The following is a 117745-nucleotide window of genomic DNA, read 5'->3' as shown; positions in this document are numbered from 1 at the left end:
GGAGCGGTGGAGGACTCAAACACAAATGCCTCCACGCCCAATCGAGCAGCATGGCTAGCCATCACATGTGCTACACTATTACATGATCTAGGGGACCAAACAAATGAAACATCAGATAGTGATATGTTGATGGAGTATTTAGTTTTCTGCACTAAAGCGCCATAATCAGCTAGATCAAATTCTTCTCCATTTATGGCCTTCACCAGGTTCACCGAGTCAGATTCGAAGACAACACGGTCGTAACCCATGATTGTCGCTACGTTGATCACCTCCAAAAGCGCCAAGCATTTAGCATGAAGAGCATTCATTGACTTTCGCAAAACACCCATACTTCCCTGAATCATGCCTCCTTTTTCGTCATGAATAATACATCCTTATGATCATGCGCCTGTTGTCGCTAAGAATGATGCATTTCACATAGCTTCTTATCCGTCAAAGGTTAGGAGAGGCCAAATGAAAGACTGTAACATGTGGAGGCATAGACAGTGCCAGACCTGTCAGAGAAAAAGACATGTGCATACGTTACATATGCACATTTATCAGTATCAGATCGATGCATCTACGTAGGGAATACAAGTTACAACAATTATATTACTGTGATGGCTGGGAAACCATATGAGACTAGGATTTCGAGCCGTGTGAGATGTACCTCTGCAATGTAGCGGATTTTCAATTCTGACATCCCCTCATATATATATAACAGGCATATGAGGCTCGCCCTTTAGAAACAAAATCTGTCATCTGAGCATTGAAGCACCACCACTGCATAAGGTACATATCGATACACTACGACTTAAATTGTGTTGGAATTTACAGGGTTTTTCCTTTTAAATTCAAGTTTGAATGGAGTCAAATTTGAATTTATGAAGAAATTTCAATAGAAAAGAAAAGGAAGAAAAGAAGTGGGCAAGCCACTTGGTACCGGGACGCTTCAAGGTCCTTTGGACCGAGCAGCCTAGTACCGGGCGCCCTTATCTGCATGCAAGAGGAGGAGCTTAGGGAGGCAGCGGTGCCACCAGGGGTTGCCTCCCCCTAGCCAGGCACGTCCACACAGGAATTCGGTCACCCAGTCGTTGGGCGATGTGGCTTATCCTCTCTCGGTTGGTGGGATAAAGGGGGTGTGACTTTTTCCTTCTTTTTGCATTTGTACGAGCCCCCCCTCTTCCTCACCGAGCTCTACCTAATTCTTCATATGATTGATCCGAATCACTCAAAGCTTCCCATTATCTCATATGGTCCATTGGCGCAAAGCCTTCACTCGCTCTTCACCACCGCCTTAGTCCTTCAGCGCCAAGCCATTTGCTTGCCCTTCACCACGGATGGTCCATCGCAGTCGTGTCTTGCTTGCCCTTCACCGTTTTACCATAGAAAACCACTTTGTATTCAACATCGTCAAGGAATTAACTTTATCAAATATGGAGTCCATTCTTGTTCTTTACTTTTGGCATATATGATTTCGATTCAACGTATGCCTTCATATGGATCCTAACCCCAACTCACTCTTAAGCACAAAACACATGGGTTAGTCCATAAAACCTAATTGATAACTTTTGTACCTTAAGTTACTTGATCTCCACACGTAACTTATTAGCCTTCATGCATATTGTCAATCTTCATATAGAACCTAACCCCACTCATTCTTAAGCACATAGCACACGGGTTAGTCCACAAAATTATATTGATAATATCATACCTTTAGTTACTTGATCTCCACAAAGAACTTAGTCTTCAAGTTTATTACCAATCTTTTTGAGCTTTTCTTTCTCCTTATGAGAATCACTAAGAGCTCATTCATCTTGATGCATTTTCAATCTCCCCATACACCTAGAGCTCATGCATATCTCTCAATGCATTACCTATGGAACAACCTACTAACAAACTCACTACCATTGTTAGTCCATAGGTATTGTTATTAATTACCAAAACCACACATAAGGGCTAGATGCACTTTCAATCTCCCCCATTTTATTAATTGATGAAAATCTCACTAGATGATTATATTTGAAAATTTTAAAGTTCTAAGTATACATATAATCAGAAGATGAATGTATACAAAGAACTTTGGAAATATCAAACATTACAAAGATATTTGAGATTACCAAAACTAGTTTTACTAGCATCAAACACCACAAAGGTTTTGATGTTAGTAGAACTAAACATGTATAAAGCAAACTCCCCCACAATCTATGCTTGTGTGAATGAATCTTGAATATCATTGCATATATTGTTTATCTCAAATTTTGGACGGAGTTTCCTTTATACATAAGAAGTAAGCATGACAAAGTATATATCAAGATGAAAAATGAATATGCTGATGCAAAGCAAAACTTTTTCAACAATGAGGTTTCATGGTTTTGCTTTTGAAACTCCCGCAATTGACATCCACATTACAAACATAAGGGATTACAAATTCTCCCCTATGAGCAAATAATTCTCCCCCATAAGTAAAGCCCTCTTACAAAATATAACATTTAGTACAAATTCACCCCTAATTAACATCAATGACAAAATAGAATCATCAAAATGAATTCTTCCCCAATTAACATCAAATTGGTAAGAACTATGGAGGACTTGCTAAAAGAAAAATTTTCTCCAAAGCACGCTAGCTCTATCCCACAAAAGGAATTATCGAAAGCTAGTGCAAGATCATGTATAGTATAAACTCCTCATGACATGTGTATTTCTCATAATTTAAGTTAAACCAAATACACTTATCCAATTATGAACTATGTGAGGAGAGTAAAATATATAATAGATCAGAGGGGTTCAAAGAGATACCAAAATAGATTTCAAAAAGAATACCAATTGAAAATACAAAGCATTCTATGTAGAAGAGATACGAATTCCAATTGAAATAGATATCAATTGAAACAAATTCAATTGAAGGCAAAACAAGCATGAGTCCAAAAATAAGTATCCAAAGCACAAATGCAATGGATTAGGCTCAAAGATGAACATAGCAAAATAGTTGACATTATAACGAATTTCACGTTTATCACAAAGTGTCAATATCTCATAAGCATACATGTTCAATAAGACCAAACAAACCAGACTTAGAACCTTAAGCAAAAGATTTTGCAATTTTCATCAATATTGCATATAGGAGTAACTCAAGCATTTGATATGAAATCTTTTGTATATTTAGGATTGGATGAATCATAAACATGATTATAGAGTTCCCACAAAAAAATGCTACTTCAAATTGCTCATATTTGCAATAAAGAGATTTTAAGCACTTGCAAGAAAAACACATTTTTGCAAGTCATTTTCATGATATGATGCAATCTACACAAGATTGAATCTTTGAAATTAAATGCATGAATCAAGAACAAATTACTTGGAATGACATTGAATTACTCACTTTGATATGGTCCTTCTTTTGATTCCAATTGAAATTGGAGGAGATGTCTTCGTTGTAGATACCAATTGAAAGGAAAAGATCATCTTCATGAATTTCAATTGAAATGATCTTCTACATGAAAGGACCTTCATTATGATTAATCCAAGCATCCAATGCATCTTCATTGTACCTAAACTCATTCAAGTACAATTTGATCCCCAAACTCATTAGGTCCGAAGAGGTTAGTGAACTCATCACATAGAGCACGCTCTCTCATAGATATGTGCATATTTGTATGGAAATGATAACAATTCAAGTTCATACCAACAGATAGATACTAATTGAAAATATATACTGAATGAAGATATATACCAATTGAAATCAAATGAAGGCTCTATGCACCTTTTAGACAATAAAAACACTTGGGAGAGTCTTACTCTAAATGTAGGATCAAAGAAAGCAAACATGCTATAGATTTTAACATCTAAGTCAAATAAGCATGCTCGTCACTTTCAAGATCCAAAGAAGATATAATTTGGACAAAAATCGTATATAAGACTTAAAGGTACCAAATGAAAGACAAAATATCAGTAATGATGTCCAAATTACATCTAATACCAAAATATCAATAAATGATTATTCACAAAGTTCAACAAATGAACTAAGTGAAGATTGAGCAAATAGAGACATGAAGAAGTTCCAAACATGCTCAAAAACTTATCTCAAGAAATTATATTGAACAAGATACAAGTATTGAGATAGCAAGCTTCCCTTCAAGTGGCAAGATGGATTTAACCACATCTATACTCAAAGCATTAAATAAAACATTAGTGGCTTGAGCATTGAGATGTATACATTTCTCTTCCTCTTCACATGATAAGAGGTTATCATTAGGAGGAGAAATGCTCACATCTACAACTCGCTCTATATAAGGACCTATTGCCCTAAAGATATTAAGCATGCGAGTACTCCACTCAAAGTAATTTGAACCATCTAATAGGAGTGGCTCTATGTGCACTAATCCACTAGTCGACATCTTTACTCTCTAGGCGATAAAGCCCGAAAAGAGAGACTTGGCTCTGATACCAATTGAAAGGACAAAGATATCGCCTAGAGGGGGGTGAATAGGCATTTTTACAAAAATTCGTCCCCTTTTACTGTTGGCCTAAACTTGCAGCGGAATATAAATTAACGGATTTTTCACAAGTGAAAAAAAACCTAAATATGCTAGGCTCAACTAGTGCACAATCACCTTAAATAAGTGTAGAAGTTACAATCATAAGATGACAAAAATTATTCAATTCTAGCAAAAGATATGCAAGAAAACATTAATTGAAAAAAAAACCTGAAAACACTATTCACCAGATACTCCGGGTTGTACAGTTCTGGAATCTCCGGATAAATCCAGAATCTCCGGGTTCTGTATAGAACTGAGCTCGAAACTGAATTTAAAGTACGCCTAAAGAGTTCTAGCTCAAACCCAGATGTTGTGTGTTCCAAGTGATGATTTCGAGTAGATCTACGGAGAACCTACAATCAAATACACACGAACAAGTAGATCGAGCAAAATGCACAAATATTAAGCAAGAACTCAAATGAAAGGGAATAAGAGAGGAGACACAAGATTTGTTTTTCGAAGTTCGGATTCACCACCGTGAATCCTACATCTCTGTTGAGGAAGCTCCAATGAGCCGGGTCTCTTTCAACCACTTTCCTCTCCAAACTCGGTCACACTTGAGCTTGGCTTCCACTCTTGATTTCTTCCCTTGCGGAGGCAAAATCGAACTCTTCATAAACTTTTCTGCGACTCACCACAAGCACGGGAGCTCGCTAGGCAACACCTAGTCGGCTAGGAGGCTTCACCTCCAAGAGTAACAAATGCTTCACGAACTTCTTGCCGATGAACTCGAGTGCTCAAGAATGGATTTTAGCTTACTTACACTCAATCTTCCAATCTCTCAACCCAACTCACTTTTCTTCTCAAATCACACACTAGATTGGAGTCGGAGGGAGTTCTTTTGGCTCTAGACGATGTTTGTTTCGTGCCCTTGCAGCCGCCCCAAAGTATGGGGGAGAGGGCTTTTTATAGCTTTCCTTCAAAAACTAGCCGTTACTGTTCTGGTTGACTTAACCTGGAGTATCCGGTATACACCAGAGACTCCAGGTGGCACTTCAAAACCGAGCCCAGAACAGTGTCAGAACTAGCCATTACAGTTCTGTTGAACTGACCCGGAGTATCCAGTGTACACCGGAGACTCTGGGTGGCACTTAAATGCCACAAAGAAAACAGTCCCGGAGACTTGCCAGATTCTCCAGTCTCTCCAGATACCGGAGTATCCGGGGACTTTAAAAATAAATCGAAACCAAGACTCTCTGACGGAGTCTCACTCGGAGACTCCAGCCAAAAACACCAGGTACTGGAGTATTCGGTGTATACCGGAGACTCCAGACTCAGAACAACTTAGCCTATTTTCCGATGTCCGTGGGTGAATATGTCTCTCAACTTTTGGTTCTAAGAGGTCACTTTGAGCACTGAGACACGACAATTAGCTCTACATTGCATCCCTCTTAATAATGAGGCATACCTATACTTAAATTCAAAGATAAAACTTATTTGAACTACTTGAGCATTTGAATAATTTTCAAGTGCTGCTTCTTTCATTCAAACCTTGAGGGTTGCTAACTTTCGTATAATCTTCACTCCATCTCTTCTTAATTCTTCATATGATTGATCCGAATCACTCATAGCTTCCCATGACCTCACACAGTCCATTGGTGCAAAGCCTTCACTCGCTCTTCACCACCGCCTTGGTCCTTCTGCGCCAAGACATTTGCTTGCCCTTCACCACGGATGGTCCATCGCAGTCGTGTCTTGCTTGCCCTTTACCGTTTTGCCATAGAAAACCACTTTGTATTCAACATCTTCAAGGAATTAACTTTATCAAATATGGAGTCTATTCTTGTTCTTTACTCTTGGCATATATGATTTCAATTCAACGTATGCCTTCATATGGATCCTAACCCCAACTCACTCTTAAGCACAAAACATGTGGGTTAGTCCATAAAACCTAATTGACAACTTTTGTACCTTAAGTTACTTGATCTTCACACGTAACCCCACTCATTCTTAAGCACGTAGCACACGGGTTAGTCTATAAAACTCTATTGATAATATCATACCTTTAGTTACTTGATCTCCACAAGTAACTTAGTCTTCAAGTTTATTGCCAATCTTTTTGAGCTTTTCTTTCTCCTTATGAGAATCACTAAGAGCTCATTCATCTTGATGCATTTTCAATCTCCCCATACACCTAGAGCTCATGCATATCTCTCAATGCATTACCTATGGAACAACCTAGTAACAAACTCACCACCATTGTTAGTCCATAGGTATTGTCATTAATTACCAAAACCACACATAAAGGCTAGATGCGCTTTTAATGATCCACCATGGAGGCTGAACTAGTAGCTCCAGATTTAGCAAATGTGGAGGCAGAGTGGTTAAGAGACCCTCTGCCAGACCTCCCTATGTTGGAAAAACTAATTCTAGCTGTCCTAGTATACTATGATTATCAAATTTCATAGTAGAAAGGACAACTTGAAAATCATCTGACATATTTGAAGACGCTTAAAGTCATGTCGACACTCTAGAGGGACTGGTGTAATTGTAGTAGAATACATCAAGTCTGAAAAGGAATCTGGCTCATACTTTCACCAAGGGTTTGGCAAGGAGGCCAATACAGGCAGCGTCCGAGAGAATGGGGCTCATACCCTGTTAGAGGTTTGAACAGTGGACATCTATCCTAGCTGATGAGATATCTGGTGATTCAGGTATTGGAAATGAAGCTGTGTGATACCAGAAGCACATACACTTGGGTCCCATTAGCTATAGTGCTTCATCTATATGGTAGGTTGAGCGTAAACTCTTAATGGAGTTCATTGCCAATTGGTAGGAAATCATTCTATAGGATTTCCTGAAGATCTCACCTATGTAAACTGATCATGTGGTCATAATCCGGGAGAGGATAGGGATACTCTCTAGTGAGTTCATGAAAACATACAATGGTGTGATCGTAAAGCCTTGCCCCGATAGAGGAGCAATTCAACTGCCTAGTACTATATGCCTTTGAATTGAAAGCCCCCACACCAAGGCACTTGATTAAGGCGTATGTTCTTTAGATAGGCAAGGTTCAAGCTTAACCAAACCTTGGCTAAAAATAGTATATTAAATATGTTAAGGGTTTCCTTAAGTTGTTGTCGAATCTGAAAATGGGGTGGGTATTGTTGGAATTTACGGGTGTTTTCCCTTTTAAATTCGAATTTGAATTATGAAGAAATTCTAAAAGAAAATAAAAGGAAAAAAGAAGTGGCGCAAGCCACTTGGTACTAGGCCGCTTCAAGGTCCTTTGGACCGAGCAGCCCAGCACTAGGGCACCCTTATCTGCATGTGAGAGGTGGAGCATGGGGAAGGTGGTAGCGCTGCCAGGGGCTACCTCCACCCTAGCCAGGCATGTTTGCCCAGGGATTCAATCACCTGGCCATTGGGCGATGTGGCTTATCCTCTCTCTCTCTCTCTCTCTCTCTCTCTCTCTCTCTCTCTGTGTGTGTGTGTGTGTGTGTGTGTGTGTGTGTGTGTGTGTGTGTGTGTGTGTGTTGGTGGGTTAAAGGGGGTGTGATTTTTCCTTCTTTTTGCATCTGTACGAGCCCTCCCTCTTCCTTACCGAGTTCCACCTGGTCTCTGTCGATCTCCTCCACCTCTCCCTCTTGCGTGCTGAGTCGGTTCTAGCTCATCGGTGTGGCAGTGCTCGTTATGTTGCCTGCTCACCTCCCTCGATGGTGGGCCCCGTTATGCTACACGGCACCTGCCTTGTCGGTGTACGACGGCTTATGAGCGGGGTTCCTCGGCCTTGCCAGTGTGTGTTCTATGGTCATCGTGCTCTCACCAGTGTTGTGGTGGTTGTTATGTTTTGTTCGTGCCCTTGCCGGCTTCGTGCCTGTAGCAAAAATAGCACTATTAGGCTATGATTGTGATTTTAGCGATTAATGATAATATAGTCAATGGGACTAACATGATTGTCAAGAATATATGTTAGTAGGTCTCATGGATAAAATACATGAAGAAGCCACTGCAGCCGAGACAAAGTTAGACTGAATTAGAGAAGTCTCAGGAACATTTGCCTCACCGGATGGTCCGGTGCTCTGGGTGTTGAACTCACCGGAGCATATTTGACAAAGGGGAGAGATGCCTGAAGACCTCACTAGAAGGTCCAATGATCAGAGAGGATACACACTGGAGCATTTTGTCCAGAGAAGGTTGCAACCATTGAAGTTGAAGATCAAAACACCGGATGGTCCGGTGATCAATGTGTTGCACACACTAGATAATGAACAGTACAAAGAGGCAGAATGAAGTTCAACGCATCGGATGGTCCGGTGATCAAGGATGTGCACACCGGAGCATTATTTCTAGAGAGGGTTGCATTGGCTCGGTTGGCTAAAGTCAACTCACCGGATAGTCCGGTGATGAAGTGATGTGCACCGGATGCTTACACCAGAGCAATTTATACAGAGAGGATGTTAGATGCTAACTATATACTCACCGGATAGTCTGGTGATGGAGATGAAGTATACATCAGTGTGTCCAGTATTCACAGAGGCTTGAGTGGGGTTCCAACGGCTAGTTTGTGAGAGTGTACTCACCAGATGATCTGGTGTTAACAACTTTTCTGAGCCATTGGGTTAACGGCTAGTGCGTGGGTTTAAGGCTATAAATACCCTTTCACTCAGTCATTTAAAAGTGTGGTGTGCTGCTGGAGTCCAGAGAAGTTCATATACACCTGAGAAGACATCCAGGCCACCAAAGTACTTAAAGTGAGTATCCAAGACGATTAAGTACAAAATTAGAGAGTGTTTAGTGCTTATAGACCTAGAGAGAGTGTTCCTAGAGAGTGGATCAAGGAGTGATCCAACCTTGTACCGAGAGGTACACTGGCACCTTATAGTCTTGGTGACTCACCGATAAGCTTGTTGACCCTCCGACTTGGTGTGGAGCGGCGGCAAGGCGATTGTGCGGGGACGTGGAGACTCTTGCCTTGGTGGCTCAAGCTCCGAAGTAATCACGATAGTAAGGAACCGGAAGAGAGGCTAGTGGTGAGACCTTTCCTTGTGGGTCATCCGGGTAAAGGCCTTGTCTTTGTGACTTGGTGGCTCAATAGCTATGACCGGGTACCGACCGGGAGCATATCCTTTGTGGAGCTCCAACGTAGACTAGGGAAGGGCAAAGGACATATCCAACCTGCTCAAGATAACCGTACTTTCATGGTGAAGAAGCTTGAGAAGGGTCAACCGTTACATGCTTTAAATGCCATCAAGAAGGTCACAAGTCCTTCCAATGCAAGCAAGCTTTAAATGGAAAAGAAGAAAATAACAAACCTCTCCAACAAGACCTCTAACCTGTACACCAAACCTAACTACAAGAACAACATAGAGAGCAACCATCGCAAGCTCAAGAAGAAGTAAAATGGCAAGTTGGTTGCACACATGATTAGGAATGAGGATCGGAGGTAGAACCAACCCATTTGGGTGCCCAAGGAAGTCATTATCAATATGAAGAGGCTCCAATCGGTTTGAATTCTAAAGAAGACTTGAAGACCCGAAGCGGCTATAGAGATTTGTAGACTTGGCTTACAAAATGAAGTTAAGATTTAAGCAAAGAAAGCCAAGTATACAAGATTGGCGTATTAATGAAGTTCATAATCATCATATACCCAAATCCCCATTCAAAGGTAAAAGAGGTAATGAAGCTAGATGCAAAATCCGTTCATTTGTCGTAGCTCTTTTTACCTCAACTAGGATTGCATGTGCTCATTTCAATTTATTGCAATGCCTAGTGTAAATCTCATATGGTAGGTTGCTTGTATTTCTCTCTTATCCATGAGTAACCTATATGGTTTATTAGTGATAGGTTTCTTTTATGGCAATAGTTTTACAATTGATATCTTTGATGTGTCATGATCCAATGTATAGGATAAATTCCCATTATTATCAATAATAAATGCATATATCTCACAAGTATTCAACACTTGTATGCACACATTTAGGGGGAGTTTATCTTATAGGTTATGATTTTGAGACTAACATGTGTTTCAAATTGCATCTTTTGTAGTCTCATTGAGCAATCAACATGTCCCCGGAGGTATATAATGCTCAAACGCTTCAATTGGTATCATTGTCAAATCTTTATTCATTTAAGCTACCTCTATGCATAATATAGCTTAAACTTCCTATCTTGACATATTGTCTAGTTGTGCATATACATCTTTCTTATCATATGTATGCACACATATAGAGGGAGTTTAAACTATATTGTGTGAGTTTCATGAATTATGATCCATGTACTTTTATAGCTTTCAATTGGTATCATTCTTTTGTAGTGTGATTCCTACAATTGGTATCATTCTTTTGTGAAGCTCTCTCCCATGTGCTCTAATATTTTTTTCCCTTTAAGTTCAACATGTGCATATAGTCCTTTTTAGGAGATTATTAACAAAGGGGGAGAAGTTTGATGACCAAAGCAAGGAATGCAAGATGAACAATATGGGGAGATTGTAACAAGTGCAAGATACATGAAGGTTAAAAAAAGGGGAGAAGCTCTTGCTTAGATCAAATCAAGGGGGATAATGGCAATAGAGAAAGGGGGAGCCACAACAAAAGTGAACTAAGTGGTAAGAACATGTATCCAAGAAATGTGGTAAGACTTTGTGCTCATTTATGATCTTACATTTGGAATCATTTGTTATTTACCACTTGCTTTGGTTATGTTGTCATCAATCAAAAAGGGGAAGGGGGAGATTGTAGCGAAAAAGGTCCTATTAGGCCATGATTGTGATTTTAGTCATTAATGACAATATAGTCATTGGAACTAACATGTTTGTCAAGAATATATGTTAGTATGTCTTATGGATGCAATACATGAAGAAGCCACCGAAGCCGGGACAAAGTTTGGTTGAATTGGAAAAAGTCTTAGGAGAAATGACTACACCGGATGGTCCGGTGCTTAGGGTATTTGCACTCACCAGAGCATCTCTGTCAAAGGGGGACAGAGGCATGAAAGCCTCACTTGATAGTCCGGTGATGAAGCAAGGCTACACCGGATGGTTCGGTGCTCAGGGTATTTGTATTCACCGGAGCATCTTTGTCAAAGGGGGATAGTGGTATGAAAGCCTCACCGGATAGTCCGGTGATGAAGTAAGGCAACACCGGACAATGAACAGTGCAAAGATAAAAAAAAAGCAGAAGACCCCACCGGGTAGTCCGGTGATTGATTTGAACACACTGGAGGAATGCACCGGAGTATTGTTGACAAAGGGGAGAATGCAGTGACCTCACCGGAAGGTCCTATTCTCTGAAGATTTGTACACCAGAGCATATTTTTCAGAGAGGGTTGCATTAGCTCGGCTGGCTAAGGATAACGCACCGAATAGTCCAATGATGAAGTGATATGCACCGGAGAATACACCGAAGCAACTTACACAGAGAAGATGTTGGCTCGGATGGCCAAGGTATACTCACCAAAAAATCTGGTGATGAAGGTGGAGTATACACCAGAGTATTCGGTGTTTACAGAGGCTTGAGTGGGGTTCCAACGGCTAGTTTGTGAGAGTGTACTCACCGGATGATCCGGTGTTAGTACTACTGTTCTCACCGGATCATCTAGTGTTAACAGCTTTTTAGAGTCATTGGGTTGACGGCTAGTGCGCAAGTTTGAGGCTATAAATACCCCTCCACTCAGTTATTTGAGTGTGCTGGAGTCCAAAGAAGTTTATATACACCTAAGAAGATATCCAAGCCACCAAAGTGCTTAAAGTGATCATCTAAGGTGATTAAGCATAAGATTAGTGAGTGATTAGTGCTTATAGACCTAGAGAGTGAGTTGCTAGATGATTGTTGCCTAAAGAGTGGATCAAGGAGTGATCCAACAATGTACCTCTTGATATGCAGACACCTTGGAGTCTTGGTGACTCGCTGGCAAGCTTGTTGACTCTCCGGCTTGCTGTGGAGCGGCGGCAAAGCGATTGTGCGGGGACGCGGAGACCCTGGTCTTTGTGGCTCAATCTCTGAAGCGATCACAGCAGCGAGGAACCGGAATAGAGGCTAGTAGTGAGACCTTGCCTTGGTGGCTTATACGGGTGAAGGCCTTGTTTTTTGGACTCGGTGGCTCAAAGGCAGTGACCGGTGCCAATAGGGAGTATATCCTTTGTGGAGCTCCAACGTGGACTAGGGTTGGCATTCATGCCATCGATACCACGGAAAAAAATCCTTATGCCGAGTTTGCTCTCTTTACCTTATTTACGTTTCTGAATTTACTTACTTGCAATTTATTTTCTTAGATAAGTTGCAAGCATTTTGATCGGTAGAGTAGATGCATTAAACTTAGAGTATATTTAGATAGAAATTGATATAGGTTTATCTTGTGTTGTTTTTTAAACTGAAATAGTTTGAAGTGTCCTAATTCACCCTCCTACTCTTAGGACGTCGCCGATCCCTCACAAACAGGAATATGTATTTCTCTAGAAAAATTGATTGAAAGGCAAGTGATGTGGATTAGTTAGTAGCTCACCTTTCCTTCTCAAACTTAGTCTTCGTGTCCTGTACCATAGTCTGAATCTCTGTTGCCACACTGAAAGTTAAGAAAAACTGTTAGCAATTTACTCCGGATAGCTCTCTAGCAATGGGTACAACTTTGGACATCGAAAACAACAATAACATTCCCCTAAAAAAACAACAATAGAACAAAAAGGACTGAGTATATCCAGACATTGATCATGCAGATAGAAAATATATGATTCTGAAAAGCCATTGTTCCTGATCTCTAGCCTCAACTCCTATGCCAGTCACCATAGGTGGATTTAGTTCAGTCAGTGATGCTTCCTTCAGTATAAGTGAAAATGGATTCTCTAATCATCAACTACAACTACAATAACTAATTCACTAAAGCACCCAGGCATTCACAAAAAACTTGACACCCATGATATGCACCCCACTAATATGCAGTTTCAAGCACAGCCATTTGAACTCCAAAAAACAGACACAGTGAATAACACTAACATATTCCTTCCATGACATTGGTACATCAGATGACAATCAGTCATTTTGTGCAAAATTTGCAGATCTCAAGAAGATGTGCCGCTTGACATGCACCAAAACACACCAAATCTCCCTCGATTTGAACTAACAGAACAGTTGCACACATACATTACACTGACAGAATAAGGCACACATACATTCGACAGAACCAAAATGTTGGATGGAAGCGTGGAATCAGGAAATCGTAATCATCTGGAGATGGCCTGCTCGGTTTTCTTCTGGCCGTCCTTGTGGGCCTTGACCTTGATGTGCCGCAGCAGCGTAACGATCTCCTTCATGTCACTGCATCCACCAATCACATGTAAGCACGTCCTGGATCATGAACGCATGAAATCCCCCCCCCCCCCCCCCCGAAAAAGCAGAGAGAAAAATCAACAGAAGCGCAAATACAAAACCCTAGCTTCGTCACGTCGATTTGAACGATATCGCATTTGGACCGCGCCAAATCGAAAACAGTGATGCCAAATGGCGAACGCGAAAAGCATGGAGAGGGGAAAAGGGCGAGGGGAGAGCAGGCAACGTACCTATCGAAATCGTGGTCGGAGTCATCCATGCCGCGCTCACACCGCCTCTTGTCGGAGAGTAGCACCTCGGCGGAGTCCTTCACCACCGCGCCCCGCTTGCCGCCGCTCACCTTCGCCTTCCCCGTCGCTGAAATCGCTGGTGCTCGAGACCACCGCTTCGCTCGTGTGAGTGTGTGGGTGCGTGTGGGGCTTCACCGCCTTTGGGGTGGTGCAGTCGTGACGCCGTGGGGGGTTTCCCGGGTTTTGAAATGGATGCGCTCCGACCTCCCATGTCGTCCTTCATGCGAGAGGTGCCCTCCGAGCCGCAGCCCTCCTCATCGAGGAGCGCCGCTACGTCGTTGAGAGAACTCATATCCAGTGTGGGCGCCCGGGATGGAGAGCGTTACGTGCTGCCGCCACTGCCTCCGCATCAATCTGCTGCCGCATTGGCAACCCCCGCACGCGCTCGCATGGGCTTCTGTTCACTACAGATCCTGGAGGACTGAGGGGATCCAAGTTGGGACGTCGGAGCGGTGGTCGCAAACTAGGGGGTGGTATGGCATGGGCGACAGCGATGGGTGATTTTGGGGGCTTGGGCATCCGATTTGGGAGGCGCATCATCACGAAGAAGGAAAAGGGAGCAGGTGCCACCGGAAATTGCAGGGTTAACGTGCGTTCGGATGGGGGAGTGGAACAAGCGACGGGAGCGAAGACGGGCGGGGACACGGCAGACAGTGAGCTCGAGGTAGGCGACGGCAGGGCTGGGGTTGGTCGAAAGCGTGATGGAGGCAAGGAGGATCTTGTGGAGGATGATGTCCTCCACCTCGTTGGGAATGCGCTGCGGCCACGCCAGCGGCGAGGATGCTGCTGCTGCTGCTTCTACTTCTACTTCCACCTTGGGCTTGGGGAATCGTGTGTCGCGGTGGGTCAAGAGAAGGGCTACGTCGACGGATTGGGGTGGGCGCGTGGGGCAGTGCGTCCATGTGTGCGAGCAAGGTCGATGGCAGATCGACGCATCTACGAGTTGGAGCGATGGGACGATGCTGGGCCCACATGTTGGCGCTCGGTGGTACGAGGGAGGCAGAACGCGTGCAGATGACACACGACGAAAGGAAAATAACAAATGTTTGACGTAGTGGAGATAACCTCAAATTAACAATTATGTTTTTTTGTTTTTGTGGGCTTTATTTTTTTTATTTGGCCCAATTGAAAGGTTAGTTTCCTTTTGCATTAGCGGGTTTGTGTTGCGGAGGAGAGAAGACAAACATGTACCAAAGGACGACCGTTATGGGAGACCATTTCACGAGAGCCCCTTTTATTGAATTTGATTGGAGGAATATCTTTGAATAGGATATAATCATCTAGTTTTGAAAGTGTTTGATTTAAGAACATATATAGATAGAGTGGTCACCTTCCAGTAATATTTTTCTGGATGTTAGATGAGTCTATCTATGAAAAAATGCTAGAGGGAGCTATCAATATTTTGAATGCGTTTTTATCTCTACTGATATAGTATATTCTGATTGACCAGAATAAATATACTTTTTTATATTACGTTTTAAATGATATTATCTCATACACTGTTTATCTGATTTATGATCCAATTATACCATTATATTTATTGCAATAAATCAACAAAACAAAAGGTAGTATAATTATTTTAATAAAAAACTAAATATATAATAAACAAGTCCTATAAAATTTTAACTACCCATTCAAGTTCGATCCATCCAACCATATAAAATATAAATAACCCTATCATACTATAAAAAATAAATAGCGATATTCCATCCGACTATGTCCTCGAACCAAAAGAACCTAACTGACCACGGTCACTTGAGCTCAACCGCTGTCCAGCCTCTTCTGTCCCTACACCGAGTCCACCGCTCGCCCCGTGCACCCGTCTCCTTCCCCTTCGCACTCCCCGAACCCCAGATCCCACTGCTCCCCAGATGCGAGCCCTAACCCTAGCTCTCATTCCATGGCGTGCCTCGCGATCTCCCTACAGCCGGTGAACGGCCCCGACATCCTCCTCCAGACGCGCTCTTGGTTCCCCGTCTCCCGCGCCCTCGCCGCCGTCTCCGCCTTCCGCGTCGCGCGCCTCCACCTCGCGCGCGGGAAGCAGACTCCTCAGTCCCCCGCCGCCTTGCTCGACGCCATCGGCGACGACCCCCTCGCCTCCGCGTCCGGGCAGCTCGTCGTCGGCGTCGAGTCGCAGTACCGCGTCGTGTACCGCCTCGTCAACTCCATCTACGTGCTCGGCGTCACCACCGCCTCCGACCATGCCTCCCCCGCCGTCCACGCCTTCGCCGTCGCCGACGCCGTCGGCCAAGCCGTCTCCGTCGTCGTCGCCGCCTGTCGCGGGGTCGACGTCACGCCCGAGAAGGTGCATCGCAAGTACCCTGAGGTCTACCTCGCCCTCGATCTCGTCCTCCACGGCGTCGGATCCGTCCGCCTCTCCCAGATCCTCGCCACCATCCATGGCGATAACCTCGCGCGCATGGTCAACTCCTCCCCCGACGCCGAGGCCCGAGCCCGTGGCGCAGATCCCTGGCCCGCCGTCGAGCACCTCGCGCACGACCGCCACGCCGCGAGGGAGGGCTTCTCCGGCGCCTCGTTCGAGCTCCCCCAGGAGACCCTCGCTGCTGGTGACGAGTTCTCGTCTAACATTGCCCCCGCGACCACCGTCGCCACTGGGGATGAGGCTCCACCTGAGGAGGCGCCGCCTGTGGAGAAGGACCCCTTTGCAGCCAGCGACCTGATTGTTAACAAGCCGGAGGAGGCATTGGTGGGTGCGTTCAAGAAGAACAACGAAACTGCCCTTGTGGTTGCTGATCCTGCAGCTGCACTTGCTGGATTGGAGGTAACGACTTTGCCACCAGCTGAGGCGACTAAGCCGACATTTATCGGTGTTGAAGGGTTTGAGGGTGACTATGGTGGAATTGAGTTTGGCAACGAGGAAGCTTCACTTGCTGAGGCATTTGAAGGGATCAATGCACCCTTTGGGGGTGGGCTGGATGCTTCTGAGTTTGTTACCACAACAAAGAAGAATCATAAGGACAGGACCATCACTGGTCTTGAGCTGCTAGCAACAAGTGGGCAGCCACCAAATGCAGCTGTTGGTACTCCGCTGGAGAATTTATTGGTGACCAAGAGAACGGAGATGACTGCCCCTGAGTTGTACATTGCGGAGGAGATCAATGCAGTATTCAAGGAGTCCATTCTATCACGGGTTGGTTTGAAGGGTACAATCTTCCTCCGAACCTTGCCACTGAACAAGGCAGCGGGGAAAGAGACAGAGTTCTCGTTCCGGCTTGAGGGTACATCTGGAATGAAGAGGGCTGCTTTGCAGAGTAATGTGTTAAGTAACCTGCAGAACGGGCTGTTCCATGTCAGGACAACCTCGAAGGAGGAGCCCATTCCCATTATGAAGTACAGCTTCCTGCCCAAGCACTCACCTCTTCCTTTGAGGATGCGCCTTGTGAAGCGCCATATTGGGACATTGCTCTCAGTGATGATACAGTACGCGTCGAATCCAATGTTGCCACAGCCATTGAGCAATGTGATGTTCACTGTTAAGCTTCCTGTGGATCCGACTCTGCTCAATGTTTCACCCAAGGCTGTGCTTAACCGGGCAGAGAGGGAGCTTAGATGGCACATTCCAGACATTCCCCTGAAAGGTCCAGCTGGAAGGCTCAGGGCACGGATGCCTGTTGACCAGGACTCCAAGGATGGTGAGCTAGAGGTTGTTGGGATGGTGAAATTTGCTTACCAAGGGCCATTCACATTGTCTGGCATCAAACTATGCCCAGCCACTGATGGCATTGCCCAGTTTAATGAGGTCGGCCATACCTTCTCATGTGGGAGTTACCTGTGCATCTGATTGGTACCTTCTTTGTACTTTAGGTGCTACTTGCCATTTTTTTTGTCTGTTTACTTATACAGCTGGATGTGAACTTCCCATTGTATGTAAGGATGTGCATGTGTTTTTGTGAGGCTGAATTCTATCATGTTTTTTAGGTGTCTATTATTATCTTGATATGGTACCTGCCATTTACTCGTCATAGCTACTCATCCTTTTACACATTTTTAATCTGTACAAAGAAACAATGTACTTTGTGAGGCTGAAATCTATCCTTATTTTTGAGTTGTCTACCATTATCTTGATATGGTACCTGTCATTTACTCATCATTGCTACTCATCCTTCCACACATTAAAAGAAACAATGTACTTTGCTGTTCTCTTGAACCATTATACTACTGCTTCTCTCGTTCAGTCATGCACTGTTGGAAGATACCACTGCTTCTGATTAAAGAGCATGCCATTGGATTGAGTTCCTATAGAAGACATCCAGTCATTTGCGCAAATTATTGATTTACAAAAATGTTGCAGTGATCGATTTCCTCTGCTTTTATTGCGTGTTGTTCCTTGCTAAATCTGTGGGCGTTAAGTTAAAATTAGCCTCATAGCGCTATATGGATACCTGTTTAGCTAGTTACACTCAAGTTTTAACTTTAGTTGCGTTTGTGTATAACATTCACTGTGGATTGTTCTCTAGAAAAGGAAGAATTCACTGGTGCTTCTAGTTAGCAAGCTGCGCATTAGCTATATAATTGATCTCCTAACAAATACTTTGTTTGTATGTAACTTATGTACATGATAACATCAATATCGAGTTATTCATATCTGCTAGATGATCACAGCTATCTGCTGCATTACTATTGGTTCTCTGTCTAATCGCTAGTGAATGACAAGTTAGTATTTAGATTATTTTACCATTCTTCAGTCCTATATTGGTAATGACAATTATAAATCTTAATTTCACCTATACTAATGCTCTTATACCTTATGATTGATTAGTATGCAAAACTTAAGTGGCATCTAATGCTAATAGTTGTTATCATGGTGTCAATGTTGCTTGTATCAATAGTGATTAATTTAAAAATGATGTGTGTCTGTAGATGCCATGGCTTTGACTAGTTACGTGTTGTTGGACAATATTTCTATTGGCACAATAGATGAATATTAGTTCCATGAACGGATCTTACGGCTAAATCTGCATTGCAGCAAAAGGAACTACCTCAAGCTTGTCGTGGACAATTAAAGTTCAGTTAGTCTCCCTCTGGTAAAAAAATAAGTGATGTCAACGATGTGTGGTATCTGTAAAATGGCATATGAAAATGGCAAGAGTATGGTATCTGTGTTTAAAAATACTTTCATATCATTATAATTTATTAGGTTTTACAGCTATAATGCAATATAAATCAGTGGTCTACTTTTTCTATTGATACTGTTGATATTCAAAACATTATTTTTTTCTTCACTGGAGGTTGTTGTTGTTAGTTGTTTGTTCCCTTTGTTAAAGTAGCTCAACCTATTGCATCTTTCCATTCAACTTGTATGAATGTAATGGCTACTTAGTGCAGTTAATGGGTCTTGGGAAAACTGTAACTTTCATATGATTCTGAAGGTCTTGTTTTCAATTTTCAATTGACCAGAAAATAAACTTGATCTGTAACCAAAAAATATCTCCCCCTTCGTTTTGAACCACTGATTTTACAAATCCTTGCATAGATTTTTATTGGCCTATTGGCTATTGCATATTAGAATGTAGACTATCTGTGATATCCTGAAATATGGTCTTATTCACAGTACTTGACTATCATATTTCTCTTCATGTCAATACTGTTTTCCGATTCTCACAGCCAATAGAAGCATGGTTTTATGTTTGAAAGGATTTTCACCCCCTTTTGCACACATGCTGCTTGTTTTGGCTCCTCAGACCAAATTTGTAATACATGGAAATTGGTATTCACAACTACTTACACCTTTTTTGTTGGAATATATAGTATAAGTGTATTGGAATGCCAATACACTGCTGTCATCTTCTGCAGAATTTCTCTTTTCTTTTTTCAGTGCTCCCTAAAGAGTGTTGCTTTTGTTTTCTTTACAACCTTGTCTGTAACTGTAACAACCTTTCCTCATCGCCAATAATATGCATCCTCATCATGCAGATTTTACCTCCTTCCCTGTCATCTTCTGCAGAATCTCTCTGCTCTTTTTTTTTTCAGTCTCTGAATTGCTTTTGTATGGACCTTAACTCAGATGCCCAAGACCTTAATGTCAATTGTTTCTGAGGTTTGTATTATAAATATTATTTGATTTCGCTATATGTTATCTCTTAGTTTTTAGCATTTTTTGTTGCTTTTTACCTTGCTGATTCTCTGATTTGGTTATTAGATTTGGAAAACAACTTGAGTAAAAGCAAGGAGACAAACAATTGTGCCTTTTGATTCAAGATATTTTTATCTCTCAATGACCCCTTTTACCCCTTTCTTTTGAACAAATAGGTAGCAAGTTTTTTTGTTTGGTTCTCGTTGTTCAACTCAGAGTTATTTATTTTTTAACATTTAAAGAAAATTATGGTCTAATATTTTCTTTGAAGACTGTTTACTATTTTATTATGTAATATTGGTTTAGCATAGTACAATATTGTTCATTAATGCAATGGCATTGATGATTGTTGTAGCTGACGACTTTCATATAAATAGAATATGCACATATCATCATAGCAGATTGTGTAAGAGTATTATCTATTAGCTCAAGAAGGTTTTTGAATTTCCACTCACTGATTTAAAAGTTTTGATTGTACTATCTTTTGAATGGCAGTCATCGGCTTTCAAAAGTTCATTTGCTGAATGTATTTTCACTATTAAAAGTAGAAGAATTGGGAAAAAAAGAGAGTAGAAGTTAGCCATGAAGTAGAATTCGCCTTTTAGCAAAAGGATTCTAGTTCATCTCATTCTGTTCACTTTTAGTTTTAGGCAAATCAGTGACTAAATCAGGATTTCGGTTCACCTTTTGTTTAAGCCAATCAGTGATTCAATCAGGAATTTAGGATAGAAAATTAGATACCGGATGACCTAGAAGGCTTTTTGATGTATCTTGATTGGATTAACTTGTTGGTATCATCTTCATGGTTTTTCTTGTGGGAATTGGATTATTTTCTATCTATCCATGTTACTGTTAGTGTATTTCGCAGGACCCTGCTGGCTGCCGAATGATATTTTCATGTTTTTCTTTACTTGAAATGATAGTTCAGTTATATCTATGGGAACTTCTTAATTTTCTGAATCTTTGAATCTGTAGTTAGTTGTGAATCACGAGGTTCATGCTTATGTATTAGATTGTTGTCTATTAAGAAACCAAAGTTTCTGAAAGATGATAGGAATTTGAAGCTTGTAAATAATGCATTCTATTGCAGTAGGAGCGTGTCACCTGGTTTAAAAGCATTTTTGTACCTGTTTCAGCTCGTTTGGTGGTTCAATGTTGAAATATGTGTGGTACAGTCATTAACTTGTCATGCAGGTCTTGCTCTTTTTCTTACAGTGAATGATGAAGTGTAAAAGCATTCTTTTTTTCCAGAATATTATCATGCTTATGTTTAAAGCTGTATCCGCTCTAAATGAAATCAGATTCGTTCAATTGTTTAGGAACTGTGAGTAATGATTTATGTTTTCAAAACACATAAGAAAAGGAGGTGATGATGTAGTATCATTGTCCTTGCTGTCCATTCTCTGGTAAGTGCTTATTGGATATAGTTTTTGGCACAAGATGATCCACTGGCATTACGCTTCTGACATTCATGTTTGGGCTTACCTACTAGTGCTCCATGTACAGCTTGAAATACATTTGTTTTATTGTCAGCTCTTTCCTGCTCTGATAGCCGCCTCTTTTATTTCTATCAATTGTTGTAATAATCGTCTTTACTGCGCATGCCATTTTTAATCAGTAACTTCACTCGTATCACAGTGGCCATCATGATTTCCCTTTTTTGTTTTCAGTTTTACCTTTGTTCTACCAAAGAAATATTCATCTTTACATCAAAGAGACGAAGCTAAGACTGATTCTTTTGCTGATCATAACAGTATGTGGATACTTTCCCATCTCCGCTTTACATTTGCGCAACTCTGAATAGATGGAGCATTGAAGCACATTCCTTTCCGGATTGTGAGCCTTGTGTTGTTGGAGAGCTTGGTAGCAGATTCGCGAGCAGGTGAGCCTGACCGTGCAGTTACAAAAACTCACCTATTTGGTGAGGACGACTTCACCGGCCTATGGTTCAAGCTTTTTGTGCAATGATGAAAGGAAAGAAAGGTGAGCATCTGGCTGTTTTGTTCTCTTCCTGTTGATCTGTCGTGCAAGCACTCGATTTGATTAAGTAAAATTTGAACTCTCGGACTCTGGGTCGCACCAAATTTTTAGATGTAAAAATGCCAACGTTCTGCTCTTAAAATTATTATTTTTATTTATTTGAACCATTTTCTTTATAATATTTTGAGAAGTCTTAGAAAGATATTTTCAAAATCGAACCTTTTGGCCACACCAAGGCCGATGGTGTAACAACCAGACGTGCCGGGGAAAAAAAACCTTGTCACGACAGCACGTTGCATTGCACAGTAGCAATTAGTTGTAGCAGCAACATTCATGAACCGTTATTCAAGGCTCAATATATTTTTAAATGCTTTTAGCAAAAGGTTCACAGTCAAAATAAAACAAAAATTCGATTAGGCCATATGAAAAAAGAACAACTGCTTTTTTATTCACAGGAGGACTGCACTGATGCTTTTGCCCATTTATATCTGCGCTGTGGGACCTATTTGTATTTTCATATATTGTCACTGTGGCACATAGGCACATAATCTGCTATAGTAAATATGCAATTTTGTCGCCAGAAATGGTCCAAAATTGTTGACTACTTAGTTCTGAAGCTAGCTCGCAGTGGCCGCTGTACGACATCATTTTGTCGTATATTTGCATCGGTGTTACATATACATGAAAAAGAAAGAAAGAAAGAAAGAAAGTAAAAAAAGCTAGACGAGCCTATTTCTTTTAGGCCAGTCTGGGCTCTCTCCTCCCCCTTCACTTCTGCCGGTTCGAGTCGGCCCAGCCCCCTTTCCCTTCTCTTCTCGCTGGCACGTGGCCCAGCCCAGCAGGACGACCTCCTTCTCCTGCACTGAACCGGTCCGGCCCGGTCGCCCCCTCTCCTCCTTATCCCATCCCCTGAGCTGCCATGGGGGGGGGGGGCTCCTACTTCTCTTCCTTCTCACACGTGTTGCCTCCTGCACCACCTTGCCCATGGCCCGTGCCGGGTCACATCGCCCCTTCCTGGGCCCAAGCCGTCTAGCCGTGTGCGCTCCTCTCCCCCTCTCCTCTAGCTGGAAGACCGCCACCGTCACATCCTTTCCTCAACTAATTCGTCCCCGTGCTTATCTCTTCCCCAAAACTCGAGCGCCTTTAATCTGATTCCTCTGCAACGGAAGACCCCTAGCCACCGCTATAAGAGGCCGGGAGTGGGGTGCCCACGGAGGAGGAGGAGGCAACACAGAGAGGGGGGCTAGATCCGAGGGAATAGAGATAAAGAGAGAGAGAGCCACCGCTGCTACAATCCATCACATTGCTGTCGTTGTTCTTGCTCGCCGGAGCGCCATGGCCACCATCTCTCTCGCCGATGGATCTCCATAGTAGCCGCCCCCTTCCCCTCCTTCTTTCTGCTACAAGAGCGTCGACCGGCCTTTGTGCCGTGGCCATGAGCAAGCAGGTGTCTACGCAGGCCGGCCTTGCGCTGCGCCGTGCAAGCAGGGATTTACACCTGCCGGCCTTGCGCCGCGCCGTGCGAGCAGGTGTTTACGCTAGCCAACCTTACGCAGCGCCGTGCAAGTAGGTGGCGTTGGCCGGCCTTGCACCGCGCCCTGCGAGCAGGTTGTTCTTTTGTCCGTGATGGTGTCCGGCCGGCTCTTGTTGCCGCGCCCATAGAAGAGGTTTTGTGTGTTGGCTAGCTATTCTTTTGCTTGGTGATGGAGTCTAGCCAGCCCTCGTGTCGCGTCCGTGGAGGTTATGATGTGTGCTTTGGCCGGCCGGCCTTGCGCCGCGTCGTGCGAGCAGGTGTTTACGTCGGCCGGCCTTGCGCCACGCCATGCGAGCAGGTGGCACCCGTCGACCTTGCGCCGTGCCGTGCGAGCAGGTGGTTCTTTTGTCTATGACAGTGATTCGGCCGGCCTTGCGCTATGTCGTGCGAGTAGGTGTTTACGCCAGTCGGCCTTGCGCCACGCGATGCGAGCAAGTGCCGCTGGTTGGCCTTGCGCCGCGCCGTGCGAGCAGGTGGTTCTTTTGTCTGTGATTGTGTTCGGCCGGCCCTCGTGCCGCATCCGTGGAGATTATGCTGCGTGCTTTGGCCTGTGGTTCTTTGTTCTGTGGTTTTGATCTGGCCGACCTTTGTCACCACAACCGTGTGATACAGGTGTGTTCCGGTTGGTCTTCATGCCGTGGTCATCGAGTTGGAGTCTGCCCGGCCCTCATGCCACGTTCGTGGAGGTTATGCTGCGTGCTTTGGCCGGTGGTTCTTTCCTCTGTGGTGGCAATCCGACCGGCCTTCATCGCCGTGACCACGTGACGGCCTTCATCGTCGTGACCACGTGATACAGGTGTGTTCTGGCCGGTCTTCGTGTTGTGGCCATCGAGTTGGGTTCCAGCTAGTGCTCGCGCCGTGGCCATGGAGCATGAGCTGCTGCTGTGCGAGCCGTTGTTGGGTCCTTTCTGATTCGTGTGGGTCTCTGGCCGTGTATGCCCCGTGCTGCACGAGTGCGTTGAGTTTTGCTTTGGCCTGGCTGGCTTCATGCTGTGACTGTTGAATTTAGTTTTGTTTCCGGCAGTGCGTGCCTCTGTGACGTGCGACGCGCCGAGTTTGATTTTACTCTGGCTGGAATGTATGTGTGCCTCGCTGTTGGGATGATCTGTATGGCCTTTGTCGTGTGTACGTGCTGCCGGCAGGGTGGGTTGTGCCTCTAGCGGCTTGCCGCTGGTTGGGTGGGCTGTGTCGCCGCGTGTGTGTGCCTCACGAGTTTTGGCTGTGCCGTTGAGTTGGCCTCCATGCGTATGCTCTGGCCGACCTAGTGAAGATGTATTCCGCCGTGTCAAGATGCTTTGGCCAGGTCTGTGGTTGCTACCACCAGGATACTTGCGGGCATGTGTTTGTGCTGGTGTTCTGATGATCTTTGTGGAACTTTGGTTAGTGTATGCTGGCCACGCTGTTGAGATGTCCATGCTAGGCATTAACGCATTAGCGTGTTTGGGACATCAAGCCAGTGCTTTGGCATTTCCTTCTTTGTCAATGGATTCTAGGCACTATTGTTGTATCTGGTTGCCTATTCTCAGGTGGCTAATGGTGTTAACCCTTTATTGTCCAGTTATTAATCATATGTTACTATCTTAAAGGAAATTGTTGTCTGTTACCTGTGGCTATCCCATTATGATAGCTCGGTTTAGTTGGCTATTCCTTTAGTAATGAAGGGGTTTGAACTATGGTTGCTGGCGGTTTGATGAGGGACTTGGTGGTTGTGGGTTTGGCCTCCTGCTATCGTCAGTCTTGTTGAGCTGTTACTAGTAATACTCATTCCTCTGATGATTGATGGCAATAAAGTTGAGGCTGTAGCTCTTGATTTCTCTGAGGGATTGATGGTTATAGCACTGATAATCTTCTTTCTGTGAAGCTGGTTATAGCCTTGTTGGTTTGACTTGCGGTTGCCTGTTGCCTTTGAGTTAACCAATGATGATAGTGAGGCCAAAGGGAGAATGTTGCCTATGTTGCCGAAACCTATGATGTTAGGACTGAGGTATCGAGTCACTGTTCGCATCCCCACACAGTCAACGCCCTACTCCCTTGTCTTCGGCACAGAAGCTGTGTTACCCCTTGAGCTAGATTGTCGTGCACAATGAGATCATGCAGGACGAGTGGGTTCGCCTTCGGCTCCAGGAATTGGATGCACTTGATGAAGAGTGCCTCAACACCCTTCAAAATCTTCAGTTTTTCATGATACTTGGCAGCTATTTTATTCCTTTAAGTTTATGAGCACCAAGTCGAGCCTTTGCTCCTTTTCCTCGCGCAGGCTTTACTTGATGGGGGGCATTTGTATGACGTCATTTTGTCCTATATTTGCACCGGTGTCTATACATATATATGAAAAAGAAAGAAAGGAAAAGGAAAAGGAAAAAAGCTAGGCGGGCCCATTTCTTTTAGACCAGCCCGGGCTCTCTCCTCCCCTTCTCTTCTATCGACTCGAGCCGGCCCAGCCCCCTTTCCCTTCTCTTCTCCCTGCTGCGTGGCCCAGCCTAGCTAGTCGACCTCCTTCTCCCGCACTGAACCAGCCCGGCCCGGTCGCCCCCTCTCCTCCTTATCCTGTCACCCGAGCTGCCCTAGGAGGTGGCCAGCTCCTGTTTCTCTTCCCTCTCCCACGCACCGCCTCCTGCGCCGCCTTGCCCATGGCCCATGCCAGGTCACACCGCCCCTTCCTGGGCCCAAGCTGCCTGGCCGTGCGCGCTCCTCTCCCCCTCTCCTCTGGCTGGTGGACCGCCGCCGCCGCTGCATCCCTTCCTCAACTAATTCATCCCTGTGCTTATCTCTTCCCATCCCTATTTCTTCCCCAAAACCCAAGTGCCTTTGATCTGATTCCTCCGCGAGGGAAGACCCCTAGCCGCCACTATAAGAGGTCGGGAGGGGGGGTGCCCGTGGAGGAGGAGGAGGCAACATAGAGAGTGTCGGCCGGCCTTTGTGTCATGGCTGTGCGCAAGCAGGTGTCTATGCTGGCCGGCCTTGTGCCACACCGTGTGAGCAGGTGGCACCGACCGGTCTTGCACCGCACCATGCGAGCAGGTGGTTCTTTTGTCTGTGATGGTGTCCAGCCGACTCTTGTTGCCACGCCTGTAGAAGAGGTGATGTGTGTTGGCCAGCTGTTCTTTTGCTTGGAGATGGAGTCTGACCAGCCCTCATGCCGCGTCCATGGAGGTTATGCTTCGTGATTTGGCCAGTGCTTTGGCCGGTCGGCCTTGCGCCGCTTTGTGCAAGCAGGCGTTTACGCCAACCGGCCTTGCGCCGCCCCGTGCAAGCATGTGGCGCTAGCCGGCCTTGCACCACACTGTGCGAGCAAGTGGTTCTTTTGTCTTTGATGGTGATGCGACCGGCCTTGCACCGCGCCGTGCGAGCAGGTGTTTACACCGGCCGGCCTTGTGGGGGAACTGTCCAAATAGTATTCTAGTTAATCACCAGGAGGATCATTATTTACAATCACAACCTCGATGATTAACCAGAATGTCATTCCGGTAGTCCCGGCACGTGTTTACTTCTAGGATCGGAACACATGCCTTTATAACATATAACATCACAACACAGCTTAAGAAAAAGCAAGTAATTAAAATTACATTACAAATTCTTAAGGATTTACCAAGTTATTACAATGTACAGCAAAAGAGAGCTAAGAGGAGACTAAAACATGCTTAACTCCTAATCTGCAAAAGAAACTACGCAAAGGAAGACTAAAACTATACAATAAAAGCAGGATGGAGCCATATGCCCTTAGGCTCCATCACAAAAGCACGTCAACAGAGTAGGATGCACTACTCATGCCAGCAACTACCCTCGGTAGGCGTGAAGTAGCCAAAGACTAACTCCTCCTCACCTGTAAAACTTATAGAGCAGCTGAGTACGAAGGTACTCGCAAGACTTAATCCATAATGAAAAACTTATAATTAGCCCGACTCCAAGAATCATGCATTTGGATGTTAGCAAGAAAACGATCACATGGTTAAGTAAAATTTACATGCAAAAGCAATTTGACACATACATGTGTGAGCACGTAAACTTAACTAACAACAAAACCACTATATACTCTACAAAGACCAACTGTACATAAATGTAACTGGAACCATAACGAACATATATGTAACACGAACCATCTCCACCATAACCAACCACAATCTACAACGGAACTCTACGATGGTGCGCATGGACAGAAGGCATGCTCATGACCGAGAGCGCGACATTTTGAAATATGTTTACACCATGTAGGGGGATATTCCTTTACCCACACGACATGAGGACCATTCGTCTTGTGCCACCTGCTAAAGTGCACATAAAGGGATACTTATGACAACCTTTCCCAATAAGCCTCAACCATTTGATACATGCATCGCTCGGTGTGGAGGTATTTAGAACTATTCCTGGAGCAAACTAGATACCTCTTCTGAGCCCGCCCGCTCACACCGTCGATGTTCAGGCCCAAATTATCACAGCTAACAAAAGGTATTTGGCTCGCCTTACCATTAGATCGACATGTGATGAGTACGGTAAGTGCTTAAGTCAATGGCGGCCAACGATCGGTGCTTAACCGATGCAAAGTGGTCTATGGTATTCGGGCTCCTTCCCCAAAGTACCCTGAGAACCTCCTCCAGGGCAGATGATACCCCTAACACCGCTCACATCTCGTCTCATGCTCACCACTCATCAACTCATCATCAATATCATTGTGTAAGTAATTATTAAGTCTATGCTCGCGAACGATGAAACATTTCACCGCTCGACTTCTATCATAAACCTATGCAATACTAAGCAACTCATATCACATTTTAAGTTAGACATTAACATGATTATGCCCGGGCTACAAGGATATGGATCAACAACAATTGAAGAAAAAGATCATGCATCTACATAGGTTCTACCCACCATATTCCAACATTGACTCAAACTCCTGCATACATACATAAGACATATTTATCAATTTATACCATATGAGATCCAAAGTATTGGGATAAGTATGCTTAGATGATTGCCTTGTTGCTCTAGAGTTTGCCTTATGCTACCCGTGCAACACTCGCAAAATTCGGGGAGATGGACGTCGTCTTCGATCACCACCAGGTCATGCGCCGGTTCTCCACTCACTAAAGAAGAATGATGCAATAATGAGTATGATTGAAGTGCAACAATGCATGCCACAATATACATAAAAACATGTTAGATGTGCAAGACACACGAATTAATGTTACACTAAGCGATCTAAACGAAATAGGAAAAAAATCATGAGACCGAAGTATCCAGGTTGACTTGGAGTATTCGGGTTCCGGAGCCTCCAGGCCAACTTCCGGAGAGGGTTCTCTGTTAGCCATTTTCGATTTAACCCGGAACCTCCGGGTTGGTCTGGACTATCCGAGTTGTGTCGGACACTCCGGGTGAGGCTCCGGGTGAGGGTGCTCACTTAAATCTGTCGGTTTAACCCGGACCCTTCGGGCTTACCCGGATTATCCGGGTGGGGCAAACTTAGACATTCTCAAAAATCTTCCCTTAGGCGATTCAACTCATATGGCAGATCTATGATACAAAAATATGTATATGCTCTATCCAAAGGATTCTAGACCCAACTTGCACCCTAAACCCTAACGATTTGTGAATACAATTCAATGGGCTTTTTCCTGTTGAACCCAGAGTATCCGGGCTGTCCAGAACAACTGTTTTTGAGGGGATTTTGGGGTCGGTTTGATTTGCAAGCCACACCAAATCTAAGGGGAATATGCTAGGGATAGTTCAAGGAGTTTGGAACTCACTTATCAACCTAGCTACATGACTTCATAGCTCAAATTCGCTCAAAACTACATTTTGCTCCAAAAACTCAAGAACATCTAAAGAACTCAAGAACAACTTGATTCCTCCATGAAAATTAAAACGAATTGGACAGATGAGTAGCTCGTGAGCTTGTGATCGTGTGGATACCACATGCATACCTCAAATCCTTCTCTTGAGGTCGGATTTTGGGGAGAGGGAGAGAATGCTTGAGAGAGAGAGTGAGAGGGGGAGCTCCTCCCTTGCTTTGGCTAGCTGGAGAGGGAGAGGGAGACATGGGGGAGTGAGGGAGGGAGAGAGAGAGGGAGAAGGTGGCTACTGCCCCTCTAGGTGGTTAGGATGGTGGTCCCATATGTGGGGCCCACATGTTAAGGAAAAGGTCCGTTTTAACTGCGAATTTTATTATTTTCTCTCCCAAATTTATTTATCTCATCCAATTGACTTTAGACTAATTGCATTAGCATTCCAAAATAAAATTACACAAAATTAAATATAATGCTTAAAAAGCGTGATTGTGCTTAATTGTGTAATTAAGAATTTGGGACGTGACAAGCCTTGCGCCGCATCGTGCGAGCAGGTGGCGCCGGTTGGCCTTGCGCCGCGCCATGCGTGCAGGTGGTTCTTTTGTCTGTGATGGTGTCCGACCAGCCCTCGTGCCGTGTCCATGGAGGTTATGCTGTGTGCTTTGGCCGGTGGTTCTTTGCTCTGTGGTGGTGACCCGGCAAGCCTTCGTCGCCGCGACCGTGTGATAGAGGTGTGTTCTGGCTGGTCTTTGTGCCGTGGCCGTCGAGTTGGAGTCCGGCCAGCCCTTGTGCCGTGTCTGTGGAGGTTATGTTGCGTGCTTTGACCGGTGCTTCTTTGCTCTGTGGTGGTGATCCGGCCGGCCTTCATCACCACGACCGTGTGATACAGGTGTGTTCTGGCCGGTCTTCGTGACGTGGCCATCGAGTTGGGTTCCGGCCACCACTCGCGTTGTTGGGTCCTTTCTGATTCGTGTGGGTCTCTGGTCATGTGTGCCCCGTGCTGCACGAGCGCGTTGAGTTTTGCTTTGGCCCGGTTGGCTTCATGCTATGACTGTTGAATTTTGTTTTGTCTCCGGCCGTGCGTGCCTCCGTGTCGTGCGAGCGCATCGAGTTTGATTTTACTCCGGCTGGAATGCATGTGTGCCTCACCGTTGGGATGATCGGTATGGCCTTTATCGTGTGTACATGCTACCGGCAAGGTGGGCATGCCGCTAGTGGCTTGCCGCTGGTTGGGTGGGCCATACCACCGCGCGTGTATTCCCCGCGAGTTTTCGGCTATGCCGTTGAGTTGGCCTCCATGTGTGTGCTCTGGCCAACCTAGTGAAGATGTATTCCGCCGTGTTGAGATGCTTTGGCCAAGTCTATGGTTGCTACCATCAAGATACTTGCGAGTGTGTGTTTGTGCTAGTGTTATGATGATCTTTGCTGCACTCTGGTTAGTGTATGCTGGCCACACTGTTGAGATGTCCATGTAGGCATTAAAGCGTTGGCGTGTTTGGGACATCAGGCCAATGCTTTGGCATTTCCTTCTTCGTCAACAGATTCTGGGCACTATTGTTGTATCTGGTTGCCTATTCTCAGGTGGCTGATGGTGTTAACCCTTTGTTGTCCAGTTATTAACCATTTGTTACTGCCTTAAAGGAAATTGTTGTCTGTTACCTATGGCTGTCCCGTTATGATAGCTTGGTTTAGTTGGCTATTCCTTTAGCAATGAAGGGATTTGAACTATGGTTGCTGGAGGTTTGATGAGGGACTTGGTGGCTATGGGTTTGGCCTCCTGCTATCACCAGTCTTGTTGAGCTGTTATTAGTAATGCTCATTTCTCTGATGATTGATGGCAATAAAGTTGAGGTTGTGGCTCTTGCTTTCTTTGAGGGATTGATGGTTATAGCATTGATAAGCTTTTTTCTGTGAAGTTGGTTATAGCCTTGTTGGTTTGACTTGCGGTTGCCTGTTGCCTTTGAGTTAACCGATAATGATAGTGAGGCCAAAGGGGGAATATTGCCTATGTTGCCGAGACCTATGATGCTAGGGTTGAGGTCAAGGGAGGGTTTGTATGGCTAAGCCGAGCGCTGGGCTCCTGGGTAATGCCGTTTGTAGCTATATGAGACGCCATGCCCCTAACCTTTCTCTCACGTCTTATATATGTCACCTGAGGCCGAGGTCGATGATGAGGGACTGTACAGATTCTGAGGCTATTCAGTCGATAATGGCCCGAGATATATAAACAGTACATAAAGCTCACGTTAGACTGTTTGTCCCGCCTTTTTCTTTATTTATAGTTTAACGCTCACTCTGCTTTATCTTTCATGCGTGTGTCTACAGCCTAGCAGACTCGGAGATGACCTGATGACGATCAACAGTAGCTTAATAGGAGGTTGTTCGAGAAGCCAGACATAATTAATCAAAGATCTTGCGAGACCACGGGAACCAGAATCAGCAATCGCCAGAAGAAAAATAGTCGGTAGCGTGTGTATGTGTGAGACATTATATCAATAAAACTGTACTTTATTAATTCAATAATGAATAAATAAAATTACATATTTCAATTACATTTTATCTCCTATTCTTTCGTATATGTTGGTATAACAACACACCATAATACATATATATATAGTTATATATATATAAAAAATGACATGTTTCGAACGAGCGAAACAGTCGCCATCTGATAACGCAAGCAGTGTGCAGTGCAGTGCGGTTCGGCAAGGATCTCGGCAGATTTGTCATTCGCTCGGCAGATTCTGTATTCTGTCGAAAACGACCCGATGAGTCGCCACGACCTCTGATGGTCACTTGCCATCACGGAAGAAACGCCGTCGCTCACGTCCTGCTCGGTGACCCGTGGCCACGGGGAAACAGACGTGCCATGAGTCGCCACTCGAGCGCGAGCTTGGCCGCTTGCTGGTGTTTTGGTTCAGCACGGGGGTGGACGTGTCAGCAGCACTGGCCTATGCGTGATGTCAGAACGAAACTAGAAATGTGTAGCAACGTGATCGATGATGCCAGAAGAGAGTGTGTGCGAGTATGGCTAAGATTTAATTCCTCGCTATTTTCAATCTCCGTGTTAACTGAGATGGGAGCATTAAACTTAATATTATGGATCTGTTTGGCACAGCTCCAGATTCGAGGTCTACGTTAAATCTACAATTTATATAATAAAATAAAATAATTTAAATATTTATTTTTTTAATTTCTTAACCAAATAATTTAACCAAAATACTCTCAATCCATCCCCAGTTTCAAATACTGAATTTTTTAAAACTAAATATGACCGGCTCCAAAATAAATACAAGATCTAGATCCCTATCAAATACCGTGAACAAGTGTCGTTGTTTATTGCTTGACGAGGCAATTTAGAGAAGCGTCGTCGTCGAACGAGCACATCTTGCCTCAGCAATTTAGGCTTTCGAGGGAATCGATTAACGCGGAAAACTAATAATCTTTCCACTCAAGTTTGTGTCGGGATCGACTGCTTTGAGCTGTCACTTGGCCGTGCAGCCGCGTCTTGTCACACCGGCCCAACAAAGCAGCACCGCAGCAGTGTCGCCGTCCCAAACATGCGGTTAACAGCATGGGACAACTCCGGTGACACTCGCCATCGATCCAATATCGCCGGTGACGAGACTCATCGGAGCCTCTGTCGAGACACAGGGAAAAATATCAGGAAGAGCGAATGCAGAGACCGTGCAAAGATATTTTTTGCTGCTTCGTTTAAACTGGCCTAAGGTCATTTTCTGGCTGTGGTACTTCAGTACGCTGCACCGTGAAATCCAGATTGTTGGTAAATCTTTACTAATTTCAGTGATATTTTGCTGTTATATACGATCGTGTAAAGATAGCTCTAACTGACTGCAACTCCAAAATATATATATATATATATATAAAGAGCTTTTTAAAAGTCACTGTAATGCCAAACGGCACTTCAATGAGCTAGTATTTAAGATTTTGACGCTGAGCTAGAGAACTCTGTGAGTGCTGGCTGCCATGCTACCATTTGTATATATTGACTGAATTCTCGTGTTTTGTACGAGGAAAAAAGGAAAAGAGAAAGGGGCGCCTCCTTTGCTTGCGAGGGAGGACAGAATCGAGTAGTGAGCTACACTGTTCCTTTCTTTCCTTTCATCCATTCACCTTCACCTTTTCTCTTTTTCTTACCACCTTCCCCTTTTTTCTGTTATTTTTACAAAATAGCCAGTGCCTGAAGATGATCGATAAAAATCATCGGTTCAAATTATTGATCTGGATGCAATGCACCGGTCCGTTTGTTCAATTAGTCCCACATTAGTTAAAGAAGGGCGGCGGTACCAAATGACATGCTACTCCTATCTTTTAGGAGCAGAGGAGAGACCAAACACTACTGGTATTGAAGCAGTCATATGGATCAACGGCAGCAGAGCTGCTCTCTTGCGTCGAATTTTTATATATTTTAAATCAAAAAGTTACAAATATATGTTTATTTTGAAATATTGTAAATCTAGATTCCTGTTGTTAGTTGGAAGAGTGACAGGAATGGACAGTTGATGGGGCCTGTCAGTATGGAGGACATGCAGTGTCTACATCGACATGTCGCCTATTGGAAGAACATAAGAGTTCAGTTTTGCAACATTTTGAAACGGACACATGTATTTATAATTTTTAATTTAAAAAATATAAACAAAAAATCTCCTCTGCCCAAGGCCCATATATGGCCCTTTCGAATGAAGCTTGCGCGCAAAAGTTACCGTGGTAGCTAGAGGTTCGGGGTCACTCTAATTAAACTAGGTTTATTTCCCAGCTTAATTAGCTAGGCTCTGCTCTGTCTTTTCCTCGAGACGCACGCACGCGGCACGCCTTCATCATCAAAAGCCCTTATTTTTTTATTAAGAAGGCATTCGCAATTCTCCTACATCAGCAATACTTATATCCATAAGATGATTATATATCCCCTTCAGACGGAGAACAATAATTGCTACAGCATTATTACAGAGAGCCGTTTCTAAAACAATATTACACTTTAATCACAGAAAAATAGAATATATTTTCCAGGTATTCCTTTAGAAAATTATGGTCACTTCCTAGCTTGATGCACATAAAAGATGCTACTCCTTAGAAATATCTTGACTCGACAATGGTTTCATATCAGTATATAAAATAGTATTATTCATAATATATCTTGATGTCATGCATCTTGACCATGATTTCCACGACCCTACTTATCCAGACTAGTACTCCTGATACATAAACAAGTAATCCAACAGCTATATATACTATACTTAGCCAACTAATCCTAACATTAAACCCCAAACAGAAAGAAGAAAAGATTTATTAAAAGAAGAAGAAGAGAAAATTGGAACTGAACATTAATATGCACCGCTTCGCTCTCGTGCCTTTCAACTGCCAACAACAACCTTGGCGCCACTCCCGTGACGCCACCATGCACTCACCGGCCGGCGCCGCCCTTTGGGCCTTCACGTACGGTCTACACCAGCCTAGCTCGATCACCAACGCCGGACACCCTACGTACTTACACCAGCCTCACCGGTGCCGCGGCGGCGGCAACAGCCTCGACGCCCTTGCAGCTCAGCGACCTTATCAGCCTCCACGGCGCCCACCCCGCGCCGGAGGGCTCGTTCCCGGCGCCGGCCGCCAGCGCCTGCCGCGCCTTCAGACGCCTCCTGATCTCGCCCATGTCCATGGCCGCCGGCACGCGCACGGTCCCGAACGCCATGTCGTGCCACCGCACCTTCCTTGCTGGCGCCGGCGCCGCCGCAGCAACGCCGCTGCTTGGCGATCCATGGCGCGCGCGCTGGGGCGGCAGTTGGGTGACCGTTGCCGTGGCGACCAGGACAGTGCCACGGCACGCGGTTCTTAGACACTCGGTGCGCGCGCCTCGCCGGCGCCGGGGCTTGGGGAGAAGGGGCGTGAACTCGAAGTCGTCATCCTCGTAGTAGTCGTCGTCCTCGGGGGAGCGCGGGTAGTGGTGCTCGTAGGCGGCGGTGGAGAGAACGGCGACGGTCGACGGGGAGAGGGTGGGGCCCATTTCCCTCTCTAGAAAGAGAGAGAGAGGGTGAGGGAGAGATGGGGAGTGTACGTGTTTGCTTGAGGTGTGTAGGATTGTATGCCGTTTTGCGTCGTGTGAAGGGTGTTTTATGGTGGCGAACAAGAGCGAGAGGGAGAGAGAAAGCTTTAGAGAGAAAGATGTCGTGATGTGTGTGTGTGAGAGAGAAAACTTTAGAGAGAGAGAGAGCTTTGGAGAGAGAGAGAAAGCTTTAGAGAAAGAGAGATGCCGTGGTGGTTGTTGGTCGATCTGAGCTTGTCGTTGAATAAAATCATGGAATTCATTATTGCTCTCGTTGCAGGTAAGGCACCCCGGTGATCGGTCTTGGTGACGTTGATATGGAAGCATCGGAAGGGTGCATAGTTTGACCATGCAGCCAAGGCACATATATATACATGGAGACTTGACTTCAGCCATGCAATATATTTAACATTTTAACCATTAAACATAAGTTACATATATAGATTTGTACACACAGTGACAGAATAGACGTTGGCCTACTATCCACGTGTAGCGGGATATGAAGGTGACATTTTTATAGAACATTACTCCATATAGTCGCAATTTCTAGAAAATACGTATTAAGCGCATTAAGTATATATTAATCTGGATTATCAGGTCAGGAAAGTAGGACAAGCTGTTCCAGAAGGCAGCTATTCCTACTTGGTCCAAAAGGCGTAGTCATATGACTCATCGCATGGCGAAGCTATATGTAGTTTAGATGATGAACTGGAACTAGGGTGAATAAATTTTTTACTAATAATCTACTCATATTGATTATATAAATTATGTATATTGTTAGATATAGAGTGAAGTGACATCAGAGTCATTTCAGCTCAAGCTTCACCCCTAGTTCACCGTAAGCAGAGATTGTTGTACCGGGTCAAGGACCAGAAGAGGGTACCTCATAAGTTTACTCATCAAGCTACACAACTAGTGTATATTTTTTATATTTTATATTTTTAATTAATATTTTAATGATAAATCCTTGTCACTAAAATTTTCAAATCTGAACCATTTAGGCATTCCACGGCCCGTAGCGTGGACAAAAGGTCCATTTAAGAAAATAGTATCAAGAGTTTATTTTAAAATATACTAATAGAAGGTTTAAAAATAAAAATCCCAGCGCATACCGCTATGTGGATTATTGGCTAATACCCTGGAATTAATTATAACACAGCTACTCTAGTACACCAATCCCTATTCTGAGTAATGAGTCCCTTGGTTCTCTCGCAAGAAAATAATTCATGCGTTCTAAAATATAAGACACAGTATGGCTGGGTAAGATCTCCGAAACTAAACTTCGACAATTAATTTCTCTTATTAGTATTACATTGTCTATAGCACCCAAATCATAGTCATTAGAAAAATACTTATTTATGTATATAAAGTCCGAATCTTGAAATGCATGTGTGTCTGATAAAAAGAAACAGTGAGTGGGCCGGGGGAGGGGGACATATCTGGTTATATTGCCCCAAATTTTATTCGATTTCCTGAATATCTTGACTAATACACTTAGTTGAGCTTATTATTTGATTAGACCAATAACTTTCATTTAACAATCGGAGAACAAGATTAATTATGAACCCATTTTTTAAGAAAAAGAATATTATCTGTCCGTACAGAAATGAAAATGGTGATTAGTGACGTGCACAAACTTGGTAGTAAAGTTTTACTCCCACCATGAGTTACTTTCGATGTCAATTTCTTGATCAATAGTTATATATCAAGGGATTACTGGGCTTAATAAACACACGTGTGCACTAAACAAGCCATTGTTTTAGTTCAACTATTTCTAGATGCTTTGACAAGTCGTGAGAGTGACCATGGTGGAAAAAGGTGCAAGCCAAGGGGACAGAAATGGCAGATAGAAGACATAACAGTTGTGTCAATTTTCTGTCATGACGGCTTTTGAAAGTCCTCTCCCAACTTTCATCTATACGTCCAATCATTTCAAATTTTCAAAGAATATATATATATATATATGCAGACTCGATCGAGAAAGATCTAGCAAGGAGCTAGGAGAGTGTATCTTCACTTCAATGAAGCATGTCAGATGAGTTTCTAGAAAATCAACAGTCAAAGACACATATTGCTTTGAATAGATAGCGACAATAATATGAATTTACAGCAGGAAAGGGATTGGATATATCAGCTAGACTAACGTCCTATTATACAGTGAAAGTAAATTACAGAAAGCAAAAGCAGAAAACAGAAGTGTTGAGTGGAGTATGCAACTCTTTCGTCAGTTTCTAGAAGTGGTTGGCATATAGGACCTCGAGCCACAGGTCAGTGAGACGCCGGATATATATATATATACGATTGGTGTAGGATAGGTTGCGACATTGCCACATATTTTTCTCAAATTTCAAACAGTTGAAATGAGTAGCAATCAAGGAAGCAAAATAGCTTTTTAGTGGCATTTAATTTTAAAGATCCGACATCTTTGAATAATGACAAATAAGAAAAATTCTCCATATTAAAACTTTCCAGCGATCACCTTTCAGTCTCTCTTTTGTTTCTCAACTTTTGCATGCATGCATGCATGCGTGAGAACTGTCATGAGTGGCGATTAGAATAATAACAACGTGAACGTTAGTCAAATCCATAATCCACTTCCGTACATTTTTTAGAAAATGGAAATCATTCTGGCTTTTTCATCTGGGATGCATACAGCCTATATCATTATTACCAAGTTTTGGCTAGTAGCCCGCAACAAATCGAAAGCAAAGCATGGTAAATTACGTCATGCATGTATTCTATAGCTACAACGTCACCCATGCTTTGCAAAGATATCCATTGTCACCACCTCCAGAGTGTGGCACACCTTCAAAACATCTTCCCTTTGATCCTCCTTTTGTAGTAATCTTCAGAACCTTAGTCAGTAGATTCCCCCTGAATATAGCTTGCATGAATGACATATTTGTTTTTTTATTAAACACAATATCATTGCAACAAAACCAAATAGCTAAAAAATAGTGGCAACCCCGACCAAAATTCTTTTCTTTATCTTTGATCCCAACTCCTATAGCCAATTGCCCACAATATGAGATATGTTCCTTGGTCTTTTTATTCTCAAGGCTATTGTGACAATGTGCCAAATGGTATTAGCTATGGAACATTCCAAAAAGAGGTGTTGTATACTTTCATTGTGATTACAGAAGCAGCACTTTAGACTACCCTCCTACTTTCTTTTTGCCAAATTATCTTTGGTCAAAATAACCCCGCGGCCTATATACCATAGAAAAATCTTTATTTTTAAAGGGAGTTTCAGCTGCCATAACCACTTGTGGGAGTTCGTAATGGGTTGATGCATCATTTTCTTATATATGGATTGGACTGTATATAATCCACTTCCATTAAGAACCCACCTGAAGGTATCTTTCTCATTAGAGAGGTTTATGTGGACTAATTGTAAGGTTAACATTTGCCATTCAATTAGTTTATCACCCACAATTGGTCGCCAGAAAGATAAGTTAAGCGGTATGCTTCGCATTACTTCCGCGACTGTGGCCTCCTTATGCTGCACAACCTTATAAAGAGTTGGGAATTGCGTGCTTAATGGACTATTGCCCAGCCAGATATCATTCCAGAATCGAGTCTGGCATCCATCCTGTACCTGAAAAGAACCCCATTTTAGGAATTCTTTTTTAATCTTCATAAGGCCAGACCAAAAATGAGAATCATCTGGTTTGCCTTGTGCTTGTGTGAGTGCCTTGGAACCAAGATACTTGTTTCTGAGCAGTTTTTGCCAAACCCCGTACTCATTAAGGAGCTTGAACAGCCATTTGCTGAGAAGACAAATATTGTTGACCGAGAGATTAGTAATTCCCAAACCACCCAGGTCCTTTTGTTGGTAAAGTATATCCTAACGAGTTAATCGATATTTCTTTTAATTTGTGATTATCCCCTTGCCAAAAGAATCTAGATCGTAAATAATCCAGTCTCTTTAGGACACCATAAGGGATCTCGAAGAAGGACATCATAAACACTGGAAGGCTGCTCAAAACTGAATTAAGGAGGACTAATCTTTCCCCAGCTAACATCATCTTCCCTTTCCAACTGCTCAATTTATGCTCAAATCTTTCCTCCACCCCCTTCCAGTCGCTATTTCGAAGCTTTCTATGATGCATTGGAATGCCAAGATATTTAAATGGATGTGTACCAATATCACACCCAAATAACTGTGCATATTGTTCTTCACATTCCTTTACTTCTCCATAACAAAACAACTCACTTTTATGGAAGTTTATTTTTAACCCCGAAAGTTGTTCGAAAACACATAGAAGTAGTTTCATGTTCTTTGCCCGTTCCATATTATGGTCCATAAAAATGATAGTGTCATCTGCATATTGCAAAATTGATAGCCCATCATCTACCAAATGTGGAACCACACCTGTTATTTGGCCATCACTTTTGGCTCTTGATATTAATAATGTAAGCATATCTGCTACAATATTAAATAGGATAGGGGAAAGGGGATCTCCTTGTCTAAGTCTTTTATTTGTTTGGAAACAGGGGCCAATGTCATCATTTATCTTGATTCCAACATGACCCCTTGAAACAAAATCCTGGATCCATCCGCACCATTGTGTCGAGAAACCCTTCATTCGAAGAGATTGTTGTAAGAAGGACCATTTAATTTTATCATAGGCTTTTCAAAATTAATCTTCAAAATTATACCGTTTTGCTTCTTCCTGTGCAATTCATGGATTGTTTCATGTAAAATTATTACTCCCTCCATTATGTTGCGACCCGGCATAAAAGCGGTCTGTGTAGGCCTTATAATTTTCTCCGCAACAGTACTTATTCTGTTAGTGCTAACTTTGGTGAATATCTTAAAGCTAATATTTAACAGACAAATAGGGCGGTACTCTTGAATTTTCAGCGCTTCCTTTTTTTCAGGATAAGCGTGATAACGCCGAAATTAAGGCTGTATATAGCCAGTCGCCCTTGATGGAAATCAGTGAACAGATTCAGGAGTTCACCCTTGATCACCTCCCAGAGTACTTGATAAAATTCAGTCGGGAAGTCATCTGGGACAGGAGCTTTATTATGCTCCATCTGGAAGATTGCTTGTCGCACCTCGTCTTCAGCGAAGGGTGCAGTGACTATTGCATTTTCTTGTTCACTCACTTGGGGTATGTCATTTGTAATTGATTCATCCAAAGCAAAAGTATTAAACTCTGTCTTGCTGAATAAACCCTTGTAGTATTTGGTGATATGCTTTTGAGTTCAAGCTCCCTGATATGGGAGCCATTCTCATCCTCTAATTTGTATATCCGTTGTTTCTGGTGTTTACCACTAGCTACCAATTGGAAATATTTGGTATTATTGTCACCCTCAAGTAGCTCTTTCACTTTGGCACGCTGATAGGATTTGAGCTCTTCTTCTCGCAGCAGATGTGCGAGCCTCTCATTGAGGTAATGTTTGAGAGCCACCTCATTTGGTGATAAGGGTGTTGTTTCCACCTTCTTATCGAGCTCATCAATTTTATTGGCCAGCTGCTTCTTTTCTTTCTTCAAGATTCCAGCAGTGTGTTTGACCCAACCCCTCAAATATTTCCTGAGGGCTCTAATTTTATTTTGCCATATCTCAATGGCGTTGTTTCCCCGATGGTCCTTTTGCCAAATATTAGCAACCATCTCATAGAAGCCCTCTCTAATTAAATATCCCAATTCGAATTTGAACGGAGGTCGACCTCCGTAATGAGAGGAAGCTCCTGTATTGAGCAATAACGGAGTATGGTCTGATCTTGCTCTATCCATAGCCTCAACGGAGACCATCGGATATTTACCTTCCCACTCAGTACTCATCAGAAACCTATCAAGTTTTTCGAAAGTTGGAGGATCAAGATCATTAGCCCATGTATACTGGCGCCCTTTCATCTCGATCTCCCGTAAATCCAATATTTCAATTACAGCATTGAACAAACAGGGCTAGCATAGATCAAAGTTGTCATTATTTTTATCCTCCGGTCTGTGCATAATATTGAAATCCCCCCCCCCCCCCCAATCAAAATTGGGTGAGTTTCAGCACTACAAACATTAGCCATTTCTGTTAAGAATTCATATTTGAACTCATCTTGGGCTGGTCCATAGACTGCGTATAGAGCCCATGTGAAGCCATCCTCTTTATTTTTTAGAAGGAACTTAGAATAGAAATCTCCTTCAACGATAGAGCCAATATCAAATATAGATGTATTGACTCCGATGAGAATTCCACCAGATCGTCCTCGCGGAGGCATAGTATGCCACAAGAACTCAAGCTCACCGCATAGGTGTCGAAGCGTTGAATCATGGAAAACACTTCTTCCTGTCTCCATAATAGCAAGGAAATCTAGGTGGTGTTCTTTTACCGTATCCGAGATAAAATTATGTTTACTCAAGTCTCACAGACCTCTGTTATTCCAGAATAGTCCTTTCATTGGATAACTAATTTCGAAGGGGTGATTGGCTTTTTGCTAGGGCGTTCTATTTTGCCCTGCTTTTTTATAGAATTAGATTTTTTCTTCCTTGGCACAGTGTCTAGATCATAACATATTTGATCTAGACCCTCATCATTGAGGACCTCAGTTAAATCACGACATATGTGAGTGAGGTGCGCATCAAGGGCATCCATATCATCTTCATTCTCAATATTATCAGGGCAAAGAAGAGACTTAGCATTACCTTTTGAATTAAGTTTTTTAGCAGCAACTGTGATCTACTTCTATATTTTTAATAGAAATAACAGAGTTCATGATATTATTATTATTTCTACCCATAGAAACACCTAGCTTAGATATATTGGAGGTAATATTATCAAAAGGCATAGAGACAAAGGAATTGTTAGACATACCATCATCTAAGTTCTTCTTTGCTGCCAACATTTTTGCCTTCTACAGCATATCTTCGTCACCACGTGCTGCTGTTCTTTTGCTCCTTCTTGAGCCCGATCTGTCCCCCCCAGGAATGATAGTGATATTATCCACATCCGACATCGTCACACTCCGGGCATTTGTATTTTTCTTCAAAACAGAAATCCTTTCAATTCCCACCACAGTGTCCAGGCCAAGCAAAGCATCCACCATTGCTATATTAGACATATTAGCTCGAATACCATTTTGTTTGGAGAGCGCCTGTAACATGTGACACGGAAGGCCATGGAAATCGCTTGAGACATGTGTTTTGATTGGAAGATCAACAACATCAGTTAGCGTTGGCTGAGTACCTTCATGCAGCACCTCATTCCTCCCGCGGACAGCAATATCCAGTAGTAGCTCTGAGGGCCAGCGAGCAGTGACGGACACAAGCACCGGTGAGCAAGGTGCCGTCAGTTCCACTTCCCGCCGCCCACCTTCATCAGCAAGAAAACATCCAACTGCATTATTGATGTCACCGGCCTTCTGCAGCTCCACTGACGAACGCCATCCATCCACGCGTGATAGCGCAGCCGATCCCGCAACAGATCGCACATCATCCCCAACATCAATTACTCGGCGACGAGTGGTGCTGCCATCAGTGATATCACGCAGCACCGCGGCCGACCAACGAGCGTCCGCGAGGGGCGAAAGAACGACCAGCAGTCCCGCGCCAAGCCGTCCAGCCCCCTCACTAGGAGATGCAGCATCTGAGAGCCCCAGCAGCAAGATGACCGGAAGCACCTCCGGCTGTGAGCCCGTCAGTCCATCACCTACATCAACAGAAGGCCCCAAGGATAACTCCTTCATTTGAAGCATATTATTCTGCAGAACATGTTCATCAACAAACTCAAAGTTGCTCAACTCATTATATGCGACCTCTGTATCTACAGCTAGCCTTACGAACCGACACTGATAATTGTTACTGTCACAGCTAGCACCTTACGAACCGACACTGATAATTGTTACCTTACGAGACGACACTGATAACTATTACTGTCATAGCTAGCACCTTACGAACCGACACTGATAATTGTTACCTTACGAACCGACACTGATAATTGTTACTATCACAACTCATTATATGTGGTTCTAGTTACGAACTGATACTAATAATTGTTACTATCATAGCTCATCTTAAAAAATTCATAACTTTTTCACACTAAGTCGGATGAGGAAAAACTTTCTATGAAAATTATAGCTCTCGATGAGATCTATAACTTTGTAGTTGAAAACTTTTTAATTTGAGTCATTTAAATGCCCAAATAATTATAATAAAGATGCAGCAGTTGTCGATGACAGCTCACATTAAAAAAATTCATAACTTTTTCACACGAAGTCGGATGGGGAAAAACTTTATATGAAAATTGTATCTCTTGACGAGATCTACAACTTTATAGTTGATTATTTTTTTATTTGAGATCATTCAGATATCCAAATAGCTATTCAAATGTTCGGTCAGAAGATGTTAAAATGATTTATTTTGCTTCTATACTCACAAACAGACGATAGCTGAGATGGTTAGAGCGGTCGTGCATACGCACAGACTGTGAGGTCTTGAGTTCGAGTCTTTATTGTCGTATATGAGCGAATATCACGTGACTTTGCGAATATTAGGCGTAGTCGGGTGGGTAGCCTCTGGTCGCGAAAAAAAAAATTGAAACTTGTTTTAGCCCGAAAAATGTTGAATCGAGACCGACTATTAGTGCCAGTTGGTGGCTCCATACCCGGTACTGATAGTCAGTGACTATCAGTGCCGAGTAATCAGTATTGGTTCAAAATCTGTCACTGATGACGATAATTTTGAACCGGTACTGATGAGTTGTTTTGGTATAGTGACAGACATCTCGCTGTTGACACAAAACATCACATGCTACTGAAAGAAAATTCTATCTTAAAAAGACACGTAAGAACAAACCTAGAGTGTGAGTGATACTATAGACGTCACTTGCTTGCCGCTCCTATGGTTTCACCAACATTGTTGAAAATTTTACCTCGCTCAACCATTAAGCCATCCACATAACCAAACCTGAACGATTTGTCATCACTTCTGCACTTGGTCAAGGCTCACCGCCATGTGGACAACCACCAGTTTCTTAGGAGGGAATGTCGGTGGGACCAATGAGCCCTATTCATCGGCCAGGCTTCTTATGATCGATCCACTGCTTGAGATTGAGAGAGGATGCACTTATGATCCACTGCAGTTCTAGCTAAAGTACTCCATCCGATTATAAATACATATTATTTTAGATAAGATATGATCATTAATATATAATTTTGATCACTATTTTCTATTAGAATATATTTATTAAATATTCCCTATCCTGGCTCATCCGGCACTGTATCCATCCGGCAATAGCTCTGAACTCACGTATCAGATATAATTGTAATCGATTGTATAGTCTAACTATCCATAACAAACTCTATAATTGGTGTATAAATACACCCAGAATCATCAATGAGAATCACTGCAAATATTCTCTGAAATTACATTTCTCACATGGTATCAGCTTAATCCCGATCTTTGGCGCTCCCATCTCTCGCTGCCATGACCAATGACAACTCCTCTTCGCACATCTTAGTCGGTGATGGCTCTCGTCTTCCCATCACAAGCTCCGTCCACATTTTGGAGCACGCCAACATGCAACAGTGCAATCCTTGCGCCACTCCACTAGAGCCTCGCTCCAAGCTACCTGCTGACGCCGGCCAACCCATGAGTAATCCAACACTATACCACAGTTTGGTCGGCGCTCTTCAGTACCTGACATTCACCAGACCAGATATTCCACACTGTCCAACAGATATGCTTGGATATGAACGATCATTGTGAGTAACATTTTCAGTTGCTTAAGCGTATCATCCGGTATGTCAAAGGTACGCTGAATCACAGATTGCAACTTCACCGATCGCCTTCACATGAGCTCGTCATCTATTCTAACACGGATTTGGCTGGCTGCCCGACACACGCCACTCAACGTCTAGGTATTGTGTATTTCTCAACCACATCTCTTGGTCTTAGAAGAGGCAGCACACTGTGTCATGGTCCAACGTAGAGGCTAAATACCGTGGTGACACAAATGGCATCGTCGAGGCCTATTGGGTTCGCCAGCTCCTCCACAAGCTTCTCCAACCCCTGACGAAAGCCACGGTGCTCTGCTATGACAACATCAACTCTGTATACCTCTCCACCAATTCCATCATCAATGTACCAAGCACATCGAAATGGATCTTTATTTCATTTGTGAACGGGTCACACTTGTCAAGGTGCACATTCTGCATGTTCAACGCATCTACAATACGCTGATGTCTTTTCGAAGGGATCGCCGACTAAGGTCTTCACCAAATTTTGCTCTAGTCTCAACTTGAGATCCTCTCCCAGTTGACATTGTGGGGTGCTATTGGATATTCCCTATCCCGGCTCATCTGGCACTATATCCGTCCAGCAACAGCTCATGAACTCATGTATCAAATATGATTGTAGTCGGTTGTATAGGCTAACTATCCGCAACAAACTCTGTAATTGGTGTATAAATACACCTGAAATCATCAATGAGAATCATTGCATATATTCTCTTGAAATTACATTTCTCATAATATTTATAAATCCATTGAATTTATGATATTATGAAAGCCTTTTTGAAGACAAAACTATACATATGATTTTTAGATTTTTCAAACTAAATATTTTGAAACCTATTGTTAGTCAAAGTGTTAAAGTTTGATTGAACTTTTTAAAATGACATGTATTTATGATTAGAAGGAGTAGCATCTATTCATCGAACGGCCTAGATTCAACGCTTCCCACAATTATCTAGATAGAAAATTCGTAGTGAAAGTACGTAGGAACACATGGATAATGTGTACAACCCTAGCTAGACGAATACAGGAACATTGATCTCCCATGTCCACAGCAAGCAAAAGCAACGTGGAGAGATGTTATAATGAGACCCTTTCTACAAAGGGACCCTACTCATGCTACCTATGGCTATGAGAACCCGATCTCTAACTTGACAATGCATATGCATGATTACATGCCACGCAGGCTTGAAAAGAATCTTCTCATAGCTGCCGAATGGAGAATGGAGTGGGACTTTACACACCAACTTTTCCTTCTATCCTACTATTACAAAAAGCCATAAGAGTACTGGTTGAAAAACCGACACTCTTTAATTGGTACTGATACTCTACTAGTATCAGTACCAGTTGTCAACCGGTTGTTATTTCCAGTGAATAAAAAAAGAGAAAATTGGTGGCGGCGGGAGCGGCATCCGAATTGGCTCGTATGCCGCTCCCGCCAGGCACTACAGCTGCCAGAGAGGAAGCTGGTGTCGTGCCCATGCTCCTGCCAACAATATAACACGGCGGCTCGAAGGCCGCCGCCACAGCACATGCTCAGCCATAGCGCTCCACTCCGCTCAGCCGGCGCCGCCACTCTGGATCCCACCACGCTAGAACCCGCCATTTGGCCACCGCCGTCACTCTGGAACCCGCTGCCACTCTGGATCCATCCGTGCTGGATCCCGCCACTTGGCCACCGCCGCCATTCTGGATCCTGCTGCTCAAGTGCTCGGCCGCCGCCCTTCCCTTCCCCTCCAGTGGTACATCGAGACGGGGAAGGAGAGTAACCGTGGATGCAGCTCCCGAGCCTCAGCACCGACATCATGGGTATGTCGGATGCCAAGACAGGGCTCCTGGGGTCGCTCGTCAAGGAGGACGGCCACGTGTACTCGCTGGCCTTGGTGGGGAACCTGCTCTACACGGGCACAAACTCGAGGAACGTGCGGGTGTGGTGGGACCGGCAGGAGCTCACGGGGAGATTTGGATCGGGAAGGGGGGGAGATGGGGGAGAAACTGAGAGGATAATGTCACGTGAGGATGAGGACGTGAGGGTGAGAGAGAAAGAGAGGATAAGGTCGAGAGAGAAAGGACTGAGTCGTAACCGAGCCGAGCGGACGTGTGTGGAGTGAGCCAAAATCCTATTTCATTGAAATTTTAGGTCCAAATGAGGCTTTAGTGCCGGTTCGTATTAAAAACCGAGACTGATACTATCAGTGCTGGTTTTTGTTACAAATCGGCATTGATAGTACGTGTCAGTGCCGGTTCTTAGCAGTTTTACCATGATTCGAGCGCGAGAGGTTAAGAATCGGCACTGATATATTTTCAGTGATGATTACTATTCAATTGGTACTGATGGAACGCTACTTTTAACCAGTTCTGTAGTAGTGTCCCCCATATGCTTACCCTACCATCTTCCATGATGCATCCTATATGTTTGGCATGAGACTAGTAGCTTGGCATATACTCGTACCATCATATTCATAACAATGAAGCTCGCACATCTGAGCAACGTGTTCGTCAGGTTTGATAGGGGTGGAAGCAGATCATTCAAGTCTCGGCCCTCATGTCTTCGACTTGTAAAGGGAGCTGTGCACTGTTGTGTTGTCTTTGTGTTGCTGATGTAATACGTGTTTTTCCTTATCTTTCAAATGAAAAATTTTAGGGTGGAAAGCCCCCTCCCCTGGTTCTTTCGGGAAAAAAAAAGATCAAATATGATCGGGTCCAATGTTAACAACACCACACTTGCACCCATAAAGTATTTACCGTTCAGCTTGCAAGTGTCTAAAAGGTGCACTTAATGTCCTACCAAGCAAATACCCCAACAACATTTGCCTATGTAAACAATGTTAGTACATATATTGCTCTATTTTCACCTAAGTAGCCACAAGCTCTCAACCTGTTCGTCCACATTTCCTACTACTGAACATGTCAAATAGGTTACAATGAGAAAGAGAAACGGGATATGCCCAGGAGGGTTAGAGAGGTGCCAAAGAAAACGTGAAAGCACTGGGAATAGGGGGCATCAGGGAATAGAAAATTGCTGCACTTTCAGGGATAACGAACCCCAGTTCCTGGATAAAGCATGACTAAGCTAGCTAGATGGACTGGCCTCGCTGATAGAACTGACAGTTTCTTACTCAACATTCAAAGCCCTGTCATGGCCCCAAGTGATCTAGATGAACATGAAGCGTCATACTTTGCCGGGAGGAATCACGAGTAGTGCAACAACCGCTACTGGAAGAACGCCCCACCATGTTAAGATCATCCTTGTGTTTTAAGAATTACTCCCTCCATTCAAGATATTTTATTTTGAAAAAGTCATAAAAATAAATTTTGACAATTTATCAATTGTTATAAAATCAACATCATATTAAAAATACTTTGAAATATAAAGCTATTGAAATAAATTTTGTATACTAAACATGCATATAATATGACTAATTATCAGTCAAAACTAATAAAGTTTGACTTTTTTAAAACAAAATCTTCTTAGATGTGTAGTGCCTACGCAACTGGAATGGGAGCAGCCCTGGACAATGGAATTTGGTTAGGAGACAAGTTATACACTTAAACTATAAAGATCTAGATGATCTCGTTTGATGGAACGGCATTTAAAGTCCTAGTTTTTTTGGCTTACTACCTGCCTTTTAGTGTAAGTTGCAAACGACAAGTTTCTGGGGAATCCAAAAAAACTTGAGATAGGGTGAATTTGGAAAATATCATAACAAATATCACCTAAGTTGGAAAATATCATCGGTGCCTTTATCACATGTGGTCCTAGGGTCTACATATCATCCTCACAGCCGATGATATTTTACAACGTACTGCCACAGAAAGGGTCATCCGCGCCCCCTCTTTACAGTGGCATGTTGCCTCGACTTTCGTTCTCTGACGCCGGTGACCCATGCTACGATTCCACTGGCCACTTCCACGCCTTCAGCAGTGCGACGCACCCTTCCTTTGCGGACACAAGTCCTTCGTGCTCTCGCGTCCCCGGCGCAGGTAGGCCACTCGCTTCATGTATGCCATATTGTTATTTCTTTGTTGTTCCATGTGTAGAGTTCGACGATCTTCGGGAAGTAGAGGCACAGGGTAGCTACATAGAGCTGCTTAGCAGGGACGTTAGTCAGGTCTCTGGGTACGATTTCATCTTCGTATAGAGCAACGAGCTCGGTGTGTCACAGCTACCTGGTGCGCCACTCCTGGGGACTCAGCCCTCCCAGGACGACTACGCCACTCCACCGTCTGGCCGACCTGAGCGGCCGGTTGTTCCACCGGACCACCTGACGTACTCAGGTCACCACGTGCGAGCGATGAGGTGTAGGGTCCCCAGGACAGATGCGACCAGGGGTGTTGTCCCTAATAGGGGACATAACCTGTAGGATTCTATATCATTGTTAGTTTCGGGGTGTTATGTAGTAGTACTCTATGTTACTATTTTACATGTACTCCGTGCTAGTATTTATATTATTTGCCTATCATATCATGTTGGATGTCAATGTGAGATCTTTATTATCCGCTATGTTTTTATTAACTGTGTTCTTGATCGATGCCAAGGAAGACCATCATGCGGTCATATCCTCTTTCAAATCGTTCACTTGCAACTTTCAAAATAAAAAGCTTTCGCATAAAAAAATCCTACTACTATAACACTTGCAAATACAATAAAATGTTATATAACGGGGTACAATTTATTCAATTACGAACAACACGGTACAAGAAAATATAATAAAATGCCGAGGTAACACGTCACCATAGAGCGTCGGTGGTGATGGTTGTGGGGGAGCAAGCTCTTGATTACTCCTAGGTACATATTGGGATTCACACATTTAGAGAATGGTAACATAGTACAGGTCAAATATGAAATCAAATCCTCGACCGACCGCTAGAACACATCCTCCTAGTTGTTCCTCCGACCTGCCATGCGAGGTGGGATATAGTGCCTTCTGACGTTGTTGCATCTCTCTTTGCGCAATTGTTCCTGTAGTTCCTCGATAATGACGTGCAGGTGACGGATGTATTCTTGAATGTGTGGTTCTATCAGCGGGTCAATCCAGTACTGGAACCCACAATCATCCATCTGGAATAAGTGATAGATGAAATAAGTAAATAGTGTTGAGAAAATAGGTAAGAAAGTAGATCCTATTTGTTCGTACTCTGAAATGTGGACAACGGAAGAAGCGATGGCCTGTGTCACCAAAATGCTCATAAACCTGGACTACAATATCATCTCCATATCGACATAGTGGCCTAAACGAGCAAGGAAGAGCATTATGGTTTCCGTAGAAATCTCTGTCATGGATGTCTAAATAGGGGTGTGGAGGTGGTGGATCGATCGGGCCATCGAGAGGTTGAGGAAACGCCATTGTCTCGATTCAATTCGAGGTCAGAAGATGTGTGAGTTGAGAATAGATTGAGTTTTGTTTATATACAACAAGTCTCGATGGTGTATGGACCAAGTGTAGGTATGTAATTTAGAGATAGTGCATGCATTGGATGCCTTCCTATAGCGACTCTGAGTAGTCGGCAGCGTTTGGACACATTGCTCTTAAAAGGTGGTAGCGACAAGTTACGTCAATCTGAACATGTAATGACATTGTAAGTAGTAACATCTCCTACACCTATGGTAGACGCTTCTTTATGTGTACCAACTACCAGTAGAGACTCGATTGGGTTGTGTTTGTAGACAAGATGTCCCAGCAGTAGAGGACAGATGAGGCAATATTGAGTGACCACACGCCTCAGCTTTTTGCAAGAAATAACGACACCTTGCTGCAGCAGAGCATCCTTGTCGTGACTCACACTTTACACATGAAGTGACCACATGATAGAGCTTTAAGCGTGAAATGACAACACATATGTCGTGCTTCAAGCTTTAGACACGAAGTGAACACACGACTCAGCTTTTACCATGAAATGACAACACCTCTGTCCTGACTAATGCTTTACACACGAACAGTCCAAATAACTTAGCTTTAACCTATCACATCAGATTCCATCAAGAATACCTTGGGTTAGATGTTAGTCACAATTCTGACAATTATGAGACATATCTGCTCTACGAATTACTTGTGCTTGATGTTAGTGACCACTCTGATACTTCTAGGTACCAAGTATGCCACTCATGTGAGTGGCCATAATAGTCAAAACATTTAGAGGAATGGATGTTGGCACCATTGAAATCCTTCATCGAGGTCATACGCCTGACCTTTAATCATATATTATACGACAGAGCTTTACGCATCGTATCCTATAGCTTGGACATATCCTACACATATAGCCTACACTTCTTCATGTGTGTCAACTATCAGTACGACAAGCCTCGACATGGACCGTATGAGTACCCACCAGTATAGCGACATAAATCACTCATGTGGCACTTTCCACACGATTTTATGCGCTCTCTTACTAATCTCCCCTCTTGTTTCTTTTATCCAGTCTCCTCCACCTATCTGCGACTTCATGCAATGACTCGATATGGAGCAAAATAAGGACCAGAAATGGTAGGTGGACATGGAGATGCGGTGGAGGAGGGAAGCTTACCAATGCCGCGAATACAAGCGACATCAGAAGGAACTATGGATGAAGCGGTAGGAGGAGGAGCGCATCAGGAACGCCGTGAAGGAGCGCGCTGCGGCTCAAGCACGTGAAGCAGAGAGGAAAAGGAAATGAGAGATGGCCCGTCGCACTAAGGCGGGGGCCTGATGCCCTAAGAAAGGGTAAATATCCTAGATGCACTTAATAGAGAGAATCTATTGTACCTCGACCTATTTTCATTCTTTAAGACATATTAGTTTTAGCAGCGGCACGCTATTAGATTAGTCTTTAGGCGTACCATACATGCCAACGTTGGTTGTCATCTCTTTACGATTATGGTCCATTCGCGCAGCAATGAAAAACCTTATGTCTCATGTAATGTTTATCAGCGTATGTAAACTTCTTGCCGGGTTATATGATATTTGTGCTTTATAACTACTATTATTAAACAAATTAGATTTTGTATTCTCACAAAGTCACTTGGTATAAAAAATTCCACACGCTTTTACACCAAATAAATAAAAAAATTGAGAAAATTAATGTGCAATATTTTTCAATTTACCGAATACAAATTCTATTAAAAAACTAATTATATATATATATATATATATATATATATATATATATATAGTTCTGCAGTTTTATTAAATCGAATGAAGGCCTCGCCCGTTTAACGGGCGAGAACAAGGTCTCGCCTACTGAATGGGCAAGACCTTTCTCTGCCCGATTATTAAATACACTGCTGAATGGGCGAGGATAAAGCAGACTTCATTAGTTTTGAAACAGGCATGTAATCTTAAAAAATTTGGAAAAAAATATAAAAAAAATTCAAGAACAACTCTGGTTTTTAGGCTGGACTATTTTGACCCCAACTCGATAGCCCGGCCCTACGATCGGTTCAAGGCTGGGCTCGGTCCATAAAACCAAACCCCCGAGTTTAATCTAGCCCAGCCCAGCCCGGCCCGGCTCAGACTGGGCTCAAAATTGGTCCCTCACCCCTAACCCTGAAGCAGAGCCGTCGGCTGGAGATGAGCTCGCCAATCCGACGAGATTCTCACACGCGCCAATGGCATCCGCTGGCGCCGAAGAGGTGAGCCCAGCGTCAGTGGCGGCGTAGTCCAGAGCCGCCATCTCGCACGTCACCTTCGACACAGCCCAGGGCCGCCATCTCGGTACTTCTTTTCACAATATAGGGTCTTTGACCCCAGCCTTCACTGGGAAAATTAAGAATTGTCAGCATGACCCATATATTAATGTGTTAGTAAAAGTTGTGTGATAATTTATTAAAATACTAATATAAATAGTGGCAACCGAGCAAATCCCCGCCTTCGTTGGAGGCACTGCAGGAGCAGGGTTGGAGCCGTGGACTGCCGGCTCCTCCCTTGAGCTTTACCAACTGCACTACAGGCAGTTCCAGGTGCTCTCCAATCTTCTTGGGGTTGTTCTTGGCCCAATTCCATGGTGATGGCGGGTGCACTGATGATTGTGTGTATGTCTGATGCGGGCGCAGATACGGAGGGGTTCTACACCGAGGTGCAGGAGAAGATCCTGGCGAGGTACGGCAAGGTGTTCGACTGGTCCCTCAAGGCCAAGATGGGCAAGAAGGACGCTGAGTCGGCGCGCATCTTCGTCGACGAGCGCGGCCTCGACGGCCTGCTCACCCCTGATCAGTTCCTCGAGGAGCGCGAGAGCATGCTCCAGGAGCTTTTCCCGTCCTGCACTAAACTGCCAGGTGAGCAGAAGATGAAGATCTCATAGAATTTTTTGTTTGTTGCTAGGACAAACGACATGCCTACAGTTCAACTTTGCATGAATGTAGGAGAACTATGTCTTGATGATTTGCTTTGTCCACTGAATTGTTGCGGCTAGATAGGAACGAAATTTTGAACTATGTGGATAGGAACGGAATTGACCTGCCATTATTCGTTCATATGTTCAGTTGCAAAGGTTGCTTTGGACATTTGGCAACTTCTTGCTGAAGGCTGTTGGACTTAATCCTGGCCGTGGGCCTCGGGGACTCATTTCACGCCAATGCGGAAGCAAGGAGTTCATATACGGTTCGTATATGGCTATAGCGTCGTTCGTATGTGTGCAAAGTTCGAGTCGGAGTCGGATCGTGGGATGGAACGATTCGTGTTAGGATTCTGAGTTAGCAGGTCGCTATAAATATGAGTTTTAATCTCTAATTTTTGTAAGAAAGACATAGAGTCATGCAACTTACAAGTTAATAGAGTCAAAAAATCCTCCAAAGAGCTTCACGTTTTGTTCCTGTTGATCTTCGTTCTCGCCGAGTAGTACGCGACTCAGGAGTTGCTGGGCATTGCTGGTCTATCAGTGTGATCGAGAGCAGCACGTACACGGCGGATAGCCAGACTAGTCGTGGTCGAGCACGTACGACTGGTCGCTCGGGTGGTCGAGGAGCTTGGTCGCTTGCGTTGTCGCGAATCCGGAGTGGTCACGCTCATGATTCAGTGGTTGAACCCAACATCTGGTATCAGAGCTGGTAGGGTGCAGCACTAACTTGTGAAGATGTCGATCGTTCCTCAGGGCGAGGTAGCATGGGAGAGCGGCGGTGGGCCATTCCTGTACCCACAGTTGATGGCGACAAACTACACGAGCTGGGTGATTCGCGTGCAGGCGATGATGGAAGATCAAGGCGTCTGGGAGGCAGTCGAGCCAGCAGCTAGTGCGGCCATCGACGAGAAGAAGGACAAGAAGGCGAGGTCACATCTCTTCCAAGCGCTCCCGGAGGATCTCCTAATGCAGGTGGCAAGAAAAAAAAACTATGAAGGAGGTCTGGGATTGTCTCAAGACAAGGTTCATTTGGCGCAGATCGTGTCAAGAACGCACGGCTTCTAACGTTGAAGAGCGACTTCAACGCCATGCGTATGCAGGAGGGAGAGAGCCAGGACTAGTACGCCAGAAGGCTCAACACCATGTCCGTCAGATACGTAAATTTGGGGGAGACGCTCGACGACGCTGCATTGATCAAAAAGCTGTTCAACACCGTGCCAGATCGATTCTTGAGTGTGATCATCGGGATCGAGAAGTTCTACGACCTCGATAAGATGCCGTTCAAGGAAGCCGTGGGGTGGCTTAAGGCATTTGAAGAACATGCTCGCCCACGTGCATCTGGTGGCAATAGCATCGTCGACAGCCAGCTCCTGTTCACTCAGGCCGAGTGACAGGCGCAGCAGAAGAAGGATGGTGGCAACTCCTCATCAAGCAACAAGGGCAAATCCCACCTTGCTGCAGATAGCAGCAACCACGGCCAGGGTGGTCGTGGACGCGACAGAGGCCGTGGAAGAGGTGGTCGTGGCGGAATGTTGTGCAATGATGAGGAGAGCAGCTCAGGCGGCGGTCGCTGCAACAAGAGCACATCAAGTGCTACAACTGCTACAAGATGGGGCACTACACGAACAAGTGTAAGGCACCGAAGAAGAAGGAAGAGGAGACACATCTCACTCATGCTAATGACACCGAGCCGACCCTGCTACTCATAGTGTCAAAAGAGCCAGCACAAGAACAGCAGCACCAGCGGGGAGCCGTGCTGCTAAATGAGGAGAAGTTGAAGCCGGAACTGCGCGACACCACGGAAGGAGGTTCCAGCTCTGAGGTCTGGTACCTGGACAATGGAGCCAGTAATCACATGACCGGTGACAAAGAGAAGTTCAGAGAGCTGGACAAATATGTCACTGGCAAGGTGAAGTTCGGGGATGGCTCCACTATGTAGATCATGGGTTTAGGGTCTCTCGAGTTCAGCTGCAAAAATGGTGAACAGTGGCTGTTGCAGGAGGTCTCCTACATTCCAAGACTGTGCAGCAATATCATCAGCCTTGGACAACTTACCGAAGTTGGACACAAGGTGATCATGGATGCTGAACATCTACGTGTGTATGATAATAGTCCTGCACGGTTGCTGATGAAAGTGAGGTGAACTCCAAATCGCCTCTACAAGATCGAGCTGCATCAAGCAACACTGGTGTGTCTCTTAGCCAGTCTTCAAGACCCGGCATGGCTTTGGCATGCGAGACTCAGACATGTCAACTTCGTAGCTATGAAGCTACTTGTTGACAAGAAGATGGCGGCGGGCGTGCCGCCAATCACACACCCGAATGAGTTATGTCACGGGTGTTTGCTGGCAAAGCAGGCAAGGCAGCCATTCCCAGCAGCGGCAAATTTCATGGCAGAGAAGCCACTGGAGCTGCTACACGCTGACCTATGCGGGCCGATCACACCTTCGACTCTCGCCGGTAATAGTTAGTTCATGTTAATTGTTGATGACTTTACTCGGTGGATGTGGGTGTATGTGATCACGACGAAGGATCAGGCCTGCTCCATGTTTAGAAAGTTCAAGTTGTAGGCCGAGAACACGAGCGGGCAACGCATCAAGATGTTGAGGACTGATCGCAGCGGGGAATTCCTCTCTACTGAGTTCACCCGGTTATGCGAGGAGGCCAGGATCAAATGGCACCTCACTGCGCCATACACGCCACAGCAAAACGGCATGGTGGAGCGAAGGAACAGGATCGAGATGGCGATGGCGAGGTCCCTCCTCAAGAGCATGAACGTGCCTGGAAGGTTTTGGGGGCAGGCGATGCAACACGCGGTGTATCTGCTAAATCGCATGCCGACGAAGGCGCTGGACAAACGCACCCCGTTCAAGGCTTGGAATGGAAGGAGGCCACATTTGGCGCACCTTCATGTGTTCAGCTGCACTGCACATGCGAAGGTGACAACGCCACTTTTGAAGAAGCTCAACGACCGAAGCCAGCCGATGGTGTATCTTGGCGTCGAGGACGGCTGCAAGGCGCATCGTCTCTTTGATTCAAGGCGCGGGAAAATTCATGTAAGTCGTGATGTTAAATTCAATGAAAGCATGGAGTGGAGCTGGTGTACAAGTACAGGCGGCAGGGAGCCATCTGATTTCGATGTTGAGGTGGCGATTAGCACTGAGCTGGTGGTGGGCGGCTCTATGCCACTCACGGGTGGTCTGGGAGGACGCCATGGCCAAGGAGATCGAGTCCATAGAGAAAAATGACACATGGACTCTTATGGCGTTGCCAGCTGGTCACAAGCCAATTAGGCTCAAATGGGTTTACAAACTGAAAAAGAACGCAGATGGAGATGTGATCAAGCACAAGGCAAGGCTGGTCGCGATGGGCTATGTACAACAGCAAGGAATAAATTTCGAGGAAGTGTTTGCGTCGGTGGCTAGGCTGGACACCGTACGCATCATCCTTGCTGTTGCAGCCAACCGAGGTTAGCAGGTTCATCATCTGGATGTCAAATCAGTATTCTTAAATGGTGAGCTCGAAGAGGAAGTATGCGTGACCCAGTCGGAGGGTTTTGTAGTAAAGAACAAAGAGCATCTTGTGCTCAAACTCAGCAAGGCGTTGTATGGACTCCGGCAAGCGCCACGGGCCTGGAATATCCGGGTTGATAGAAGCTTAAAGCAACTTGGATTTGTGAAATGTGCTCAAGAACACGCCGTATACACAAGAGGATCACGTCTTGCAGGTGTGATAGTCGGAGTATATGTTGATGATCTCATTGTGACAGGAGAAAGTCAAGAAGAGATCATCGTATTAAAGCAGCAGATGATGAGTAAGTTCGAGATGACCAATCTCGGATTGTTCAATTACTATCTCGGGATTGAGGTAGCGCAAGAAGATGAGCGAATTACAATCAAGCAAACAGCGTATGCGAAGAAGGTTCTTGGTCAATTCGGTATGCTGGATTGCAATCCCACAAAATTCCCCATGGAACAAAAGGCGTTGCATAAGGATCTAGATGGATAGTCGGTGGATGCAACCGAGTATCGACGTATCATTGGTTGTCTAAGGTATTTACTCCATACAAGACCTGACCTTTCTTTTGCTGTCTGGGTGGCAAGCAGATTTATGGAGAAGCCCACAATGATGCATTACAGGGCAGTAAACCAGATTCTTCAGTATTTGAAGGGCACCATGCATTATGGTATTGTGTATACCAGAGGAGGAATAGAAGAAGAAATCACCGGGTACACAGATAGTGATCTGGCCATAGATGACAGGAAGAGTACTGGAGGTATAGCTTTCTACATTAATGAGAGCTTGGTGTCATGGAACTCGCAGAAGCAAAAAACGGTTGCTTTGTCTTCCTGCGAAGCTAAGTTTATGGCGGCAACAGCAGTGGCATGCCAAGCACTGTGGCTTAGAAGTCTGTTGGGGGAGCTGACAGAAGAAGAGCCCGAAGCAGTCAAATTATTTGTTGATAACAATTCAGCGATTGCTTTGATGAAGAATCCAGTATTTCATGGCCGCAGTAAACACATTGACACCAAGTTTCATTTCATCCGTGAGTGCGTTGAAGAAGGGCAGATTGAGGTAGATTTCATCTGCACGGAGGAGCAGCGACTGATGCTCTAACGAAGGCATTGCCGACGGTGAAGCTAGCGGTCATGCGATATCTTTTGGGAGTTCGTGATCTTGACCCACGTCAGGATTAGGGGGGTATGTTGGACTTAATCCTGACCGTGGGCCTCGGGGACTCGTTTCACGCCAGTGCGGAAGCAAGGAGTTCGTATACGGCTATAGCATTGTTCGTATGTGTACAGAGTTCGAGTCGGAGTCGGATCGTGGGATGACACGATTCGTGTTAGGATTCGGAATTAGTAGGTCACTATAAATATGAGTTGTAATCTCTAATTTTTGTAAGAAAGACACATTAGTCATGCAAGTCACAAGTTAATAGAGTCAAAAAATCCTCCAGAGAGCTTCACGTTTTGTTCATGTTAATCTTCGTTCTTGCCGAGTAGTACGCAACTCAGGAGTTGCTGGGCGTTACTGGTCGATCGGCGTGATCGAGAGCATCACGTACACGACGGATAGCCAGACTAGTCGTGGTCGAGCGCGTACGACTGGTCGCTCCTTCTAGTCGCTCGGGTGGTCGAGGAGCCTGATCGCTTGCGTTGTCACGAATCCGAAGTGGTCGCGCTCGTGAGTGGTCGGACCCAACAAAGGCTGTCTTTTTTTTTTAGCAAGACACAGTCTTGGATTGCTTATTTAATGTGCTATCATAAAACCAAAGCAAGGAACTGAACTATAGCTACAGATATATTGCTATTAGTAAGCATTGTCAAATATTGATAATTTATTTGCAAGGCATTTTCTGTGAACATATTAATTCCACTTTTGATTATGTGACGTGGTGCCAGGCACAAGTGACCACTCTGCACTCGCTTTGATTACATGACATCATACTGCATCTGCAGCCATGGACTCACTATTCATGTAGTGTAATGCTATTTTTTATTGAAAGAGGTGCCATAGCAATTGCAACGTTTTTTGTTGTATCCCAGACCCAGTTTTGAAACTTTACATTGGTTCTTCTTGATATAACCTCGTGTAACAACTGGTATTTTAGGTATGTCCTACTAACTGCTGGGATATGTTAAAGAAGAAGAAACAATATTTTTTACATTACTAACCAAGTTGCTTTTAACTATAAGTGTCATGTGGTTGCGTTCAGTAAGTTAATTCTTTAAACTGTAATAATGTTCCGAGTGTAGCATTCTTAATTAGATGTTTATACATGGTTTGCTAATGATAGCTGATAAATTAATCCTGTTTCTTGCAGGGGTACTACGTTTGATTCATCATCTTCATGCCAATGGAATACCAATGGCTGTTGCAACAGGTTAAGTTTCTTTACACGTGATCATCCATCTGGCTTTGGTTTTGTGCATGCACCTGTAATTACAATGTTCCTTTCAGGATGCTGTGTGAAATCTTTCGCCCCTGATGCAATTGCCTTACGTTTCTTTCAGGGCAATGTAGAACCTAGTAAATGCTTGGTTTTTGAAGACGCGCCGTCGGGTGTGGCAGCAGCGAAAAAGTGGCTGTTATAGGTAGTTTTTTGCAACCTTTTGCAACTTTTGACTACAAACTGGTGCTTCTTTTGCAGGTCTGTGGTGATGGTCCCAGAACCGAGGCTGGGTGTTTCATATCACAGAGGAGCCAAACCAAGTTCTCAGTTCATTCCTGAACTTCAAACCTAGCGAATGGCGCTTGCCACCCTTTAAAGAGAAGACAAATTTCGTACAAAGAATAGAATACTCTAGTGAACAAGAATGTGAGAATTCAAATACTGCCTGCGTGAATAAGACAAATTCCGTACGAATGTTAGCTGAAAAATCGATTGATGGCATATATAGTCGTTAAGGTGTCACTATATCAGCGTGGCGTGGCATAAACTCAGGGCTCGTCACGCTGATGGCACAGCTCCTTTTCCGCCACGCCCGTCCGCCGTCCAGCCACCGGGGAGCAAATAAGGCACACTACTGTAGAAAAGATCATCTATGTTTATTTTTACTGTCAGTTTGAAAATAACCAGTAGTAATAAAGTATCACTACTAGTTTTTACCTAAAAACGACAGTAATAGCCTATCCAGTAAAAATTGTCAGTGATAATTAAGTATCATTGTCGATTTAATTAAAAAACTGGTAATAAAACTTGATTATCACTGTCGATTTTAGTCATAAACTAGCAGTGATCATGGAAGTATTATCACTGTCAGTTCATTATATTAACCGGCAGTGACACTAAAATGCAACGTATCTTCAGATATTTATAATTTTTTCATACTGAGTTGAATAGAGATAAATTTTGTTTGAAAATTGTAGTTTTTACGAGATCTACAACTTTGTGATTCATAATGTTTTTATTAGAAGCCATATAGCTGCTCAAATAATTGTTTAAAACTTTTAAAGAAAAACCACGTACTGTATCACAAAGTAAATTATCGAATTTTGTGTAACACTAGCAAGAATAATTGAAAAAACTACACATATAGTCACAAAGGTGAAAACTGCAATTTTAAATATTTTTATTGCAAGTTTGTTAACTCGGATTGATGAAACGTCTGTGCAACATTGACTTTCAGATGTAGCACTATATCTCTAAAAAATTTAGGCAAATTAGAGGAGGTAAATTTTTTTAAAAAAACTTCAGAGGTCTTATCGATGGCCTTCTAAACTTTTTTTTTTTGAGTCAAGAAAGGTACCTGTGAAACATAGTATTTTTTTCAGATACATCTCCTCGTTAACTTCGAAAGTAGAGGTCGATCATCAAAATCGGACTCTGTATACAAAAATTATAGCTGTTTAACCGAACAGTGCACAGATTAGAAATAAACTTTGTCATATAGAGTCGGATGAAGACAAACTTTATATGAAAATTATAGACTTGGATGAGATATGTAACTTTGTAGTTGACAACATTTTTATTTGAAATAATCTAGAAGCTCAAATAATCATCGAAAGATTGGAGCAAGAAAAGTTAAAAGAATAAATTACCCTCTAGTCATTAGCTAAACTATGAGATGAGATGGCAAGAAAGCTTCGCTCAAGAGGTGAGGTCGCGGGTTCAACTCTCATGAATTACTCGTGTGCGTAATTTGCTATATTCGATTAATCAACTCCCACTGAAGCCGCAGAGGGTTCTTCACAAGTCAGAAAAGCCGCGGGAAGCCGTGAGGGTTAGTTCGTCGAGTGAAAAAAAATTGATCCTAAAAACATCAGATTTATGACCAACTATCACTACCGGTTTATAATACAAACTGGCAGTGATAACTCTATTACTGTCGATTTCAAAACCGGCAGTGATACTACCGTCGCCCTTCGGCTTCATTCCTGCCGATCCCCTTCTGTGACAACATCACTGAAGCTACGTGGCTGAGAAAAGGGGAACAATAGGGAGGAGAAGTGGGGCAAAGGGAGGGAAGGATAGACGGCTGGTGGATGTGCTCTAAGGTATCATTCTAGGGTAGTGGAGTGGGCTGGGCCAACCCTCTCCTTTTTCTTTTCTTTTCTTTTTCTTTTTTCTTTTTCTTTTTCTTTCCTTCTCCTTGCTATTATTTTTGTGTTCCTTTAGCTCGTATGGCATCGTATGCCACATGCCATAAGTAGTATAAAGGTATGTTAGTGACGAGTCATCATGCCTCACTACACAGTCATAATAACTATGATTGATGGTAGGCCTCAGTGGCACAACACTTTCAGCATTCTTGCCGCCTCCTATTCTGTGGCAGCAAACTACTTCATATGATTTTACTTTCTTTCAATAAAAATATCCAACATCTCCAACAATATAGAAATCTGATACCAATAGATAATATAATAGTCGATTTCTCTAATAATATAATTATAATATTATCTACAAAATTAATATAGACTCGCATGCAACAAATTACAATACCATTTTATTTAATTAAAAAAATATCTACTTATTAGTAAGCTAGTTTTTCTCTCTTTATTTATTATCTCTTCCACGTAAACAAATTTGATGTGGTCTCCCTTATAGCTAGCTAACATAAAATCATAAATTGCTAGGGACACCATTATACCATTACAAGTGCCAAAGATCCTATTGACTAAGAAAGTTCTGACAGGACTTTACCTTGGTAGTAACGAAAAAGATCTTTCGAGATTCATGCATTTTTCTTACTGTTAAGAAGGAAGATCAGTGTAGTGTAGGTGTGACGTACGAGTGCATGTCTCGCGCACTACCGCCGTCTTGCTACACAGGAAGCCGAGATACCAAAAGACTAGCACATGATATAAGTTTGTCGCAGGTTTGGTCGTGGGTACTATGCGAAGCATTTCCGATTATCAACATCCCAGCTGTGTCACACACCCTACTCAAATTTCAACCTTGCCATTTACCAAGCCATATCGACACTGTAGTCTTCTCATTACAGCAAGTACATAAGATCATTCAATATTCACAAACTTGCTCTTCGAAGTTAATATGTACGCAACACATTTGAGGAATGCCCGTGGGTACAGTGATGGGCAAAGAACTCTACCCATCACAGGTATTTAAGATCACAATTTATTGGAATGGGATTTTCACCAAAGCTGGTAGACAAGGTGCTCAAAAACATGGTATGCCATTTTTTACTTATATGTCTTTTCTAATATGTATAGTGATGTGAAACAATCGGTCTATCACCAATCTCTTTTATCCTATTCTATAAGTGCTTTGCCAATTTTATTCTCTAGTTGGTGCTGTTGGTACTGATTTTCTCAGTGTTTAACACTAAGTAATCTTGCATCTTGGAATGCTTTCCTTCCATAGCTATGATGCACCTAGTTATATTTTGTTGATCTTTATTATACCCTTTGTTGTTAATTCCTTCCTTGTTACTATTCCAGTGTCCATTGTGATCCTCATGGTATGCACTGCTTAGAGTCATGTAAATAGAGATGCTCACAATTTTTCTGCTATTTCTCCTTCAATTGGCTTACATTGCCATGCCTTCCACTTTTCCACATACATATACTACAAATATATCCAAACATTATAGGTATTCGTTATGCATACTATAGTGTTCAATCAATTATCAAAATATGGGTCACAATTTTAGATGTATTGGTGACAGCTCATGCTACTTTCCATGGGCATTAGCTATTCTAATCTAATGATCTGACTTTGGTAAGATTAAGATTTTACGTATAAAAACAAGGAATTTGGATTCTATTATCGTCATTTCATATGTATATTGATGTAGAACCCGAGAGAAGTCAAAAGATGGCAGGGAATTATGTCACCGTAGACACTTGCCAAATTGCACACTCTAATTATATACAAAGAATTATTTTTCTTTGTAAAAATAGACTTTCGGAGAATGAAAACCTTGCAGCTATGTTAGTTTCCACGTAGCATGAGCAATTTTCATTTTTTTTATTTTTTGGTAGCATCTTTATGAACTTTTGTATTAAGTAATTGTGTCCTTTACTCTTCTTCATGCAGCTCTCTTTTAGATCATCAGGACAGCCACAAGCGCTGGTATATTCTGAGGAGGATGGTTGTCCGCTTATAAAATCTCTTTAATGTTCAGTAACAGGGTTGATATACGTAGTTCGTCACCTGGAAAAGAGAAGTGTATGGTGCAGCTGGTACTCTTGATGTTACAGACGACTCCAGTAACGAGCTATCTGTATAAATATTTTGTACAGATGGTTCAAAACTCATCTATATAAATCTGATTTGTACAGACTTTTTTCTATAGACGGTTCAAAAAAATGTCCCGCACGGGGTTTCCAAACTGTCTGTATAAATAATTTCTCTAGTAGTGGTCATAGCATCACTATGTCAGCATGGCAGAAACTCGAGGCTCGCCACGCCATGCCACAACTCCCTATCCGCCACGCTCGTCCGCTGCCCACTGGAGGGTCACTGGGGAGCAGATCAGGCACACTACTATAAAAAAGGTCATATGTACCTCTCTTTCACTGCCGATTCGAAAATAATTAGTAGTGATAAAATAACACTACCGATTCTTACTAAAAACCAGCAGTAATGACCCATACGGAAAACCAGTAGTGATAATCAAATATCACTACTGGTTCATATAATTGAGGTATTATCACCGCCGGTTCATTATATTAACCGGTAGTGACAATAAAATGTAGCCCATCTTTAGAAATTCATAACTTCTTCATACGGAGTCAAATGACATAAACTTTATATGAAAATTATATTTTTATTTGAAACCATATAGATGTCGAAATAATCATCTAAAGACTGTCAAAAGAAAACCACGCACTGGACCACTAAGTAAATTGTCAGATCTGGTATAACACTAATAGGAATGATTGAAAAAACCACGCATAGGACCACAAAGTTCAAAACTGTAACTTCAAAGAATTTTATTGCGAGTTTGGTAACTCGGATTGATGAAATGTCTGAGCAACACTGACTTTTAGATGTATCACTATGTCTCAAAAAAAAATTCAGGCAAATTAGATAAGGTAAATTTTGACCAAAACCTTCAGAGGTCCTGTCGACGGTCTTCTAAGCTTTGTTTGGGTCATGAAAGGTATTGTCGGTGACATGGGAACTATGGGTTCCCAAGTCCCGAGGCCAGGACAGCAGAGTGCCACGTGGCGCCCTCCCTCGGGGATTATCTCCTCAAGGTCCGAAAAGACCAAGTTCTGGGAGAGAGTGCTTGGGGCCATGAACAGTGGTCCCCGAGTACCCGAGTTCCCCGAGGACCCGAGAAGTACAAGTTCCGGGAGAGGGCACTCGGGGCCATGAACAGTGGTCCCCGAGTACCCGAGTTCCCCGAGGACTCGAGAAGTACAAGTTCCGAGAGAAGGCGTTTGGGGCCATGAACAGTGGTCCCCGAGCACCCGAGTTCCCCGATGACCCGAGCAGACCCAATTCCAGGAGAGGGCGCTCAGGGCCATGAACAGTGGTCCCCGAGTGCCCGAGTTTCCCGAGAACCAAGAAAAGACATATCCGGGAGAGAGTACTCGAGGCTATGAACAGTAGTCCCCGAGGACTCACAGTTCCCCGAGGACCTGAGAAGCCCTTCGTCGGTGGTCCCCACAAGGGCTCAGCGGTGAGGTGTCAATTGGTGAGAGGCCCAATGCTGCATTTAAGAGGGCGCGTGGTCTGTCACTTCCAACCACTCCCCCCACGCCTGCTGTCAGTCCCTTCCACTCCCTGGCAGGGAAGCGTGGGGATATTTAATGCGCGGGTCCCATCGCGCGTCATCCGGCGCACCTCGGGATAACGTCGCAGGACTCGAGGCATATCGCCTGCCCCTCTGTTGTGTCAGGCTCACTCTGACTGGGCGGGCACGCGAGGTGCTCGGTGGCTGCCCGATGGGCCCTCCCCGCAGCACCCGCCGAAAAGCAGGATGATGACGACAAGACCGGATGGGGGCGCGTTTTCAACCCTCCTCGTAACATCAAGCTACAGCCCATGATGGTTGTTTTCCATTTATGGTGCCTTGAAACTCGCACCATCCTTTCTGGGCACACTACCCAGCCCGACGGGGTATAAAAGAGGGGCGGGCTCCCCGAAGAAGGAAAACACTGGATCGATAGACCGAACTCGGAGAAGATCGAGACACACAGAAGACAATGGCTTCTTCAAGACCGAGACAAGCTCACAAAGCTTTAGACTTAGACAAACATCCTTGTAACACAAGAGATCCTCAGAGAGACATTTCCTGAGTAGTTATAGCATACACACAGGAGTAGGGTATTACGCTCCGTGCGGCCCGAACCCGTCTAAAATCCCCTGAGCATTTATTTCCTCCTGCATCTGATCATCCAACCCACCTGCATCTCACTTACTCCCATTTATTTCACGTATGAGGTAGATTCAGAATCATCCCCCCGGCCGAATCTCAAAGGGGGTCCCTCCAGATCCCCGCTTGTGGAGTTCATCCTCCGACAGGTACCGATGTAAACACAGTATTTTTTTCAGATGCGCCTCCTCGTTAGCTTTTAAAGTAGAGATCGAACATCAAAATCAGACTCCATATGCAAAAATTATGGCTTTTTTACTGAACAGTGCATGGATTGTAGACAAACTTTATATGAAATTATAGGTCTTGATGAGATGTAAAACTTTATAATTGACGACATTTTCATTTGAAGCATTCTAGATGCTCAAATAATCGTCCAAAGATTTGAGCATGAAAAGTCAAAAGAATAAATTACCTCCATAGCCATCAGCTAAAACTATAATGTGAGATGATAAGAAAGCTTCACGTGAGGGGTGAGATCGTGGGTTCGACTCCCACAAACTACTCGGGTGCGTAATTTGCTTATTTGATTAACTGACTCCCATAGAAGCCACGAGGGGTTAGTCACAAATCAGAAAAGCTACGGGAAGCCATGAGGGTTCATTCGTCGAGTGCAAAAAAAAATCGGTCCCAAAAACATCGAATTTGCGACTGATTATCACTGCTGCTTAATCGATCACTGCAGGTTCCAAAACCGACAGTGATGACCTTTTCTCTAGTAGTTGCAGATCTAGAGTCGGGTAACCTAGATCTGCTATCGTCGAAGCTACCCCGTCGCCCTTCAACTTCATTCTTGCCAATCCCCTACCCTGCCATTGTCACTGAAGCTGAGCGGTTGATAGAAGGGGAACAAGAGGGAGGAGAAGTGGGGGCAAGGAGGAAAGGAGAGGCGGCTGGTGGAGGTGCTCTAAGGGAGGGAAGGAGAGAGGCACGACTGGTGGAGGTGGCCTGAGAGAGAGAGGCGGCTGGTGGATGTCTGCTCGTGGAGAGGATTAGAGAATCATTATAGGGTAAGTGGAGTGGGCTGGGCCAACCCCTCTCCTTTTCTCTTTTTTCCCTTTTTCTTTTTTTTGTTTTTCTTTTTCTTTCCTCCTCCTTGCTATTGCTTTGGTGTTTCTTTAGCTCGTATGGCGTTGTTATGCCACGCGCCATAAGCAATATAAATGTGTGAAGGTAGCAGGTTGTCATGGCTCGTCACATCGCTATAATAACTATGATTGATGGTAGACCTTAGTGGCAACACTTTCAGCATTCTTGCCACCTCCTATTCTGTGGCAGCAAACTACTTCATCTGACTTTGCTTCCTTTCAATAAAGAATATCGAACATCTCCAACAATATAGAGAGATGATATATGTAAATGTTATACACATCATCAATAGATATTGCAATAGTCAACTTCTCTAATAATATAATTATAACATTGTCTACAAATTAATGTAAGTCTACATGCAATAGACTACAATACCATTGTATTTAATTAATAAAATTTCTACTTATCAGTAGCTAGTTTTTCTCTTTATTCATTCCCTCTTCCAAGTAGATAAAAATGTGGGCTCCCTTATAACTAGCTGACATAAAATTATGAATTGTTAGGGACACCGTCATACCTGTCTTTTAGTTTTCATTACAAGTGCAAAAGATCGTATTGACTACGAAAATTCTGACAGGACTTAAGCTTGAACTAACGAAAAAGATCTTTCGAGATTCATGCATTTTTCTTACTGCTAAGAGGGAAGATCAGTGCAGGTGTGACGAGTGCATGTCTCGCGCACTACCGCCGTCTTGCTACACAGGAAGCCGAGATACCAAAAGACTAGCACATGATAGAAGTTTGTCGCAGGTCCTTGGTCGTGGGTATTATGCGAAGCATTTCCGATTATCAACATCCCAGCTGTGTCACACACCCTACTCAAATTTCAACCTTACCATTTACCAAGCCATATCGACACTGTAGTCTTCTCATTACAGCAAGTACATAAGATCATTCAATATTCACAAACTTGCTCTTCGAAGTTAATATGTACACAACACATTTGAGGAATGCCCGTAGGTACAGTGATGGGCGAAGAACTCTACCCATCACGGGTGACGAGCACAGGAATGAGCATGAAATTCCTTGTGGACCGGGCATGGGGGAGGCCTACTCATGCTCCCCGTGGTCGATTCCCGACCCTGGTCTCAAACCCCTCTCCACTGACAGCAACGTTACCATACCAAGGCTTGAACCCCAAATGGCAGGCTCCCATCAGTGGTAGCTCTCACCAATTACCATGGCTTTTACAGTCTATACAATCCAAAGTTATTAACTCGGAATAGTCAGCTGCAATGAACATCAAAACCAACCATAAATATATTAGCGCCCTTTGCGATAGTGTACCATTCCCCCCAGATTAAACAGTATCATGACAACAAAAGAAATATTACCCAACTCACCATGTACAGATTTGTGTTCAGTGTCATCAGCTTATCGCCAATATTGAGCCCATCTATGGATGGTCTCAACCATCTGAGGGAACAGAGCGCTGACACTTTCATTGATAAGATCCTGGAAGAAATGTATAGCGTCCTCATCATCCAGATCCAGCCGGAATTTCTCCTGAAGCTGATTGATGCACCACATAAACAGAGAGGAACATGTCATTTAGACTGCTCTTCATAGAGTTTCACAAGCTCAACTTGTAACAAACTTACCTTCAGACCACCGCTTTCGTCAGAGGAGATATCTGGAATACCTGATCTTTCCATCAACTTGAAGAGATTCAATATGAGGCTGCTGGACTTTCTTAGAATGTTGTATGCTTCGCAACAGTAGGACTTGAATCTCGTATAGTATTGGCTGAAACAGAAACACAAGTTCTGAGGGTGCACAACCACCTAACGAACGAGTGAAAGTGCTAGTACTTAACAAAATTGTTCTACTAATTACCTTTCTGCACCACCCATGGCCTCAACCATTTCTTTACATAGTTTCATCGGTGGTGGAAATGGCTTTGGATCTCGACCAAGAATAAAAGCAAAGTCAACATGGAAAAGGCGTCCATCATCTGTTAGAAGAAGATTATCGAGATGCCTAGAGAACAGAAAAAATATATATTATTCCTGGTAAATTCATGTTTCAATATGTTGTATCATAGTCCACGGTCAACATGGGTAACTTTGTTTCAAGAGGAAAAGGATATAAGAAACTGTATAACAGTGTCAGCCAGATCCTCACTCTTCATGAACATTGCTACAGAATATGTCCTGGCCATGAACAAACTTCCATTAAAGCATTATGAGCTCCACCATAGTTGAGTTATTATCAAGAAAAGCAACCAAAAATAATAAAAACCCAGTTGAGCTACACAATCCTTGCTAAAAAGTACAAATCACAGTTATTTTCATGCCTGGACAATCATCATAAAAGAGAGAAAATGAAGTGAACACATAAATAAGTTCAGGGTCCTCAGAAGGTCAATGAATGACAGTTGAAGCTTCCTGATTGTAATAAATGCTTGGTTTATATAGAGAGCTGAAAATAAGGCCTCTGAATCTGAACATGCTCTTCTAAACATACAAGGTTATTATCACAGAGGTACTTAAAACCAGAAGGCATTAAGAAGAATACGAACCTGTCTCCAACCCCTAATATATATGTAATGACAGAGTAACCAGCACAGCTTTTTATGAAAGTCTCCAAACATTGGGCCGTTATACCAAAAGGACCATCCTCGTCAGGATGGAACTTCTGTAGGTAACTTGTAATACTGCGATGTTCTGATAGAATCTGGGAACATGCAATAATTCAATCAACACACATATCTTCATGACGTTCGTAAAAAACTAGATATAAAGCTTTCTAATGAAATAAAGCTAGAATGTGTAGGAAGCTTCATTGCAATGGCAAGGATAAATGACATTTGGCAACTCGACAGTAGCTTCCATTATCTTCCATAACAAGTTACCTGTGCAAGAGAACTGGATGGGATAAATTCAAACATCCCTTCTTCTTGTCCAGTTGCAAGAACTCGATATGGAGTGAGGTGCAAGTCCAGATTTTCTAATTTGAGCAACCGGTCCATCAAAGAAACTGTTTGAATGACCTATAAATCACACAGAAACAATTAACCATGATTTACTCCCTCCCATACAAGTTATAAGTAAATGGACACCATTCCTTAACATCTTAGATGTTACAGTTCACAATGTTCGCTCTATTCAGATAGTGTCAAGTAAGGAACTAATAAATACAACTGGCCGACACAAGTCAAGTTTCAATTCCTTCACTTCACTTCACAGAAACATCAATCACTCACTTAGATTGTCAAGCACCACAACCATTACATAAAGAGGGTGATACTGTATACGGACTAGAACAGAAGTAAAACATTTGCCAATAGATCTAAAGCAGCAATGATTACTTACCAACTGATCTTGTCGGAGGTCATCTCCCTTTTTGTAAATTATCTTGGATGTTCCCCCATTTGCAGTCTTAAATGTAAGGCGCAAAGGAGTTAAGGCACTTTTAAATATAGATGATTCTTGAGGCACAACCCCTGTAAGGAGAACAGTTGGGGCTAACGGAGAACGAATTGGCTGGAATCGGTTCAAAAGAACAAGTCAGTTATAGCTACTAAGCCAAGTTAATATGTGGCATTAACAGACAGTAAAGTTGTACCTCATCAAAGTTCGTAAGCTCACTGAAAACTCCTGATAATAACTGCCTTAATTTTTCAATTTTCTTTTGTGCACTACCACGTACATTTCTTACATCCTTCATAATAGAACATAATTGAGCAGTGAGGTCTGTCTGCCGAGTTAAACTCTGCCACAGTCGAAACCCATCTTCATCCCCATCCTCCCTACCAACCAACTGTTAAGAACAGAACAACAAAATATATTAAAAGAATGCAATTTTACAGACTGGGAATAGCAGAGCCAACAGGATGTGTCAAAAAGGAAGAAAAATATACTTTCATCATGCTATTTTCAAGCATGTCATATGTACTGTAATATCGTCTTGCATATGCTGGACCATGAAGCTCAACTAGTATATACCAGCGAAGGAAGCTAGCAATTTCAATGTTTGACAAAGCTGAAATGGAGAAAAGATCACAACACTGCTGTTAGTACTCTACAGAAATAGTTTCATGAGGACATAAAGAACATAAGTTGATAAAAGGTCTGCTAGGGGCAAAACTTCTGCATGTCATGCAAGCTTTGTGGTGACTGGGTACACCTAAAAGTTTACAAGAATGTAGGACTTCATCTTGCATCATCAATAGAAATATTAAGTGTTTCAGGTTGTATTGGGTGCTAAAATCATTCAGAAGTACAGCCATGGCAGTCTGGGCAATATATGCACACATGCACAAACTGCCTTTTCTCTCCTTTCAACACATAAGTATTCTGTTATTTCATCAAATTTTGCAGTAACCAAATGCGGCAGATAGATTCATGATAAAATATTACTAAGGCATTTAACATACCACGGTTTACAAGAAAGAGTGCCAGACGGGACTTGTCTGATCTTTCAAACCGAAGAGCTTGCACTAACTGGAGTAAATAGCATTGTAATTCTTCATTATCAGCCCTTTCAAGGACGCTGACAGCATAACCACGGACCTTTACACAAAAAACAATAGTTACCTTCCAGAAGAAAAGATTTAGAAGGGCATGAGATGATATAGCATACAACAGAGTCAGAGTCTAATCACTCAATTATTTATTTATTTTTCAGGAAATGAGAGAATATGATATTCATTTATAACCTTAACTAAGCATTTCACTCGGAAAGAAAATGTTTCCATTACCAGTGCATGATTTATTGAAAAAGAAAAGGAGAAACAGGGAAGCACACAAGAAACCAAGAAAGAAAGGGAAAAAAGAACATATTTTGCATATCATACAAGTCTTTGGATAAGAATCTGCAACAGCCTAGTGGACAACTCTTTACGACGACAAAATTGAGGGTATTAAGTAGACACAAGAATAAGTCAACAAGGTGGTCGTAAATGGTGATAGTGCGCCAACTAAGCAACCAACAGATGCCTCCAGCCCCAATGACACCTCCAACCCAGCTGACAACCCACCCCTTTCACTGCTTCCAGCTGCAGCTCTGCCGCCTACCAATGCTGCTTGCTGGGCCACCTGATGAACCCTGTAGAGCGACCTCTTCCAACCACCTGGCATGCCTAACTGATGGACATCTATAGACTAGAAAAAACACACAAATTGACTATCCTTTTCCTCTCCATGCCAATTTTTCAGGATATAGAATAAACTAGCATGATAAATATGATTTAAAGAGGAGCAGGAGCAGACATTATTTCCATTACACTGGAGCAAGCACATTATAGATGAGACAAATAGGCAACCGACGGCAAAAAACTGAACAAACAAATTTGCCAAAAGATTGTATGTCTTTCTACTTGTTGACAGCAAACTGCCATGAAAAATTCCAGAACAAGAATTTCATAGGGATTAAGGGCTAATTCACTTAACCGAAGAAAGGGTGAAGAACAAACAGTTCTCTACAATCTAACAAAAATCTACAAACAAGTAAACATGAGAAAACCAGAAGCATGCACAAACAAAGGTGGCAGATAGCATACTTCATCACTTTCAAAATCTGGTGAGAGAAGCTCTAGTGCATCAGCCACATCAATTGTTTCCCACTTTCCAATCAATTCAACAGCTTGCTTAGCTTCCTGCATGACATTATCGCATTTATGAATCAGATCATGCAGTGTTCATGGCTCAAAAAATCAACATGCTAGATTCCTTCCAGTATATAAAGGAATTTGACATGATGAAAAATGTGACATCAGATAAGCTAATTGCAGTACACTTTTATGTATCACTTAGTCCGGCCATACCAAATATGACAGTACAAAAAAAGCAGTACTTGCACATGTGGATTTTTTTACTAACTTGGTTATCGCTCCAATCCACTGAGCGGACAAATTTGGTAAGAGCTTTCTTCTCAGACATCAAAGAGAAACGAAATTTCCACACCAATTGCTTCTCATCCACCTCTAAAGTGCGTGTTGGAGGAAACTTGATAATTGTTTGCAGTAACCTATACAGCAAGTACAAAATTAATCAGCTCGAAAACCAATGACCGTACATCGCTGTTAAAATAAACTACAGAATTCTGCTTCCTGCATCTTCTAATTCATTCAGCTGGCATGCGAATGTGGTTGTCTCACAAGTTGATGACATCATGAAACCAAAAGCTAAAGAAGATTAAGTTTACAGGGGTAAAAAGAGGAAATAAAAAATAATACTTACTTCCGCTCATTTGAGCTTGGTTTTAGATCTTTATCAACTATTCCACGAGTCAAGCTCCTAGCAAGCTTTAACTGCTTGTGCTCAGATGGATTAGTTCGTCCAAGTTCAGGGTCCCATACAGTAACCAGCTCATTTGATAACGACACTGGGGCCGGTGCATAAAAATTTGCTCCAGATTCCTGCATGCATAAAAAAGACTTAACACTTCTCCAGCAAAGATAGACAGATTAAATTTGCTATAACTTGCAAGCAGGAGAAGTCATGTTCTGATAAATATTACTGACTCAGCAATTTCAAAAGGAGAGTTCCTCAATGAGACTATTATAAATGCACAAGGATCACCTTGTGCATAAAAACATAAACAGATCAATTATAATAGATAAAAGAGTCATTTAGTTGCATGGTCAATTAAAGGAAAAAATAGCTCAGTACTATAACATAGATGTATAATTTGGAAAATCCGTACAAAGAAATGAAAAAAGACTCAATGTGAGTAATGTTAACCTGGAAGACAACTCTGTGTTCAAAACTGCACAATTCAACAACCAGGCTAGGGTACAAATTTGCCTTCCTCTCACACTCTTTCTCCTTAGCTTTCTCCATAGCACTGAAGGCAAGACGATCCAGCCAATCTACATGCTGTATCTGCCCTCTCTCATACTTGTTAACAAGCCTCTCCAAACGCTCTATCTCACCCCTCTCGTTCTTAGGAACCTAATAGTTAAATAGAAAAGAGGGTAAGTTCACCTTGATGTAACAGAAGTAAACAACATATGCAGAGATTGGTTGAGAAGAGAGCTGCAATGGATGAATCCAGAACCAAGAAAAACAAAGCTCCATGTAACCTTGCCAGGGGTTGTTGTGGGGACTCTTCCATCTGCCTCCTTTTTGGGCCATAGCCGCAGCTTTTGCCTTCCTGTTTTAAGCTGCCTTTTGCTGTTGAAAAGAAATATGGTGGCTCCACCAACAATCTCAGCATCCTCACCAGATGAGACATCCCACACCTACATTAGATACAGAAAATATAGGCAGTTAAATTGCAAGGGAAAGCATACAGATGAGAACTACACACCCATGATGGACAACTATGATCTTATTAACTAATCTTATTAACACATGATACACCATACATTCATTTGGCATAGGAAAGTTACAACGCAAAATCAAGTGTGCCCTAACTACTGTCAAGGTATCAATGTATCACCAGAGCTTTAGATTTTTATTCGTAATCCGTGGTGATCTCCAATGAAATTGACCATGACTCACATCTTCCTATTTGCTTTATTCAAAATGCACTTGGAAAGAAAACAATCCCTACACGGAAATGAGAAGCCAACATTTTCTACCAATGAAAAGGGCGACTGCACAACATCTTGTGCATGACCCACAGATCAGTATTTTTTTATGAAATAAAACAACTATGTTTAATTTGTTGCATCTTCATACTCACACCTTCCGACTTCACATGTGTGCTAAATACGTATCGACATCTGACATTCTCAAGATATAGTTCTTTTTGTTTACAATTGACAAAACAGTGGTGTACAAGTCCAAGAAACATACCGTGAATGCAAGTTGTGAGAGGGAAGTCAGGTCCCTGTATTTTGTACTTAGTGTTATCAGCTCATTCCAGATGTATGATGATCCTGATGATTCCAACCTAATACGAGAGAAACGTGTATTTAGTCCCAAGAAACATAATTGATCATTAATGGTGATCTGATAAAAAGAAGAAAATAAACATTTGAAGTGGCATTGGGTGCAGTCTTTGGTTGATAATACATTATAAAACGTACCTTGTCTTTACAGGCAACCCAAATGGCAAACCATCAATGTATAGCTTGCACTCAACAAATAGCTCTGGGACTTGTTTCTCGGTCAGCAAGATATGTTCTGAAAACAAGCAACGTTAAGGAACTCTGAAACATGCATGAAAGAAAAGCAAGGCACAAGAAAACATTTTTTTACTTCTTTTAACCATGATGCATACGAGAGACACAGAAAGATTTGTTTTTTAGTCGGCACTTAGAACACAGAAGTAGAACCGGCATTTGTTTCTCATGGAACGCAGAGCAGCAAAATTAAGGAGTGGAGATAAACATGGCAAAGCAGTGTAATAAAAACTCGAAATTGATCCCTGCAGTGTAATCACAAGGCAAAGCAGTTAACTGCAGGCATGATAGCAGCTAAAAATCCATAGAGCAGAAGTAGAGGTGCAGCATCAATTGGATTGGACCCGGAGTTGGGGTGAATCTGAGAGTGAAACAATGAGGGAGAAAAAAGATGGGTGTTTGACGCGGGTGGATTGACGGAGAGCCCACCAGGTTCGAACCGCCGAGCGAATCGCAGAGGAAAGGTAAGGAGAGGGAAGGGAGTGGTTACATACCTGCGTGGAGGACGCGGAAGGCGAGCGGGAGGCTGATATCGCAGGAGAGGAAGAACCGGAACTCGTTGCCGCCGCCGACCATCTTTTGGTGATGAAGAACTGATGCGATGTCGCGGGAGAGGAATCGAGGAAGGGAGGATGAGATCAAGCGACGCGATTCCGGTTGCTTGGCAGGGACGCCACCATGGGATCCGAATAATAGGAGGACGACTCCGAGGAATCGGCGAAGTGGGGAGAACCGGCGCCGCGCGGGGGTGAGGGCGGCGAGTGAAGGGCTTGCGGTCCTCCGATCCTTGACTTCTCTTCTTTTGTCTGTGCGTGCAGGCGGCGGCCGAGCCAACGAGGATAAGAGCGGCGGCGGCGGCGAGCGTGCCGGCGAGGAGACGGCGGTTTCGTGACTCCAGCGTCCAGCCGCGTGGGTTCTTGTGGATGTGGCTGCTGCGCCCCGGTTTCAAACCCGAGCAGAGGTCCAATGGGCCTGTCAGGCCGGCATGGGCCCAGCCCGATAGACTTAGCTATTGTAACGGCTATGCCGTGTTGATCCACGTGCCACAATTTCAGCCCATGGTACGGTCTGTCGTATATCGTGCTGGATCGATCTAGACACGATTATAGCCTGACGATATGGCCGGCCTAGCAGGCACGATGGGCACGGTGCCACGAGCAGCGCATGGCTGGCCCGTCAGCACAGCCATCTCGAAAAAATAAAAAAATAGCTACAAAATTAATATATATATATATATATATATAATAGATAATAAATAAATAAATAATATATAAAATAAATAAAAGAATGGTTACAAAATTAAAAAAATATAGAAAATAGTTGGACCCATGCATGTCAGGCTATGTCGTGCCCGTGCCAGCCCGACTCAGCCATGCCATGCCTAGGTCATGTCTACAGTGCCATATCTCGGGTCAGCCCAATAGGCACGGTCCATTTGCACAAAGTTACTCGAGATCATTTCGCTCTAACCCATTTCAGTAGCTCGTGACGCAACCTGACACCTCGCGGCAATACTAGTAACAAACTACATTAACTGCACATGTCACCCACATGAAATAAATAACATTGTGACGGAGGCTAAAAAAATTCATGAAAAATATAATTAAAAAACAAAAATCTAAGGATGTATCTCTAAAACTTCTTAATTTAAGATAGCGAAAATATACCCATCTTTGCACACGGAAAAAAGAATAGCATAGAAAGGAAAAGAAAAGGGCAGGAGGTCGAGCTAACCTCCAATGCGCAACATGGCGAAGCGGACTCGAAGTTGGATGAGATAATACGAGGCATGTGTGTCCCCGTGGTGGACCGCCATACCGTTTAAGAGATTTGTGTTGCTCCTGCTACTCTCGTTTGGTGCCGAGTCGGAGAGCATCACATTCTATAGCGTGTCAGAGGGGAGGGCATTCTCCTTGCCACTCCTAAACCTTCGCGGCAAGGTGTTGTGCGGTTCGTCGTGTGGGTGGCTGACGCTGATGGTTGAGGCGATGACTGTGACGCTGTTGAACCCCTTAACCAACACCCACGTAGCGCTCCCGTCGATAGATGAGCACATTACGGCTGCGGCCCCCTTGACATGCATGTCTAAGGTCAACGGCCAGTGGGTGATGCACCACCCGGACAACGGCTACGAGCATGCAGCTGCTCCCATTGCCATAAATCTACACGGGATGAGGGATGTGTCCTTCCATAAGATCGTTCTCTCCGTGCCGCCCGACGCCGATCATGAGTTTGTGGCCATGGCCGTGCTCGCGAGCTCTGCGGGCATCACATTCTGCTGGGTTAGGGTCGACAGTGCTTGGACTCTACTTGACACCAACATGTAGTGCTTCGTGGACTCCATCATCCACTACCAAGAGAGGTTCTTTGCAATCGACTGCATTGGAGAGCTCTCCATCTGCAGCAACATTTGTGCCAATGCAACACCTATAGAGACATCAGGCCATGGTTGGCTACACCTACAAAGGTATGCCACCGTAGCTACCTGAAGGCGAACAGTGAGTTGCACCTCGTCGACACCATGCTGAGCATGTGGTATAAGACACGGCGCTTTGCCTACCGCAGTGTGTCTACATATGCATTAATCTTCTTCATAGAATGCCGGCATGGTCCAAGGTGAAGGACATCGGTGACTTGACACTATTCATGTCAAAGCATTCCAAGGATAGCTTCAGTTGAGCAAGTGTCTCCATGTACATATGCAATAGCATCTACTTCTCCGAGTCTTTATATGGTGATCAGAATGAATGGGGCATAGTTTGGAGACCGCCGACATTGCCATCGGCACATCGAAAGTGGAAGCTTTTCTCTAGGAGATGCAGCATTCAAAGGATCTATGTTGGATTCGACCAAATCTTTGGAAGGGAGGTATGTGATTGTTTGTTTCAAGGTTTATATATTAGGGCAAACAATGGGGATTATTTGATTCATAGCCGCAAGTGGTGACAAAGAGGTTTGGCACGATATATTTGGTTATTAATTAGCTCATGAACTAAGTTGTGTAGGATTAAATATGCGCAAAATACCCAATCAGAAGGGGGTGAATGATTGCGGAAACCAAATTCAAAGATTAACTCACACAAATCAAAACTCAATTAAACTCGATATTCCACTCGAAACAGAATGCACAAGCTCTAGTGAAAATGATAAACAGAATGATCTGCTGGTCGAATTGCTCACAAATTTGGTCAGCAGAAACTGGACTCAAATACGAAACTAACCCAATAAGTATCGAGTAAATCAGATATGTGGATCAAAAGTTATTTCTAGTCGAAGCAGACTATATTAACGAGTATCAAGTAGATCAAAATTTAATCGAGTTAACAAAAAACTACTCGAGAACAAACCAAATCCACTCGAAATTTTCTCAGATCAAACACTAGATATTCTAGCAAGGTTTTGGATAGATTAAACCAAGATGAAACTTCATAGACACATGAAATTAATTGAAAACCAAAACCGAACTTGCAGAATATAAAACAGAGAGAAAATTCCAAATCAGCAACTCATCAACTTACAAAACTTGATTTTTATTGCATAGATGAGTTTACAAGATGCCTCTCCAAAGCATCCAACAAGGATTTTCACGAAATCCCAAAATAGCTCTCTCTCGAGTTTCTCTATCTCTCTGCTGCGTTCTGCGCGCTCTTGTTCTGCGCTTACCTACCCAATATAATAGACCTCTCTATTTATAGGGTAGCCACATGCACAAACTTGACCGAATCGAACTAAAACTCCCTGTCGTATTCAATCTAGTATCTATCCTCCTCTAATCACAAGAGGACAAATAACTTCTGCTAATTAATCTAATTAGCCAATAACTCTTATGTAATCATGCATGCACATCTCCTATGCATACATGCATATACGTAACCAACTCAGAGTCCGTCTCCGACACTAACTCTTGTCTCAAGTCCAGCCACCACACGACTCCCTTGTGCCTACTCTGACTTGAACACAAATTAGTCTTCATGTCCTCTCACGATCGGATCGCCTCATGCGTCCATTGCGAAGCCTTGTCTCCATATGCATTGTTTTCTCAACTCGAACGTCCCGCATGACATTCTCAATCACCATGACCTCAGTTCCTCCTCATTCCAGTCGTCGAACCCCAGTTCCTCCCTGAACTTAGTTCGTCAATCCGTCATCGACCACGTTCGCCTTCGAGCAACACCTGCACATGAATCAAACAACAATCGAGTACGAGCACAAGTCCTTCCCGACTTGACTCAAGATCAGTTCACGCAACACCACGCAAACTCCAAGTAAAATCAACACGCTAACATAAGCATATCTTAGCAACTTATGAACATCAACCAAATGTCATTATGCTAAATCACTTTGCTCTACCAATTTCATCAATCAAACCAATTTGTCATCACATGATTTCACAAGTTGTGACGATATCGTAACTGATATTGCTCACACGTTATAAAGGCAAATGTGGCTAATTCTCTCTTTTATATCATTTTTTGGTGAGCCTTTTAATTGCCCACATGGCTCAACCGTTATAAAGATGAATATGGCCAATATCTCCTTTATTTTAATTTTTGGTGTGCTATTTAAGTGCCCACACTACCGTGGTCTGGTCATCACGGCCGAGTGTGCATGAACATTAGTAAAATTATGGCGGCCGTGATCCAAACATATGTTTCTAGCCACTCTATATTTTTGTTCCTTGGAGTTTTCTAAGGCTTATGAACATCCATACGCCCATGTTGGCAAGAAGACAGGCCACAGCTATCAGCGTTTTGTGATTAACATGATCAATTATTTCCATACGCAAACATGATCGATAACCATGCACGTGCAACACGCATGCATAATTTTTGTACATCTACGTTTTTTGATATGGTGTTAGGGCATCAAGAATAAAAATGAATGATGCAACAAGTAATATATGGTTAAATAGATTGTCATGTGCAAATATAATATCACAACTAATTTATCTTTAAAAACATCTAATGCCTAATGCACTGAACAATTTCCCATACACAGACCTTTGCATAGACTGTCGTAGAACAATTCCATGTCAGCGGCCTTCATGAGCACACGTGCTATCCTCTCAACTAAGAATGGATGAGCTGAATGCAATTATGATTGTTAGGTTTCAAGGCAAGGAGACGGTATACTACATCTTTGATTCCGTCGATGATGATTCACAAAACAACTATTTGTCTTTTGTTTAGTGCTGCATTTCCCCCTAATTTCATATTCATTTTGTTTCATTTGTTATCTATAGGTGGCCAGTTTGTAACCATGTGGAGGATCAATAGTTGGTCATTGTTTTGTGAAGGAATGTTTTTATATTTGCAAATGATGAGAGTGTAATATTAACACATAACACAAAAATTATTGCATAACATTACTGCTTGATTACTTTCCTTACATTTTTTATGACTAATATGTAACATCCTAAAATTCTTAAACATGTTATTAAGCATTCATGAGCATCATTAGCATCATAATTGAGGTTTTAAGCAAGTAATTAAATGCATTTAAAATTCAATAAGAATTGTTAAATTAGATAATAAGTGATGCATTGTGAAGGAACTCACAAATTTACTATACAACATAGAGTTGGAAAGAATTTTAGAAATTTGGGAATTTTTGGGAGTTTGGGAATTAAATTGAAGCCTTAAAATATGTGCAATTTATAAAAGTGGACAACTTTGAAGAATTTTAATTCAATTTTGGCTAAGGCATTTTGGGTCAAAGTAGCTAAAATGGGTTGCATATGATTTATAGTATCTCACAAATTTTCTCCTACAAATTTTGGAGTATGGGAAGTTTTTCATTTGGATCAGAGAAAGGAGGGAGATATTTTTCATCTTGTTAGTCACTATTCACATAGCCCACTTGTCATCCCCTCTGCCTTAGCCTTTCTATTCTCTACCGAGCCATGTCACCAGTGGTCTCCGACTATGTTGACTATCGAAGCCGGCTACCGAGCAACACCACCAGGCTGCATCCAAAGAAATCGGCCGTCGCCTTTATCTCTTTCCTCTGTCGCCCTCATCTCATCTCTCTCTACTCACCTCTCTCTCTCTCTCTCTCTCTGAAGCCCGCAAGCAACAGCACAAAGCAGCACAGCACCGCACCGCCGACCCAAATCCATCGAGCCCGAGCTCAAATCCGTCAGGCCCTAGGAAGCCAAAAGGGAGGACGCCACAGGTGCCCTGAGCTTTTCCCTGCTGAATCCCCATCTCTCCCGGCAGGATTTGGCATGCTGACATGTTTCTTCCCTAAGTCTGGCATCTTGCTCCGCCCCTCACCGCCGAACCACTGCCCCTTTGTGTCAACCTACCCCTTGGTGAGATTCCCTGTGCTCTCCTCTACCTTTTGCACGCGTCAGTTTGGCTTTGGCCCATCGCTGGCGCGCTGTCTGCGTGAACCACTCACCGCCGCCCGTCTGTGCTTCGCCGCTGGCCATGCTCCGGCCAAGCCCACCAACTAGCACCTACCCATGGAGCTTCCCATTAGTGCGCTGCACCTCCTCCCTCCTTCGGTTGGCCATTATCCATGTTCTTCCGCCCTATCCCCGTGCGCACGCCACCGCCATGTTCCATCGCTAACCTCCTTTCGGTCATCGTCGTCGTCCACGTGTGCCTCAAACGGCTCTGCATGCATGCGCTAATGCCACTGCTGCCCTCCGCTGGCTGAGACTCGTTGTCGTTCGCCGCCATGCCCAGCATTGTGCGCTCCCAGCCATGGGTCGATTTTGACTGAGGTCAAAATGCCTAGGCCCACTGTCAGCCTCTGTATCTAGTTGAGCTCCGGTGCAAAAAGGTCTTTTAATTAGAAACCAAGGCTTCAGAGAGTCACATGTTTGAACCCAAGAACGAACCAGAGAAGTTCATGAGTGTAGCGCATGAAGCACCAGGCAAGTATCTATCATATCTCTCCTTTATTTTGGTGAATTATTAGTCAATTTTCTAGATATTGCTACATATTGTATATGCATGTCTTAGTGAGTCGATGTTAGGAATGTGGTTAGATCCTATTTGTTGCATAGTATCTACCTTGACAAAGTTGTTAATACTGATCCTTATATCTTGGGTACAATGTGTCGTGGTCTAACCTAAAAATGATGCGATAATTGCTTTGCCTTTGCATAGGTCCTCGGTAGAAGTCGAGCGATGGATGTCACCGTCGTTCGCGAGTTATAGGACTCTCAATTACTATTTCAAAGGAATGACAAGTTGGAATGATGAGTTGATGAGTTTGAGACGAGATGTGGGCAGTGTTAGGGGTAGTTCAGGAGAGAAGATCCGGGTACCATAGACTACTTGTGAGTTGGTAAAATTGAGACGAGATGTGGGCGGTGTCAGAGGCGATTCGGGAGAGGAGACCCAGGTGCCATAGACCTCTTACATCGTTTAAGAACTATCCGTGGTGTCTATTGGCTTAAGCATTTTTTCATACTAACCACATATCTGAATATGGTAAGGATGAGTCGAATACCTTACGTTGATGTGACCCTTTGTCGTGCTAATCTATGGTGTTGTGGGCAAGAGGGCTTGTAGAGGTATCTAGGTTGCTTTATGAGTAGTCCTAGCTGACCTCCGCATCTATAGGTGCATATTCAAACGGTTGAAGCTTATTTGGGAAAGGTTATCACAGGTACCCCTTGTGCAACTAGATCAGTTGTACAAGTTGAATGGTCTCATATCGTGTGGGTAAAGAAGTACTCCTTTGCAGGGTGTAAAATTAATTTGAATTTCCATGCTCTTAGTCATGGAGCACGCTTAATGCCCATTGGAAAACATCGTAGAGTTTTGTTCGGTTTGAGTAAATGGAGAGTCTGTGGGTTTTGAGGAGAAGCATATGCTGATGCTTAGGTTAGTTGAATAAGTTTACATTACTTGGAGATTATGATTTTTGAGGATTAATGCTAGCTATTCATGTCCTTATACTGGTTAAGGTGTTTTTCGCTGAATCAACTTAACTTTGAGGCTATTCCTTGCTATTCAACTAAATGTATTATCCTTAGAGTCGGGATAGTATATACCCATATTATGTAAGTCTTCTGAGTACCTTCGTACTCAGGGTGCAGCCCTTAAGTTGATGCAGGTAACGGTGAACTTGTGTATAGATATTTCTATCCTGTCGATGTCAGTGATGGGCAGGAATAGAGGAGGAATGTCTGAGCTAATCCCAGTGGTGTCTTATGGGCAATGGCGCCACTGGCCTTTTGTTTTATTAATATCTTTCCGCTGCATATGAAAAACTCGGATGCTAAGTAGAAACTGGACTTGTGAACAAGGTATGTAACAAAAGTTAAAACTTTGCATTTTATTCATATCTTATAATGAAACTATATTATAAACGGTATATGTTGTGATTTTGGGTTTTGTTGAGCATATATCAGGACTACCGAAATTACTCTCATTTTAATCGAATAGTAGCTGCGATGGATGTTTTTAGAAAAGTGATAGTACTTGACACATCAAATGATGGGTGCGTGCTAACTTTTATCTTTATAGACAGACGGCACAATCGATTAAGTTAAGTGTAATTTGGACGGGTCTGACAATGTGGTATCAGAGCTAAGGTTGATAGAGTTAACCATATTTTATTTGGTAAGTGGGTTAAAATTTGAGAACTTCATTAGTTAACTCACTAATCGAAGCTAAAATTCAAGATTTAGCATGGTTGCTCTATTTTATTCCCTCTCTATCCTAGATCTATTCTCGTTTTGCTGCTAAACCCTTAAAATTTGGAGAAAAGTTTCTCTCTAACTTGCCTCATTTCTTTATGGGTTGAGAATGGATATAGTCACATGAGCATGTCTTCCACGTTAAGGAAATTGGACCAATCAGTGAAGCTAATCGAACTTGAGGAACGTGAATTCAGAAGTAGCTAAGTAATCGCAAACTTATAGGATGATTAATCTACTATATTATGCCCTATATGTAATGACCTTAAGGCTGGCTACGTTTTGTGGGAAGTGTCCAAATGTGAGCAACATATCGATTAGGATCATAGCATCTTCATGTCTTTCATTGTACATGCATGACTATCAAGTGGGAATGGTTATTCCACTTGCTGGTTGCTAATTTTAATTCTCCAAATGCTTAGAAATCTTTAGCTATCTGAACTTTAGAGCATCCTGGTCATCACTAAACCTTGGATGGATGACAAAATGAGGACCCGCAACAGTTCTGAGAGTGATATCCTAGAAGGCTCAGGTGAACAAAACCCACCGTCGCCCCCGACTATGGCGGAGGTGCTGATGCAAATTGACCAGAATCGCCAAGACCAAACCCAACTCCCCGAAGCTCTGGTCTGAAATATGGCTCCTCATGGTGGAGGTGGAGCAAATCATCATGACAATTACTCTGACTTTCTTCATACTCATCTGATCATCTTCACTCACGCCGCAGACCCCCTTGATGCTGATGACTGGCTTCACACCATCGAGCAAAAGCTTGCTCTTATTCGGTGTGAGGGTCATGAGAAGGCCCTCTATGCCGCGCACCAACTTCAAGAAGCAGCCGGGGCATGGTAGACGAATTTGCTCGCCCTGCAACAGTCCAATCATCGCATTTCTTGGATGGAGTTTTGAAAAGCTTTCCACACCTACCACATCCCCAACGGTGTGATGGATATCAAGAGGAGGGAGTTCGTGGTCTTTAATAGAGGGGCAAGTGCATGATGGACTATGGTCGAGATTTCAACTATTTGGCCCGATATGCCCCTGAGGAATTCAACACTGATGTCAAGAAACAAGAGCACTTCAAGAGCCCACTGTCAAGCAAGATGCAAGATAGACTTGCAGCTCTTGAGTTCACCAATTTCAATAAAATGGTGAATATAGCTATCACAATGGAATACAAGATGAAGTCCTGCCAAGAGGAGAAGAAGAGCATGAGAGCTTTGCTGCCTTCAGTGGGCAGTAGCTCACAACGTCCTCATATGGGACTTCCTCCTCCATCCCGTGCACTGTCTCATGCTCCTCCGCAGCCTATGTGGATGGTTCGACGCCCTCCTCCTCCTCCTCCCCAAGGACAACCGCAAAGGCCCGCCGGGAAACAAGTCAACCTGAGCGATGGCCCAAGGGGCCCGTGCTTCAGTTGTGGTCATACTAGGCACCTTGCTCGGGAGTGTCACTTCCCCAAGCAAGGTGGTATGGTGAATGCCCTGAGTCCACCACCACCACCACCTCCAGTGCAACCACAACACCAAGCCCCGAAGAACACTCAGGTCCTGAAGCGCAATCATATTAATCACATCACCACTGAAGAGGCTCAACATGATGACAACATTCTTTTGGGTACGTTGCTAGTGAACTCTCATCCCGCAACCGTACTTTTTGATTATGGTGCATCTCATTCTTTTATTAAGAAAGATTACATCATGCGCCATGACCTTACCATCCCTTTTTCTTCTAGGAATCTAGTATTCATAAATTCCTTAGATATGCACACAATCACCATCAAGTAACCAAGGAGACCACCCTCACCTTTTCCTCTCATGTGAGTAAAATTATTACTTTGTCATGTTAGTGAGCTGAGATGAGAAAGGTTAGTGATAGCACTAGCACTCACACAACACCCACGTGTTGGCCTGTATAATCCTTGTTGAAGGATTACCTTATCTAGATGAATATGGCCAAGGAAGCCAGGAGAGAGGTTGTCGCAGGTGTCCTGAGCTTTTCCCTGTCGAATCCCCATCTCTCTCGTCCGTATTTGGCGCACCGACACATTTCTTCCCCAACTCCAATGTCTTGATCCACCCCTCACCGCCAAACCGCTGCCTCTTCGCATCAACCTACCTGTCGATGTAAAGAATAAGGGGGGTCCCCTATCAGGAGGGACCAGGCTAACAGATGCCAGCTGGCAATTAATATTTTCAAAACCATAGCCCCCTACGAGACCAAGCGGGGCTCGCGCGACCAGTCCCCTGATCGTAGATGGAAACTGTGACCAGCCCCCACTGATCGTGAGGCAGATATTCACCAAACTAGTCTAATTGTATTTAATGTCATCTACTTATATGTTTTCCTTCCCTAGGCACCCATTCGGTGGGTGAAGTCGTGGGTCAGTGCAGAGATGGTGTGACCCATCTTGTAGCATTTAATGCTACAAGATGGCCTAGTAGGCGAGCGTGAAGGCCTGACAGGCGAGCATGACGGGCGTGCAGCAGGCGTGTCGGTGTTTGGCGGACGAGACAGGGCGTGCAGGACGACCAGGACAGGTCGGGTATGCCCACAGTGATGACCTAGGTGTAGATGTTTTATCAGGTATAGAGCAACCACCGTATGTGGCACAGTCTGCTTGTATGTATACGGTACACCTCGCCTCCTACTATATAAAGAGGGAGGATCGGGCTTGTAAGGGGAGACTCTGGATCAGTTCATCTAACTTATAATAAAATACACAGGATGTAGGGCTATTATAGCAAGAGAGGCATGAACCTGGATAAATCTTGGTGTTCTTGAGTTCTTTCGACACACACCAACAGCCACCGGAAATGTTAATCACGCACCCATTGTCCGGCATACCCCGAATACATTACGAGGGATTAACCCTCGATAGTTGGCGCGTCAGGTAAGGAGCGTGCTTTCATATTTTGTTAAGTACTGATAACTCGATTGGGCTACCTATGGTCAGATCCACAGCAACCGCTGAGTCCCATTCTGAGGACCTCGGTCGCCACGAGGTGTTTGTCATGGAATACAACCCAGATGAGCCCAGTGTGCTCCATGGTTGGGACACCGAATTCGAATCATATGGTGGATTTAGAAAACCCAATGATATTGAAGAAATATCTATTGTAAACATTTTTCAATTTTTTTCATTATATTCCAATTGATATCGAATGGTTTACCCGGTCCAAATCGGTGGTGAAGGTCCACATGTTGAAGATTTTCTACTAACTTTGTGGTATATGTTATGTTCATCTATTATGTTTTATTATCTTCATAGTTAATAATTAGCTATCCACATACGATCGAAGTTGATATGATATAGAGTTAAAAAGAAAAGAAGTAAGTAGTGGCTTCCGTCACTTACGGATTGAAGCCGATGCATGAGACAACAAGAAAGATGTAGCTAAAACATGTATTTGAGACTAGGGTTGTGTCTACTACACGATTTGGGAAGGAAGTCTATGTTTATTGATTGGGACCACAGGCAGATAACATGCAAATGACATTATATCTACATCTGATATATAAAGATATAGACATAGTAAATAGTATTTTTGAAGTTATTTTTATGGAAGCTTATTGGTTACGGTATTTGGGACTTGCAGTAAAAGGAGGAAAGAGGAGACACTAAGGTGTGCCAGCATGGGCAAAGATTTAGTAATAGACTGTGCTTTTTTTTAATCTTATTCCGAACATCATGTGGCTTGTTATTTTTTTTATTTTTCACCTCTACGCTGGAACAATGTAATAATGTATTATGCAGAGACCCCAAGTCGATTTTCCATTAAAAAAAGATACTTGTTCGCTCATCTAATCTTGTAACGAGCATATGACAATTCGTCTTGTATTCTACCCTGTAAGTTGTAACCAATGCTTCTAATTTAAATTGTGGATTTACATATGAATTCAAATACATTCCCGATAACATCAATATTTTTAGAAACTACAGAGTGACTAGGAAAGGCTACAAGTCACAGTAGTAAGAAAAACTTCAAATTTCAGGTAGCTCTAAAAATCAATTTGGCACTAGAGCCCATTAACCAAATCATCTAGAATCTTCATGCATGCTGCCGCTACATCTCTCAATGGCTGTGTGACCTTCCTAGCTTCACACGAAAAAGGAGAGAGCGGTGTGTACGTGACGGAAGGAGAGAGAACTTGGTGACCAGTGAGTCAGCGACATTGTTGTGTCTACTGAAAAAGAGAAAATTTGTAAAAACTCGTTTGCAACTTTAGGAGTTTGTCAAAACCACCTCTCCCCTACAACATCTTTTTTCTTCATTCTCCCACCCACAGCTATTCTATGATATCAAATACCTGTATATGACCGTATAACAATGTGGTGTCTGCATAACTTCCTAGTATTCCTAGAGTGGCGTAGTAATATCTTAAGTGGCTACGGACATCTTGGGACCATTTAAACTGACCTAGTATTTCATTATTTGGGCTCCTGGTTCACATATTTTTGAATATGTATTCTATTTAAAAGTTTAAAATCGTAGTGGCGGGTCCAATCTAACTATTCAAGAGACTATAAAAATCATTCTGGAAGCCACCATGCTATTTTAGAAGTCACACAAGATAGGTATTTGACATCAAATGAAAGTTGTAGGGGTAGATAAAAAAAATCAAGTTGTAGGTGGGATTTTGACAAAACCCCCAACGTTGGAAGTGGGGTTTTGCAATTTTTCCCATTGCTTAATGGAATTTATATTCTAATCAAGAAAAAGAAAGGAGAGGGGCTGTGGTGAATGCTAATGGCCTCAACAAAAGCATGTAACCTTCTTGTTTTCGGCCAGTTTTTATTTTATTTTATTGCGATTATTGTAAACGGCCAGTTAACAAGACTACCTCAGTAAAAACATGGGCAGACCGGCTAAACAAACTACTCGTTTTTTTTCTTACTCGTAACAAATAAAGGTACATATTATGAGTACTCATGCGAGTAGACCTGTTTTAAGAATATCGGTCACAGTATACAGAGCGAGGTTTTCAACTCAAAGTTTCAACAAAAATAGGAACCAAAAACTTATCCTCTGGATGGGTGAAAACGAACTTGTTGGCATGAACAATCAATTTTCAAGCTTAAAGACAAGTTATGTTGTAAACTGATGTGTCACTATAGCATCACACTGTCATAGGCTTATTGTCAAAATTGTCCTCATCTTATACATAGAAAGAATTTATAATACACAGGTGCAAAAACTTCTTAAGCATCTCAAGAACAAAAGAAAGAAGAAAAAGAAAACGCAGAGGCACTAAAAACATCTGATCTTCGTCCAGTGTCAGTTCTCTTCCACTAATAATTGTACTCCTGTGATATGAATGAATGTTGTGTCTATCGGGAATTGTTCATGTCCCCAACGTTGCCTCTTAGGCTCTTACCAGACATCCCTCAGATATCTGCCCTCCGTTTGGAGACTCTTCACAAAGCTCTCAGCCTTGGAACTGTCGAGCGATCCCTGTTTCACCATAAACGTGGAAATATGCATGAGAAAGAACATATGCGCGGAGAATGAAGCATTTATAGTGGTACAGAAGTACTTTTGACTACATGAAAATGAAGTCAAGGAGTACCTGCTCCTGAACAATGGCGTGGAGAACTCTATGTACATCTCTGGCCATGCCTTTGGCATCACCACAGACGTAGATGTAAGCGCCTTGGGAGATCATGTCCCAGATTTCAGAAGCCTGGAAATGGACAGAGGTAAGAACTATGATCAACTGGATTAGGTACTGAGGACTAACTGAACTTTATCAGAAAGGGAGCAGCTGAATTACTTTCTGCACCATTTTGTGTTGCACATATTCCTTATTAGGGCCCTGACGTGAGAAGGCAAGATCCAGTTCAGACAATGCTCCTTGCTCAAGGAAATTGTTCAGCTCATCCTCATAGATGAAGTCCTGTAAAATCACAGTTATGTCAGCTACAACCTGCAGTAAATATCCTTGGTGTTAAGTGGAGTCTGTTTGGTGTGTACCATCTTGCTATTTCTGCAACCAAAGAAGAACACCGATCGGCCAAGCTCAGCTCCAGATTCTTTTTGAGCTAACCTCTCCTGGTATCATGAATGAAATTTACTCATTGGCAATTTGAGTGATGAACAGTAGAAATGCAGAAGTACCATGGGACTGTAACAAACCTGCAAGAAGCCGCGGAACGGTGCAAGACCGGTCCCTGGGCCAATCATGATGATTGGTACCGAAGGGTCAGCTGGCAGTTTGAAGTTTGATTGCCTCACAAATATTGGAGCCCAGCTGCAGTCCTTGCTCTCTTCCGATGGAACAGCATTCTGCAAATCAAATTGGGATGACAGAGTAATTTTAGACAAATCGGTTGATGATTTGTGACTAATGGCAACTCATTTTTTTCCATTTAATGTAGTTCAAACATGAAAAATCAATCTTTTGAGTTGGCTTGACAAGCACTGATAAGGAAGCGAGTGTGGTACAGCGGCACTTTCTTTTCCAAATACTAATGCAAGTGTAATGTACTGATAAGCCATGGTTTGCAGGGAAAACATTAACTGAGCAGCAGTTTAAAAAAATATCATCTTTAGCACAATCAGGAGATCAAAAGATTGAGATACTAGCCAGCATCCAAAAACATAAAAAAGGGGGTTAATTAACCTTGAATAAGTTACCTTGATCCAAGTTGAGCAGACTCCTTTATGTACCCTTCCAGCTGGTGTTGTTTCATGCACAAGCGCGCATGTGACATGAATCCTGGTTGGTGCCACACTGATGTACAGAAAGAAGATAAGTCAACACGAAACAATTATTCAGAATGTGAAGACAAATTATGAGTGGGATTATATACCTAGGTGAAGATGAAATTGAGTAATATCTTGGTTGAAGACGAGGAGCGACAGCTGCAAAGAAGACTCCAAGTGGAGGCTTTGCCGAAGGGAACTCTGCCATGACTTCCAACAGGCTCCTCTGACTTGCAACAACCCACTGAGCATATTCATCCTGCATCATGAATAAACTTGTTAAGTTTTATGTCTAGGAGTTTCATAGAGTGAACAATGAAGAGAACTTGCACTGGTCCCTGAGAGAAACTGACCTTCCCAGCAGGAGAGGCCAAGAACCTCAGACGGTCGGCCTCAGCAGGATCTGAAGCATAAGTAGCTAATGCAACCAAAGAACTCTGCAAATCATACACATCATATGATTAGAGAGGCTTAAATTAACTTGTCATAAACTCTGTATGATTTGTTCACTACTAAAACACTCACCTTCTTTGGTGAATTTAGAAGGTCGGCATATCGGGCAAGTGCATTCCTCATAGTGATAGGGGAGGGGAAAGGAGGAGCAAGAGAACCACCACCTAGTGGAGTACCATCCTCTTTGTCCGCATGGATGGTAAAAAATGTTTCTGGTGAGTAGCCTAACAATCTCTCTGCCTCCTCTACAATCTCAGGGCAATTCTCGGTGTATACACCAACATGGTCACCGGTCTCATACCTGATAAGAAGCATGGTGAACATGGTGAAATTATGTTAGGAACAATGAAGAAAGGAAATACGGACCAGAAATCTAAGTTCAACTGGCTTTTGCGCTCAAGCCAAAGCATTAGAACTAAGCAATCGATATAGCTCCATTAGCACATTACTGTATTCCAAAAAAAAATTAAAAAATTATATTCCAATAATTTACAGTTAAAGAAAATCATATATCCAATAAGTATCGGAATAATCTGTCCCCCTCCCACTTTTCTATTTCAATACCACAGCCTACATAAGCAACATACTAAATTTTACTACCATAGCCTGTTTCCGACTAAAAAGACAATGCCCATAACTTTAGATGACAACTTACGTAAGACCAGTGCCAGCAATGTCGAACTCCAAGTGAGTGCACGAACGATCAGAAGCAGGAGTGTGGAGCTCCCGCTGCACTGCCACATTAGCCCTAAAGATGCACAGAATTTTCAACTTATCAACTTGAACACCAAAACTATAGAAAATCTTTTGGCCTTCAGTCATTATTGCAAATGTAGGGAATAGTGACATTCCTACCGGCAAGGATGCTGTGCATCATGGACCGCATGACCGTTTGCAAGGCTGAAGTTTCTCTCCAAATGAGCTGCCTCCTCAGGTTTGACAAATTCAACCCGGTATTCGGGAATAGCAGCTGTGTATGTAGTGCCTGGGGAAACGTCATTTTCATCCCGAAGTAACCGATCCAACTCTGGCCAGATTGCTTCTTTCCTGAGGACACAGTGGAGTTAAGGAAGAGCACCGTAAATAATACTGAAGCAGCCAAATGCCAAAATTTCAGCTTGAAAAAGACAGTGAATACATACCATGCATTAAAGTCATCCTCAATGCATTGGTCATCATCTCCAAGACCAACCGGAATAAGGCGCTTTCCACCTTAACAAACAAAAATACCTAAGATCAGCTGAACAAATTAACCAATAAAAAAAGACGACATGATAAGATAGTCATGACTCATGAGGCATACCTTGTTCAGTTAGGAGCTCATCAAACACCTTGGCAACCTGTAGCCAGAAGCAAAAGATGAAGACAATGAATGCCGGCATAACCAGATTTTACAAATGAGGCAACATATAAAGTAAAATGATCTGAGAGTACCTTGTTGAAATGCTCATACTGTCGATTGCCCAGACCAAACACAGCATACTCAAGGTCACTCAACCAGACTCCCCTCTCATTTCCCTCAGTGAACCATTTGTAGAACCTAGCAGCATTGTCAGTCGGCTCACCATCTCCATACCTGAAATTTTACCAAACTAATGTTAGAAAGGCTTCATTGAATTTAGTACTCCAAAATAAATGAAAAAAGCAGTCAAATGTTGAGATCCCCAAATTGTTAACTGAAATACTATTACTATTTACTATCGCAAATCTGCCAAAATAAATAATAAAATAAAGCCGGCAAATTGCAGAGGTCGTTATAATTTTTAGGACGGTACTTGAAACTTATGGTATTTCGAATCCACTGATGGAAACATACTGTTCGTATTCAAATTTCAGCCAGAGAAATGATGCACGTACTAAGGACTTGCTATTTTTTTCTACATTGTGCTCCAAATTGAAGTGTAATATTCAAAGTATCAGAAGACAGCAGGGTGCAATGGAGAGAACAAATGTCTTACGTAGCAACGAAGAACAATGCTAGCTTCTCCTTCTTCAGATTCTCCTCATATTCCTCATCCTCTGCCGCGTAATCATCCTATAAACAACCGTAGTTTGTGCTTAAGATCATCTGAAGAGATACTTCTCTTTGAGTGATCATACGAGACAGTTTCATTCATAGTTTGTGCTGTTATCTGTGGGATTCTTACCAAGTCCACAACTTTAAAGATTGCCTTGTCGTATCTTGCTTTCGCCTCTTCAACAAGTGCCTGTTATTTAGCAGATCGACAATTAGAAGACCATTACTCTGAAAAAGAATTGCACATAATGAAGATTACAGCAAGGGGTCATTCAAAACCATAAAAAAACAAGTGCTTTTTCCCTCCCAAGCTACCAAACAATCCCACTTTTTCTCCTTTCCTCCTTATACACACGAAATCAAAGACAAAGATCTGATGATTGGGGCCCAGCAAGAAGGTAGGAAGAAGGCTGTTTAGCCCACCAACTCCTCCGTGACAGTTGACACCCATATTCTTTCCAGCCGGACGATTTGTATTACTTAACTGTGGTCAACATTCTGCGGCCGCACATGCTGTTGGCCTCTTGCTAGGAACGCTGAAAAGGTCTGATAAATGATGGAGAAACCAGAAGTTTGACTATCTCAAGCAAATAAGTGGGATAATTGGACTAAAATACACCAGAAAAGTCTGGTAAAATTCAAATTTTGCACACCAAATTATTCAAATCTCGCAGTAACTTTCATAGACTCATGTGCCGTGAAATTTCCTTTCCTGCGAAAGCGACCCCCAAAGACGGCATGAAAATGATGGGGAAAAGTTAAAGAATCCGTCTGCATCACCTACCAAGAACTAATTCCCCCCATAATTAAAACTCCCCATACCCTTGGAATCATTTTTTTTTTTTTTTTTGCTAACATAAACAGGAGAAGCAATTCACCTACACGAACAGCACAGCAATTATATTCGTCAGAACCAAACAATTAAGAGGCGACGATTGGTTGCGGCAGGCACCGCGCGCACTTACCTTGGCGAATCCCTCGGCGGTGCCGGTCTGCGTGCCGAAGAAGACGGCGACCCTCTTCCTCCCGTCGTCGGCCGCCTCCTCCGCGCCCTTAACGGCCCTCGCCTTGACCTGCGTCGCCTCCGCCACGACCACCTCCCTCTTCCCCTTCCTCCCGGCGGCCGCCAGCCTCCAGAGCACGAGCACCGCGGCGCCGAGCACCGCGGCAGCGAGCGTGGCGACGAGCGCCCGGCCCTCGGCGCCCTCCCCCGCCAGCTCCGGCGGCACCCGCCCGCGCAGCAGCGCCGCCACCAGCTCCATCGCCCCCGACGCCGAGTCCATCACTGGTCCGCCTCCTCCTCAACGCGGCACGGAGCCAGGCCGCCAACCAACCACGGACGGACCGGCCGACCGAAGCAAGGAGGCCGGAACGGAGGAAACGGGCTGGTGGTGGATGGGTCGTAGTAGGTTAGCGATGGCAGCGATGAACGAATGCTTCGACGCGGCAACGGGCACGGCAGCGACGACTGCTTCGGTTGCAGTTACAACAGCTGCTGCTGCTGCCGGCGAGGGGGAGGAGGTGGGGGCTTATATAGGTGGGGCTCCGGTGATGGCGTGGTCAAACCACCGTACCTACCACCGCGCAGCGCAGGAGGAGGGGGAGGCTTCGCGGCGATGGGCGGAGTGGTGCGTGGACCCGGCGCACTGGGGTCCGTCCGGGGGCGGGAGTAGGTTTGGGAACGGAGGGGCGAATGGGTTTGGGAACGGAGGTTCCTATCTCCAACCGAGGTTCTAGTTTCCTTTGCCAAAAAATTCTGGTTTTTTTAAGTGAAGGGATTTTTATCTTGTGATTTTCTTTTTTCTTCACTCACGAATCCTCGAAAAGAAACAGTCAGAGATAGGATAAAAATAAAAACAATAAAAATGAAGAGAGAAATCAGAAATAAAATATGATTGAGGATAATATTAGAGGTGGATGATAGCCCCACGTGTCAGTGAGGGTGAGGATGATGGTGGGAGAGTCCCCAAGCGTGTGATTCGTGGCTTTATTGTTGTAGGTGGGAAATGCACGGAGGAGCTGAAATGAATAGGTGGCGTGGGAAAAATATTGTATAGTTTGGGGTATAATTTATTTGTTTATTTGAAAATATAGGTATGTGAGAATTTTGTTCGAGTTTCAATTAACAAGCAATTATCCACCTAACTTATTACTTCCTTTGTCACTTTGACTTTTTACGGTCTTCATCTTACAACTTTAACTATTATTTTTTATTAAAATATAGTTATAATATCTAATAAAATATAATATTATAAAAATAATTTTCAAGATAAATCTACATATATTATTTTTATGTTTCTAAACTAAATATTTTAAAAATTATTAATGATCAAAATTTAAAAGTTTAACTAAATATTAATTAAAATGATAAATATTTATAACCAAAGCAAGTATATCGATTACATTGGAAAAAATATATAAAGTGCGTTGTCTATCCTGCACCACGAAACAACGTGGATTTCACATCGACGCATTCATCTTCCCGGTGAAACACGGGTTTCCTACACCTAGGTGCCCACAACATATATTCTCCATTTACTTTTGCATCGGGATGCTAATGAAGCTCATTATACATATTTATTAGTGTCATATTCTTTTAATATATTACTAATTGTTTATTATTACTACTAATTATTAATACTAATCTTGATGATATACGTGTATAATATCGTTTGACTATGACTTACAGGAATCAGTAGAAAAGACGATAAAATCAGATATAAATGGATGCCGGGTATTTTGAAGTCCACCTCAGCCCATGTAATGCTAGAGGTATCTTCCACTCACATAAGCCTTCAAGAAGTTGCTATTGACATTGCTGAGAATATTTTAAAATATAGGAAATAAATCGTTGAAGATTTGAACTTATCTTTATAAATCAATCTCAAAAATCTATGCACATTAGGATCACATGGAAACCATTGGACATCTTCTATAAGGAAGATGAACTAACCTACGAGCTGGTCGTGGCAGACACAGCAAATGAGCTCTGGTGCCACGTAGCACCCTTTCCTTTGCTATACAGCAACCACGGACATGGATCCGTTTTGCGACCCCTAACTCCTAGCATTATATATAGATACCCTCTCGACATTTCAACATCGATGATTCTAAGTCTAGTTAATCTCAATGAAACACCTTTAACTTTAGCTTTAATTATCTAAGTAGTTTATGCTAGTTTAGATAATCTAATTATATCATAAGGCTCTAATTAGATCATGGTTTAGAGTTAGAATTGTCACCATCCAAGTATGCTACAATGATAATTATATCTTATGCTTTATAGAGTATCATAGTTTTTATATTAAATATCTGTGATCTCGTATTCCTTTTTTGTCTTGATTATTATGTTTATTATCCTTTGTCTAGTTCACGATTAGACGACTAGCTGGTAGATATAATTATGGTGATATCTATTAGTCGAAATTAGCACGGTAGTTAATATATAAATTGAGCTACGTAAATTGACCACATACTGATTATTTTCAAACTCATATTAAACGGACAGCTGAGGATGACGTGACACCCTTGAACACGAACCACGAAGATTTAGCAGTGATTATAGATGGATATTAATGGGTTTACCCGCAACACCTATAGATTTGTCAATGAACCTTAGTGCAAACCAAACGTTTTCGTGAAAAGTAAGTTCACGTAATTCGGACTACAGAGAAAGCGGTGGTTTCTTGGGCAACAAAAATAAGCGGCAAATGAAGAATAAGTTGTTTTGCTAGCTGGAACGGAAACAAGGACAATTGTCAGTTGACTCAGCTGTGAGTTGTAACTTGGAGGAGAAGAACTTCCAAGTGGCGGGGCTGACTTACCTGCCAAGCTCAGATCCGACCGTACGTAGGAACCAAATTAATGTATAGAGTGTGTTTGGGGTTTGCGATTTTTCATAGGGTAGGTTATTTTTAGCAGGTATTTTAAAAATTTATTTTCTATAATACTATTATAACATCCTCTAACATTATTACAGTATCCTCTATTTTTTTTATCTCCAACAGCTACTCTATTTTATACCTTCCATTACTCTACTTCTTCCCTCGAGCTTACAGACATACACTCGACACAGTAATACGGAGCCTCCAATCGATCGGCAAATTTTCGGTTCCTGGCACTACAGTATTTCGGTCCTGCTTCCCTGTAGCGCCTGAAACCGAAGCTGCTGGAGCTCAATACCGATCGGCTGGATCGGCAAAAGGACGCTCTGGCACGCTGCACAGGAATACGGATCGGAAATACCGATCCTGCTGGAGATAGCCTTACAGTATATATTTTGGATTAGTAGAAGCAGTCTGAATAGATGTAGTGGTTTAAAAAAACAGAGTGTTTGATTGTTTACATAAACTGATATAATGACTCTACTTCTATTGGATGCAATGACTATGTAAAGATGTTTGGTTGCTTACATAGATAGATGCAATGATTCTGCACCTGAGACTAAAGAGTTGACCTGCTGCAGCATTGTAGCATATGCAATGCATCTATCGAGCCAGGCTTCAGAGAGAAGCTCAATTTGAGCATATCTACCAGACCAGGCACCAACCATATAATTGCATCTACAAATGTAGGAAGTAACAATGTATACAGGCAATCAAACACTTTCTTCACAAAAATATACGCACGAGCAGAGCAGGATGCACCTGATGTGGGCAACCAAATACACCCGTAGTGTATGGCTAATGGAGTGCACTGTGGGTGTGATTGGTTGCTCACATGAGTTTTGCTTACATGGATTGTATACGCAAGCTGAGTGGAGTTATATTTGATGAAAAGAATAATATTTGATTGGTTGTATTTGTTTGAACAGGCTGAGTTGAGTTTCTATTTGATTGGCAGAATGTGAGATCGTATGAGCGAATACAAGAGTTGAGACTGTGATTGGTTGCTCATATAAAAATAATTTTGTGACACTAACAAGTGAGTCCACCTACATGAGCGGATATACTGCATCCGCCGAGCTAAGCTACGGAGGTATATTTATATCTGCTAAACTAGACTAAAGCAATACATATGGACAACTAAACATGTGCCTCTATAACAGCATCTTCAAAAGAAGCCTAATATAACTCCCTATAGTTTAATTTAGGGAGTTTTTATCTTAAAAACCACCTCCAACAGATGCCCTATATGACTCCCAATATTTAGAGGCTCCCAATACCCCCCTTCATCCTAGCTAGATATAGGAACCAGCCAGAGTTCCAATCCCACCTGGGCCCACCAGCTCCCACCCGTCGCGCCTCCTGCTCCTCCTCACACTGGCGTAGTCCACGACGTCGGCAAGCGCAACGACGCCCTCAAGGCCTTCTTGTTTGGTGTCATAGCAGAGCTCGTCGTTGCCGCCGACGCGTAACTTCTTACCTAGTCTCTACATCATCTCCTTTTCGAACGGTATCGGCCCCACTAGCCGATTGCCATCGATGCGAAGCTTGCTCACCCTCTCCAGCCGTCGAAAACTCGCCGGTATCACACCGGTGAACTGATTGTTGTCCAAACGCAGCACTCAAAGCTCGCTCAGGTCCCCGATGGATTCCGTGATTGACCCGGCCAGGCCCATATCAGAGAGCACCAACGCGGCCAGCGCCTTGAGCCCAAAGAAGAAGTCACCAGGCACCGTCGAGAACTGCGAGAGGTGCTGGAGCACGAGCATGATGGGGGACAGCATGGCGCGCGCCTTGTCGCATGCGGGGAAGGTCGTGTCATCAAAGAGCGCACCGAAGGCGAGGGACCTCGCCGGCGTGAAGAGGAAAGGGAGAGAGAAAAAAGGAATGGGGGAAGGAGAGAGATGAAGGGTGGGGTTCATATGTCGGTGACACAGGAGAGAGAAGAATGAGAAGTTTGTTGGAATATAGGGATTGAGTGTATGGAGTGTGTTGGAGATGAAAGAGATTTAATGAGTAAATATTATTAGAAGGCTCTCTATACGAGGATATAGAGATGAATTTTTAGAGAGTCTCTCCAAGATGTTTTAAGATTATATGTATTCGTCAAAGCAACATTCTATGTACTTCAGTATTATGTGCATCACGATATAAATAAAATAGGATGTTTTTCAAGCACTATGTACCATCAGTACGATGTGCATCGCGATACATTCCCAGACGCTGTAGTTGCAGTACATGGTTTAAGTCTACAACAGCTACATTGGTGAGTGGCAAAGCACAGTAGCTCCGTGCTTATCACTTTCACAAATTAACCGGTTTACTCAGGACGTGTATAATAAGGTTACGTCAATTATTTAGAAAAGAAGTTATTTAAAATTTTATCTGATGCGTAGTAAAGAGAAATAAGATAGAGAAAATGTCATCTATTACTTAATAGACACTCTTAAATATCATACAACCATTTTTATAAATAATATTTCTCCTATTGTATGAATGTCGTTGTTATTTATAGTCTCAATTTTTCACGTGTTATTAATAATTAGATATCATTTAAATTACTTACAGTCAATTCACATAATAACTTGTCTATTATTATCTATATATAATATAGATATACCCAGAAATCCAACTTGATGCTGTAATTATAGAAAAGTGTATATGGTTTAAGTCTACAACATTGGTGAGTGGAAAAGCACAGTAGCTCCGTGCTTATCACTTCCACAAATTAACCAGTTACTCAGAGCATGTATAATGAGCTAAGGTTAGCCATCTAGAAAAGAAGTCGTTTAAGATTTTATCTAATATTGGGGAAAGAAAAATAAGACAGAAAAAGATATCGTCTATTAATTTAAAAAATTATCTAAAACATTCGATAACAACTTTGATAGACAATATTTCTCCTATTATGTGGATGTCATCTATTATTTGTGACATTAATTTTTCACATATCATTTAACAATTAGATATCATTTAAATTACTCACAAACAACATATATAATAATTTATCTATTATATTATCTATATATATATATATATATATATATATATATATATATATATAATCATATTACACACAATAGCCACTGCACACGCCCTCCCAAAGCGAGGACGAAACATATCGAGCCAGATTCCTGCCTAGTGGGTTGTTGGCACGTTGGACGACAGTTGTTGATCTAATAACCATGAGTGGATCTTAGGAGGAAGGGGCTTTAAACGTTTATGACTAATTAAACTAGCGTGCGTCATGAAAGGTCAATTGGAAGATACGGTCTCTTTTTTCTCTCTCTTTCGCATTTCCTACTCATCAGTCGATTAAAACGTGTTTGTTTCAGCTTTAAACAGTGGCTTTCAATTTTTATAATCCAAAATTAAAATAAACAGACAACTTTTTGTTACAGTTTTTATAATCTACTTATTGCATTGTAAGAATCTGAGAAACTAGTTTCTCTCAGCTTTTTACAGATTGTGAAAGCCCATTTTACTAAACTGTCTATAAATTTTTTAAATCTAAAATCATTTCATAATCTAACTTTTTACTATCACAATCTAAAACATTCCACTCTTAAAAATATTTTACATTACAACTTTTTACAATCTAAAGCTGCTTTTCATATCCACTGTCCTAAAAGCCGTGTGTTGGGTGTGGGCGGTACGAACTGGTGGCCCAGTCCATCATGTCGACATGGCAGGCTCTGCACCCGCACGTTTGCTCGGTACGGTACGGTGCACCGGCCACGTGCGCGAGTCGTAAATGGAGCTAGCTGAAACGGAGAAGATGCTGAAAATGTCCAGCATATTAATAAATGCCATTCATTCATGTGATCCAGATTTGTCCCAGCTCCACCGAGTGCGGGTGGCTGCCTGATGCATACTGCAGTTTGCACGCTGATGCAGATCTCACGTGCGTGCGTCAGTGCGTGCACCTCGTGCTCTGTTCATTTCTTCTTCTTTTCTGTTTTTGCATGGCGTGTTCTGTTCATTGCGCCCATCAGATCTATGGCAGATTGATTCTACCTATTTGAATATGTTCACCACAAGTGGAAGTCCGGTAGTACTTCATATACGGTCGAAAGTTTGAAATAGATCAGCCCTCTATGACGAACCTTATTTTCGAAGGGGAAACTCTAAAACGTGACGGCTCGCGACTTCAAATCGATCCCAGGCGTAGGCATAGGAAAAGTATATTGGTTTCGTAGTAATTAATAATATAATATTAAAGAAATTAAAAATTAAAGTATATTATAAAAGACTTTTTTAAATCGTATAAAAAAAATAGAGGAAGTAGTACGATACCAATAGTGAGATTGCGGTGCTTAAGGCGTGGGAGGGTGACTCTGGGGTTCAAATCGATCTCAGGCGTAGGCACAGAAAAAAAAATACATGTTTCGAATAAAAAAAGAACCGTTGTTATGGTTTTGTTTGTTGTTATAGAAGAAGAATAAAGAACCGTTGAGTAATCTTTCTTAGTATAAGCTGTAATATCTAAACTTACATAGATAATTAAATTACACGTACTCACCTACACACTTTTTAAGCACAAGCTAAGATCTACAGTATATACTCGCACTCACGCGTTTGTTTTAAAGAGATGGTCTTGAACTGTAGCACCTAATACGTGTAGGAACTCTATTTAGGAGCAAGTCCCGATAAGACACAAGCACTGATGCTGTGGATCGAACGCTGGTGAGCATTCTGTAATCGAAAGCTGGTGGGCAACTTACTACCGTAGGACTTGCAAAACAAGATACGATTCATTCTCAAATAAAGTGTTCTCTTTATTTGATCCCATACGATCCAAATGCCGGTACCTGACTTCGACCTTAAACCTGAGTGATGGGTATGGTATTTATAATACCCATTTAGAAACACAGTGTTCAAGTTGCCTGACCCAACACGATAAATAGGTTCATAGTTACGCCAATTTCTTCACCAAATTTTAAGTGCAATCACCAATAGACGCACACCCTAACTTATCGGTGGGGCCGTGGGGGCGTGATCCTGATATGACATCACATTGACCATGCATCATCATCATCCCTCCAAACACCCCAGTCATGGAAAGACACCTCCGGTCTGCTTCTAGAAGAGTAGCTAGAACCAACCTGGGGAGCACGAGCATATGTCACTCCCTCGCCGTCTCCCTCTATCCATACAGGGGGTGTGTGTGTGTTTTGCGGAAAGGGAAGGGTTTCATTAAAATGTCAGCACAATACAACCCCATCTTACATATGGCCCTGGCAAACAAAGAAAAAACGAAAAAGATCCACAAGGACTTCTTCACCATCTTCATCCGCCGGTCGCCGCACTGTCAGGCCAAGTTCATTCGCTGGTCGCCACACTGCCCAGCCAAAACCCTATAGTGGAGGTCGACAAGTCCTCCTACCAAACATGATGAGGACTCCCAAACATTGTTGAGCCGCATGAGCCATCGATTCAGAAGCTCGTCCAAACCGCATCTGACACAAATGGAGACCATCGGTCGGCAAAAATGTGTCGGTCGGCAAAACTTTCCATTCAACTGTTGGTCGGCAAAAACATGTCGGTTGGCATAACTTTTGACGACGCCACTTACCCCAACCGAAACTATCAGCCGGCAAAACTTTTTACTAACCAATAGTCCGTCGCTGAAGGGCCCTTTGCCGACCATTGAGGTGTTGCCAATATGGTACCATCGTGTAGTGCCTCATGTATGCCTCTATCCATACATGGTTTGTTTTATTGCTAGGATGGGCTTTCGTATGCCTGTATCGTATATTCGGGCTGAGTGGAGCCATATTTGTTGAAAAAAAAGTTTATTTGGTTGGTTGTTTCTGTGTGGGTAGCTGGGCAAGCTAAGTTGAGTTTTTGGTTGTTCAAATTTGAGATTGTATAAGAGGATGCAGGAATTAAAATTGTGATTGGTTACTCGTATTAGATAATTTTGTGACACTAACAAATGAGCATGTCTGTATGGCCGGATGCAGAAGCTTGTACCTATCGGACCAAGCTGCGGAATCAAGTTCAAATTGAGCTTTACTTTCGGATTAAGATAAGACTATATATTTACACCCGTTAGCCCAGACTGTAACAGTAGACTCAAGCAACCAAACATCTCTTTTTGATAATATACATATCCACCGAGCTAGGCTGGAGCAAATTTGAATAACCAAAACACACCCAGTAATATCTCGGTTGTTTGCTTTGCCGCAGCATCATTAACCTCTAGCAGGAGTAATGGGACCGGAGGGAGAGCCATCAAAACCAATGTCACCCAGACCCCTCGCGTATCAGATCTCACCAGTCATGGTGCGATCCGTTCCGCGGGTGGGCACGCGGACAAGATAGAGACGGCTGCTGTGTTGCATTGTTCGTGGCCAGAATTTGCATCTCCAAATGTTGAACACAAAAGCACGATAAGCTGGTGAGGAAAGACTAACAATTTCACACATTTGATCAAAGCGCTGATAAAAAAATCGACGAGCAACACGAGTTGGCCGGATCCTAGCTCCGGCAGCGTTCCTGCATCCATGTGTTTTTCGGCGGTGGGGTTGTTGGCTTGGATAGTGGTCTAAACGAAGTCTCAACTAACCAACTCGGTCGGCAGATCGATCGAGATCAGGTAAAATTAAACGCCGACTCATACATCCCTTTGATCGACTTGGTCACGGAGACCTTCCATCTGAATCTGATGCAGCACTACACGTTCCAAATGTAGGTCGGCGTTTCTACGCGATGACATGGTGTTTGAAGTGCCTCTTTGACTAGTGTGCTCCACCAAAAGAAACTGAATATGGTGACATTGGGCCACAGCCTTTTTTAAGGAGAAAGAAGAAAATAAAACCGATAATTCGTAGGCGGAACTATACACATGTCTTTGCATTAAGAAGGGCGCCTAATTCGAGCGCAAGATGGCTCACAGCCTATAGATTTTGATGCTACTAATATGTTTGAGAATCGTATGATCGAATCTGCATTTGATGTAGAACTGACGTCCTCAATGCAGCGTGATTATTGATGTTCAAATTGGCGATAAAGATCGGTGATAAGATTCTTTTTTGGTGTGTTTTGACCTGTCACTACGTTTGCAATGTTGACTGGTCACTGGATTAAGAAGAAAAGTTGTTGTGGGGTGGCCAAGCAACTCATGTCAACGGCTGTAGTGGACCTGACTAATTATCATAGAGCTTACTGTTTGCTTCAAATTAGCGGAAAAGGATCCCACAAACATCAACTTTAAAACGTTTTATCCACTGAGGCTGGAACTGAACTTCTTCCAATTCAGACGGAACTTAAATGAATTCCAGTGAAACTCGTTCAAATACCTATGAAATTTTTGCGTTGTAACCCGGCTGATACGATGTAAGACCATCTCCAACAGCTACCTCAAATTTTCATCCTCAAAATATTATTACAGCATCCCTTATTACTATTACAGCATCCCTATCCCTAACACTGTAGCAGGACTGTATCACTGGATACAGTACACCGCAAAGTACTGTAGCACTGGAATTTTTCAGATTTGCAGATTTTGTTGAAGATGGCCTAAGTAGGTAAGAACAAGGCGTACACGTACTACGTGGAAACAGCAGTACTGTACTGGTATGTACTGGATCCAAATTCTGACTTCACCTCGGCCGCTGTGAGATCGGATCTAAATCCTCTAGTGAAATCAAACAAGAACAGTGATTTGTGAGGAAATGAACAGCAGTGCAGAGGATATTTTAGTAATGGAATTGTAGCAGCGGAACTGTAGCGATTTTACTTCACGGTGGAGTCAGAGCATCGCATTCGTGTGAGATCTACGGCATCTTATCCGGGTATGTGCCTGAAATAGACCCGCACTGACAAGTGACAACTTCTTTGTTCCTTATACAGGCATCTCATCCGTCTTTGGGTTTGGTGAAAATGCAGTACGAGGGCCATTCTGTTTTCTTCGATCGAGCCCATGGTGCTGTGAAAACGAGCTCTAGAAGCAGAAGAGCATCGATCTTCCACTCGTGCTCTGTCTCTGCTTGCTTGGCAAGCCAGCGGCGGGTTGTGCTTGATCTTCTTCTACGGGGGCGGCGGGGAGACGTCGCAGCACGGCGAACCGCGCGCGTGCTGCATGCTTCGTCCGATTCTCCCGGAGGAGCTCCCGCCGTTCACCTCTAGCGGGTGGGGGAAGAGATCATTATCCACGTCATCACGGCCCGACGGGCCCACCTAGCAGCAGTGGCCGAATTGTGCACTTAGCATTTCGCCAGCCTGTGCGTGCGTGAGGTGGCATTAATTTGAGACAACAAAATTCTTGTAATATATACTACTATAACAAATAGTCTATCCGATCGTAAACACTTGTCGTTTATGTTTTTTACGGTTTTTATGTGCAAATTTAACTATTATTTTTTATTAAAGTATAGTTATAATATCTAATAAAAATATAATATTATAAAAATAATTTTCATGATAAATCTACACGTGTGATTTTTATATTTTTAAACTAAATATTTTTTAAGCTATTGACGATCAAAATTTTAAAAATTTTGACTGGATCTTGATTGAAATGATAAATATTTATGATCGAATGGAGTAATTCGGGAGCTGAGTGTGATAAGTAGTGCTGGGACTCGGGACATGCTGTGCCGGCACAGCCTGGCCCCATTATGCCTTGTGCCACGTCGTACCATACTCATTAGACAGGATCGGCTTATCGTGTTGTGTTGTGTCGGTATGAGTCAACTCTAGGAAGGCCAAGCACGACCCTCGATACCTCGTGTCGTCGTCATGCCGTACCGATCTAGGCACGACCCTGCTGCATGTCGTCTGTTAATACTTACATATTTATTTTTTACCATTTCACACTTGTGTCTCTTATGCTCACACATGCTCTATATTATCTGGCAATACTTATATATTCATCTCTTATCATCTCACATTTGTGTCTCTCATGCTCACACATCTCTCTCAGTGTCTCATGTTTTGTATAAGAGAGATTAGAGGATAAACAAGAGAAAATAATCATACAGATTGTGTCGTGCCATTTTTATGCCGTACCAGCATGTGCACGTTCCAAGCCATCATGTCGTGTCGGCATGCTCACCATGCCAAGGTCCTAGGCACAACACGACCCCGTGTTCGTATTATGCCGATCCGATCTAAAATATTTTGTATCATACCATACTTTGAGCTATGTCAAAACTCATGTTATGGTGGTCTAGGAATAACACGACCCAGATCCTAGGTCTAGCTATAACTACGAACCGAGATGAAGCTGATCGATAGTCTTGTTTCTAAAGATGCTTCCAATTAGTATCATATGGTTGGAAAGATAGAGTAACCCTGGCTGGCTAGCCAGTATTGATCACGTCAGGTGTTACGCGGTAATCAACGTTTTGTGAGATGGTGTGAGAGACTTCCACGAGCATGCATGCATGGACGCAAGAGATTTCACATGTGTCATGGCAGTTTATTGACTAATAAAAAAGGCCCCAAAGAGTAAATTAAAGCTGCTGATTGCACCATATACTGGCTCCGAAAAGCGTCAAGCCGTCGTTGGTCTACTCACGTGGTCGTTTCTCATGTCTGTCTCGTCTTACCATCTCTACACACGTCCCTAGGTAGTGAAGTTTATGCTTGGTAAAATTCCGGAATTAGTCTGAAAATGGGACAAGATGCACATTTTACAAGGAATCTAGAAATCGAAACTGTGATCTCCGCAAAGTAAAAGGACAATTGTCTCGCTAAATGTAGTTTCCATCACATATTTCGCCAAGGGTTCCTTTTGTTCAAACTTGTTTCCATCAAACGGATATTAAGTGTTTAAGGTGATCTTATTGTACATGGTACTGAAAAGCTTGCATATTCTGGATCCATCTGCTCATAAAATAGTTTTGCTATCAAAATAAATTTCAATGTCTCTATATTTGTAACAGTTTTGCTGACATATAGTCAAAAAAGGTCACTGGAGACGATCGACTTGCATGCAACATTTTATCGGTCTCTCTCTCACGAGACACGAAAACATTGCATCCCTAGCCGCGGCGATGGCTCTCGTGACTGGAAAATACCAGCCACTTTACTTTCCCCTCTTTCCGGCACTCTCGGTAGCGTTGAATGAGCGAGGGACATGATTTCCAAAAGTATTTTCTAGACCTTCTTAGATTTACTTCTGCTCTCTCCCTAGATCAGATATCCTCTTAGGTTTACTTTTGTTCTTCTCATGTGATTTCTCATAGCACCAAATTTCTACAAAGAAATGTTTTTGTCAGGTCAAGTCACCATGACGAAAACAACGGCGATGCCTACACTATGAATCCACATCAGGGCGACTAAGCTACTACTTTCATAATAGACCTAGTTTGCACCATCATGTACAGAGGCATAATTTGTAGCGAAAATAATTCTATTAGGTTATAATTGCGATTTTAGTGATTAATAATAATATAATTATTAGGACTAACATGTTTGTCAAGAATATATATTAGTAGTTCTCATGGATACAATATATGAAGAAGCCACCGCAGCCAATATAAAATTTGGTTGAATTGGAGAAGTCCTAGGAAAAATGAACACACCGGAAGGTCTGGCACAGAGGAGTTGTGACGCCAGAGTGTTTTCTTGCTGGGTATTTTTACACACCGAAAGGTCTGGTGATCGGTAGTGTGCACGCCGGAGTATACGCCGAAACACTTGTTACAGAGAGGATTACAACAGTGGAAAGACCGAATGACTACACGTCGAAAGTTCCGACGATTGAAGTGTGCACGTCAGAGTGCCGGAGTATTTGTTGCAGATAAAACGTTAAAGTCTGGTTTGATATAGTTTAACATGTCGGATGGTCCGGCGATAAAGCAAAGCAACACCAGAGTATTTTGCACTAAGTAAGGCGCGAGATGGCTCAGTTGAACACGCCAGAAGGTCTAGCGATGGAGCTGGTAAACACTCCGGAACATTCAGTGTTCACATTAGCTTTGGTGAAGTTCTAACAGCTAGTTTTCAAATATATACACACCTGATGGTCCGGTGAGTACTATACTGTCTACACCGGATCATTCGACGAATACAGAGAATTTAAGCCATTGGGACAATAGCTAGTCCACAAGGTTGAGGCTATAAATACCTATCCACTTAATCATTTGAAGTAGCTGGAATCCAGTGAAGCCCGTATGCACTTGAGAAGATATCCAAACCATCGAAGTGCTAAAAGTGATCATCCAAGACGATTAAGCATAAGATTAGAGAGTGGTTAGTGGTTATAGGTCTAGAGAGAAGTGTTGCTACGTGCTGCAACCTAGAGAGTGGATCAAGGTGTGATCCAACCTTGAACTGAGAGGTACGTCAGCGTCTTAAAGTCTTGGTGACTCAAACAAATTGGGCCTTGGTGGCTCAAGCTTGTTGATCTTTCAACTTGGTGTGGAGTGGCGGCAAGAAACTTGTACGTAGACACGAAGGCATTTACCTTTATGGCTAAAACTCCTCAGTGAAGATAGCATACAAGTGACCGAAAGAGAGGTTAGTGCTAAGACATCGTCATGGTGGCTTGGTTGCTCATCGTGCTTAAGGCCTTGCTTTGGTAGCTTAAAAGTCGTAACCAGAAGAGTCTTGGTGATCGAGAGCATATCCTTTGTTGAGCTCCAACGTAGACTAGAGGTGGCTTGTGTGCCACCGACACCACAGGATAAAAATCCTTGTGCCGAGTTTGCTCTCTCTACCTTATTTACGTTTTCACATTTACTTACTTGAAATTTACTTTCCTAAGTAGGTTGCAAACCATTTAAACGATAGAATATCCAATCAACCCCGAAGTTCCCCGTATAACTTGGAAGTTCCGGATTGATCCGATTTAGGATTAGTCGAGCACCCCTACTCTGAAGGAAACCATGATTTTTAGGCCCAACCCGAAAGTTACGACCTCAACTCAGAACTTTCAAGTTAATTCAAAAGTTGCTAACCGAGGACCCCCATCCGGAGGTTCACCTGGAAGTTCCATAGCTCGGAAGTTCTGAATTCAACCGGAACTTCTAGATTTTGTTAGAGTTTGCAAACTTATTTAGATCGTAGACTTCGTTAATCTTTCACGTGTCTTGTACTTTTAACTTGTTATGCATCTTGTAGCATATATTTTGCAACTCATTCATGCTCATCACATTGCATGCGTTCTTCTTTAGTGAATGAAGAACCAGAGTGTGACATGGGCGTGATCGAGGGCGGTCCGGAATTCTGTGAGTGTTGCACATGTAGCATCAGGCAGACATTGGAGCAGCAAGGCAAGCATCTAAGCATATTCTAACCACTACTTTGGATTAGTTGTACCTAATTTGATAAGTTATGCTATATGTGTGTTGTGCATGAATAGCGAGTTGATGTTGGGAATTATGGGTAGAACCTATGTTGTTGCATTGATCTTACCTTGGTTATTTGATGTTTCCTATCCTTGTAGCCTGAGTTTAACTATGTGGTTGTCTAACTTTAATGATTAACCAAATGCTTAGCAATGCATAGGTCATCGATAGAAGTCGAGCGATAGATTCAACCATTGTTCGTGAGCTTAGGGCTTATGTACTTATTCACAAAGAAAATGATAATGATGTTGGGATGCATGAGTTGTGAGGATGATGCGAGATGTGGGTAGTGCTAGGGGTAGGTCGGGAGAGAAGCCCGGATGCCATAGACCGCTTGCATCGATTAAGTACTATTTATCGGTGTCGTTGGCTTTAGCACTTTCCATATTAACCACATATCCATTTATGGGAAGGATGAGCCGAATACCTTATGTAGTTGTGATCCTTTGCCTTGCACGTCTCTAGTGTCGTAGGCATAATAGGCTTGTAGGGGTATCTAGTTTGCTTTTAGAGTAGTTTTAGATGACCCCGCACCTATAGATGTCTCTTCAAATGGTTGTGGCTTATTTGTAAAAGGTTGTCACGAGTACCCATTGTGTGGACTTTAGCGGTCGCACAAGACAAATGGTCCTCATACCGTGTGGGTAAAAGAGTACCCCCTGCAGGGAGTAAAAATAATTTGAATTGCTCCGCTCTCGATTATGAATATGCTTCTGTCAATCTGCATCGGTCGTAGAGTCAAGAATGTGGAATGATGTGGTACGATATGTTGGAATGTGGTTGTCGGAGGATGAACTCCTGTCGCAGGGATCCCGAGAGACCCTTTTTTAGAGATTCGGCCGGGGGGATGATCCTGAATGAGTTCGTCGGAGAAATAAATGGAAGTGGAAAATAAATGCAACGGCCGGTGGTGGGGGATGGTCGACCTAGTGCAAAGAGAAATAAATGCACCGGAGTTTAGACAGGTTCGGGCCGCACAGGGGCGTAATACCCTACTCCTGTGTGGATGCAATATCCTTCCTCGAAGGGAATCCCTCAGGGATATATCTGGTTACAAGAATATATTGTCTAACTGAGAGCTTGAGGCTCCCTTGCTCTAGCTCTGCTCAAGCTTGCTTGCGGTGTTCTTCGGATGATGTCTTCGATCGTCTCGATCTGTCTTCGGATGTTTTCTCGTGTGTTCGGGTTGTCTTGGTCTGTGTTCTCGATTTTTCTCTTTGGTCTCTCCTGGTCCTGGCGCCGTTGATAGGGCCCACCGGGCGGCCACAGAGGCGCCCAGCGCGCCCACCCTGTCTTGTTCTTCTGCCAGGGCAGGGTGACCGGCGGAACGCTTTGATCCTGGCAACGTTATCCCGAGACACCCCGGATGATACGGGACGGGACCCGTGTAATTAATGGACCCACGCCCCCTGCCAAAGCATGGTAGGGACTGGCACTGCGGCGAGAGCAGTCGGGGATGTCAGGATGTCAGGCCGCGCATGCCAATTAAATGCGGCCTCGGACCTCTGACTGGTTGACACCTCGTCGGCGGGCCCTTCTGGGTCGTCGGGGCATCGGGTGTTCTCGCGCGAACCTTTGGGAAACCAGTGCTCGGGGGCTGCCACGTGCAACCCCGAGTACTCTCTCCCGAGCACTTCTGTAGAACCTTCGGGGAATCGAGCGCTCAGGGGCTGCTACGTGCAGCCCCGAGTACTCTCTCCCGAGCACTTGGCTCTTCGGCCCATCGGGGGACTAGGGTACTAGGGGGCGAGCGGGCACCTTCCCGAGCACTTTCTTCCCGGTACTTGGACTCTGCGGGTCATCGGGGAACTGGGGTGCTCGGGGACCAGAGGCTGTGGCCCCGAGCACCTTCTCCCGGAACTTAGATTTTCCTCATCCTGCAGGAGGGAACTCGCGGGATGGTGACACGTGGTGGACGGTTGGCTTGGTCTCGGGACTCAGGGACCCCCGGTTCCTGATACACCGACAGTAGCCCCGGGGCCCATTGGTAGGCGATGGCACGGAGACCGCGGATGGGCCCTTCATCGCGGATGAGGCCGAGGCTGGCGTGGACGCCATATGGCAGGCTTTCGAGAGGTGGCCTTTTTAGATCCGGGCCTCGGGTACGGCCCAGCGGGGAGACGAGTAGACGCGTGTCCACACAACTCCCGAAGGGCATGACAACCGTACGGGAGGCACGCGCGGTCGCCGCGCAGATCGAGGAAAATACGCCTGGCAGCCGCTGACGCCGCACGATCGGCGGGAGATTCGCCTGGTAGTTGCGCCGATCGAGGGGGCCGTCTCGCCGAGCGAACCGTTGGTCGGCAACATTTGAACTTTGAGATATAAAAGGGGGAGGGGATCGATCCGTCCCTCTCTTTACGCCTTCCTGCAATCTTGCTCTTGCCTCCTCCGTGCTCCGAAGCCCTTAGAAACCTTTCAGGCGACCGGAGCGCTTCTCCTCCTTTCTCTCCACCACCAGAACACCTCCGCTCCTGCCGAGATGCCGAGAGTCGGAGGAGGCCGTCGCGACAAGACTCCGGACGGCATTCTGCCGGAGTCTCGCCTGAGGAATGAAGAAGCAGCGGCCAAAATTAGAAAGCTGCTGGTGCCCGAGGGGCAGGAGGGAGCCGTGGTGGTGACGTCGGTGAACTTTCCGCCGGCGACAACCGTTCCCAGGCGGATTGTTCTATTCACTTCTTTCGTGGCGGCGGGGTTGGTGCCGCCGTTCTCTACCTTCTTCCTCCAAGTTCTTGAGACCTACGGCACCCAGCTAGTGCACTTGAGCCCCAACTCTGTCGTGGTGCTGGCGGTCTTCGCGCACCTCCGCGAGATGTTCGTGGGGGTGGTGCCTTCGGCGACGCTTCTCCGACACTTCTTCGTCTTGTGGCCAACTGGGAAGAAGAGAGGGTACTCCACGGCGGATGTCGCGGGGTGCTGCAACCTTTGGCTACGAGATGGCTTGGGGGAGCACTACATCCCCCAGGTACTGCGCAGCAAGTGGGAGGAATGGCGACGGGACTGGTTCTTCGTCGACGTCGACCCCCACGATCGTCTTGCTCTACCAGAAGCGGCGGCAGAACCTCAGAGGTTGACGTGGGAGGTGCCGCCGCCGGAGGATGCGAGGTTGGAGCCGGTGTTCGAGCGCAGCAGACTCCTGCGCGACTCCGGGCTGACCTCGGTCATGGTGGTGGCGGACTTCTTGCGCCGTCGCCTGGCGCCCCTGCGGGAGCGGGCCCGGCCGTGCTGGTTCTACACTGGGCCTGAGGACATCACTCGGACCCAAATCGGCGCAAGCTGGGACCTAGGCCCGGCGGAGCTGAGAGGTATGACCCGAGTGATAACCGGAGTGGAAGACATGAGCCGGGCGGAACTCCCGTGGCCGGAGATGGCGCTGTGCGCCAATCCCGATCATGTGGCGATCATGGCACAACTGCCAGAGTTCGATGCCCAGGAGCTCGTGGACCGGCCGAGGAGCCGGAGCCCCGAGGCCTCCGAGCTCCCTGGGTTGGACGAGCTGATCAGCGAGGAGGCCACGAACAGCCCGGCGCGGGCTGGTGGCGGGGCCGCTGCGGGCAGCAGCCGCCGCACCAGAGAAGAGGGCACCACCGACATTGCAGTGGAGGTGGCGCCGGGGGATCGGGGGAAGCGCCCCCGAGTTTATATCCCAGTGCCAGACTCCCCGCCGTCGCCGTCGGCGTTCCCGGTCCTGGAACCGCGACTTGTGCGGATGGGGCCTGGCCCGGCGCCTGAGAGCCGCGCGGCGGCCCCGCCGAGCCCCCAACGGAAGAGGAGATGGGAGGATTCCGGGCTGGCACCGCCGGATCCGGACTTCAGGCTCCCGGCGGCCAAATGGCAGTACTGGGGGACGACAACCGGGTAAGTTTCATTCTTCGCTCTTTCTTGGGCGCTCTTTGCCCGAACTGAGCTTTGATTTTAATCTTCGCCTATCTCCCGCAGGCCACCCGCAGGCGCCACCCCGACTGAAGGAGCTCGAGTGCCGGGGCCAGAGCCAAGCCCACCGGCCGCGGCGAGGCAGGCGGACGCAGCGACGGCGGGGGCGCCAGCGGACGCGGCGGCCAAGGGGAGGACGGCGGAAGCGGCGGCCGAGAGGAGGACGGAGCAGTCGCCCGAGCCCTCGACGCCGGTGGAACCTACCCCGGGCATGCAGAGCCTGGGGCGGATGGTGGCGGAGACAGCGGCCTTGCCGGGGCCGGCGGATGCGGCAGCCGAGACGGGAATGCGATCGCCGCTCGAGTCTTCGGCACCGGTGGAACCTACCCCAGGCAGGCAGAGCCCAGGGCGGATGGTTGTGTGGCATCCCATGGGGACCTCGGACCCCCCGGAGGCGAACCGCGGGGAGGCCGGCGCTCCACCGGCGCCCGGCCGGCCCGCCGACCCCCTCCTGGCCGCGATCGAGGGCGTCCAAGTGGCGGTCGGGTGGCTGGGCGCGGAGGTGGACGCGAAGGAGGGGCAGCTCGAAGCAGAGCGCGCCCGGCTGATCCTGGAGAGGGCGTAGCTTGCGAGTGCCCAGGAAGAGGCCCGCGCGGCGGCCGCGCGGGAGCAGAAACTCTTGGAAGATACCCGCGCGGAGGTCGCGCGGGAACGGGAGATTTTGAAGGTCGCCCGCGCCGAAGCTGCGCGGGAGCGAGAAGACGCCGCCCGCCTGGTTGAGGCGTCGCGGCAGCAGGCTGCCGAGGCCCTTGCCAGGGTGGGGCAGGCGTAGGAGAAGGAGGCAGCGATCGCAGTCCGCGAGAAGGCGGCGGAGGAGCTCCGGGCCGAGCTGACCCGCCGGGAGGGCGAGGCCGAACAGACGCGCGCCGACCTCTAGCGTTGGGAAGACGACCTCCGGAAGATCAGAGAAGATATCCGCCGTTGGGAGGAGGACATCTCCCTCCGGGAGGTGGACAATGAGATCACGGCGGCGGATCTGGGTGCCCGGGAGGACTCGCTGGCCCACCAAGAGGACGCGCTGGCCCGTCGGGAGGGGGAGCTAACCCGCCGAGAGAGGGAGGTTGCCGCGGCGGTAGTGGCCGCCGCCACCAGGGAGGAGGAGAACGTGAAACACGAGGCGGAGCTAACCGCCCGTGAGTGCGCCTTGTCCGAACTGGTGGCGCAGACAAAGCAAGCCGCCGGCTCCGCAACCGACGGCGGTTCTTCTGGCCCGGCCGGGGGCCAGGGACTCGAGGTGCAGCTGCGGGCTGTGAAGGAGAAGCTCGAGACTGCCTTCATCTCGCGGGTCAACTTGCAGCAAATGTTGGAGGACATACTCCGGCGGATGCGGCGGGCCGTGGAGAAGGCTGGTCTCGGGCGACTCGTCGAGGACAAGAAGAGTGACAGCCCCGCACGACAAGTCCTAGGGCTTCAGCAGGTCTGCGAGCGCCTCGAGGCACTGCCCTGGGCCGTCCAGGAACTCACCGCCCGGGAAGGACGCGGCTTGGCCCACGCGGTGGTCGAGCACGTCCTGGCCTGCTACCGAAGCAGAGACCCGAACTTCTCGCTGGAGCCGGCGCGGGAAGGAGTGGTTGAAGCCGAGGGAGAGGCCGCCCGGGAAGCGGTTCGGAGTACCGCTGCCGAAGTGGAGGCCGACTTTAGACGGGAAGTGCCACCGCCGCCAGCCCCCAGGGATGACCCAGATGACTCGGACACCGCCTCTGCTGCCGACTAGGCTTTTTGTAGTCGTTTCTTTTTCTTTTGTTGTTGTCTTGGACGGATGTAAATATGTGAGTGATCCCTCAGAAATGCTTGTATTTTCCTTGTGAATATAATGGCAGCTTTTCTTTGGGCTCACAACTTCAGTGTTCTTGAGTACTTAGTGTTCCTTCCAATGTTTTGCCTTGAAGCCCCGGAGAGTACTCAGTCGGACAGTTCCCGACCTTTCCATCCCCGAGAACGAAGTCGTCCCGATCATCGTTCTTGGCGCGTTCAGCCCTCGAGCTCTCGCGAGTCCGCATCGTCTAAGTCAAAAGACAAAGACACGAACTTCCTTGCTCGGGAGATGGATCGATCCAGCACGGAACACGCCATGACCGGTGAATACTTTTTCACCTCGCGACCACTCAGTCAGTAGACCAGAGACACGCGCGGGCGGAAATGTGACCAAGAGTCCCCGTGGTTCGGTGGTGCCCGGGCTTAATATGGACCGAACCGAGCACTGACAGCCCGCCCCTGAGGCCTAGGCTCTGGACTACTCGAGTGGCTCGAGTGATAGGATTACCCAGGGCACCCAGGGACTCGGTAGTGCTCGGGGTCCTTAAAAGCGGGGCGAACACCACGACCACCACGAAGGGCTTCGGACGGACATTACCGTACGCGCGGTACACCTTTCTACGAACCACTCTGTCGTTCCAGGAAAAAGTAGACGCATGGTAGGGTTTTGTACGCGAGGAGATCATTTCGCCGAGCAGATTAAAATGCGAGGGCCCCCGAGGACGACTCGGGAACATAATATTATTGAACGCAAATTTGTTTGAATTTAACCACTCACCGGACAGCTGTCGGCCTTCCGGCCAACCGATCCAGGAAGGAGCGTGTGCTTCCGAGCTCGGGGTGCCCGGGGACTTGGTTCCTTCAGCCGGAGTGCCCGAGCGTCAAGGGGCACATGTGGATCCCGGGGTCGGGTGATCTCGACCACTTATGCCTAAGCGGTAGGACCACCCGAGGACCCTTGGGGCCGATCAGCGACCTGGGCATCGAGGCCCTCGTGGTCGAGCTGCTCTTGATTGTCGGCCTGTGACTTAAGAGAGAATAGGGAATTTCTTTGCCTAGTGCGCTCTGTCAGTGCGGTACTTGTTATAGACTGCTCTCGTTTTCGACCCGAGACCTCTCGAATACCCAAACCGGCGGACGAGAGCAGACAAAGGCATAACCCAGAGGTCCTATGGTTCAGTGGCGCCCGGGTATGACAGATCAGACCGAACACCGACAGCCCGTCTCGGGGGCCTGGGCTCCGGACTACTCGAGCAGCTCGAGCGATAGGATTACCCAGAGCGCCCCAGAACTTGGTAGTGCCCGGGAGCCTGCCACGACACCGAACACCACAGCCTACCATGTCGGACGTAAGTCAGCGGCAACTGCCCGCATGCATACCAATTGGGATTCTTTTATCAGCGGGAAAAATGAGAGAGCAAACTTTTTTCTCGCACAATCGAGCATCTCACCAGACAGATTAAACATACGGAATTCATGAAAAAGAAAATGACATACGACTGAATATTGAGATATTGAATTTACAAATTTTACAAGTTTGGGTGACTTACCCAATTGGTAGCCCCCGGTCAACTTGGGCGGGGGGAGGCCCCCTACCTGGCGTGCCAGCTGTCGGAGGATGAACTCCTGTCGCAGGGATCTCGAGAGACCCCTTTTTAGAGATTCGGCCGGGGGGATGATCCTGAATGAGTTCGTCGGAGAAATAAATGGAAGTGGAAAATAAATGCAACGGCCGGTGGTGGGGGATGGTCGACCTAGTGCAAAGAGAAATAAATGCACCGGAGTTTAGACAGGTTCGGGCCGCACGGGGGCGTAATACCCTACTCCTGTGTGGATACAATATCCTTCCTCGAAGGGGATCCCTCAGGGATATATCTGGTTACAAGAATATATTGTCTAACTGAGAGCTTGAGGCTCCCTTGCTCTAGCTCTGCTCAAGCTTGCTTGCGGTGTTCTTCGGATGATATCTTCGATCGTCTCGATCTGTCTTCGAATGTTTTCTCGTGTGTTCGGGTTGTCTTGGTCTGTGTTCTCGATTTTTCTCTTTGGTCTCTCCTGGTCCTGGCGCCGTTGAGAGGGCCCACCGGGCGGCCACAGAGGCGCCCGGCGCACCCACCCTCTCTTGTTCTTCTGCCAGGGCAGGGTGGCCGGCGGAACGCTTTGATCCTGGCAACGTTATCCCGAGACACCCCGGATGATACGGGACGGGACCCGTGTAATTAATGGACCCACGCCCCCTTGCCAAAGCATGGCAGGGACTGGCACTTCAGCGAGAGTAGTCGGGGATGTCAGGATGTCAGGCCGCGCATGCCCATTAAATGCGGCCTCGGACCTCTGACTGGTTGACACCTCGTCGGCGGGCCCTTCTGGGTCGTCGGGGCATCGGGTGTTCTCGCGCGAACCTTCGGGGAACCGAGTGCTCGGGGGCTGCCACGTGCAGCCCCGAGTACTCTCTCCCGAGCACTTCTGTAGAACCTTCGTTGAACCGAGCGCTCGGGGGCTGCCATGTGCAGCCCCGAGCACTCTCTCCCGAGCACTTGGCTCTTCGGCCCATCGGGGGACTAGGGTACTCGGGGGCGAGTGGGCACCTCCCTGAGCACTTTCTTCCTGGTACTTGGACTCTGCGGGTCATCGGGGAACTGGGGTGCTCGGGGACCAGAGGCTGTGGCCCCGAGCACCTTCTCCCGGAACTTAGATTATCCTCATCCTGCAGGAGGGACCTCGCGGGATGGTGACACGTGGCGGACGGCTGGCCTGGTCTCGGGACTCAGGGACCCCCGGTTCCTGATACACCGACAGTGGTTAAGATGGTTCTATTCACATTCATGTTTGAGATGGTTCTATTCAGAAATATGTTTATGATGGTTCCGTTACAAATATTTATGATGTTGATGCTTACAGGATAGGAGGGATATATGTGTATGGTTAAGTATAGATGCTCACATTATTGTGTCCAAATTTACTTTCGCTTATGAATTTACCTAACCATGTGGTCGTCTCCTTGCTAAC

General features: G+C 44.2%; 3 protein-coding genes and 1 pseudogene across 5 annotated transcripts; 2 read left to right on the top strand and 2 right to left on the bottom strand.

Moving 5' to 3' along the window:
• The first annotated feature begins 15794 nt into the window (after positions 1 to 15794).
• LOC133899089 (uncharacterized) lies at positions 15795 to 22137 on the top strand. 3 transcript variants are annotated; one of them, XM_062340016.1, is made up of 2 exons: positions 15795 to 17875; positions 21919 to 22137. In XM_062340016.1, exon 1 carries the CDS (start codon positions 15971 to 15973, stop codon positions 17870 to 17872), a length of 1902 nt encoding a protein of 633 aa, XP_062196000.1. In that variant the 5' UTR covers positions 15795 to 15970; the 3' UTR covers positions 17873 to 17875; positions 21919 to 22137. The 3 variants fall into 3 exon arrangements, with proteins under 3 accessions (XP_062196000.1, XP_062196001.1, XP_062196002.1); XM_062340017.1 differs by lacking the exon at positions 21919 to 22137 and adding an exon at positions 21835 to 21851; XM_062340018.1 differs by lacking the exon at positions 21919 to 22137 and adding an exon at positions 18952 to 19156.
• Positions 22138 to 47030: 24893 nt separating this feature from the next.
• Positions 47031 to 59978, top strand: LOC133898509 ((DL)-glycerol-3-phosphatase 2-like; annotated as a pseudogene).
• Positions 59979 to 67768: 7790 nt separating this feature from the next.
• Positions 67769 to 75958, bottom strand: LOC133898861 (phosphatidylinositol 3-kinase, root isoform-like). Its single transcript, XM_062339653.1, has 18 exons — positions 75521 to 75958; positions 74931 to 75027; positions 74698 to 74794; positions 73980 to 74138; positions 73639 to 73848; positions 73135 to 73313; positions 72775 to 72922; positions 72456 to 72551; positions 71331 to 71466; positions 70815 to 70936; positions 70520 to 70714; positions 70267 to 70437; positions 69807 to 69944; positions 69474 to 69628; positions 68789 to 68932; positions 68554 to 68698; positions 68296 to 68464; positions 67769 to 68182 (listed from the first exon to the last, which is right to left on the bottom strand). Exons 1-17 carry the CDS (start codon positions 75600 to 75602, stop codon positions 68327 to 68329), a joined length of 2412 nt encoding a protein of 803 aa, XP_062195637.1. The 5' UTR covers positions 75603 to 75958; the 3' UTR covers positions 67769 to 68182; positions 68296 to 68326.
• A 12835-nt stretch (positions 75959 to 88793) lies between these two features.
• On the bottom strand, positions 88794 to 94551 carry LOC133898855 (NADPH--cytochrome P450 reductase). The gene is made up of 17 exons (XM_062339643.1): positions 93828 to 94551; positions 92993 to 93052; positions 92804 to 92880; positions 92280 to 92421; positions 92149 to 92185; positions 91988 to 92057; positions 91701 to 91892; positions 91501 to 91593; positions 90918 to 91146; positions 90746 to 90829; positions 90500 to 90651; positions 90324 to 90420; positions 89823 to 89972; positions 89661 to 89738; positions 89461 to 89583; positions 89257 to 89370; positions 88794 to 89141 (listed from the first exon to the last, which is right to left on the bottom strand). Exons 1-17 carry the CDS (start codon positions 94143 to 94145, stop codon positions 89061 to 89063), a joined length of 2097 nt encoding a protein of 698 aa, XP_062195627.1. The 5' UTR covers positions 94146 to 94551; the 3' UTR covers positions 88794 to 89060.
• Between the last annotated feature and the right edge of the window lie 23194 nt (positions 94552 to 117745).

This window comes from Phragmites australis, chromosome 18 (assembly GCF_958298935.1).
Source record: "Phragmites australis chromosome 18, lpPhrAust1.1, whole genome shotgun sequence".
In the NCBI taxonomy this organism is placed as follows: Eukaryota; Viridiplantae; Streptophyta; class Magnoliopsida; order Poales; family Poaceae; genus Phragmites; species Phragmites australis.
Note: the sequence above shows the minus strand (reverse complement) of the source record. Positions and strands in the feature narration are given on the sequence as shown.

Excerpts from the sequence above, each read along its gene's own strand:
- LOC133899089 (XM_062340016.1), top strand. The coding sequence starts at position 15,971 with ATGGCGTGCCTCGCGATCTCCCTACAGCCGGTGAACGGCCCCGACATC.
- LOC133898861 (XM_062339653.1), bottom strand. The coding sequence starts at position 75,602 with ATGGTCGGCGGCGGCAACGAGTTCCGGTTCTTCCTCTCCTGCGATATC. Across the intron at positions 70,937-71,330 it reads ACTCTTTCTTGTAAACCGTG|CTTTGTCAAACATTGAAATT; the intron begins GTATGTTAAATG and ends TCTCCATTTCAG. Across the intron at positions 68,465-68,553 it reads ACGAAAGCGGTGGTCTGAAG|CTTCAGGAGAAATTCCGGCT; the intron begins GTAAGTTTGTTA and ends TGCATCAATCAG.
- LOC133898855 (XM_062339643.1), bottom strand. The coding sequence starts at position 94,145 with ATGGACTCGGCGTCGGGGGCGATGGAGCTGGTGGCGGCGCTGCTGCGC. Across the intron at positions 93,053-93,827 it reads CCGCCGAGGGATTCGCCAAG|GCACTTGTTGAAGAGGCGAA; the intron begins GTAAGTGCGCGC and ends GCTAAATAACAG. Across the intron at positions 90,830-90,917 it reads TTCTAAATTCACCAAAGAAG|AGTTCTTTGGTTGCATTAGC; the intron begins GTGAGTGTTTTA and ends TATGATTTGCAG.